This window comes from Struthio camelus, chromosome 18 (assembly GCF_040807025.1).
Source record: "Struthio camelus isolate bStrCam1 chromosome 18, bStrCam1.hap1, whole genome shotgun sequence".
Lineage (NCBI taxonomy): Eukaryota > Metazoa > Chordata > Aves > Struthioniformes > Struthionidae > Struthio > Struthio camelus.
Genome location: NC_090959.1, coordinates 17,153,095 through 17,290,808, shown reverse-complemented (window position 1 = coordinate 17,290,808; position 137,714 = coordinate 17,153,095). Strand labels below are relative to the sequence as shown.

Here is a 137,714-nt window from a genome sequence, read left to right as displayed (position 1 = left end):
TTGTGTAGACCATATTTAACAAAGTGGATTCCAACACTTCTTGCCCACAAGTGGGTCCAGGAGTTACATACAGCTGCACACTGCTACATGGCTCCAAAGGATGGGGGATCGGATCAAGGGGGATGGATTTCTAGAGGAGAAAGCACAGCTACATGCTGAAGAGATTGAGCTGAAGTCAGCGGCTAATTGGGCTCCTAGCTGTTAGCTGGATAGGATATTGATGGAGAGCTACACCGCAGTAACTGCATAAAGAATGGGTACACATGTTGCATGTGTAAATACGATCAGAAATAAATACACGTCCTCCCGAAAAGGTCAGGGCAGCCACAAGTGTTCTCCCTTTTCATCTAGCCAGAGCAGAGCGGCTTTTGCTCAAGATGCCAACTTTTATTTCTCAGAAACAATTTTACTTCCTTTTCTGGACGTATATGCACCAGTTTTCTTTTGTTCTCCTTTAAAAAAACGAGGAAAGAAATACTCACTTATTCTCCATTGTTCAACTTTGATAAAACTATAGCTTAGAAAACTCTACATATTAATAGTGTGAATCACTTAAGTGAGGTACATTATGTTTTCAATTTCCATGATGCTTTTAGTGTAGGCATCTTATCAAGGGCTGCCTGACGTTTAATCTGTTGTAACAGTCTTGAACATTAAAGCTGGGTTATTTCATAAAGGGATGTATGCCTTTCACTGGGGAGGTTAATATCACCTGTGATTATATTTGACATTTGGGCCTGGAATATTATTTTTCATATCGTGTCTGAACATAATACTCACTTTTCGCATGAACAGTGTTTGAAGTGGGTACATTTTAAATATCTGCACACATCCGTAAGTGTCATCCTAACAGCCTCATTGCTGTGAATAAGAAAAGACAGTTTAATGAGCAAAATCGGGAGTGTGAATTCAGGAAATGAAATTTTCTGTAGTGGGTAGGCAGGCAAAGAAAAAAAAAATCATTGCTGTGTATGCCTGCTGAACAAACTACAAAAGAGGGGCAAGTGTTGTGCTTTTCTGCAGAGCATCTCCGGAGCACACTCATGCAAAAGCATCAATTAAGGAACGAATGCTACTGAAAAGGTAGCTAACGGGTGCCCAGGCCTCCCAGCTGCCCAAAGAAGTCCATTTAATGATATGACCCACAACTTTAACCAGTTCTGAGTTCTGCCCTCAAGAAGAAATACAGATGTACTCAAAGAAACAGGTCCAGAAGCTGGTATCTTAGACTGAGCAACACTTCACATCCTTCAATGCCAATGGACTCCCACTGGCTGTCAACATACGGCTGCTTAAATTTGAACCTAAAAACTCTTCAAAGCTGAATATGGGGGGTAGGAAAACCCATACTGAATCTCGATGCTGGCCTGGTGAAGACAGTAATTCTCTGTTTGGTAAAGTGTCTTCAGTTTTACACTCAGGGATGCCTGTATCTTGAACACCCGTGACTCAGCCGTGCCTCTCTACGTGGATAGTTCTGCCAACTTCTGCTGGTGGTTCTTCACTTGCTCCCTTTTGTCTTTGGTAAGAGCAGAGACTATTGAGGGTAAAACTATAGAGTTAATTTTTACACAGGAAGAACTTGTGCAACTTACTGCCGTAAGATCTTGAAAAAAAAATTCTGGAGATGAGCAAGATCTTAACTATAGCATGGCCTGTCTTCTTAAAATGTTAGCATCTTGGTACCGCAGCTTTAATTAGCTAACCGTCTGCAGTGTGTGGAGAGCAGCAGGACCTTGATCCAGCCTTTCAAGTCCTGTTTTTCTTTTCTTTTTTTAATATCAGTCCTTCTGTTTTTGGCTTTGTTTGTTCATCATTATAGCCTTAGCGGTGTCTTAATCAACCATAAAAATGAGCAAGGGACTGAAAGGAAGGAATAGAACATGAGGAGAGAGCAGGGCAGGAAAGAGAAAGAGTAAGTGGAATTAAATTACCTCCAAATTCTGAGGCACAGCAATGCGTTAGCAGATTTCATGGAGGATTCAAACAACTAATCTTGAAAAAATTCCCTTCCCCAAATTCCATGTCATCAGATGTCATTTCCATAGTCCCTTCCTTTGATTTATTTTCAAAGCTAGTTGATAATGGTCCCACAACCTCCTCTGCCTTGGGCTTTTATCTCTTCCTTGTACTGAGACCATAGGGAAGGAAATACCCCAGACAACAATGATGGTGACTCTCTCCTTCATATGTTGTAGTGCATGCAATTTGAGATAAATGGGACTGTACAGGATTAAAATATCAAACCTAAGCAGTCAACAAAACAGAGAAGAATGCTCAGTTTCCAGGTGCTCTGAGCAGGTGCTCTGAGCACTGGGTGAAGACACCAATATAACGGGATGAAAGCCAACTACCCTTTGCTGCCTTGGCAAGCTCAGTGCTCTTTGGGTAGACCATTGGACTATAGAGGATCTCCTGCAAATGGAAGGTTTCCTTGACTCGCACAAATCTGAGTGGAGCTAATCAAAACGTTCCAATGGAAGTCTTTCAGATTAATAGCAAAACTCTCTCTGAACTCAGCAGGGCTAGAATTTCAGCCTGAAATTCCCCTGTTGCTCTTAGGTGTATATTAACATAGTCACAGACTTGTAGAAAATAGGGTGGGAAGACAGTCTCAGGACGTCAAGGAAATCCACTGCTCCGTCTACCTGATCTGACCTATCATTTTCTAGCCTGTATCTACAAGTCTCACAAACTTGTAGACTCCGCTGTTCCCCAGGTGATCTGTTCCATAGCTTCAGTGTCCTTCTGACTAGAAAGCTTTCTCCAGGGCCTAATTTGAATCTCCCTTCCTGCAATTTCAACCTGCTGCTTCTTGTTTCACTGACTGTGTTGCCTGTCTATGCCCAAGTCTCTGATCTGACTCACGAAGCCTGAAGCTGCTGAACGTTACGGCAATGCCAAAAGATGGCCAGGTGTCATCGTGAGGTGCAGTGTGTTTCTAGTGTGGAGCGGGAGAGCTCCAGAGGCGAGTTCAGACTACAAATAAGCTTACTGCAGTCATTTCAGATGCTGACGGGTGGAATATTTTACGGCTTTTGTTATAAAACACACTTTTGGGCTACCTGATGGCTTTCTATGCATCAGCCCCAGTTTTTCAATACGCGCACTCAGATTTCACCTGCAACACAGCTTTGCTCGAATGGGAATTGCTCGCGGAGGAGACCAGCTCCGACCAGGACAACACCCCATGAAATGCACTGCCAGCCCCTCTCTCCCTTCTCCCTATCCCCAAACACGTCTGCATCTGCATTCAGACGCGACTCTGATAGAGAGCGTTGTGCTCATATTGGTTTTTCTTTATGACGGCAATTTTGTTTACCATTACTACTGAAGAGCTCTTCAGAGTTTTTTAGAACTCCAAATACAAGAGCTCCTTGAATCGTTCCCCTAAGTGTTCCCATTGCTGTCGGGAAAGAATATTAGAAGAGTATGGCCCTGACTCCCTCTGCCTCATTTGCAGATCCTGATTCATGCTGTTACAGCATCCCGCTCCCATTACTGCCAGCTCCAATTTGCAGGGTTCGCTCCGCAGCCCGCCTCTCATGAAGAACGCTGCTTTAGCAGTGGTGCAGCTAATGAGGTTTTATCTCCTGTGGGTTTGTATCCTTCATCTCCTAGCCAGCCCCCCTGTATTTCAATAACCTTGCTCCTCTCTCCTGCTGTCCTGTCCCCACGAGACCCAACAGCGTGAGGGCTCATTGCTGGCTGCACACAGACCGGACCACCAGCACACACCCACCGGCCAGCAGCCCACTGCCAAGCAGCACGTGCAATGGGTGAAATTTTCCAGTTGGTTTCATTTGCTCTACTCGGACAATAACTGTCACAAAATTTACACTTGAGACCTTTCCGTCCGTCCTTCCTTCCATCCATAACTGAATGACTCTAAAAATTGCTAGTGAAGGTACTGAGCAAAATAAGCAGCCAGCCCAGTCAGCACATTTGCAGAAACCAGAATTAAAATCCAGTGACAAAGATTGTGAAAGTGCAGGAGGAGGATTCGCCGGCCATCAATGCTAGGAAAAATTCCTACCAGGGCTGCTTGTGAATGCCGTTTGATTAAGGCTTGTCAGCGTTCTGGGGGGAACAGCTGCGCTTGCTAATCAAAATCCCTTTTCTATCAGCATGGAACTACTTTGCAAAGCAGGATTATTTTAAACAAAATAATTATTAAAAAAAAAAGATTTCTCTGATCACAACATCTTATTATATTAGGGAGGGAAATGCTATTGTCTTTTTGAATAGACTTTTCAGGAGGAAACTGGCTATTTATAGACATATCTTTAAAAAAGAGTTGGGAACAAGTGTCTGAATTGCAGAGAAGCTCATTAATTTTTCCTCGCTTTCCTTTTTGCCGGGGCCAGCGGCTGCTGCCGGGCCTCGCTCAGCGTGGGCCGTCGCGGGAAGGCAGGGCCGCTGCGGCGGCTGCCGGCGGCGCGGACGAAAGCTGCCGTGGCTCTCCTCGTTCGCAGTGATCCCGTCCAGCCTCCAGCCTCTAAGGCGCGGACGGTGCTTTCCTTGCGGGCAGTGAACCCATCAGCTGGATGAGGCCGTTATTTTCATTTCAAATTTGCCTGGCTTAGAAGAGAAGACTCTCTTTCAGCTGTTCCTAGTTCATTATGCCCTCGAGAGTCTCCAGCGCCAGCAGGTAAGTGAATTCCTTGGATTTCTCTGCTTGAGCAGGAGGGCTGTAGTTTCCTTTAGGGGATCTCTCATATTAGTTTTCTCTTCGTTTAGCTCTGAGTGCTGCTGTTAGCAAACTCTGTCACGCTCCAGCTTTTCTGCTGCGAAGGCGAGCCGTGATGCTCCCGCACTGCTGCTGCATCTGGCCCCACGAGGAGCCGGTCCTTCCTCCTCCAGCGTCCTGCACACTCAAGCTCTTATTCTCAAAGCTGGTTTCTACTTTTCTAAGCACCCGAGTGAGCTTTGCAATAGTCCTGGACTGAGCTACTGCGAGGCTGAGCTCTGCTTGACTGAACCCTCCGTATCCTGGGAAACTAGATAAACACTGGCGCAGGCTTTGCATGGCCAATTAGCGCACAGTAAAGGAGCTAGCAACCCATGCAATATGCACTGATGACACACCAACAGCACAGACCTTGCCTGGGGACGGCTGCTCTTGCATGATACTTTCTGTAGCAGGACAGCTGGGACCAAACTTATTGTGAGTTTTTCCTGTATGGAGCCTTGTCCTCTCCCACCCCAGTGGGCATGGAGGGACCATGAGGATGAAGGTGGGCTTCTCTACCTCGCCAAGCACTTCTGCATAACATGTTCCAAGCTCTTGCCCAGCTATTTTTTTCCCATGTTCATGTGCAGTGGGAACAGGAGCTTTCAAACTGTAGTGTGGACTCCTCTCCTCCCAAACCGGCCCAAATAACTCCCCCGATTATTTCTCCTGATTATTTCTACCTCTGAAACAGTGCTTGCAGCTGAGCTGCTGGGGCTGAACAGTGCTCGGCTTCATACCTGCAACTCATTTTCCAGCACAGATGAGGCCAAGAAGTCTAGTTTAAAAAATGATGGAGGAGAAGAGCTCTGATAATTCAATTAATGCAATGATAAGGAGATAAAAATCCAGCAAGAAAATGTTATGGAGATGGTACTTGCTAGGTAGAAAAACAGCAACATGTTCTTTGAGAATTATATATGAGACCAGTTAATCACAAGGGGTCAGAGTAAAGGGTGAGCGCGTGCCTATGCGCTTAGATCTTCACACTGGCTTTGCTTTATTTTCAACTGTTCCAAAGTAGCTTCACTTTAAACCGCTTCTTGTACAAATATGAGAGAAAACAACAATAAATCCTTCATCATGAAGTGCAGAAACATTCCTCTTCTTTCAGACTTGTTTATAAGTCACCATATATTATGGCTGAAAAAGCAAACAGTAGCTCAGCTGTGTGTCCGCTAAACAACACTAAGCTCATACGGAGTACAGCACATTCCCCATGCGGACACAAAGCTCTTGCTATTGATCAAAGAAGCCCAGAAATACCATGAATTAACCAAGGAAGGGAAGGACTTTACATTTTTTCATCCTTCTTTTTTGAAAGGCACCAAATTCAAGCCTTGTTCAGAGCCAGCTGCTTCCTACTGCTGGGAATAAAGGCCAGACTTTCGAGCTTCAGCCTCCAATTTTGCCTGCTCGTTATTTGCCGGCTAATCAGAGTCGTTTCACTTGGGAAAATAACTGTTTCCACACGCAGGCCTGGCCGCGATGGGCTTTGCGCTGGCTGCTGCGTGCGTGGCTCTGCGGGCGAGCGCGTGCGCATGATGGCAGCCATGTGCGAAGGAAGCTGCCGGCCAGCTGCCGACAGCTGTGCAAGCCCTTTCTTCCGAGCTATTCCCTTCCTCAGTTCTCACTGGCTGCTTGTTTGCTTGCCTGCCACGTACGATGGTCACTGTGTCGGGATCGTGTCGGGAAAGGCCGGCTGAGCGACGCTGCTGGCCCAGCCAGGGCAGGTGGGCTGCAAGCCAGGTTAACAGCTGGGATTGCTCCAGGGTAGGAGGCTGGGCTTTTCCGATGGGGAGAGGAATGTGTGAACAAGCCACGGATCAGGGTTTCTCCTCTGGAAGTGCAGCCCCATCCTAAATGCTTGTTGGTGAACGAGGCAGCTGGAGAAGGGACATTGCCATGGGCAGGGTGTCTCAGGAGACCTTTCCCTGTGCTCATGGACAGGCTTTAAATGAAGTAGCCTTGATCTTGCAAGAAGGCGAAGGATATATGGATGGATGGATGGATGGGGACTGCTCTGTTTGCCGGCAGGAGGTGAAAGAGCCTGCCCTCAGGAGGTGGGTTTCCAGCATCTCTCGATGCCACCCGGCCTGTAAGCGTGAGTAGGTCCTACACACTCTTGCCAACCAGCAGTTCTGACTTGATTCAGCCAGGAAAGGAGCCAGCGAGCTCTCCTGCCTCCCTGACCTTCTTCCTCGCACTGCCAGCCGGTTCCCCGTCCTCCCAGCACAGCCCCAAGGCTGGGAGCAGCACTTTGTTTTGGTCTCTCCATTCTCCTCTATTCCCACCTGTGACCACCGCATCTTCCCAAGATGCTGGGGCAAGAAGTTAGGAGTCTCTGTTTCTCTAAGGAAGCCAAATATCTTATTGGTTTAATTTTCTCCTTCTTTTTTTTTTTTTCCTCCATTTAAAGTCATGTTGCCAGAGGATCAGTAATTACCAAGAAGCAAAAGTAGTTATAATCTCCTGACACCCAGGGTTTTTGTTCAGCTAAAGGAAACCAGAGATGTTTGTTTGGGGCTTGATTTAAGTCTCATCTCTCTGTGGTAGGGAACAGAGAGGCTTATCAAGATATCTCTAAGCGCTGCTCTCCTCTCTATTTAAATCCCTCCTAGTGACTACATATGAACAACTTCCGCTGCAGGATTTTCTGGCTGCCTTCAGTCAGTGCTAGTAATTACGACAGCATCTACTATAGCTATTTATCTCAAAATTATTGAACTGCCACTAGGACAGGCCACGTGCCGTCTTCTCCTCTGCGGGCCCGTACGGTTTGTAACAGCAATGAGGACAGGTAGGTCCTCAGGGGTGCTGGCCGGGGGCCGCATCCAGCCTGGGACTGCGTCCATCTCCGCCACTGCTTCTGGGACCAGAGATCCTGCCCTTGGCGGCGAGGGATGCCGGGGCAGGCACCGCGTCCCACCGCTGTGCCCTTCCCCGGCGGCCGGCCTGCGGCTCTGCCAGCTCACTGCGGGGTCTACCAGCCGTTTGGTACTTTTTTAATGACATTTCGAGGCAGCTGAACTGGGGTTTGGGAGTGCAAGGTGTTTTTCAGGATGTATTGGGGTGGATTGTGTGGCGGCTGCTTGCCTCAGTTTCCCCTTTTGGGGAAAAAAGCGCTACTGAAAAGTCAGCTCCCCTTGAGCCGGGAGCCCGGGAGCGGCGGTGGGGTTGACCGCAGGTCCCAGCAGGGAGGCGCGAGGCTTGCGTGAAGGAGGCATTTGGACTCCGCGTGGCTGCTTTGCGGGCTCGTGAGCAGCTCCGGCATCATAACCGCGTCCGACTTGCTCCTCCGGGAGCCGTTCCCACGCTTTCTCCTCCAAACCACTGGAGCTATTTAGTTAAGCTGTGTCAAATCCCTGCACGGGTGCTGTTAGACCCGACCTGCACAGGGAAAGCTCTGCCAGGACGGGTAACGTGGTGCCGCGTCCTGGGCAGAAGGGCGAAAAGCTTGTTTTGTGCCGCAGCAGGACAACCCTGCAAGGGCTCCAAAGCGATGCGCTTCCAGCAGCGGGGAAATATTGCGGCGCCGTCATCCTGGCTCAGGAACCCAGTTCTCCAAAATGACGGCTTCGTTTCATGCAAGCTCCAGGGAGTATTTTGTTTGAATCTATCAGATGGATGCGAGCAGCGGAGCCCTTGGTGGTATTACACCCAGGAAGAATCTTTTTTTTTTTCTTTTTCTTGCATTATTCTGAATCCCCTCCAAGTCCTAGGAAGGGATAGAAGGAGATACAACTTTCCCTGTGCACAGCGTAGAGACGTTATTAGAGCAAGCTGGAAAAGGTACCTCCTTGCGTGTCAATATTTGACTGGAGGTGATATGGGGCGGCATCGATCGCGCGGCTCTTTGGCTTTGATGTGTCGTCACTTCAAAGCGCAAACCCCCCCGAATGGCTCAGTCTCTGCACCGATGTTGGCAGGTGATTATAAATCGAGGCAGAGATGGAAAAAAAACAGTCTTTGGGGAGAGCTTCAAAGCTGAAGCTGAGAATATTGCGAATGTTGTGAAATATTTCAAAGTCTGTCAAAAAGGAGCTACGTTTTTAGATTAAGTGAAGGAGCACGTGGGCTAGTTTCAAAAGGCTCTCAAGCACTTCTTGGGGATGATGAATACTCTTTTAATCTTTAAATAGCTGCACTTTTTTTTTTTCTTTGCAAAAAAAACCTCTAAGAAACCTGACAAAAAGCACCTGTTTCCCCGCGTGCTTAGTCTGTAGGAGTAGGAAATCCCAAATGACCCCTTTTAGTGAATCAGAGCCAGTTAGTATCTAATACGAGTGGCCAAGCAGACCCAGTGATGGGTTTGTGGCTCACGGGGAACATGCTGCGTGTGGCCGCTGTGTCGGTGCTCACCCCGGGAGAGACTTTGTCTTTCCAGCTCTTTTGCTCTGGCTGGAGAGGGAGGCTCCCGCGGGAACGCTAAACGCAGGCAGGATTATAAGAGACAGAGCCAATAATAGGGAGAAAAGTGTGGAGAAGGTTAGCATATTTGGCAGTTTTAGAGATTCGACTCTTCTTAAAAATTAAATGCAAACATAGGATCTTGATTCTTGCAGCACACTCAGACCAGTCCCCTGGTGGCACTTCCATAGTCCCAGGACAGTTTTGGATGAGGTTGTTGATCCAGGATGACTTCTCTATCACAGCGAATTAATCCTCAATGGGCTGAGCTAAATGGCTTAAGCATCCCAGAGGTGCACAAGATTCTTGCTCCCGAAGAAGAGAAAAAGCAACAGGATGTTTTTAACAACTGCCTGCTGCTCTCAGGGTCTCCTCTTGAGAGAGTCACCTGCCCAAAAAAGAAACAAGCTGGCCAGACTTTGTTTTGCAGTTTGTTTCCAGCATTTGAATGCATTCATTAAAGGCAGAGGTAATACCACAGCAATTCATATGAAGCTGTTTTTTTTTTTTTTTAAACTCTCCTCTAACGATTTCAGGTAAAATCTGTAATTTACCCAGTGGGTAAATTTATGTCCCTTATTCCGACTGCAATAACTTATCTCTCGTGGTAGAATTAAAATGTGCCTTCAAAAGAACTTGGTGCTTTTATCAATACATACAAAGAAGTTGGGCTGGAAATAATTCTCCTTCCACATGAAGATATTTGTGATTTCCAAAAAACCCCCCACAAAAACAGAAACCTATGCACACTCCAAAGAGAATGGAAAGGAAAATCTCAGAAATCTTTACTGAGTTAAAACCCAACTTCACATTTTTGTTCTAAGATTTTTGAAAAATGTTACTTTAATTTTATTCTTTAATGTTTAAGCAGAATTGTCCCAATTTTTAAACAAAAAGTACTTTCAAACCAAGGAAAATATTTTAGGCATAGGATTTTATTTTGATAGGATCCCTATTTCCTGTACTGTCTTCCAGCAAGTGGGGAAGTGTTGGCATTCCGCTAATACTTTTTCTTGCTACTTGGAAAACTGGATTTTCTCCCAAATGCCGCAGAGCACGTTGCATTGTAATGAGGAGGAAAGGCGGCCGGCCAGCTCTGCAACTGGCTGGGCAGCAGCATGTAATAAATCTTACGATTGTCAACTCGTGAACAACATTTTCCACCCATACTTCTTTTTTTACAGAAAACTATTATTTGATGAAACAAAATCTTGTTGAAATAGCTTTCTTTGGACAATTGTGTTTTTTTTTGTTAGAAACGTATGGCTTATTTTGCTAATCCTGATTGCTCCTTCCCTCTACATATGCACCAGCTCTCCCCAATGACTGAGCATCAGCTACTGCCAAGTGGAGGAGCTGCTGTATCATACGGATATTTAGGGCTTTTTTTTTTCTTTTGCCAGTGAAAACCTGGACATTTCCATAGGTCAGAAAGTCTTTTCCCTATATGATGTGCATGCATTGCTTCTGCCTTTCATGGGCTGAGCGAGGGGTCAGGAGCGAGCGCAGCCTGCAACGGGACAGGCAGCACACTTGTGCCAGGTTTTCAGAAGTGAGGGGAAAAAAAACGTGCTTGTATTTCCCAATTCCTCCTTTATTCAGAAGATATGAGGAATACATTAACATCGTTTGGGCATCCAGACACAATTTAAGAAACAGGCCGCTTTTTTTATTAGTTGTAGACTGACAGATGGACTGGAGGAATCCTCAGGTGTCCTCTTACCCAGCCGGAACTGCTCGGCTGCAAATCCTGCTGCTAAATCTTTCATTTAAAGGAACAAGGAGTTCGGTTTTGCATCTTTCTCTCCTTCCCTATTCCACCAGGCCGATGGAAGGATATCAAACCTGACATTTCCGCTAGGAAAATAACTTATTTGTCCCCTCGCTGCTAGCAGGGGGAGTTGGATTTGCAATAGGAATTTGCTGGGCTGCGGGCTCCAGCTGCTGCTTTTTTAATGCCTTTCTCTGCTAAATTAAAAAAGTCTTCTGATACATGGCATTTCTTCTCTATTTTCCCAGTGCTGCCCTGAATACATTTTGTGTTTCTTCTCCCTTTTCTATGATACTTTTCCAGGTCAGTGTTCCCCATCCCCTAGGTGGGCCATGCTCCCTCATGTGACACTTCATGTTCAGTGTGTTTAAAGTGTCTTTTGTGCAAACGGGCCCAGCTTTCCAAAGCACCAGATGCTTCCACAAACTGTCTTCACCACTGCCTTTGCCTCAGTCTCCAGTTCCTCCTGAGAAATGTTCTCTGCATTTATTTCACCATTGCTCCCATGGACAGAAACCACAGGCTAGCACCAGACCTTTCCGAGAAAATGGTCAGCTGGTTGAAAACACAATTTTCCATTAGGATAATAAGTTCTAGTGGAAGATTTTCAGCTGGCCTTTATGGAAACAAATGAATGTGCAAGACCTGAGCAGGTCGTGGCAGGGGGAAATGGGCTCTGCTGCTCGCCTATGACACCAGGTTTTCTCCTGCATCCGTCCCCTGGTTCCTGCGTTTCTTAGAGAGTATTGCCGCAGCTGTTGGCCTTGGAGATGGACCTGGACCTTCTCCACCAACGAGCCTCTGCCAGAGCCTCGTTTTCAACTCCAAATTGCCAGCCTTCCAGCTGTACCCACACGATAACCAAAATACGTTTTAAGTGGCCTATTCTAGCGAGTCACACCTGTGAGCATCATTTTTTTTTAAACCACCATGGTGCCCCTGCCATGCACTGCACCCGTCTTTGCCTTAGCCGCGTGAGTCACAGCATCAATTTCGGCAGCGGAACAATTATTGCCTATTAGCCGGTGTCGCTTTACGCTGTGCGCCGGCCGAGGACCAACACCTCTGCTGCTGCGCTGGCCTCATTAGCTGTATCAGGGTAAATTTATGAACAGCTCTGGGCTTGAGAGGAAAGACTCTTAGCAGTGTGTGTGGCCATGGCCAAGGGAGTGCCAAGCGAAACGCTGCTGTAGCTTGTTTTTCCTTTTCCTTGCTGTACACGGAAAAAAAACAAGAGTGGGCTTCTTGAACCTCCTCTTTGTAAGCTAATGTGTTCTTTGCTTAAAAACCTGCTAAAATCAAGAAGAAAAAAATGATAATTTTGATGTTCAACTACATGATTTTTTCCCCCTTTAAACTGAACCATTGTTTTAAATGTTTTCAGCCATCAAAGCTTGCTTAGCAGAGATTAAAATTCGAAAAGGGTTCAGGAAAAGATAAAGAACCATTTAGCTTGCTTTAATTTCAGTCGTCTTTGTGGAAGTTAGTGTGAATGAAATATAAATACACATTTGGGTATCAATAGTGGTAGAGAACAGAAAGCAAGAAGAATTTGAGCCTAAAAATCAACATACATTTATACAGCCTTGCTGTTTTTGCAGGAATCATTTATTTAAGATATTTCAGGAGCCCGTGATATTAAAAAAAAGAGGAAAAGGTGAAATGTCCTGCTTTATATCCCATCTAGGCCTGTGGAAGATGAGGCTGCTTTTTTGCAGCATAGGAATTTTACTCTAAACTTTACATTAGCTTGAAAACCTAACCTCTTTGGTACCTTTCCGCGTCTTTAGGCATCTTCCCACAAATTACACTTCACTGTTATAAGCAAGGGTCATTGGGTAGCAATGAATGAAAAAGAGCATTTGGGATTTTATTCTATGATAGTCGCTGAATATCTTTGCAGCTAGAAAATAGCAACTCTCACAGCAGTGAGTCTCACGCTTTTTCTGGCTTTCTAAAATGAACTTGTGAGTCTTCCATAAGGCAAACGGTGTGAATGGCAAAAATCTAATATTTGCTGCTGAATCTCCACCATGGAGCTCACTCACAGGCTGCGAGATGCACGGAAACTTTGCAACAACATTTTCCCCTGATGGCTGGCTGCAAACGGAGCTAATAAGGCACAGGTTTATTGCTTTTCCCGCTGGCTCCTTGAGGAGATGGGAATGAGGCCCTCAGAAAGAGCCTCTTAAATCTGCTCCACAACCAACAGGTTCATGAGCTCTGCAGCAGGCTTTTTTATGCTGTTTCCTGAGATGCCATTTCCTCGGCCCCAGAGGAGGAATTTGCCACGCGAGGATTTGTGTTGTCAGTTCAGCCGTGCTGCAAGGTTTCTTCTGGAAGCAGGTTGAGGGTGTTTTACAGCTCTTCCCTAGGGATTTCCAACAATAAGAGATGTTCCCTCATCATCCTAGCCAAAAATAAGCAGCTGCGATGCCATACTTTTGTTGAAATTCCCTACTGTCAGCACAACCAAGGGCACTTTTTGAAAATGCACGATGGTTCAGCTCTCCAAATACCCTTGCTTGCAATCGAGGGGAGAAAGCCAGGAGCAGATACAGGAAAATAATTCTGGCCCTTTCTGTATCTGAGCAGATAAGGAGCTCAGAACTGAGATATAACAGCCACATAGGCTCAGATGTTAAGACACCCAGGACTTATGGCAAAATTCAGTGTGAGTAAAGTCTGTCTATGCATTGGTGTTCGTAGGTGCATGCTGGCAGGGATATGCAAAATGCAAACCTGCAGTCAGTAACATTAATACACTAAATATTACTCCAGTCAAACAGTTGCCTCCACTCTGAAGCTGAAGCCTGGTAAAGGAGGAGAGTCAGCGCTGAGGTTTGCTGCCAGCTGGCACAAGAGAGCTCCGTGAGGCTCTGCCAAGGCTGTCAGGGGATGAGGCTCATCCTCCTCTTCTTCAGCCACAGCAGCCTGTGACAAGAGCTGCAGTGCAGGGCCTGGGGCAGCAATAGGCAGAGCCCTAATGTGCCTGGCTCAGTTGCAGGCAATTAATGAACTAGGCTCCTCTAATGAATTAATTAATGAACTAGGAGGCTCCTCTCCTGCCTCCTCCTCATCCCATAAAGGGCAGAGGCCAGGGGGGCTGCCTGCTTAGCAGAGGTTTTGGCTAAGGCTGCTCTGAACAAATGCAAGTTAGGCTCTTAAGGAATAGATTTTTTTTTTTCTCCCTTATTATTACTTTTATACTTTTTAAGTACTGCCTTTAAGCCACTAGAAAATTTTCTAGAAGTATGTATGGGAGAATAGGGAAAGCAAAACTTCTCTCTCCTGCATGCAGTGGCAGGGTGTTACTGTGCAACTGGATAACATTTTAAAGGGTCACTAGGTGCTGGAAGTCAATATTGCGTGAGGTCTTCTGCAAGTTTATCCCCTTCTGCTGTCTGTGCATCACTGGGAGAAGAAGCTGCAGGTAAGGCCCTGCATTTGCATCTGGAGTTGGGCAGATCTACTTCTCTTCCTTCTTTTGCTCTTTCCTTCCTCCTACAAAGGAGAAAGAAAAAGAAAGAGGTGCTATTCATCCTAGTGGTGAAAAGGGAAAGTTCCTTGCTTTCCTTTAGGGAGTCCCTGCTGTTAATTGTACGATCAGTGAATCCAAGCATTCTTCGATAATTTGGGTTTATGTGGCCTATTTGCTCAACACTTGTGAGGAGGCAATGTCTCAGGAATTACGGTCCTAGCTTCAACTCTGTAAATGCTGGCCAGTGTTTGCTGCCTGCCTCTGGGATTGTCTGGATGGCAGGATCTCCCTGAAAAAATAGGTCTTCCTCTGAGAAACTAAACTTTTCGTCAAACAATAAATGGTCCTGAAATGAATGTTCATTCCCTGGGAAAACACATAGCTGCCTGTGAATTTTGTGTCAAGGCACAATTTTGAGGGGGGGGAAGAGGGAGATAATTCTCCCAAAAGTAAACTAGAAGAGCTTTTCATTTAAAATCTTATAGAAAATTTTTTTGCTAAACCTTTTGCTTCTTAGAAACTGAGTGCATTACTCCAGCAGGGCAAAGGCTTAATTCTCTTAAATTCTTCCACTTCTTTAAGTAACTTTTCTGTGCTCTATATATTTTCTGAAAGCCTCTGTTTCATCAGCCTTTCCAAATACTGCAGGGACTCTTTTGGAGACCCTTCTGAGCCATAGAGCAGGTGATGGAGATTACAAGGGCAACTTCACCCATCACTGAAACACAGCTAGTTCTGGGATGGAAAGAGCATCTCTTCACCTGTGCACCACCAGGATATCTGCAGCCGCAGAGGACAGCAGACTGAAAAGTGCTAATGAAAATGCAATTAATCCTCCAGATTCAACCTCCCCTTTGTAAAATACTCTATTCCACCTGGGTGCCTTGGTCAGACCCCACAGAGACCACGAGCAGCCTGAGGCTGACAACCAGCAAGAAATAGGGAACCACAATGAGAGCGAGAAAACCCCCAGTAGTGTTTTCTCGATTGAAATCACCAGAGATGCTGTGTAGTAGTCAAGAGAAATAAAACAAGCAAATATAAAATGCCATGGGAGGGTAGGAAGAAGTGAGCATTTTTCTAATCCCAGAATTTGACAGTTAATTTATATGAAATCGGCTCTGAAGGCTCCTGCCTTCCCCAAGGTATTTTCCTTCTAAATAGATCTATAGATACACTAATTAGCCAAAGGAGAAGCACAGGAGTTAATCCCTAATCATGTAAATGTGTTGTTTCAATTAATTAATGCACATGGTACTTGTGCTCTAGTGATAGGCACCCTAAGGACAGACAGGCATGAGTGAGAATAATCATATTTAACTGTCTACTGCCATTTAGGCCTCCACGTGTTAATGGTGTCAAACCTATCCACAATCTTTCTCTGTAGCTCCCTGTTGCTCTGTTCAGCCGTGTTGTAAACTAGCTGGAATCACCAGCTGGAAACAAGTTTTTTGCAAAAAGTGTTTGCTTGATGAATCAGTGAAATCATCAAAGATGTATATTTGCAGCCATTAAAAAATTCTTCCCTTAATAAGGACCTTATCGGCTTCCTTAAAACAGCTGGCCCAGACACAGCCTGGAAGGTTTGCAACCTTTCGTGAGCGTGCTAAAAGAAAGATTCAATTTCCACTGTTTTTTTACTAAATGAGCATTTCGGCTCAGACGGTGACTGCAAAGGATAATAAACAGGACATGTTTATATAAACCCAAGAGGACTATAATGTCCTTTCCATGCTGTTTCTCAGAACTGGGAGCACCACATCTGAATTAAAAGCCACTTGGTTAAGGAAAGCGCACAAAAAGGAGCATCGAGCCTGGCAGGAGATGTCGTTTCTGGTGTGGTCGAAGGACATGTGAATGAGTACCTGAGTGTGCCTGGCATGGCGGGACAGGCTCGGAGGCAGGTTTGGGATCCTCCGAGCAATCTCCATTTCCCATTGGCAAGATGATAATAAAAGGCAGCTCTATATTTGCAAATAGAGTAACAGAGGTATCAGCGGAGCCTCTAATTCCCTCCCGGACCTGGCGAATGCTGCCTTTATTAGCAGTTAGCGCACTGTTAGGTTTGTCTGAGCCTCTTTCGAGGGGTGAGATGCTTACAGAGGTCACTGTTGTTTTTTTTTCTTGAGATTTTTTTTATTGCAAAAAAGCACGGAACAAACCTTTGTTGCGGACGGCCTTGCTGGGTTTGGGGCTCCAGGATGAGGGGCAATGCTGGGGAGGAAGGGCGAGCAGTGTCCCACGGGGATGTGGGAGGAAGGCCTGTAGGTGGTGATGGTGTGATGGTCCCCGTGGTGCCTGCTGGCAATGGAGTCCTCCGTGCTTCTCCAGCATCGCAGTGACACCCTCTGGCATGCAATGCTCACGAGATTGGTGGTATTTATCCACAATAAATGTAGTTGTTTGGAAGAGCTGAAGTAATTAGAGAAGAGGCAGGAATGGATTAAATAGCAGAGGCCAGGATGTGCTGCAGGTGTGGAGGAGCTCCTGAGGACACCCAAGGCAGTGCTAGCTGGGGAAGCTGAGGTTCACGGGCTTTGGGGTACAATCGCTTCTGGCTGGTTTATACTTGGCTGCTATGTTGGCATCATGGCGCTCTGCTAGGTGCAACTGTTAAACAAATACCACTTTTGGAAAACTCTGCCCCTCTGGAAATCCATTGCCCAGGGTGTCACCCTGGCTGGGGGAAAACACTTCCAAAAGTCCTTGGGCTCTGGAGTGCCCAACTCCATATATTATAAAGCACACTGATTTTTGAAGCTGTTGTCTCCTCCTTTCCTGGGGTAGCAGTGCTCTGGTTTTCCCGAGGGTTCCTCCTCCTCCTGCTAGGAAGAAAGCAAACAAACCTCTTCATAGATCAGCTGCGGTCTCCCAGTCTTTCTTGGTCCCAGTAAGGAGGAAGGATTTGCAGTAATGAATCCTACAGCAGGTGCTCTGTCCTGCTGGTTCCTGGCTTTCTGGCCTTGCAGCCCAGCTCCTGCTGGCCCCGGTGGCTAATCCTGCAACGGCCCTGCCAGCACGTGGTTTTTGGGCACTAGAAATTGGTTTTCTGGATCCAACAGAAAAAAATTGCTTTTTTTTTTTTCCTGTGACTTTCCCCCTGGTTGCTAGGGAAACTCTTTTATCAGGACATCAGCTTTGGTGTGTGAGTGAGGGAAGGGTTTAATTTTGCCTCAGCAAGTTAGTCCGTTTGTTTAAGCGCTATTTTTCTCCAATGGAAAATTCCTGCTGTAGCTTTCCATCGCCTCTGCGAACATCCTTGATGAAGACTGCATCTCTTCCTCTGATTTCTGCTCAGAGTGTGAAACCTTTTATTTGTCCATTCATTTGACTGGCTGCAATGCAACTTTTTCTCTTTTGAAGACCTGTCTCCAAGCTTATGTGACTGACGCTACCACAATCAACTCCGAAACAAGTCATTGGTGATTTTGAAAGTTGAGGAGCAGGGAAAGACTCTGCATGTGTTGAATGGGTGGAAATCATGGGTCTGCTCTGGAGCCCAAGGATGTCAGTGAAACACCACATCTGCAAGAATGTGTCGCTTTATTCAAACCAGATAAAACTTGTCTCTGCCCAGGGCTGAGCTGTGGCTCAGATCGCTAGGAGTGTAGGACCGCAAAGGGGCTGTAGTCGCAATTACCATGCTCTAGCAACTCTTCCCAGACTGGTCCAGAATTACAGTAAAATAAGCCTTTTTATTTCTTGCTTGTGCTACTCATTTTCTGACTCTTTTTGCAACTAAATTGCTCTAATGCTTAGAAACTTACCGTTATTCTCCAGCTGAAATGTATTCATGGCCAGTTTAATCTCCATTTGTTTAACAGAATTGTAATGGGGCAGCACCAGGGAGGACCAGCAGGAAGAAATTGCCTGTTTCCAGCACTGTAAATAGCTTAGGAAGGAATCTGAAAACCTAATATTAGAGGCTGAAAAGCTAGTATTTAACTCAGGTCTCTCTTGCACACCTCTGCCATGAGGCACATTCCTCACTGTAATCCCATTCCAGCCGGGGAAGTTTCCAGGCACCTGCCCAGGTCTCCTGCTTTATCAAAGACAGATGTTCAGGGGAAAAAGTGCTGAAGATATAAGCCCAGCAGGAGGAATTGTGCCCTTTTTTTACAGAGTAGAAAAGCTGAAAATCCAGAGTTCTGCTCTGGCTCTGCATTGTGCTCAGCCTCAGGGCTCAAATAATATTAGCAAAATCACCTGCTCAGCTCTGAAGCAGTATTATAATTTATCATGGCTATTCCTGTCTGCTTAGAAGTTTGCATTTTCCTTCTCAGTTTAAAATTCGCAGGGATGGGTTGAAAAATTTCTAGTTCTTCCCCAGGAAAACTAAGAACAAGTCAGGAAAGACAGTGTGGCTTGCTTTCGTGTTTTGTTTTTTGCTTTCTTTACCCCCACATATGCCAAAATCTACAGCAATCAGTGCTGCTTTCCAAGTAGCCACGCACCTGCTTTACACATGGATATTGCAGTGAAGCTGGAAAATGCAGAAGCAATTTGGTGAAGTAGCAACTGCATTTCCATCAGCAGCCTTCTCCAGCAATACCTTCCGGTGCCTAGTGTGTGGGAAGCCTCATGTTCTCCATGAGAGGTTTGGGCAGATTCTCATATGCTTTTTGGCTGCTCTGGCTGCAACACGGGAGCTGATCAGTGATGGAGCTCTGCCACCTTGTGGGACTTTCACCTTGCACTGCCTGTTTGGGGACCATCTTTTAACCCACTCTGCACCTGACGGGGGAAGTACCCAAAAGGTCACTTTCTTTACTGCTGGGGGAAAGTCTTATAGAAAGTTCCAAAAAATGCAGCACAATGGAAAACACTGATAAAAGGTGTTTGAGGCTCGAAGACGTAGGGAAACAGTGCAAATGAAGAACAATTCCTGAAAAAGGTGCAATTTCAGTGTGACCTCCTGGAAGAAATGAGACGTTTACCTCGACTCCATTGCTCTTCCCTGATGGTGCTTTGGTATTCCCTGGCTTCCAGTCCGAGGGTACTGGATCCCTCACCTGTTGGGCTGGGAACATGAGAAAAGCAGGGCAAGGCCAGCAGTGATTTCCTCCGGGAGCGAGCTTTCTGCAGAGCCACTCTGCCACCGTGCGGCCCTGCACCTCGAGCGGCTCCAGGGCTACCTGAAAGGCAGCAACGCTGCGGGCTTTACCTGCCCCCCCGCTACCCTGGCGCTGTGGTGCTATTTCAGGATGTGCAGAGGTTCGCACTGCTTCGCAATGGGGTTGTCTCTGGTCCAGCCTGCAGACGTGGGGCTGGAGAAGAGGCTGGCTACAGGGCAGTAATTGCTAAACTTGTATCTGAAGGAAAAAGAGGGTAAGACAGACATGGTGAAGTGACAATCCCCAGGTTGGCTGCATCCTTCCTCCCTGAGCATCAGTCACCAGGAGATGGGAAAAGGTTTGGCTTGAAACATTTTGGCTGCGGACCTTGCATGCAATGAAAGCATCAATTAGCAGTAACATTCAGATCGGGGATTTCTGAGCCTTTAAAAGACAAATAAAGGGGAATGAGCTAGTAAGGCTGCAGAAATTCATTAATTAGCACTTCCTTTTGTGCACATATGTTCGCTAACAGATCAACAGCACTTTGAATTGAATTGTCAAGTGGCAGAAAATATTTACGTTGCCTTGTGTTGCTCAGCCTTTCGTGCGGTGATTTTCAGGGTTTAGCTGCCCGAGCAGGCGGCTGGCTTTCAGCTCCCCAGATGTGGCAGGCTCTAAATCACGACTAGCACCGACTGTTGCTGCCGCAGCCCTTCAGAGGACAGGCACCACCGCTAGCCCGCGTGCCGGAGGAGGGGATTCCTCAGACCTGTGCTGACTACGCCCTGGCAAGCAACGTTGCTGCAACGAAGCTTCCTTTTGAGGTTTAAATCACTATTATGCATTTTGATGCCATGCATATGATCCTGTGCTTGGAAACTTGTTTTCCACAATCAGGGTGGCTTGTTTCAGCTTAAGTGAAAGAAGGGGCTTGATGGGGCCCGAGGAGGTCCCTTTACCCAGCTTGCTGCCTCATCACAGGGTCCTCTCTGCCCAAACACCCTCAGCAGATGTTTCCTCTTTTGTTTCGGAACTATGTAACAGGTTAAAAACAAATAAAAATAACCCTTCTTATCACAGGACATGTTTCTAATCTCTGCTGCATTTATACTCCTACATAGGAGAATAAACTCCTACAGACTTGATTTGCCTTAAAAGAATATATGTAGGTGCTGAATTTGGAGCAGGAGGCTCTGTTGTTGTTTAGGTGGCTGCTATTGTTTGCTCCACTCCTGGGGAAAGCAATGAGTCACCAGCTGAAATTGGTATGCTCTCATGAAACGTTTCAATTTGACTAAAAAGTCAACAAAATTAATTTCCAACCAGCAATAGTTGGTTGGAACCAGTTTTGTGATATCAAGTCTTATTTATGACAGCATGGAGTGTAAAAACACTTTTTCTTCCTCTAACCAGAGAATTCATGTTAATTCTTAAAGGAAACTTAAAGAACAAGAAAGCTTGAGCTCACACCACTAAATTGCAGGATGGTCTATAGGATTGTCCTTTGAGTATTCACCACAAGGGAAAGAGAAGCAGCTGCAGAATGCTCCCAGGGTAAAATAATGGTGTCTGAAAGCTTGTCTGCCAACTGGTGTGTATCTAGAGCAAAGGAATTACTCTGGCCTTTTGGAGGGGAAATGCCGACATGATGATTCTGTTTTCTGACTGGTGCACTTCACGATGCTGGGAGTGGCTTGCAGCATGCTAAGTTCTGTCTACCTGAGTATCGGTGAAACGTGGCTAACTTCTCCACAAGGAAAGCAATTCTTTAGCCCTTGAAAAAGTCCTACTGTCCTGTTTCCTCCTGTTTGGAGAGACCTAATACCCCTCAGTCAAATCCTTCTGATGAGGCTGTAAATGCTGCTACTCGCAGCCCCTGCTCTGTTTCTGCACCCAGCGAGGTCACCTGGTCATTAGAGGGAAGGCGTCTGTCCCCTTGATGTCTCCAACAGGGACAGCAGCATGACAGTGTGGTGACAGATGGGCTGCATGACATGTGGAGGTTACACAAGTGGTTGGGGCTCAGAGGAGTTGGGGCAGGATGTAGATGTGGGTGATGCTGGCTGCAGGGCTAAACTGCCCTCTGCAGACTGCACAAAGCAGACTCAGCTCTGAGCTGATGTTTGCACTGGCACCAGGAACCTCGTATTTGAAGTTCAGTGACAGGCTTGCGCAGCAGTTGGCCCCAGATTTAGCACTTGGGGACAATCTTTGGAGAGACACTTTTTACTTGTGCAAAACATTCGTAAGCAAATGTTTTGCAGGAGCTCTTTGAGAGACTTGCAGGTGTTGACAGTGGGCCGTTCCTCGGTGGTGGGGCTGGGGGGAAGGGTGCCTTCCAGGTCTTAGTTGGCACCTGCTCACCCTTCCTGCTCGGTGGTTCCTCTTTCCTAGTTTCCTTGCATTTTATAGAAACGTTTCTCCTGAATCGGGTCACCCACTGTGAAAAATCAAAATAAAAGTCATCGTGCAAGGTTCTGCCTCGGAGCAGGCGCAGGCAGCTTTTCACGCATCGCTCACAAACTTGCTTGTTTGTTTTTGGCCCAGAGATGTCAAAGTCTTTCCATGGTGGCTCCTGGAGGCCGAAGACTGCGCGACGCTGGAGGACGTTAGCACAGCCGAGCGCAGGGGTCTCCCCACGCGAGGGAGGAGCTGCGCGGACCGGCGCGATGAGAAGCAGACGGGGAGGCTGCCGAGGGGCTCTGCTCCACCTCGCATCTGGGACGAGACGCTCTGTGGGCTCTTTGTGCCCTCCAACAACCCCGGGCTTGTTCCGGCACCACGGCTGGAGGAAGACACGGAGCAGGAAGGAAAATTGACTGTCCTCGAGGCGGCAGCTGCCACAGAGTGCTCATTGAGGAAGGGGGCTGAGCTCAGATGGTCCTTTTTGTCTTTGGAAACCTTCCTGTGGCTTTCAGAAATGCTTCGGAGCTGTCTGCGCTGGCTAAGCACGGATTCATTCAGGGAGCCTGACCTCGTTTTCCCCCATAGCACGCCCCAGCCTATCTTCTCTCAGCTTTATTAGTCTCAGAATGTTTGTTTGAACGAGTTCCCCACAAATCTTGCCCAGGTGGTATCTACTGGCATCTTTGCTTATGTATTCTGAAAGTGAACCATCTAAAAATGAACTATGGAGTGGTTTATTATAGGTCTTTTAACACCTCCCCCCCCCCCCCAGTGTATAAATGCAAGCGTAGCTCCCTCTGAATACCACACGTTTAGCCCTCAAAGATAGCTTTGAGCTCTCCTTATTGTGGTCCTTAGTGGGGCTGCAGTTACCCCGGGGAGATGCCCCTGCCTAGCCTCCTCCTTGCTCTGGCTCCCGTTGCACGTTCCTGGTGTCACACGAGGTCTGTGTGGCCCCTTGTCATCGCTGCTCGGCTGGAACAGCTCTGCCCTGGCCTTCAAATGTGGTTACAATTTGCTTCAGGTAATTCTCTCTCTCGCCTCTCCTGCAATGGATCTGGCTAGGGGGCTTTTTCCATCCAGCCCATGGAAACTGGTGTTTGGGAGGCTGTTCCCCAGACCTGAGCCTGGAATCAGCACTTGCTGCAGGGAGCTTTAGCTCAGTGAAGAGCAGGTGCCCACAGGGGCCGCAGTTGCATGGGGCTTGTGGCCTTCCTCGCTGAAGGAGCGGAAGAACTTTCTGCAGGGACAAGCTGATGCTGGAAATCCAGCTCAGAGAAAGGCTAAGGAGATTGTCTGAAGGTTTGCAGCGACTCTCCTCTCTAACTTCACCCAGCAGAGAAACAACCAAGCTGGACGTACTTGCGGCATGCCAGGCCTAAGGACAGCTTTGGGTCTCTTTCAAGAGTGGAGCTTTTCAGGGGAGGGACCAGACTGCATATCCCAAGGTCTCGGGTCTGGGCAGGGCATCAGACCTTACACACGATGAAGGTATTGCCATGCTTTCTCTTCGGCTGCTGCTCAGACGATCCCTTTGCCAGACGCCCTGTGTCCCTTAGATCAATAGATGGCAGCAACTTCCCGGGCGCTGGTGGAGAAAGCCTTTGCTCAGAAGAGCTGGAATAGTTATGTGGAGTTGAGCCTTCGGAGGCTTTTCCTCTTTCCTGCATTTCCCCCCTTCTCTCAGCCCAGCCTTCTGGCACAGCCCTAACTGTAGATGGCAGCAGGAAAAAGATTTTCCTATTTCTTTGTGACTCCTGTTCTGTGCTGGATGGTGTTTTTCTGTTAATGGCTGCTCTCTGAAAGAGCCGTTTGGCTCTGGTATTTCTTGCCAGCGCACAGCCCTCTCTTGACTTCATGCCAGTTTGCCAGCTCTGCTGAAAGGGATCGCGAGAATTTGCTACGTGTGCTCGAGGTCCGAATGAGCAGCGCATTTGTGTGCGTGTGGGAGACATCTGTAAGCGCGCGCAGGGGAGCGGATGCGAAATGCTTCCACTAAATTTCTCCTCCAAGCAGTCCAAAAGTTTTGGTGCAAACTGGTGCATCATGGCCAGGAGAGAAGTATGACTCTTGCCTGTTATGAAAAGAAGCAGAGAAGAGCCGAGGGTTAAGCAATGATCATATTGCAGCGAGGCTGTAGCATCTCCATCCTGGGAGATTTTCCATACCAGGGAAAATCTCCCAGGGACCAGGGGACTTCCAGAGGTTTCCTGTGACTGTCAGGCTGTTTTCTGATTCTCTGATCATCCTATATTAATCATACTGGTCTGGGTTAACCTGTTTTTCTCTGCATTGTACAGAGAGAAATGCTGTTTGTTACCCCTTCTCAAGTTGGGATAGATGTGACAACTCAGAGGTACTCTCCAAGCTGTTTGCCACCTTGCAAGCAACTGCCAGGTGCCCTAGATCTGTGAGCTGGTCCGTGAGACCACATCCGTAGGCGTAGGGCCACGCTGAGGCTTCGCAATAAATTTTTTGGTGATTTGGTTTAATGCTTCCCTCTTGACTGATGCAGCTGGAATTTACCAAGTTGATGGCCTAAGGACCGTGGGTCTTTCCAAGTATATAGCAGTCAGTGAAGGAGGAAATTTTAATGTGATGCATGCTAGTTAGGAAGAAAAACCAGGTTTAAGGGAGATCACAGAAAAAACTTCCTCAAAATGAGTGCTATTAGATTCTAGAGTTACTCATGGGGAGAGCAGCCCTATTATTTAGGTTATTTAATGCATCATAAATTACATGAGGAATTCTTATGTTGTAACTTAGTAGTGACTTGATTTAACTCTGCCTCTGTCCCCACCCCAGCTTTCTTCAGCTACAGCATAGCTCCCAGCCCCAACCAGAGCCACCTGCAGCACCCGTTCCCAGTGAAAAACAGTTCCAGATGTTCAGCACCTCTGGGCCCGGCGTGGGGGCTCCTGTCAGTCACTGAGTGGCCGAGGCCTCTGCTGGCCCGTCAGTGCCGGGGCTGTCGCAGCGGCTCGCAAGCCGCCCGGTTGCTTTTCACGCTAGGTCTCTTTTGGTGGAGCTGGGAAGGAATCCAAAGCAGCTGTGTTCGAATCTGTCAATCTCAAATTGCAAAGTCATAAGGAGGGAAAATAACCGCCGTAATAATAATAATAAAGTCATCCGCTTGCCCTACCCTCAAACACAGAAAAGGTTTTGGTTGGAGGTTTGCATTAGTCATAATTTTCTCCAAGCTGATTTCCCCCTGCGACACCACTGTATAGCCCATAAATGATACTCGGGCAAAATCTCCTCTGATGTTCAGCTCTGTTTACAGAGCTCACCCGAAAACAGGAGGCCTTTTCTTCACTTTATTCCTCACCACCAGGCTTCAGCTGCCAAGGAATCAGTGTTTGATTCCTGCAGTTTGGCTCTAGCTAGGGATCGCCGACACCTCCCGACAGCCGCCTCGGTGCTCGCAGCCGGGCAGAGCCGTGTCCCTGCAGTGGACTCCCTCCCCGGCGGGACATTGCAAAACGCCTGGGCTTGTCAAAAGCAAAGGAGCAAGTGGAAAAGACCGGTAAAATAATATTTTATCAGAGGTGGTGCCTATGCATCTGCTCAATCCAAATCGCCTTCAGTCACCGCACTGCATTGAGGGCTTTGGTGAGACCCCCAACACAGAGGGTGACATGGCCTTTCGATGGGTCGGGGGAGAGCAGAGGTTGCTTCGAGCGCTCCTACCTGCTTGGTCTCTCTCGCACCGCCACCACCTTCCCTAGCAGATGCACATCTGCACTTGGACAGCCAGATTGTTCGAACAACGCCATTTCCACCTGAAAAACGCGCTGTCCTGGGTCAACTGGTTGCACAAGACCAAAGCGGTTCCCCTCCTGCATCCAGTGGTCTATTAGCAAACCCCTCCAGAGGCTCCTGCTCACCCACTGCTGCCAGACGCGACGTTACCGGGACCCCCCCACCCCCTATCTGATCAGCAGAAAAAGATGTTTCTCCTTTTCTGTTTTTCCACCAAAAAAAAAAAAGAGAAACCTCCTCAAAACTGCAGAGCACTCTAAGGAAGAGGAGAGGAGAAGAGAGTTGGAAAGGGGACAGGCAATGCATCTTGATGCCTCTAAGTCACTCGGATGAAGTTCATTTCTCCTTGTCTGTACAAGGCTGGACTCTTTGCATTTTCATGGTAAATTTGTTTACCGAGCCGTTGTTGAAATTCTGGAAGCAGAGAAAATGCATTTGCTCCATAACCTTTCCGGATCTGACAAGTCCTATAAAATCTATTAAAGCCTTTAATGAAATCCCCGCTCAGAGCCAGCTCCCATGAATGAATGTGGAATCGGAATTTAAATTAAAATGTTGTTTTCGTAGTCTGTGGGCTTTAGCCTTGACAGAAATTAAAGGGACAGTTCACATTTTGCACTTGTTTGTTTATTTTTTTAATTCCCTTTCGTTTCGTGCTGCCACAAAATGCCTCTGGTTGCAGAGAGAACGGCTAGTCTAGTCTCTTCCTTGCACTGAGACGGGGGCCAGTGGGGAGCTGCAAGCACAAAACCCAGCATACTGGATAATTTCAATTAGAAAAGAGTAAATTGGTTAATTGGCAGCACTGTCCATTAAATGGGATGCAGAAGTCTTGTTAGCAAACGGAGAACTGTTGTGCCCGGTTTCTCTCTGCAAGGTGCACTGGGTTCGCCAGGCACAGTTTGCACTCGCGGCAGAGCTACGCAGCCGTGCCGGTCACGGGGAGGAGCGCGGCTGTGCAGGACGCGCTGTGGCTGGGCCCCAAAGTCTTGGCGCTACGGAGATGCTTCCAAGCAAGCCTCCCTAAGAAGCCTCATCTAAATCCATTGGATGTGCTTGGCTTTGCATATCCAAGGGTTTAATTTCCATATGTAAATACCGGTCTGCATGTGCAGGGGGTGTGCAAGCAATTAATTATTTTGATCTCTTCTGCATGAAGCAAAGGGGAATATCCCACGGTGAAACATGCACATCTGAGCGTCGGAAATGAAAGGCCACTTGGGGCTTTTCTTGTGTGCTCCTGAGTTGGGTCGTGGTTTGGGGACCACGGCTGGGTGTGGGTTTGTGGGTAGGTGGATGTGTGTGTGGGGGCATAGCCATGCACCCCTGGGCTGGCACCAATCCCACCCATCTGACCAATGGGCTCAAACTGGCAAGTATTCTGCTCTTTGCAGGCGACTTGTTAAATCAAACGCCCTGCTGGCTCTGGAGCAAAGAGGCAGCAGCAAAATCAGCGGTGGGTCACAGCAGTGCCTGCTGTAACGTCCCAGCCCATTCAGGAGCAGGGGGTTGACCCTGTCCTCGCCCAGCGCAGCACAGTTCAGATACTAGGGCTGGGTTGGTGGGTCTTCAATATCTCCCCTCCTGCGAGGAGACCCTGCTGAGCCAGTGGCCAGCGTGCCCGTCCCTGCTTTGCACGCTCGCTGGCGTGCTTGTGGGTGCTGCTCCCAAGAGTCCATTTGCTGGCTCTACCGGATTTGGCTTCCTCGTGAGGCACCCGCACTGATGCAATCAGCTGCAGCTGCTCTCCTGTGTGCGTTTGTGCACGTGTGTGTGCATGTTTTCCAACCAAAAATTCTCCCAGGAGACTAAGCTTGCATTTGCTTCGCTACGCAGGTTTGCCTCTTTTGGGCACATTTCGCTTCGGTTTGACACACTTGCTCACAATTGCATCAGCGCCTGCTGTCCCCTGCAAGGAGTCAGCTACGTGTCTGGAAGGAGGAAACCATCTCTTCACCTTTCCTCGACACCGGAGGCTGCCGGCGCTGCAGGTTCCCCCCGCTGCCGCCGCTCACATCCCCAGGCCGGTCAGAGGAGGCTGCAAAAGGCACCTGACTCCATCCTCCTGCTGCCTCATGTAGGGGATTTAGACTCACGGCTGCTGCTTTCACAGCTTGCAACTCCTTTTGTTTTATTCCCTCCCTTTGCAGGGGTTATTTTTACCTGGGACACCTTTTGCACCTGCACTGCAGCCGTGATTCCCGGCAGGATTTCTGCCGGGCGGCGCCCTGCCTTCGCGTGCCCTGTGACGGGGGCAGGCGGAGGGAGCCTCGCTCAGGTCTGGACACGTGCCTGGCGCCCTGTGGGCCTGCCCCGGGGTTGCAGGGTTATTCAGCTTCCTGTTTCTCTCCTTTTCATCATCTTGCTCCCATTTGCCCTCAGGTTTCCTTGCTGAACAGTTGGTCTCACGCCACAAATCAAAGCGTGCGCTCTTTGGTATCTGCAGCTTCATTTCCAAGTCTAGAGGGAGATGCAGCTGGCTGGAGTGGGCCTTTTAGAGAGAAAAGCGCTCCTCTTTGCAGAAATTCATGCAAACACATACAAATTTACCCTTCTCCGTGGAAATCCTCGAATCGGTGCAAACTAGTTGCTCTGGGCGAGCTGGGCAGCAGCAGGGTCATGCAGGCGCCCCAGGGAAGCTGCAGAGAGGCATCCTGCCCCGTTCCCGGTCACTTCGAGCCCTTATTGTGGTCCTGCCACAAGACACCGTCCCCCTGCGCCTGGCCCGCACAGCAAAGGTGAGGACGCTCCCTGCGCAGGGGGCGCCTGGGGACACCGGCCTTGAAGAAGAAAGGTGGGAAAAAGAAAGAGGGAGAGGAAAATAAGGGGTGAGCTCTTCTTCCCTGGAGCCTGTATTGATGCACGTCCGAAAGGAGGCTGGGTACGCCAGCTTGCTCCACACGCTGCCCACGTAAAATACCAAACCTGCTGCCGAGGCCAGAGGAAAGGCAAATCCACTGGTAGCAGCTGAAGAGTGGATGAGGGCTGCTTCCGGGAATGCATCAAAAGCTCCCCAAACCCGCGCTTGTTAATGCTAGGTTTCAGGGGCTCAGCACAGCATATTAAATATTACGAACTACACGTTGCGAGAAGGGCTACAGATCACAAATAACTGCGTAATAAACACGTGTAAACAGCCATTCGGTTCATGGCTGATAAACTTTCATGGTGCACTTTATTACCATGCATGCAGGGGAAGGAGGGCTCAGGAGTCAGGATGCCACTGGCCTGCGGGTGCCCAGCGCTCACCCTTCTCTCTTGCTGGAGATTTGGGTGCGATCCCAAAGCACGCGCTCATCCGCCACGTGCACTAGTCCTTGGTGTAGCAGAGTTGCGATAGGTCAATGGGGTAAATGGATTTTCCCAGCTTTTAGACACCCTTGCGCTTGAGGCATGGCCAAGCGTGGGAAGAGTCGTCCCAGAAGGGAGTAGCTTGGAAATAAGATGCTCCCGTCTGTTTTCGGTTCAGCAAAGCAAGGGAAATCATTAGCATCACATGAAGCAAAACAGAAAATGCTCAAATTTGTTGGCAAGATAGGAGGAGAAAGGAAGGAAATTCTCCTCCCGTGTCAACACTTCACTGGAAGGATGGCAAAAAGTTTGTTTGTGTTTTGGTGGCCATCAAACCTTTGAATTTTTCTCCTTTTTCCTCTTTTTAAACTTGGGTTATTACAAAGCAATCCATGCTGTTTCTAAGAAAAATATCATTAAGTTTCATTTTGAAAATGTCAAAACAAAATGTTTTGGCATTTCTGAAGTGAAACATTTCATTAAAAATGCTGCATCTGAGTGTTTTGACATTTTTTACATCCGCTCTCCTCCTCCTCCCATTTTTCAACCTAAATTTGTTAATATTTTTGGTCCTTCTGAAACTTGATTTTTCCAGTAAACATATTAGTAGTTTAAAAAAAAAAAGATAAGTTGCCCTGCATATTTTGAAAGCTATGAGCAATGAGAAACTTGGACAGCTGAGGCTGTCGCTGGCTTAAAACCTTAATTGTCATTTCCATGGTGCAAAAGGAACATGTCATCATATAATTTTGCATTAAGAGCTTTTTTCACCTTTTAAACCATTGGAGTCCTATTTCTAAGAAATCCCCACTTGCAAAAATTGTCACTATTTGGTTGAGGCAAGATCAATTTTGGGGTCAGCGCACCAACAACCTTACAGACACTGAGCTCAGCCCCACGCTTGCAACGTTCAATGATAAAACCTCCAGGCTAAAGGTCTTTGCTCCTCGCTAAGGAGATCCAGGGGCTGCCAGCCTCCCGATTCCTGCAGGACGTGTGGGATAGGATTTAGCCATGGATTGATGGGGAACGTGAAGCTGAATCATGCACAAAACTGGAGGTTGCTGATGGTGTCCTGTGGCTACCGAAGGGGCAGCGAGCTGCTGGCACTGCCACGCGTCCTGCAGAGCGCCCAGCCTGTGCATCGCCGCTCGCCCGTGCAGCAGGGCTGAGCTTAGCTGGTCTTGGCCCCCAGGCCAGCGTTGCAACCCCAAATGCCCGCGTGTTACAGCACCCAGAGGCTGCCCCATGTGGGATGGGGGGGACAAGGGGCTGCGCCACGGGTCCCGCAGCACCGTGTGCTGCCGCTGGCTCCAGCTCGGTGAGGCAGGAGCTGCAGAGCCGCTGCCCCGCTGCCGGCCCATATGGCCTGGTGCTAATCCCCCAGCGAGAGCCGGGCTGCCCCTCTAATGAGATCAGCTTTGGGAGCACCAGGGCCGTCTCCAGTGGAGCCCGCCACCTTCGCAGCCACACGGGCGGTGCAGCAGCACAAGGGGAGAGTTTCAGTAACTTGGCCAGGGAAGGCCGTCACCAAAGAGGAGGCAGAAGGGCTGCTTCGCCCAGCGCCAGGTGTTTCTTGCCTGCTGGCAGCAGCAACCGTGCAGCAAAGACCATCCCACATGCTTTTGGCACAGCAGTGGGGCATGGGGTTCCCCTCCAGCCGGCGAATGGGGCATGTTTAAAGGCATTCAAATACTAGTTGATTCAAGTGCAATCCAAAGCTGCCTTCAAAGCGTTGCTTTTCATGAAGCGGAGGGAATCGTGTGCAGGCATGTTGCTTACAGCAGAGCACGGTAGTCGCCTACCAAGGCTCGAGGTGCTCGTCAAAGGGGGTGGGGAAGGCTCTGAAGCCAAGAGACGCTTTCAGCAGAAGAGTGAGCAAGTGCACGCTGTGGACTGTGCCAGAGCATTAAAGGGTTTATACCAAGAAATACCAGTCTGAGAAGGTGGTGACAGAGTGGAGACTACTTCGCTATTGAAACACTAAGCCTCGCCCCAGCTCTGCTGGTTGCAGGGAGACATGCGATGTGGGCTAAATCTTTGCCAGACCCACCTTATTTTGTTGCAGTTTTGAGGATGAACTATGTAAGGCTGAACAGGTTAAATTTGTGAGCATTTGTTTCCTAGAAAAAATATCCTGTAGCTTTTTAAATGGCTATTTGGAAGCTTTCCTGGGACTTCAAGAAGACCCAGAAGCTGCCTCAGCAGTATGAAATATTGACAGTAATCCTAATCTCCTGAAGAAAGATCCAGTTGTTTTAAATCCAGATAAGCTAGTTATCTTGGCGCAAAAAGCCATGCTTGGGCTTGCAGGGAAAACTGCTGGGGGTTTGGCTTGCTTTAGACCCTCATTTCGGTGTCCCTCACGCTGGCTGGACAAGCAGAGCACCGGCTGAGGACCTCATTTATATGCTGGCTACTTGCAGCTAGATTTAGGCAAATGGGCAAATCTCTTTGGAGCCCTGCCTTGTGCAATGGCACTTCCTCGAGCCAACAGCTGTGCAAAGAATACCCTTTTTTCCCCCTTTTCTACAGCTGCACATTTAATTCCCACATGGTGGGAATAGATGCAGGGCTCTCTAAAAACAACATTCGCACCGCCACTTCGAGGCAATGCAGTCATGCTCAAGGATATGTTTTCTGAGTGAGCGCAGGCATATTTTTGCACTGAGATAGCTAGCTTGCACTAGGAGGCTCCATCTGAAACTGTAGTGGAGATGAGACACCGCAGCTTTTATAGGGGCAGGCTCAGGTGCTGGGGACAGATGAAAGGTTGGACAACCAGAAAGATGGCTCTGAAAGACGGCTACTTCGTGAGAGAGGGGGGAAACTGCCTCTGGTCTCCTCATCCTTTGCATGAATGGATTTTTGTGACCAAATTCTGTAGTCCCCTGCCCCTTTGGTGACAAGCTGTGTTCGAAGGACTGCGACGGCCTCGTCCTGCTGGTGTTACGTTGCAGACCAGAGCAAGGCCAGCCCATGGCTGCATTTACCCAGCACCCTTGAGTCTTCTCAGGGCCCCTCTGCTTCTCCTCCTTTCTCCATAAACATTAAGAAAAAAGGGTGGAAGGGAGGTGGTGGTTCAGAAACATGAAGTCCCACAAATAAAATTATCTTCCTTTCACTCGAGTTTTTTTGAAAGCCGCTGGGTTGCAGTGGCTGTTCTGTTGATTGCCGTTGCAATCTCTGATTATGCAGTAATGGAAGCATCAAAAATCATCAAGCTTCCTTCCTCAATTTGAGTTTGCCCTTCATCCCGTGGTTTCATGCTAAGGAGAAAATGGTCATTTGGAAGAGGAAGGGGGGGGGAAAGTGCAATATTGTTAATCTCTCTTAAAGTCACAGTTCCTTATTTGCCATTCCCATTTTACAGCCTAGCAATTCTAAAGATCAATTAGCAACTCTCTTACACATGAACAATAAAACCTTTCATGGGGAAGCCTGTCCCCAGGCTGAAGAGTACTTTTCTGTCCTTCTTGCAGTAAGACGAAAGGACAGGCAGGTTCACAAAACAGGAATTTCCAGGTAAAAAAGAGCACAAGCTGGAAAGGGACCTTTTTCCAGGTGAAGATCTGTACACGCCAGTATATTGAGGCTTTGAGTCCAACGCTGGGTCCGTTTGAGCTGACACCGAGTCTGGCTGACTCACACCAGTCAGTGAGCCGCTGTTGGGGACGGTGTGCTGAGGATTTCAATCAGTGAGCAAGAAACGAGAGTCATCAGAGGTAAAAGCTTGTGGGCTTTCAGGACGTGGCTGTAACAAACCCCGGGACCCACTAGCCGAGAGGAGGAAGGCATCTCTTATAACGGGAGGCTCAGCAACTGAGGGAAACATCTCTGCCCTCTCCCTTTTACGGCGCTCATCCTGTAAAACTTGGGATCAATGAGTGAGGGCCAAGGAGTTAAAACAACTGCTTTATGTTTATTCTCTCCTGGTTTGTCCCAAAGAGAAAAGTACAGTCTTTGTTTTAAAGTTTTATAACACATGCACACATCTATGTAGGGAGGAACGACTGCCAAATCCAAACTTGTTTCTTCAGCTCATGGCAGCCAGGCACGGCCGGTGGCTTTGGGATGCCGAGTGACTTTGCAGGCTTCGTGCCCCATTGCTGGGAGAAGGGGAAAGCCCTCCCCACCCCGGTGTGCTCAGCCCCGGCTCCAGCTCTCCCTCAGATCTGCCCCTCGCACATCCCCTTGCCGGCTGTGCCGGGGGCTCACGCTGGCTGTGCCCAGAGCTGCTTGTGCGTGGGATGCTGGTGTGGGATGGGGGTCCCGCAGCCCACACTCGCCCTACGGCTCCCGCGCCCCCCCCCCGGCCCCCCGAAGCAGGGCACAGCTCAGGGTGCAGGAGCAAAGCCCTGCAGGCCAGGCGGCCGCTGCGATGCTACCTCTTGCAAGGCCTGAACACTTTTCTTTTCTTTTCTTTTTTTTTTTTTAAGCTCCAATCTGTTTGCACTTCTCTCCCCCCACCCCTTGCTATCCCTTAGGCCTTCTGGGGAAAGAAAGAAACAGCCTCTCTGTTTTTAATCAACCTAATTAGTGTATCTTTAATACAATTAGAGGGAAATTTTCCCGCTGCCCCCCTCCCCGTGTATCAATTAAAGGCCCACAGTTGCAGGGTAAATTTCTAATCCATTTAGGACCGTCTCCCCCTTGTTCACCCCCCCCCCCCCCCGCCCCGGCCTGGCAGAGTGTTGCTTCCTCCTCCGTTTTCTTTGGGAGTCTGTTCAAACAGCGCATTGTAAGGAGTAAATAAATTACTCTCTGCCCCTGTGGCCTCTGCTCGGCGGCAGCCGGCCCGGATCCAGGCAGCTGCCGCGATTGTGCGCGGCCGGCGGGGGAAGGGGCGCGCCGGCGGCGGGGCCGCGCTCCGAGCTCCGCGGCCGCGCTGCGCGCTCCCCGCTCCCCCTCCCTGCCGCTCGTCGCGGCGACTTTCCCCGCTACGGCTGGCTGCCGTGTTCGTGTGGGTTGTTTTTTTTTTTTTAACTTTTTTTTTTTTTTTTAAAGGTTTGTGGCTGGTTCTGTGCAGTTTGGGGGCCAGGCTCTATTTTTAGGGCATGCAAGTTTTTTTTATTCTGCGAGTGCCCGCTGCAACTGGGTGTGGGTTGGAGTGGGGAGGTGGCGTGGTGCAACCCCTGCATCCTCCCTCTCTCTCCCTGCCGGGCTGGGGTGCTGGGCTCTGGCGTGGGTGCTCCGGGAAGGTGGCTGCGGCTCCCCAGCCTGCTGCTGCTGCCTCCCCTCTGTGCTAGGATTTTCGTGGGAAATGGCCTTGGGCTCGCCTCAGGCAGGTGGAGACAGACCTGCTTGGGTGCCAGGGTGCTGGGTGTCAGGGTGCTGAGTGCAGAATCCTGGCTCTGCACCGCTGGGCTCAATGCTGCCCCGCACACTGCCATAGCAGCTTGGGGAGCACGAGGGGTAGACTGCCAATCATTTACCAGCTGCTGTAGCAGCACCTAAATAGCAATTGCATTTCCTCATTTGTTTTTTTTGGTTTTTTTTTAATTCTTGTAGTAAAGACAGGCCAAGGCTGAGAAACCTGACAGCATGATGAAGGTGCGTACGGCGCTCTTTCCTTTCGCCGCAGCCTCAGTGATGTCCCCAGCACAGGCTGCTTCACTCCAGGTTCCCCAGAGCTCCACCACTGAGCCCAGAGACCTGCTTAATTAGTGTGTGTTGATTTGTAAACTCCTGAGGTGGGTTTAGGGTTCTCGGCTTGGACTGCTGGAGCGCGGCACCCCTGAGCTGGTGCCTGCAGAAGAGGAGAGAGGGGATGAGGGAAGGAGCTGGGCTGGAGCTGGGAAGCCCTTGGGAAGGACGGAGGAAGCAGGAGCACGCAAACGGCACCTGACTGTCTCTCCCTATTTTGCACGTGGGGTGAAAGAGCTTATTCGCGCAGGCAGGGAACACGGAGGCCCCCAGGGCTCGCGGTGCACAGCCAGGTGCTGCTGGGCATGCTGGCGGGTGGTGTTTCCACCACCAGGAGCTCACCTGTAGGAAAGCTGTGCCGGAAACCTTCTGGTAGCCAGGGACAGCAGGCGAGCCACGCTCAGAAAGGTTTGGCCAGCGGCTCGTTATCGTCAGTGCAAACAGAATTAGTAGCTTCGCTGCTGCTTTCTCGAGGTAGACAAGCAAAACTTCCTCCCTCCGGTTTTCTCTCTGGCTGGCCCAGAACTACAAGGTCCTGTCTTTATGGATCACTGAGTCCCTGTGCTTTCTTAATGAACCTGCGTTTAATGCTTGACTTCTGTGTCATGTTTAATTACAGCAGCTGTAACTTCCTTGTTGGTTGGCTTGAAATAATATCTAAGTGCTTCTGAGCTTTAGAGCCTTGTTATTCTTCTATAATTAGAGTTTTAAAGCTGGTGTGAGCTTATCTCTATGATCTAGTGCAGCCATTACTTAAGCATGCGTATGGCAAGGCCTTGAACTTCCCGAATATGGGGAAGAGATATTATTTACGGTCCTGTATGTATAGGTGTAAGGAAAGGTAGGCCCAGGGTGCAAGAGGTGACAGCGGTGCTCTGTGGACTGATGTTAGTGGAACATATTACTGAGCATTTTACACTTCAAATACTGCCAAGGAATAGATACGAGAAAGTTTTGCCTCCAAAACTGGACGTTTGAAAAAAGGAGAAACCCAGCAAGAAAATGGGATGTTCTGATATGCCAAGGCCAGTCCAAGCCAAGAAAGGGCTTATGCACTGGAAACATGCGCTAAGGCCCATTTCTTGCTCCTGGGGCTTGTGCCCAGCAGGTTTTCCACACTTTTCTGTGGATTTCCTGGAGTTGTAGCTGCGCGCTAGGGGAGTTAGGACGTGCCAGAGTCCCCACGTGGTGGCCGGTCGCTCCGCTGGGCACAGAGAGCATGTTAAGCTGGTTTTGGCTGTGCGTGGCATGTGGTGCATGTGCTGAGCGATGCCTGTACGCAGACATTCGCCGTTTGTCCTGGACTTCCAGCGATCTGGCACTGCCAATCCCTCAAAAGCCAGTCTGATGCGGCAAGAGAGAACCAGTCCCTGCAGCCTTACTGATAAAGCTCTTCCTGCCTTGGCAAGGTAGCTCGCCAGAGAGGCACCAGTGGTTGTAAAGCATGTGGCGGAGCTCCGATAGCAGAGGACGGCACACAAAGATCTACCACGTCTCCATGTCCGCACAGTGGATGACGGTGCCACAGGTTAGGTTACCTCTTAGCTTAGCCTTGCTGTTATGAAAGCAAGGTGCCAGTTTGCACCCTTGAAGCCGTTGAGTCTCATGGTGAGGTGTCAGCTTAAAAACTGGCATCATGCAGCTGTCTCGGTAAGGTATTTGTGTAAGCAGTGGTTAATAGCGTATTCTTGCAGCCAACTCTTGGATCTGGCCATGTTCCTGACTTAAGCATGCCCTACAGCGGGGAGCTCCACAGGTTTCTGCTTTATCTGCAACCTGAAAATGGACTTTCTTTTGCTTTGATTTGAGCTTGCTTCCTTTCATCTCCATTTAATATGCAGCTTTTCCTCTGAGAAGGGCTAGCACTGTGAGGATTTGAGGTTCCCACTGTCCCTTCATGTCTCCTCTCTTTTGGTCTGTATTTGGTAACCCTCCTGGGAAAATGAGAGATGAAAACCAGATGGGGATGAGCATGAGTATGGGCCAGTGTGGATGGGTTTTGAAACCTGAGGTGACACTGTGCTTCCCCATGAGAAGATGGGTGAGACACCAGCCAACTTTCAAAACAAGTGGCCTTTTAAGGAAGTGCCAATTCGGGAGAGAAGGGGGCTTTGAAAGGGTAGAGATCACCCCATTGATAACTGCCCGGCGCATCTGCAGTCCCGGCAAAGGCGACGCAAGTGTTCCTCTCCTCTCAATCTCCCTCTCTATAGTAGTTTCCTTTGAAAGAAAGATTTCTTTTTTTTATTCCATTGAAAGTGAAGGGATCGGTGTCTCTTTCTTAACTTATGTTCGGCTACCTGTGTAGTCAGGGCAGCTGCAGCAGGAGTTTAAATGCACGGACATGCACGCACGCACACACACACGCACGCACACCCCAGCTGTCAAGACTTTTGTTCCGGCAACAGTGGGGAATTCAGCCACCGTAACCCATCCTTGATCTGCATGGAGAGTGTAACTTCGCACTGCTGACATTGCTGGTGGCAATATTGGTCCAGGGGTTTGTTTTCCCAGGCTGGGCTTCGGCCAGGCATGGCTTTTCGGGGTAGATGGGTTTTGGACGTTGCTTCTGAAGGCCTTGCCCTCAGAGCCTGGCGAGGCCTGTAGCGCCACATTGCAGGAGGAACCGGGGCCAGGCCAAGGGGAAGGTGGAAAGAAGAGCTTTGAGCAGCCAGCACGCGTAGGCTGAGGGCCAGCTCCTTACGGAGCCACCACACAGTTTGCCGAGCTCTCACCAGCCTTACTGCAGCCCAAGGAGGCCTGTGGAGGATCTGAGCGCTTCAACAGGCCCGCCTGCACAACGTGCTGCAGAAATATCTGAGCTGCTGATCCAGCGAGGTGGACACGTCAGGATGGTGCCGAGTTTGCAGGAGCTAGTGCAGCAGGAGGCAGGACTGCATGTGGGCCGCAACACAGCATCTCCCCAGTGTGGCTTCGGGAAATCCCTTTACCCTTTTGAAATGCAGCTCTCGAAGTCATGTCAATCCATCCCAAAACGGAGATTAGTAGAAACGGGCAGGGATGAAGCACTCTGCTGTATCAACTTACACTGGAAACTCTTCCCCAAAGCATCTGCCACTGGCTACTTTTAGAGCTCAGATCCTGCATGCGACAGACCAGAGTCCCGGTGCCATCCCCCTGCGACTGAAGCAGAAAAGCCCATGGGGATGCTCTGATGGACTTTAATCCCGGAGCCCCACCAGCGCTTCCCCAGCACATCGCCCATGGTCCCCGGAGCTGCAGAAGGGAGCTCATCTTCTTGAAAGGGCCCCGCAACGCAACTTCAGCAGAGCATTAAGAGGCCTTTTTCCGGAGAGAAGGGGATGGCTGGAGTGACAGTCTCTGAATTGCAATTTGAAACGTTTACAGCCCAGTCAATCCTAATTCATTATTAGCTGTAATTGTTTCAAAGAAAGTGTCCACTGTTATGTAAAATGCAGTCCCAGATGCTCCTAATGGTTCAGGCTCTCTGATTGCTGTAATTTGCAAAGCTTTTGCCTTTTTTTTTCCCCTCTGTAGTTATGATGTGCCTTTTATGAGAGAGCGAGGAAGAAAGAGAGAAAAGCACGCCATTAGAGGAAAATAATAATGTTGTACCTGAAAGGCCATTAGTGAGTCTCATATGAAAGTATGCATCTGGTCTGCAGCGAGCCTGGCTTGGATGCTCCCCCCAGCACACGCAAGGGTGCCGCACGTGCGGGGGACACGTGTGGCCCCCACGGCCGGCTAGGCCAGGCAAATTGAATGGGGGTGATCCTGCTGCTGAGCGATTTCTTGTCCTTTTTTTTGACACGAGGGAAACATCCGCTTCCCCGCCTTCCTCTTCTGATGGTGCTTTATGGAGCCAAAGGTGCAGGGACGACGCTCCCTGGGATAGGGAGCTGTACAGCATGGGGTGTTTCGCAGCTCTTAACTGCTGCCTTTCACCTCCAGCTCTGTGTTCAGCTCAGGTGTCCTTTTTAACCTGTCACCAAGAGCTTCTTAAGTCCCTAATATCAGTCTAATTTAAGGAAGGCTTTATCTGATGAGACAGGTTTCAGCCCCTGCTGCGTGCAGAAGGAAAGAAACGGAGGTCAGGCCCGTGTTTCTGTGACAGCCCTGCCACGAGCACTGTCCCACGGGGCTGGGCACAGCCCTGGGCTGAGTTTCTTGGTGCATTTTGCTTGGCTGAACCGCGCTAGATCCGGGAGCGGGAGCAGGCAAAGAGGAGGCACTTTTAGTGCCTTCTTGGGTGCTCTTTGGCAAAAAAAAAAAAAAAAAAAAAAAAAACACAAACTCATTGTGTCAAGCGGCTAGAGGACAAGTAAGCTGCGATTAAATACACTGTCTGCTGTGCATTTACCCGGCAGATGCTGTGTTCGTAAATTATCAGGGAGTGAAATATTTCATTAATTGCATTGGGGCGTTTGTTTTCCTGAGGCCGGAGCGGGGAGCAGCAAGAACCAAGATACAAAGGCCAAGGCAGGCGAGCCGGAGCGGCCGGCGGGAAGGGAGGTCTGGCCTTTCACCTCTGCTCTCCCGCTTCTCGGACAAAATCCCTGGCCGGGCGACCCAGCGGGACGAGGGCGGTGAGTGCAGCCCGGCGCTGCCGCTTCCCACCAGCCAGCCCTGCCCCGGCTCCCTCCCCGCGGCCGGCTCCCACGGGACAGGCTTTGTCTGGGGAAGATTGAGAGGGCTGATTTAGCGGGGTGGTCGCCCTACCTTTCACCTCCGCCGAGGGTGGTCCTCCGTGGCTGCCGCCGGGGCCATCGGCAGGGCAGAGCGTGCTGGTATTGTGCGCTGGAGATGGGCTTTTCGCGGGGAAGGGAGGCACGCCGCGCCGTTCCCGTCCCCGCGCGTTGCTCGCGCTGTCCGGCTGCTGGAAACCTTCTCCTGCTGCTGGGAATAGAGGGGATAACTCTTCATTCGTGTGATGGCTTTAATATGGATTAACTCGGGAGTCCTGGGCGGTGGAGCCAGCTCTGGCAATTGGCGATGTGCACGGGCTTGGATGAGTCAATTAGGCTTTCAGAGTCATCGTTTGCTAGTTAACACAAGGTCTCTAATTACCCTGACCTGATGTTCTGGGGTGCTGAAGTTGGCTGACCAGACATGGATAGCTTTCCACGGGAAGGGAGAGCTCAGTATTGAGTGCAAACGCCCTTTACGCAGCCAAGACTGTGTCTTTTGGGGATTTACAGCAACATCGCAGTCTCCGTTTAAACGTAGCCCAGAAGGATCGGGAAGCGAGAGCGAGCGGCAGGACTGGCCAGATGTCTCGTTACGCCGCCAGAGCAGCCGGCGGGGCCGAGATCGCTTTATTGCCGCCCGTGTCCGCCGCCCCGAGCCGCCCGCCGCTGGCTCTGCCGCGGCCGGAGCGAGCCCCCGGCTCCCACAGGATGCGGGAGGGCAGGTCCCGGCGTGGCCGGCCGGCCTCGCTCGCCTCGGAGCGAGCACTGGCAGGATGCAGGGAGAGCCGGCCGAAAGCTGTCCAGCATCGGGAAGAGCTGCGTGACGATGGGGACGATGAGGCTGGAAGGCTTTGCTTTTCAACCCGCTAGAAAACGATGTCTGGGGTTGGGGGGGGGGACAAGGTGAAAGGCTCTGACCTCCCCAAATCAACACTAGAAAATGGATACACCAAATCGTGAGCACAGTGGTCACATACAAACCAAAGCAGCCTTTCTTGTTTGATTTTTTTCTTTTTTTTCTTCTTCCCCCCTCACATCTCAATTAACTCTCTTTATTATTTCATCACGGAAATTGTTTGTGCCTTTAACGAATGGAAGGAACATTTGCAAATGCCTTTTTGTCTGAAGGCAAAGCTGCTTGGTGCTACTGAACTTCAAGGGATCGTTCCCTGTTTCCGCTCCTCTCCCTTTCTCTGCTCAGGCAGAACGTAGAATAACTTAAAAGTCAGTGATTCAGACTGCAATTATAACCTAAAAGCACAAATAAAAGATAAGCTGGCATCCTACTGTTCCCCATTTGCATCTGTGTCACATGGGATGAAGGGAAAAATAAAATCTGCTTTTATAAAACGTTGAGCCAGAGAATCTCGTCCAACAGCAAGAAGAAAATAAACAGATCCCCTGAGGCACTGGCTGTTTGAGTTGCAAATGACAACTCGGTTGGAAAACGGGATCGCACCTCCGGCTCCGGGAGAGGTGCGAGGAGGCAGTTGCGCGCTGGGTCGTCCGCCCTGTCCGTGGTGCAGAGCTGCGCCGCGAGCCTCTGCCTGCTGCAAAGCTGCCTCGCGCCCGTCTTGGCACTGCGGTGAGCGCTGCACCCCGCCGCCGGGACGTTTCCCGTTGCACCTTGGATACCCTTTCCAGGGGGCTGTCCCGGGCCGGCCCCTGTTACAAGCGCTTTTACTGTTACCCTCTACTGTGGAGAGCAAGGATTCATTTTAGCACCACCGAAGATTTCTGTCCTGGTAGCTTGAAAAATCAGCTTCCAGGGTGTTTTGGGTTTCTTTGTTTGCAGAGACAGTTGGGAATTTACTGGGGTCCTGTAAACACTTGATGAAAATAGATGAGTTTTTGAGACAATAGGCTTTTTTTCATGATGTGAAAGATTTCTAACAGAAGAAAAGTCCAAGAAGAAGGGAGAAGGAGGAGGGTTTTGGCTGAGATACTGAGGGAAATCGAAAGTGTCGTATAGAGGGGCAGGGGGACGTGTTTTGTTCCTCTCGGGCTGGATGGGGACCGGAGCCCTGCAGCCCTGTCTCACTTATGAGAATCTGCCCCAAACCTGGGTGTGGGTAACTTCCCAGCCAGGTGCTGAGCTCGACACGAGGAGCCACGTCAGTATGGGAAACGCTCTGGCCCAGTCTCGCAGACTTGACCCTGTCCTTTGCCGCCTTTCATTTCCCTAGGGACTTTCCCGAATGTTTTACAGAATCTGATTTTATTTTCCCGTGCTGCTACCCACGACTGCTCAGCGTGGTGCGTGGCCCCGGTGCTGACGGGCGCGGGAAAGGGCCGTGGTGCGGGACGGGCGGCGCCGGGGCCGTTCCCGAAGCTTGTGCCATGCCGTAATATGTGTTTCTCCGTGTCTCAGAGCTGCAGGACCTGGTAGGATGGAGCGGCTCCTTGCAGGCTGCCTGTCCCCACGCGGACGAGGGAAGCGCAGCAGCTGGACCGAGGCTTCGCTTGCCGAACAAAGTGCTTCTCCCCATGCCGGCAGCCTACGATTTGCATACAGATGCTTACGAAATCCTCGCCGTTGCTGCTGTCGAGGGGGAAGGGGGCGATCAGCCCCGGGAAAGAGGTGAGGCCGGCTGACGCACGGTCCCCTAAAATCTCTGCTGCATCAGGCTGGGCCGAGCAGGGGGCCCAGGTGGCAGCACAAAGGCCACCGACGGCGGCTGTCACCATGGCCCCCTCCTGCCCCTGGGCACGCTCGGGGCCGGGAGCGGCCCCCAACCCGGCACACACGTGGCAGCGCTCACGCCAGCCGCTCCGTGCCGCTCGACTCGGCGTTTGTCCCATCGTCCATCCTTCCCGCGAGCCACGTCTGTCTGCGCTCCTCGGTGCCAGGACCGCAAGCGAGCGCAGGTCGTGGTGGGACCCGGCACGAAGGGACGGTCCCTTGGCTTGTGCGCGGCTTGGTGTCCCCTGCCTGTCCTCTCACCCCTCCTTCTCTTTCCTCCTTTTTCTGCCTCCTCTACTTCTCTATATCCTCATCCTGCTGCCTTTGTCTGCCTGTATTTATGCTCCCCCTCCACTGTCTTTGGTTGAAGGACCTGGGTAATACTTCAAAATGACTTTTAGCTCCTGCTCACAAGGTAGCCAAAAGCTTTGGGTACCGTGCGCTGTTGAGGCTGGAGTATTGCCACATCCAGCTGCATGCAAACGGCATAAAACGCCATCCCGGCTGCCCTTGCTGAGAGCTGGGGCCGACGGGGAGGCTCCAGCGTCTCCCTGGCAGAGCCAAGCTGGAGGGTCTCAATCTGGTCCAAGTATGGTCCTTTGCATTTCGAACCACAGTCCCCTGTTTAAGGTGGGCCTCCTGCGTGCATGCTCCGTGGCTGCCCTTAGTGAATAGTTGGAGGAGAAGTGTTGTTTGGGCTCAGGCAGTGGGTTTTGCAGGTTAAAGAGAGCCGAACGGACCATCCATCAGCAAGGGAGGAAATAGCCTCGCCGCTCAGCAAGGGAACTCGGGCTGGGGACTGCCGTGGCCCATCAGTAGTCTGTTTGTTTTACTTTAAGGAAAAGTTATCCATCAGATACGTTTGAATAGCGAATAACCAACCGCAAGGAGGCTGTGAGCTGCCGCAGACGGTCCTTGGGCAGAAGGGGAAGATAAATTTGTCAAACGCGCTATTTGTACAGCTGGGCTCCTGAGCATTTTGCAGCGTGCAGGAAACCGAGCTTGCACATGAATAAAACGCTGAATTCACCCCCCCCCCTCCCCTTTTTGTGCGCATCTCCTTGGACCCTGGTGGCTTTCTATTATCTTTACTGGAATTCAGATCCCCCTTGGCCCAGGGCTAGTGGTGCAGGGGTACCTGGGGAGGCCGGACAGCACGCGTCAATTCTGCAAGCTTCTAAATGAGCTCGGAAAGGTAAAACGTAGGAGCCACAAACATTGTGTCTTAGGAGCTCAGCCACCCCCTCTCCTACCGAAGTCTAATGAAGGACAGCAAAACCCAAGCACCGAACCACAGCAAGTCGCTGGAAATGACATAGCTCGTTCGCCATCCTTGTAGCGCCCGTTATCGAGTATTGTGTGCGACATCCCAAACGTGCGACCTCGGCAAATGGCAAATTGAGTCTGTTGGTCACGTGGCTGCTGAAGAGGTGCTTGCCTCCTGAATGGCCTTGGCATACATTAACTGAATAAACCGCGTCATTGTGGCGCTACTTCATCCGCTCTGCTCAGTTGACCCGCTCAATAACTGTTTGTTTGCACAGATTTCCCTGTACAAGTGTGGCAAACTGAACCCTGGAGCTGAGCAGATGTGTTTGGAGTAGGCGCTCTCTCCCCGCTTCCTTTCCATCAAGGTGTATTGTTGTGTCTTTTGAGAGCTGCAGCTCTCACGAGCGTGACTCATTCAGGCAAAATTTCTGTGCTGTTTGCAGGGACCCTGAAAAGGTTTCCAGGCATGATTTACCCCTTCTGTGGCTGTGCTTTGAGCCTAAGCAAAAACTTTCCCCTGAGAGCTCTCTTTATATTTTATTACAGAATATCCGCACAGGAGAAGACACTGAACGTGAGGGGCACCCGAGAGGTGTCCAACTGCAAGAAGCAAGAATTGAGCCGGGGGAATCAGCTGAAAAGCCTACATTAAGCAAGAGGTTTGGATAGATAATCTCAATCACTAACAGCTGCAGTAAAAGTGTGAGCATCTCCCCTCCTAGATATCTCAGCCCAGGAGAAGGTGCCTCACAGTCCTTCCTACTCCCAGGCCTTTCCTTGCCTTGCCTAAGGACTTAGCAACAGCAACGGCCTAAACTGTACTTCTTGGAGGCTGAAGGCCAGCCTGTCCCTGTGGCTTGAATGTCTACTTGACCAAAGAAAAGCAGTGCCTATGGTCCATCCCTTGTGTTAAAGCTACACCCTGGCAAGCACCTTGGCTTCAGGAGCCCCAGTTTTCCACTGGAAAACAGAAGCCCCAGCCTCCACGACCTGGAGGATTTTCAAAAGATGGCCTTTCTCCGTTGGCAAGTCGTAAGTAGTTTGGCCTGTAAATTGTCGGATATACAGCTCACATGGCTCGTACCTCAAGTCTCCTGCCCGGCAGTAGCAAAGCGTGGTGTAACTGTCATGAATTCAGGCTGAGCAGGGGCAATGTCTCCTTGAGAGGGAGGCAGAGCAATGTCCCCTTTTACCGCTCACTGAGTGGCCCACAGCTTCACCGAAAAACAGTCTTCAGTAGTAAAGGTGAAGGGATTCTCCCAGATACTTTAAGACTGTGGATAGCTTTTGGTAAGGAGTAAGGGCGCCTCCCTCAAAACAAAGAAACAGCGGCAAGTTCAGAAATGCGCAATGCTGCTGGCTGAAATCAAAGTCAGCTTGAGGTTAGCTAAAAATACAGCAGGCACGTTCTGCGCGCCTGTGAATGCCAAGTCCCAATAAGCTATTAAAAGTTCTGGAGATTTAAAATCCTTTTTTCCATTGATGTATCACATGAATCACAAATACCCTCAAACGAGCCATTTGTGCATCTCCCTCCAGACAGAGCTGACAGGGAAATAAACCAAACGCATGCAAATATTATTTCAGGGCAGGCTGAGATTGGACGTGGCGAAAGAAAAAAAGTTAAACATAGAAGCATATTTATTTCTGCATATTTTTGTCTGCTTCAGCTTTCTGCTGGCAGCGAGAGACCAAACTTTGGAGGCTCCCGACCCTCAGATTATCCGAGGGAAGACGTGCTTGCTATTTCGGAGTCACCATCTGTGCGGGAAATTGCAGGCAGGGAAGGAGCCTGGCAGAGAGACGGCTGCATCAGCCTGACCCGGAGAGGGACTGCTTGCACCCTCAATTCCTGAACATCCTCGAGCCCTCTTTGCTGCATTTATCACAGCGAGGAGTTTGGGTCTGATAGGCTCTTTTAGCTTTTCCATTTTTTCCTCACCGACCCTCCAGCCCAGCTCCAGGGACCTTCACCCTCCCCATCAGCCCGGCGGCGGGTCCATTTGCTTTTGTCTCCCGGTTAATTGCTTGCTACTTTTCACTGCCTGCTCCTCCCCCTTTTAAAGATAAATTTCCAAGCCGGAGTGGGGTGGAGAATGGCTGGGCCCGCTGTTATTTTTGACATTCGCCCCGGTGACAGCTGGACCTTGCGAGGCTGGGGCCGTCCGCACACAAAGCCTATTAGCTGTGCCCACTCACTTAATGAGGCCTGAAGTCTGGAAGGAAAATTTCCTCCCCGAAGTGTGGCAGGGCCCTTTGTCATTGTAAACAGGCGCTGTTTGCCGAGTGCTGCCTGGCCTTTCTCCTTCCTGCCACCGCCGGCTTTTCTATTTACTCAGGAAACAAAAGCGAGGCCGTGTCGGCGTGCAGCGAAGAAAATGCGCCCGCTCCTCGGATTCACATGCATGCACGCACACGCGCGCGCCGCCTCTCCTGCCCACCTACCGCGCGCTGCCCGGCCGCCCGGTGCCCACGCCGCCGGGAGCCCCGAGCAGATCGGCACCGGGTCCAGCTCCGCCGGAGCCGCTCGCTATAGGGATAGCCGTGCCGGCTCGAAACAGTGCTGGGAAGAACAGCGGGATGCTTCCCCCAAATCCCGTACCGCACTGTAATGATTTGGGGCTCCAGCAATCCCTGCGCAAAGTCTGTTTTGATGGATTTTGTGGGTTTCATCCTCCATGAATTTCTCTAGTCGTTTTTTTGAACCTACATCCTATTTTATAGCGTTTGCCGTGCCTTGTGGCGAGGAGTTTCCCAGCTCTGCAAAACGTCTTGCAAAGGTATATCTCCTTCCGCCCGTTTTGAACGGGCAGCCTGCCCAGCCCCGTTGCTTCGTGAGCCCCTGCGTTTCCCACTTTGTGCCCTTCTGCAACGGGAGTCGCTCCCCAGCAGAATGAAACCAGAAGTCTCCACAGAGCATTTTACAAACGGAAACACTCTTCGTGTGCCTGGTGGCATAGTTTTATTAGGACTATTAGCAATATGCAAGCAAAGAGCAAGGAAAGAGGAAAAAGCCCTGATGGCTTTCCCAAAGCGCTGCCACCTTGCAGACGAGCCTTCTCTGGGCTGAAGGCGTTGGGTCACTTGCCATAGGCCTTGCCACCAACGATCAGCAGAGTTACTAGGATAAAAGCTCTGGAGTATAAGTCTTGACTTAAAAATAAGATGAAATCTCCAGGTCTCGTGATTTGCAAGATAACCTTCAGTGTAGGCCAAGTATAAATAAGAGTAGGAATGTCCGCCTAGTCTTTGGCTAGGCTGGGGAAAAGCGGAGAGGTGGAAGTTCTTCCTTCTTTGTAGCATTGATACCAAAGCCTAAAGAGCGTTTAAACGTGCTGCTTTGAGTGCATGAGAGGGCAGGCTGAGGTTGCTGCAAACATCCCGGTCTGCGCTGCGGCAGTTTGCTTTTGTGGTTCAAGTGGGCAGAGGGCAGAGGCTGGTTTGAGGGATGGACTTAGGAGCATAACTTTGTGCTGTTGCTTTCCTGGGCTGCCCCTGGCTACACATTCCAAGAGGTTTCAGAAAAGCAGCTCCTAGGCAGAGATTTCTTTCTCTCGTGGCACCCCTTCCCCCTCTTCTTTCTGTTCCTTCTTCTCTAGGGATTTGCTTGCTAGTTTTTTAAATATTTGCATATCTCAGTGCTTTCCGTCGGTAGCCAAGGCTGTTTGGTAAAAGCTGAGACATTCCTTCTATAAATGTAAGTCAGGCAAAAAATTACCTTTTTGGTGTGCTTTGCAATTATCACAGCAAAATGACTCCTTTCTGCCTTTCATAGACAGTTTTTTATTTTTTAACAGAAAAACTAAAATTTTACTTCCACAATGCCGGGTTAATGCCATTCTTGTTTTCCCTGTGAAGTTAAGCTGCCTTTGTGACTGAAGCGTTTCTCTTCAATTTATAAAATTGCTTGTGGGTATGTCCCACTTTGGGAAGGCATGAGAGGCATTCACAAGCGAGAAAATCTCAGGTTCCAAATTGGTTGTTTAGTAACAAAGGGAGGGAAAAGACCAATCTTTATCCTGTATTTTAAATTTGCCTTTGCCAGTGTTTCTGACGTGGCTCTTCCCTGTTTGTTTCATAAATCTTAAGGCATAAAACTGACTTTCTCAGGAAATATAGAGCAATCTTTAATCATAAAGACTTTCAGCCCACACTGCTTGCTCCTCAAGCTGCTGGGGCTGACGCCAGCCCACCGTCTGTGTCTTCTTCCCCGGAGCTTCTGCTCTGCCTTTGTGGAGGACAAAAGATAACGAATAGAGAAACGGAATAAATAACATTGATGTGAACTCACCAAGTACTTCCCTTCACGTAGACCATGGTTGCCCTTTTGGCTTATTTGAGGTTCAGAGGGATCAGGGGAAGGGATTTTCTACTCTTGTCCGTCTGTGTCCGAGCCACTTGGACTGCAGCAGCTTTGGTGGAGCTCCTTTTTCACCTTCCAGACTTCTGCTAGCTTGGGCGAACACCACCTGTTTGCAGCAGCCTAGTTTATCTGATGGGGCATCAAGTTTTGAGAGACAGCCATGGTTCAGAAATCTGAGTCTCCCATTTCAGTGGGTCTCCAGTTGAGGAAAGCATGTATAGATGTTGGTTGTGAGGTAGGAATGTGAAAGCTTGGTTTGTAAGAGCGATGCTGATGCTATAGCACTCATAACGGGCAAATGTGCTTTATCTGCTGCTTGAGCAAGCTTTCCCGGTACTCTGTTTGACAGCTTCCAGCACCTGTGAAAGCCTCTCGGTTGCATTTGTCCATAACGCCTTGAAAATTTCCCCAGTCTCAATGGAGAACTCTTCTGTTGTCCATAGTCACTTTGCCTAGGCCAGTTTGGAGAGCTAGGAATCTGCCATGTTTCCCTTTTCTCTTTGTGGGTCTGCATAATTGTAGGACTGGATCTTGATACAGCGAGCCCTGCAGAAGCCCCGCTTTCCTTTGGTATCAGTTTCTCCCCAGTAGGCTCTGTGTGTAAGGGGATTACAACATGGCAAAGGAGCCATGCAGACCAGGGAGGAAGTTGTGCTTCCCTTTGATATGAAACAAGGTGGGGGCCAGGAGGTTTTCTCCATCGCTGTGGCCTCTTCATCTCAATGTCCCTCTAATATCTGCTAATTGGATTTTCATTTGTTGGCTCCTTTCTAATTCACCGGTGTTCCTACCTCCAACATTAAGTTGGCAAGCTTGTGCCTGTGTAAAAGCTGTAAGTTAGGACTGGGCAAACAGCTCCAGGAGTGCCTGTGAGCTTGGCGTGTGTCAAAGGGATTTGCATTTTGAAGACAGAGCTAATCCCTTTTCTATGGTCCGTGCTCATAGGCAGCTGCCCCAGAAGCATTTTGCCTGTCCTCTCCTCCCTTCTCTCTACCGAAGGGGATTTCAGAACAAAAGAGGGAGGGTTGTTCAGCAGTGGGAGCACTAACCTGGCACTCAGGAGACCTGGGTTCAACTCTGCTCTAAACAGCCTCTCAAGGTGACCCTGGATAAATCCCAGAGACTACATTACACAGGCGCAAGAGCAGGCTTACACGTGCTAACACCCAACCCTTGCACTTTCTATCCACGATGCTGGCCTCCAGCCCAGCTCCAGCTTGAGCCCTGATGTGCCCATCAGGCTGAGAAGAGCCCAGGTCAGGGAAGCTGCTGGGGACCTCGCTGTGGCACGTTCTGGCTTGCTTCTGCCCTGCCTGTCCCGATGGTGGTGGCACACAGGCGCCCCGAGAGCCCTCACACGTTGCCCGCTGGTGCGCCAGCCACGGTGTGCAAGGCTCAAGGGGAACTGACCCACCTCTCCTTCAGACATATCCTTCATCCTCTGTGGGCAAATAGCACTTCCTTTCCTCAGCCGTAAAAATACATGCCTTATTGCTCAGATACTCTGAAAAAGAGCGAATGGATAAACATCTTACCAAAGCTTTCAACCACCTTTTTAAAATTGGAATTACAACTAATTAATATATCTGGGGCTGTATTTTGAGAGCTCTATGAAAATCTAGGCATGTGTTTCTGCTCCTTTAGTCCTTAGAGCCTTCTAAATAGCTGATATTGAGCAAGGGTTAGATTTTAGGTCATCTCAGCTTAAAGATGGACAAAGTGTAAGAGTTGCTCTGAGTCCAGCAGCTGACAGAGGAGATGTTCAGAGAGTCCCTGGATGAAACTGCGCTTTTCAAAGCCAACTGCAGTGTGCAGATACTCAGCACTCACTGAAGTGAACAGGAGCGTTAAACTAAATATTCAGCTGGCTTTGCCTATTGAGTGAACAAGATTCTTATGAACATCCTCTTTATTACTGACTATTTCATTAGGAATATTAACTTCAAGATCTGGCCTGAAGGTGGAAGAATTGACTACCAAGAAATTCAGCTGGATTTGAGTAGTGATTTCCAGTGCTTCGTTCATGGGGGCAAGGATGACCTTTCCATAGCATGGGTGATTATTTGCCCCAACCGAACTGCAGTTTTAGGCAGTTGTGATGACCGGCTTGGAAGCTGAGGGGGAATTTGGGGGCCATTTCCAGCCCCAGCTGCATGACCCTGCAGTTACCTGCAGAGGCATCAGGGAACCTGAGGAGGCCAGGCTCCCTACTCACCTCTTGTAGAAGAAGGAAGATCGGCAACACCAATTTCAGGTCCGTGAATGCGTCCAGCTTTAGCAAATCAACGTTTTCCAACACAGAGGGGAAAAATATTTTCCTTAGAAAATTTCCTACCAACTTTACAACTTTAGATCACACCAGGTCCATCACTAGATCCCTGCAGGTGTTTGCAGGCAGTTGGTGTGTGACCTCTCCTCTGTCAGCTGACAAGCTCTTTTATGCATTTAGTATGCTTAGAAAATCGACCAGAAATGTCTCGTTAGGCTTTTGGTCCTGCCTCTCTCCTACCATCGGAGGAGTGGAAAGACTTGCACCAAAGCAAACGACCCCACGTCCACGTTGTTTGCAGGTAAACTGCCCGGTGCTGGCAATCCTCAGGGTGACTATTTCTTGTTGCAAGGATGGCTGGACAACGATGATGCGGCCTGTGCCACTAGAGCAGGAAAACAGCACAGCACAGCAGTGCCAGGTGGGCTTTCATTGGCCGGGCGAGGAATGCAGACTCCCCCCAACTGGGGAAGAAAACACATTTGGGTTGCATTTGAAATAAGGCTTGTGTAAAAATTTGCATAATCACATGTAAAAAATGTGATGCGAAACTAAATATAGTGCAGTGCTATTTTACCAACCTCTGGTTAATCAAAGTTAACTGAATTATAATGTAACATGCGTTGTCTCACCGCATATCAAATTTCCATTCTTCCAAACCAGTTTCTGGCACGTTTCTAAAATGCAGCTGTACAAAGAAGTAACAGCATGTTTCTGGTAAAACGAAATCCCAACCATGCTAAGCCTCACCGTGCAATCGTCCCTAAAGTTACCTTCATTTTAATAACAAAGTTTTCATTCTGTGTTTTAATTCTTGCCAAGTCTTTTGAAACAAACCTGGGTGGAAGGGCTAGCTTCAGAAATACCTGGTTTCCAGTTTTGGGTTTTTTTTTTTTTGGCAGGGGGGAGATTTTTCTGTCAAGTCTGAAATAGAGGGCTGAAAAATTGTCTTGACTCAAAACCGTGATTCCTTTAGAAAGTAAGTAAGTTTTCAGGTAAACCCTTTCAGGCTGCTTTGTTTAATCAGTAATGCCTTGCGTGTGTCAGAGGAATGCTCAGTCCCTCTGTGAGCGTTAGCCAAGACTGGTCCTGAAAGAAAGGAGCACCGGTCTTTTCCTTTCTTCTTCTTCTTTTTTTTTTTTTTTGAAGTGTGTCCTCTAAATTTCCCACTTCCCCATTCTCTTCTTCTGCAGCTGCTGTCATGAATCGTGATCTCTGTCCTATTTTGAGCTAATGGATAGCTCTAACAGGACCGTTCCTGTGCGAAACCACCCAAAAACACAGCCCCGACCCCGGGAGCAGAGCTGCTCCCTGCGAACGGAGCGCGCAGCGGAGGAAAGCTTCCCCGCTTTGAGCCGACGGTTTATGAGCTGCTCTCCGTCCGGTTTTTGTGCCACGAGGACGGTCGGGGCTTGGCACGTTCCTGGAAACACCTAATACTTGGCGTTAAAAGCCCCTGTGGTTTGAACTCCTCCAAGGCTGCTGTTAATAGGTTAATGAGACCCTCGTCTGGCTGAGTGAGAGTGCCTGGCTTTCTAAGATAAAACTATCCAGTGACACTAGGAGGTTGGGCCTCTTTATGACTGAACGCCATTCATCCTGAGTACACAAGAGCTCGCAAATTTAATAAGCAGAATCCATTTCAGCCCCGTGGCCTGCCATGGCAACAGGAGAGAGGGGGCTCCAGCCTCCGCGGCTCAGGCATCATTATCTCCAGGGCCATCTGCTCCCGGGGAAGCACAATCCCAAACTCGTTTAAATAGAGCCAGCCTGAGATATGTGACGATTCTGCCCTCCCCGCCGGCCCCCCTCCCAGCCCCGGCACGCAGATACACCTCCACGCGCAAGCAGGGTAAGATGTAATATTCAAAGGGTGAGGAGAGGGTACGAGAGATAAGATTATAGCGATAATGAACAGGGGGGAAGGAGAAAGGGGGAGGGAGGAACTTTCCTCCTTCGGCTGCCATTCCCAGAGAAAGCGGAGAGCTAGCAATAAATTATAAATGTATTTTTCAACTCGTCTTCTTGGAAGAAATATTTCACAAACAATGATTCATCACCCTCCCCAGAACTCAGCCTCGCCGGAACAATTAAGTGGTGAAGAAAACTAGCCCGGCTAATTCATTTCTCTGCCTGCTCGCTGACTTACGGTGCACCTTCCTCGTCATAAGCAGATAAAATAAATGAGCATGTCCCTACACGCGTATGCCCCCGTATTGACTAGATGAGGATGTTTTGGAAAGCGAACAGGAAGGTGGGAGGAGAAAGGGGATGCTCAGGGCGCTGCCTGGGAGTTCAGGCTCCCAGGCCAGGCTGCCAGACGGGGCACCCCGTGATGGTTTGCTGTTATACTGAGGGCATTGTGGGCTCTGGCGGAGGGACGTAAACACCAACCTGTAAAATTGCAATGTGCCTGAGCTTCTCAATTAATTCGTTTCTACGTACATTTGGTTTATTTTCTTTATTGGCCCCCCTCTCCTGCTAACCTGCATGGTGGGAGAGGCACCCGCGGCCCCCCAGCAAGCTGGTCACAGGGGGAAGAAGTTACTGCAGGAGTTTTTGAAAGGTGTCGTCTCTCATTTGTTGTCTGTCAGGTTTTTCTGACCTCCACTCACTGGGTCGCAGGAGTACATCCGTCATGGGGTGGCAGATTAGTTTCCTCTGCCGAGGTGGAAGCAGCACCCCTGCCTGAGCATCCCTGTCCCCGCGGAGGCTCAGTAAACGCATCTAGGAGCGCTTGCTCCGACTGTGGTGTTGGTTCCTCGTGCTTCTTGGTCTGCATCCAGGCACTGTGCACACAGCACATAGCCTGCGCGTGTGTGCCTGTGTGCTGCGGTGTCTGCGCCACGTATACGATGGGAAGCATCAGCACTGTTAGCTCTCTGGGTAGGCATGCAACATGATGTATGACTTTGCCAGCTCACGATTCATGCATATGCAGCGCCGGGGTCTCTTTAGCCTGAAGCTCATACCTGCCAAGTTTCCCAGCCTCACTCCGTGACGTGTGGAGTTCATATAGATTGTACACAGCAAGCCTGCAATACGCTGATGAGATCAAATGGAAGTGTAAGAAATGCGACTGGGGGGAAAATGAAATCATATATATTCATTACATTTGTTTAGTGATGTTAAGCCTCCCAGTGCCCATAACACCCTGTATATGCAGGCATCATTCACCTGCGACGGATAGGCAGCCACCTCTGGGAGCGACTGTGGCAGATGGCCAGGAGCTTGATGCAGCGCCGTCGAGGAGAGGAGGTGATGGATGCCTGTGAAAGATGTACATCTTTGCTGGAGCCCCAGAGAGAGCTGAAGGAGGCAGGCTGGAATTATATATCTTGGAAATTGGAAGTTTCCCACCTTCTACTTCATCCTGGAATATTTTAGAGGCTGCTCCTGCAGCTTTTTGCATAAGCAGTACTTGCTTGTGTGAGGAAATCATGGTTACCACTTGTGTATTAAGCAATGCAACTATGCATATGCAAAAGATGACCAAGATACCCAGTTTCTCCTCCTGGGTCTCACTGGAGCCTGAAACTGCTTTGGTCGCATCCCTCGCTTTATATATAGATACAGTCCTGAAGTATTCACTAACTCAGGTTATCAAGTTGTTGATGAGGAATGCAGACTCAGCAAACCCATGGTCATAGATAGTGGATGACATAATAACTTACGGAGAAAACTTCTATAGCTTTGAAATCTTTTTTAGTTGATTAATTGGAGGATCTACCAAAAAATCCATAATAATGTTTTTTTTTTGTCCTGTTGCTCTGCTAGAAATTATAAGGTACCAAGTGTTATCAGTGATGAATAGACTTCAAAGTATTGGCAGAAGTATCCTAATCTATTAAATCTGCAAAAGAGTTAAGAAATTTCATAAGAACTATTTCCTTGCAAGTGTCTCAGCTTTTTCTGTTTCTGGACTGGCTAACAACACACCAGGAGCTGCCTCTTAACCGACCTTTTAGTTCTTTTCCTTACCAGAGATTTGGCCAACAAACAAACAACACACATTGAGACACAAATTCGGTCTGTAGAAGAAGGCGGCTTTCTAGAATATTTGGGATCTTAATTTTGGACCTTTCTCTCTCCCTATGTAAGTGCTTGTCAGAAATGTCTCAGGAATTGATATTCATAATAATGTGCAGTCTCCACTCCATCTGAAAGGAAAACCAGATGTCTTTGCTGGACCGATTGATACTATGAACTAAATCTGGATGCTGCAAAATCTCAGCCTGGAGGTCCGTGGCCTCCCTTTCACCAGCCAGCCTAGACTCTTGCCCTAAGCGCATGCATTCAATTATTTAGCAAGGAAAATGGGCTCCTGTAACTAATAAAATATCCGATTCAGCCTCTTAATCCCATTTTAACGTCTTTAAACCAATGCCAACACAGGTGAGACCTCTGGGATAGGAAAGCCAAATATTGCTCTCTGCCTAGTGGCTTGCTTTCAAAGGTACATTTCATTCCATCTCTGCTGTTCAGAATTAATGTTGCGGGATGAGTGGCAGAGAGCTTTTCTAGGAAAGCATGGCAAACGCCCAGCTCCAGCAGCGGCAAGGCTATCACAGTGCAGATATGTCATAATACAGGTAATTCATCCTGGATGGCAATGGCTGGACATGTTTTTGAAATGCTCGGCTGTTAGCAACGTGAGAAAACTAACTTAGGGGTCGAAGCTCTCTGAGCAAATCTTTCTGCATTATTTTTCAGGTTTTAAAAGACAAATCCCTGAAGGTGGGAAGGAAGAGACTGAACAGGGCAGTTTTTCATTCTTCCATAAGCAAATATAAGCAAATTCTTGGCCATAATCTCTCCAGCTCCTGGTGCGGTGGCCTAACGTAAGTAGACAGCACAGACCAAAATCTTTCCTGTGTAATTGTTTGCTTCACTGGACTGACACTGGGAATGAATTTAGCTCACCCTCGGCTCAGCTGGAAATGGGGTGGCTTCCTGGGAGCCTGTTCCGGTGCATCACCCATCACTGATGGATCACCTTCTCTGCAGACCCTGACAGGAGGTATGAAATTATCATTAAAGATGCCCCTCAGAATTGCTCTAAGCCATTTTCTGATCAGATTTACACCGTATTGGGAAGAGTGGGGCAATTGGCATCTCCCTTCACATCTCTGTGTCTGATTCTGCAGCTGATGGAGCTGACTGGGGCTGAAGGGATTGCACAGAGGAAAGCCCGCTGTGAGAATGAGGCCTGGGCAGGCCCTAGGAGGACGCCCATTCCCTTATTGCGGCTATAGTCTGAGACAACTCAGCTCTCGAATTTGATCACATTAGTGAGAGTTTAAAAAAAAAAAAAACAGTAATTTGGCTTTTTTTGACAAATAATAATGTGTGAATTGCTTGTGGTGGGGAAGTGTTGGGTTAAAAGTCTGGGGAAATTTGGGACAGGCTATCATTATAAATGTACCTCATATAGTTCCTGGTATCTATTTCTCATGCAGCCTCATTTTCTTGCATATTTTCTATTTTTATTTTCTTTAATGGGTTTCGGCAGTGATATTTTTAAGACTGCTTTTCTCTTTGCTCTGTGTGTAGCAGCTGCCATTGCCGTGCTGTCAGCCTTGTTGCCATGGTCTATGTGCTGGGCTTGTGCCAGAATTTTGTTGGTCAACAAGCCACCGTCAGCGCTGTTGGGCAGTGTGTTTCCATAGATATCCATGGAGAGGGGCATCTTCAGGTGAAATGATGCTGAATTTCCATTTTAAGGATTCAATCTGAGCACACTTTCAGGTCTGTATTCTTTACTGTGGCTATTTACCACCCTAACAGCTGAGCTCTCTCCAAATTCGCCTGAAAAGCAAGCACTACGGTTTTTAACACAGCTCCAGTAGAAAAGCTCGTTTGTGCTAATCAAAAGGGAGCGATCAGATTGAAAATATACCCCTTTGATTCGCAGACTACAAAACTAAATTTATTCAGATGCAGTGCCTTGAGAACATCCATTTTTAACTCATTTGAAATAGTGAATTCCCCTCATTGGACTTAATTAGGGACAGGTATTAAAACAAATCAAGGAGGAAAATCTAGAAAGAGAAGTGCTTTTATTAGAAAGGAACTATAGTTTTTTTTTTTTTAATTGATGCCCAAACAGCTATCCTTAAGCTCTTTCTCTCTTGCGAGCAGATTATCTTAACAAAGGGTAAGTGGCCTCGTGAAACAAGGTACGAGCTCTGTTCAGGGCTTCTGGTCCCCATCCATGCTGGTATGTTCAGAAACCACAGTGCTTTTCTCTGGTCCTCACTTGGATTGCAGCATATTTCTGTTTTCTTACGATATAAAGTCATCTCAGTTTGTTTCTAAGTGAATTGCTTTTTTGTTCATGTTGCATATTCCCTAAACAGTCATATTAGTGGTGACAGCATGTCATTTTGATGGTGTTATGACAGTATGACGCCAAACTAGTATTAACAAAGCATTTCTTTTAAATCTTGTCTGAAAACATATTGTTCTCCCTTGCCAGTGCCTTTCTGTTTCTCTCAGCCTTTACCATGGTTCTGGGTTGTTGTCTTTTCTAATTTAACTCCATTGTTGCAAACAGTTTGATGTGCAGCATATATGAAGGCATTTTACTGATCATTCCTTTGGGGACTGTCACTCCTACTCACAGACCTAGAAGGTCAGTTCTCACAATGTGATCTCCACTAAGAAATCAGCATTTTCAGCTCTCACAGTGTAGCAGTATCTGAAACGTCGTGTTTTTCCTCATGGCTGAAAGCAAATCAGGACCACGATGACACAGGTCTGAGTTTCGTCCGGATTTGGAAAGGCTGATGGTCTAGTGGCAACCACTACCAGAGAAATTAGGGAGTACCCAATGAGTGACATAAAAAATTAACTCCACAGCTCAGTTTTGGAGAAAAGAGAGTACCCATCTGTGGTCCCCACGACCGGCTAAGTGACTCCAAAAGCGTTTGTGAGCCCTGCAGGCTGGTGAGGTGGGAAAGTGCTTTTACTGCCTTTTAGAGGTGGTGAAACTGAGGCAGAGAAGAGTGAACCCATTTGCCCACAGTCATCCAGATGTCTCTGCTGGGGGAAAGTCTCCAGTCCACATTTTCCTGCCTAACACACCACCTTTATCTTTTGCCTGACCTGGCCCGGGTTTATGTTGTTTAGATTTACAAAGTTTAGATTTCAAGGTCCAGATCACTACCCTTGAATTATTTTTATTTCTTCTGCAACCTCATTTAGAAGTTGAACTCTGATATCCCTAAAAATGGTGAAGTTAGTCTTAAATTCAGAAAGTTTATGAAGAGGAGAGAACTGTAACTCAGGAGATGAGGAGCTCTCTGTGAACAAGTGTAGCATGAGCAGGCACTCTCGCCTGTTTGAATGTGCTGCTTTTCTGACATGAGTTCTGCGGAAAGCTCGCTCCAAGATTGAACTAGATTGGCCTAGAAATCAAAATTGTTTGCTAAATAACAAGGGTTTTTTTAGAAGGAAGGTGAGATAGACTTTTGTTCCTGAGGAAGAGATTTTTATGTTTAACGTGAGCAATAGCAGAGCAGAAGTAATTTCCGATCCCTGGGACATGAACGCAGAGATGTACACTCCTGTGTAAAAGCCTGCATCAGAGAGAGGCCGAATTACCGAAGAGGAGCCGCAGACACTGAAATGATGTGGGAAAAAAATCCAAATGGCCTTTCCTGAAATATCACTACTTGAGGCAGAAGCCTGGCTGGTGGACATCAACTGGCCCAGGGCCCCTTTGCAGGAAGTGCTTCTTCGTTGCCAGTCAAGAGGACTAAAATAAGGTGAGACCCCAACGTGCAACTAGCACCAGGAGGCTCCCAGCGAACCCCGAGGACTGGACACCTTGCTTGCTTGCCTGCAATGAGCAGGAGTTGTGAAACCTGGGGGCTGGCAATGGGGCAGGAGTCTTCGCCTGCCCACCTCTCAGGAAGGTAAAAAAATATGCTCCAGCCCAGATTGGCTTGGGGTATGGCTGGCTGCAGGGGTTTCCTAGCCCATTAGTGAAGGAGGGAAGATGGGAAGGGGTCCTGTGATGTGATGCGTGGTAAAGCTTCCTGCAGTACTCCACAACCTTCCAGGGATGAGCTGGGCTCGTGGCCCGGGCATCTGCATCCCACAGATCTTCCTGCTCCTCTTGCCACAGCCCCTTCCCCACAGCAAACCTTTGCTCAGGTTTTATTTGTGTCTATTTGCTTTCCTACCCCTCCCTCTGCTCCCTGACCTGACAAGCGCTCCTTTTAGCAGAGTATTAATTATCATCTCAGTGCTGGGACTAGTAATTATCCCTCCCTAGTGCTTTATGGGCTTCCAGCATGGCTCACAATTGAGGACAGGGTGAAACGGCTCAGCTGGCAACGGGTTCATTTTGTTTTTTTTCAGCGCTGTGGTAATTGTCCTGTGCCGGAGAGAATGGAATGAGGGAAAAAGAGAAGGAAAAGGAGAAAATTGTCTCTTTGGAATACCTTAGCGTTCCAAAGAGACAACTGACCTTGTAGCCTTTAATCAACATGTTTTCCTCCCACCAGGCCTGCAGACCTTTGTGGGGTTGGCTGAACTGGGCTGGGACCAGCGGGTAATCAGTAGTTTTGCTCTACTCTGAACCGCGCTGATGGGAGGAGCTGGAGGGTGGATTGTGGAGGCCACCTCAGAGACCTCCCTATGTCTTTCAACCACTGTCTCCTGCTGCCTGATCCCTGGCGAGGATGCAGGTGTGTCACAGACAACAGCAAGATAGGAAAGTATCTCAAGGCTCAGGAGCCCACCTCCTTCCCCGGACTAAGTAAATGGGCCAAAGCCACAAAGCCTGCCAGACAGGCCGTACTGGTGGCTTTGGTGTCAGGACTTGGGGCAGAACTTATAAGGGAGAAAAAGAATGGAAGTAACCTTAGGATGCCCATTAGCTATGGAGAAGTCCGTGAGGGCGGAGAGGATGATGATGACGATGACGATGTTTGTCAGGGGCAGGATCCCAACAGGAACTTGCAGGGGGATTGTAGGGGGAAGGTTTTGAGGTTGTGGGTAGGCCTGCCCATTCCTCTGTGTGCACATGCGCAAGACAGAAGCAATGGCAGAAGGCCATTGCTCTTGCAATGAGGATCGTTAACATTTCCTCACAGCTCTCACTGGGGGCTGCCCAGGCACGAGCACTGGCAGAACAGCGTCCGTTCCCTTGATTGATTATCTCACTGATATTTGCTACCATGTTATTTCCCCAATTTGCAGAATCTGTCTAAAGTAATTTGTACTCATTTAGCATGCTGAATTTCACTGAGCATTTTAAATGAAATCCTCTGCCCCTGCGCTGGACTCTGCCCCCTCATGCTCAGCCACCGGCAGGCCAACAAGTCCCAAGTTCCAGGGACTTGTTGATGTGGCCAGTTCAGGTGGCGCATTCGCTACCTTCTGCTCCAGTTTCCTCCCATCCAAACCCAGCGAGGAGGCAGAGACCGAGCGTGCACGAGCCCAGCACAATGTGAGCCTGAGCGTCCATGGAGCCCATCCAAGGTGGAGCGCTACTGCTGCTGCCAGAAATGCAACAGCTTTCTCTCATGAATAGGGAAAAAAAAAAAAAAAAAAACACTCTGGCCAAAGCTGTGAATTTTTCATCAGTGAAATGACAACATTCTGCTAGTGAAAATTGCCTTTCATTACAGCAGGGAGGGAAAAGGGAGATAAAAATGAAATAAGCTTTCCTTTTCTTCCCTTTATATCCTTTTCTCAAACCTGTAAGGATTTTTTCTTTCTTTTTTTTTTTCCTTCATTTCCTCCAGCAGTAGGAAGTTTTATGACAATTTCTTTTGTATTTGACTAGGAATTTAGGTGTCTCAAGCAAATGATAGCCCCAGTGTGTCAAGCACTGCTGACAGAAGTAGTAAGAGGTAGGATCTGCTCTGAGCACCTTATACTTTAAATAGAGAGACCAAGTGTCAGAGGGAAAATGGATGATGAGACTTGCCCGTGGCCACCTGAAAAAAGTTGGTGGCAGAAGTAGGAATGAAATCCAGATCTACTGGCTCTTAGAGCCTTGTGAAAAACTGTATATTTTTTCCATTATCAAGGAGTAAATTCAGCAACTGGGATGCTTAAGTCCTGCCAGCATCCTGACCTGGTGATGATCAGGTGGTGATCAGCTCTGCACATCTAGCTGTCCTGAGAAACTTATCCCTCACACATAAACGTTGCCTTTCTATCTTTGCAGCAAGCAAACTTTGAGCATCTTCTCTGCTAGACCTGAGGCAATTGGCTTTTTTTAACTCTAGACTAAGGAAGATGATATTTAGCTCTTAGCTCTGCTGTTGACTCTCCACGTAACCTTCGTCAAATCACTTAGCACTTTGAAGACAGTGGAGAAGGACTCAGAGCAGCTGCTCCTGAGGGCTTGTCCCAGCTCTCTGTGCACACAGAGCCAAAATACCCAAGTGAGCTGCTCATCACGGCAATGCAGCTTCAACTTCCTCCGGCGGCTGGCTGGGGCAGCCCTGGGTGACCGGCACTCCACACTGACTGTCGCTTGCTTGGCTGCTCCATCTCCGGCCCAGGGAAGACAATCCAATATGGTCCCAAATCACCATGTGCCTCAATTTCCCCATCTGTTAAATGAGGATAATCATTACTTTCAGTTATATGCTGTCAGCATTGCCTGTTTAGAGTGCTTCCCTGCATGGCCTATGTGTGTGCAGAACCTGATAAAAAGGGGCCTCTCACTGCAGGTAAAGTAACACCCTTGGAGCTGAACGGCTCCCCTGGCTCTGGCATCCCCCTATCCGCAGTGACTCCCCTTTTTCTGGGCATGTGCAAGTTCCTCACGCGCATTGCAGTGGGGTAACGTACTGGCTCAGGAAACCGCATTCATCCTCCATCTCATCTGAAGGCAGATTGTTCACGGGCGTAGGAAATCTCCTGGAGAGTGAACCTTGTCAGCGAAAATGCAAATATTTGGAGACAAAGTGTTCATTACAGCAGAACTTGATTTCAGGGTCAACCCTTTTTGCAGCAAATTGTTAGCCAGCTAAAATGTTTATTGTCACCACACTCTGGCAGTTTTGACAGTACCTATCAAGTTGAGCTTGACAATATCTGCATACTGCTTCTCCATCTTTTTCTGGCAAAAGTGATGAGAGAGGGTGGAGTAAATGATTTAAGACAGAAGCAAACAGTCAACAGATAACTGGAAATATCCCCTTTGTGAAAAAGCCAGGGCTTTTGTGGACTGGGGGGAGTGTTTACGATGAGGAAGGTATAATACAGTCTGTTGGTGATGGGGTATGCAGCGAAACATCTTAGGGATATATATTTTTTTCAGATGCAAAAATGCACGCATGGGCGAATAAACTACCCCCTGTCTGGCGCTGTGTCAGCAAAAATCAAAGACAACAAAAGAATAGTATTTTCTTCAGTCCTTGTCTGTGTGAGCCACATGGCTTTCCAGGACCCATGGCAGGGAATGATTTAGATACCCCTGGAGTTTCCATGATTTTTCTCCTTTCCTTTTTCTGTTCCCTCTTTAGCTCCAGGGTTGAATTCTGCTCTCCTTAATGCCTGCACAGGAATAAGGCCAGAAGCATCTGCTAAGAAGAAATGTGATCACATCATTGGTGAGCCTGTAGCCCAAACTATTAGGCTCCCCTGTCTTTGCACTGTGCTCCAAGATCAGAGGATGGAGGGAGCCAGGACCAGCTCTGCCTCACTGGTAGAGGACAGGCAAAGTGATTTGGGGGAAACCGAGAAGCAGTATGAAGTGACTGTGGAAAACAGAAAGGGGATGGAAAAGGCAGCAGCAACCTTTGTATAACATTTTGGGGCTCTCTCTGCTATGCAAAAGACAGGAGCTTCCAGGATGGAACAGGATGGACCAGCTTTACTCAGGACGGACCAGCTTTACTCTGCTTTACTCTCCCCCACATCTTCACCTTTTCCCCCAGCTAATGTGTGAGGAAGGTAAGCCATTCTGGAGCCATCGTGAGTTGGTTTCATTTCCTTGCTTGCCAATGCTGAGTGAGGGCTGTTTCATCTCAACAGGCTTCTCCCAACACACCTTAATTTGAGATCTCCTGCATGCATGAAGCAATGGAGTTAAGTGACCTTGCGGAATCTCTGGCCACTGCAACTGCAGGAGAACAGGGAAGGAAAAGAAAAGAGGGGAGGAGGAAGAGGCGCTTTGCTATCTCCCATTAAAGCCCCAAGGGGCTGAAGATGAGAGAATGAAAGTTTCAGATTGCCAGAATGTAATTCTGAAAGTCATTTTCCAAGCACAGAGCTCCCCACAATGTCACCTCTCATCTTCCAAGGTGGGGACTGAAGGAACAATAAAGCACAGAATATTCTGCAAAGACAGAGCTGCTAATTCAAAGACAGAAGAGTTTCCCTTCCCTAAACAGGCTGTCTCACACCCCCTTCTTCTGAGAGATCTGTGCAGCTGAGATGTAAATGCACTGAGGGCCCAGTTCCAGCTCCTCGGTCATTTCTAACATGGGAGAATGATCTAGCTGAACTGAGCATGGCTTTTTCAGATCCTTCTAAAAGAGATGTCAAAAGAAGCCCACCTGTTTAACAGTTACACTTTTAATTGACTCAAACTCCTCATTTTCAATTCAATCCTTTTTGTTTTTATTTAATATCATTATTTCTCAGCCTCCCTGAGACTAGCAGAAGACTGTGATGGATGCTTGGAAGAAAAGGTGCACTTAGCCACTTATCTCCTCCCCACCAAACCCTAGCAAAGCTGTTCCTCCCCTCCTCCCTTCCCCCTCCCCCCCCCAGCCCTCCCCCTTCAAAGAAATCTGGATTAAGCAGTTAGATGCTTTCAACAGAGGCTTCAGTCCGAGAGCTTGCACCAAAGAGTGAATTAGCCTCTTGTTCTACATTCTTTGCTGACCTTTATTCCAACTGCATTCCCCCTTATATTTATAAAATAAAAAATAATCCAAATGCATAGACATGCCCCGCTGAGATAAGTTGCATTCAACCCCCTTTCAGTTAATATCAGCTTTGTCCAGAGCTCCTTATTACTGTTGCCACCTGTCTCTCCAAGTGCAGGCGTTTCCCCTTTCCACTTCCCAAATTACTTAAGCTGAGGCTTGGGTGGGCCTGCCCTCTCTCTGCGAACACACTTATTTACACACTTATTTACCAGGAAATCCCTCCTCTCTTCCACTTTCAGAAATGTCACTTTCCCCTCACTGCAGGCCAGGGCTGACCCGCAGAAGGAACTGGCCCTGTTTTTATCATGGGTGATGAACCGGGTGCAGCAGATCTCCCAACCTACAGAAAGCACTTTGCTCTCCAGGCTAACCAGGTAACAAAGTTTGCTGCTATCATACATATTAAACACAATTCTGATTAATTTTCTTTTTTATTATTATTATTTCCTGGTAACTGAGTTCCCTGCTTTTCCATCTGGGAGGCCGGTGAAAGTGTTCCTCACTGGCCTATAGCCAGTTTGCTCCAGCTGGGATCAATTCAGTCCAATGTTGCCATCTGTCCTTTGAGACAGAGGGCCGTCCTTTTCCGTTTCAGATCTCTCTCAGAAGCAATTCCCCTTTCTGTTGCCCCGTGCACCCTGAACTTGACCAGAACATACAGCAAGTGGTGTGTGGCCATCATGGTACTGATGCATTTCCAAACAGTCTCGGGCTTGCAAGAGGTCCAGCAGCCCTACTGCAGGGCTGCCGTGGGGCCCTCCTAGTGATGGGCTGCCTGCAGAGCATGCCCGCTCAGCCCCGGGGTGAGCTGGGGGGGAGGGGGGGAGGGAGACAAGAAACAGTGTCTCTCAGGATTTCCCTGACACAGAGGAGGTGGATGGAGCTCCCTGGGGTTGCTCGGGCTGATGGAGGGGGTATTTCCCCCCCTCCCCCCCCCTTCCTCGGGATATGCATGTTGTCACTTCGGCTCACTACTAATCAAAGACAGAAGCGGGGCCCTGAGCTGCCCCCTCCCTGAGCCGCCCAGGCACTTCTCCCCTTTGCCCCCTGCCCCGCCGGGGGCGGGGGGAGCTATTGTGCGGGGCCCCGGCAGCGCCGCGCTGCGCCCGCCCCCGCGGATTGGCCGCCGAGTGCGCCGCAGTGATTTTGCGGCGAGGTCCCATTGGCCGTCGCGCCGCATAAGTTTTTGCTCCGGACGGCAACTTTTCCCAGGGATGGAGTAAGCTCGACCCGGCTGCCCGCTCCCTTCCCGTGGCTCCGGGGAGTGCCGCTCTCCTCGCTCGCAGCCGGGGCAAGGCAGGCACCGCTCGCCGGCAAGGATGAAGCTCTGCGGGACTTTCCTCGGTTCGTAACCGCGCGCTGGGGGACGCGTGTGTGGGGGGGGAGAGAGATTGCTGGGTCGCCCTCCTTCAGCCCCCTCCCGTTGCTTTTCCAAGGAGCTAACTCTCCCCAAGCCACGCCTTGACAAAGAGGCTCGGTTGCGAGGGGGGATTGCGAACCCACAAACTACCACGTTACCCCTGTTCTGGGGCGGTTTCTCCCCTAACTGCATCGTGGAGAGGGATTCTCTTCTCTGCGCGTCTTTCAGACCGCAGATTTCTCGTGTTTGCGTTTAGCAAGTGAGTTTCTAGCGTCTCTCTCTTGTTTTGCTCTTGGCTCAGCTGCAAAGAGCTACACGTGTGGGCAGAAGAGTGTGGGTCCCCGGTACTGCTGCTCTGAGGGTCCGACGGGGCTTTGTCACTGCTGCCGCTGTTTACAGCTAATTACAAAGGACGGGTGGGGGAAGGAAATGAGGAGAAAGTTTTCTTTTCTGGTACTTCTGGTCAGCTTTGTTTGGGCTTTTTTTGCTCCTGCACGTTGCCGGATAATTTCGGGGGGATGGCTGGTGGGGGAGGAGAACCAAATATAAAGTTGGTTCGTGCCCTTGCTGGGTGTGTTCCAATGCCTGTATTAATCGAGGCACAAAAGGAAGGTTTGAAATAAGGCAAGGTGCCTATTGCAAGAGATCGTGATGGCTCCAAATGTTGCCCTCTGATGGGGGGGGGGAAGAATTCTAGATTTGGGTTAGACAAAGACATTACCCCTTCGGGAAGGAACCGCCCAAATCAGTGAGAAGGGGCGCGCCGGAGAGCGAGCAAAGGGTTATTAAAAGTTTTTGTGCCTGTGCATGTTGTTCCATCTGCCAGGGGCCTGTAGTGGGCAGGTTTCTTCGCAACCCTTCAGCTGTTCCGTATACAATATTAATGCTGGCCATTTCTATTCGGCATACAACAGCACTAATTGTAGTCTGAGGCATTAAGGCAGCCAGCCCATCTGCATAGAAGCTTTCAGAAAGAAACAAGGAAAAAATCTTTCACCCCCAGCTGGTAACCGGAGAAGTTGATGCCAATTACAAATGCATAAAGTTTGAGATCTAAATTACTTCGAAAGAATCTCGAAGAAGCAAATAAAATACAGCTCAGCGTTTTTATGTCTGTATTTACACAAGTAATGACAGTTTTATTTAAAGTAATCTTAAACTTTAAAGGTTTAAAATAAACCTTACTATGTTTGTTTTCAAGTGTTTTTTTAACTAAAACTATTGCTGGGGGGGAGGGAGGAAAAGGGGAAGCATAGAGAAATCTACTTTTTAAAAGCATTTTTGGCATCCAGTTCTGCAGGCTACACAATCGATGGCCTTCAAAACACCCGTTTCAGCCTGCGCACTCTAAAGACCTAAACACTTGAATATTTTTCTATGTTGTATCACTGCCTTCAGCGAAGCGGCAGCTCTTTCAGACCTGGGAACACAAAATAATTATCTCCTCCCTGAAAAAGGCTGCAGAATGACTCTAAGAGCTTTTTAGAAGAAGAAAAAAGTGCCCAGAAAATACCCTGACAGGCGGTGTTAACCCCTGGCGTGCCGGGGCCGGGCGCGGTGCGAGCAGCGGCCGGAGCTGTCCGCCCCGGTGGTGCTGACCCCGCCGGCCGCGCACGGGCTCCGAGCTCTTGCCTCCCTCTCGGAAACCGAGCTCGCTGCCTACATCTGCCTCGCTAGGCTTCTCCCTGGGGGATGCTTTAGAGGTCGCAGGCGTGGTGGTCTTCAGAGGATAGGGAGGGAGCTTGTGGCTTTGAGATATAGATGCCTGCTCGCTTCCAAACTTCTTGATAAGTAAAAACTTCCGAGGAAGGTTCTGTCTGTTTCACTGTTTTGGCAGGCTTTGAGGGGAGGAGAGGGTGGAATCTGGCGAGTTTGGAAACAAAGGAAAGGCAGGCACCCTCTCCCAGCCCGGAACTTGATATCAAAGCTGTCAGCTTGATATGCCTTAGGGGCTCCTAGACGCATTGTATGTTAATAAATACAACAATAAAAACAGTCTATACTCGGACACGGGTATGTTTGCGTGTGTATATACCTATATATGCAGTGTGTGCACACCTATGTATGTGGAAATACAAGCAGTAAACATGCTTCCCTCCTGTTTTCCAACCTATCCATTGTGCTTTTGTTTCTCAAGTTTTAGTATTGCATAGCTAAATGGAATAGCAGCGGAGAGCACCAGGCAGCATTGTTAGCAGAGGGGAGCTGAACCTCCCGTCCCTCCCTTTGATTCTATCGCGGGTGCAGAACAATGGAGATGCAGTGTAGCACCAGGCCTGCTCCCTGCAGATAAGAGTTTAATAGAATTTCTGAATGCCAAAGGTTTAGGATGTAAAATATCCCTGTCTTCGTGGTGTGTCCAAAGAAGATAGAAAACGGCTTTTCAGGAGTACTTTCCACTGAATGCCTCCTTTATGTTAATGGTTTAGGAACACATCGGGCTTGCAAGCTATGGAAATAGGCATCCTAAGAATCTCCGAAGCAACTTCAACAGTCTAAAATTAGTTTTTGTCACCCTCCCCGAATGTAACCCGAAATTGGGAATAAAATCGGTCTTTCCTGTAATGGTCTGTGGATGGGACGGGGTTGCAGCCCACACTCGCTGAAGTCTGCACTGCCGGGAAGGCATGGGGCCGTGTCCTGGTTTTGCTACGAATTGATCGAGGTTTCAGCCTAAACACATGTGCAGTGCTTTCCCCCTCCTGCCTGTACATAACTTGATTAGGGTGATTGGCGATCCAGAAAGGGATAGCTTTAGTGTCCGTGACTCTGCTGGGACTAAGGACCGGGCAGCTCCGGGGTGCGCTGGGGTGGAGTTTCACAAAGGCGAGGGCAGGAGAACGCGTCTGCGGCGGGATTCAACTTTCCCTGCCAGGCTCTGTCTCCAGCATCTCTGGAAGCTCCTGGGGTTTCAGCCCGTTTGTGAGCGCCGGCATGTTTTCGGAAATCTTAATGAAGATGACAGTCAAGTCTTAATCTTCTCCATGTTGCTGAGGACGGCATGTGGGTGCAGAAAAAGTGCTGGACAGAAAGGCGATCCACCGCCCCGTCCCCGTAGTTGCAATACGCCTATGTTTTTCCCCACCACTTCCGAAAACTTGCAATCGAAGCGCTAATGCGTCTGTCTAGCAGGGGAGAGGTGCTAATGCCCTTCCTGCCGCGCGGTGCCGGGGGGCTCTCCCCAGAGCCTTCCTCCACCTCGGCGAGGGCTCCCTCTTTCCAGAGTGGCCAGATTTCCATGAAACAGAAGCGTTTGCACGGAAAGACGGTGCTAGCTCCCGGAAAGTATAGTTCTTTCCGGGAGGAAAATACATGCAATGGAAGAACATACACTTAGAAACACTCCTCAAACTATTTTAGTCATCGTGTTCTTTAAAGACTTATCCTTCTGTTATTCTCTTTCCCATCACAAAGCCAAAAATGTAACCATCTGAGACGTGATCTGTCCTTCCTGGGATGAGGAGATGTCTGCTGGGAATATGTTGTCTCATTTATTTTTAAGAGGAGAAAAAAATATTTATACACCTTTTAACCACTTGCTTTTGAATATGTATATCAGCTAATATGCAATACTTCCAGGTTCACAGAGGCGATAAATTTCCCAGTCTGTTCTTTATGGTGATAGGTCATCTTCCTAACCACCAATAAATATTGTAAAGTACTTTCGCTGGAGCTGTGCTAACCCAGGGCATCTGTCACTCGCTGCTTGCTGCTATTAGGAATTATTGGGCTGTACCACGCGTTGGGATGCGCGGGGGGGACGGCACGGCGACTGTAGCGCTTGCTGTCCTTTTGTGTTCCTGCCATCAAAGGAGCCCCGAGCCTTGTGCATATTAATTATGAATCAGCTCCGGCAAAATCACTCACCTTCTGCTAGGTCTTGGGGAGGGGGGAGTGTGAGGCGAGAGGGGCTGGCGGGGCTGGGAGAGCCCCAACTCTCCGTGCACTCAAGTCAGCAGCTCCATCTCTCTCTCTCTCTCTCTCTCTCTCTCTTTTTGATGCTATACTGTAAATTTATTTCACCTCAGAGAGTAAACAGATATATTGCAACCCCAAGGGTTCATGGGTAGTGTATTTACAAAGGGAAGGCGCAGCAAGCCCCCTCTGTGCCATTTCCATTAATGAGAGCGGTCATTAAGTAAATGAGACATTGCCTTTAGCAGGCTTAAGAGTTCACACACTAAGGAGTATCAGATATTTAATTGAAACCAACAACCCGTCTTACACGCGTGTTACTGGTGTAGGGAAGTGGGCTGCCCTCCAAGAACTCTCCCCCCACAACCTCCCCCATGCAAATTTCATGATTGGTTTCCGTGATGTCATTTTGCAAAGGGGCAGACAATAGCTGTGGGGAAAGGTAAGTCAATATTATGTTCTTTCGCTGACAAAGGCAGATAATGCTGGCTTTTTTCTTTTCTTTTTTCTTTTTCTTTTTTCTCTTTTCCTTTTTTTTCCTCCCTCGGATTAAGACAGAGGGAAAAGGCTTTCGGAGCACACGCTTAATGTAAACAGACGCAGGCTTTTCGCCTTTAGAGCATGAAAGCTGGGTTGTTGTTTTGAAAATTGCACTGGAGAACCGAGGGGATTTTATGAGGATCATCATGTTCCTAGGTCCATCTTTGCTCGCTTTCTCTCTCGCTCGCTGCGAGATGCTAGTGGACATGTTATGCTTCTGACTGAAAAGAGGTTGAATAAGACGAGGAAGGAGGAGAGGAGGAGGAAAAAAAAAACGCAAGCACAACATCGCATTCAGCCGGGAAACTTTCTGAATATTTCTGGAAGAGGATGGTTGCTGGGTTTGTGGACCTAGAGATCGGTGGATGTTGCTCAGGAGGAAAGCGTGCGCGCTGCTAGCGGAAGACGCTCCCGGGAGCCGGGGAAGAGTTTGGTGCCGCCGCCGCCTCCGCGGGCGCGGAGCTCTCGGAGGTGCTGATCCCGCGGCGGCACCCGGCCTCCCCCGCCCCTCCTTCGCGCCTCACAAAAACTACAGGCCAGTATCTCAAGTCGGCAGTTTTCTTATTCCTGAATTTTTAACGAGCTTTGGATTTCCTTGCTCTGAAGTGAAGGTAGTTTTTCTTTCCGTAAATATTTCATAGGCGCGTGTGCCGCGGAAGGGGCACGGCTGCGGCGGGCTTGCGTGTGCACGGTCAAGTCGCTCGCCGTGTTCAAAGGGCAGTGCGTTCGCTTTTTCAGCTAGCAGCCCCCCCCCCCATTATTGACTTTAGACTTCTCTATTTATAGTAGCGAAGGAACAAGGGAAGTGTGCCATGTTTATGGCTCGCTCTCTCTACGTTGAACGTAACAGAAATCTGCGTGTTCTAATTTTTAGCTAGCTCGGAAGAGGCTTTACTAGGCTAATCTCTTTATCAATATCGGAAAAGTTTTGTTTTGTGGGTAAATTGAGGGGAGGGGGAAGGAAAGGGGGTGGGGGGTTGGTGCCTGAGGAAATGCCTGCGCTGCCATTGACTCCAGCTAGTTACGCTGGAGTTTGGGGCGTAGTTTGCCGGCGGGCAGGGGCGATGCTCCCCGGGGCCGCAGCCCCGAGGGGGGCCCGGGGCACGGGCCATCGCTGCGCCCCTGCGGAGCGGGCGCTGCGCGGTGCGCGGGCGGGGGGCGCAGGCTGCTCCCCGGCCCCGGCAAGGCGCCTGGGCCGCGTTTTGCGGGACGGCCACGACTCGCAAAAGTGCGGGGGCCGGCGGCGCCCGGCGCCCGCCGCTCTGCTCTCCCCGGCTATTGTTGAGCCCCCCCTCCCCGAGCAGCCGCTTCAAACAAGCGCAAAATGCCCAAGCAAAATCTCGCCATCGCTCTACCGCTACTTTTAGTTATTTTCCTCTTCCCTTTCCCTCTTTCTTGTTGGCTCATCTGCTGTTATTATCAGCCTTTTCCATATGGCCACTTTAATTAATGGCAGACAAAAGGGGGTTGGGGGGGGGAGGAGGAATCCAGGAATTAGAGTTTATAGTTGGTTTGTCTCTGATGCTGTCATAGAAACCAGAAGCAAAGATGCCGCCTTTCCACTTCTTTGTATGATCCTGTTTATTGTTCCCGAGCGGCGCAGATTGGAGCAGGCGCATGTTGCAAAGCACAAACCATCGCCTGCTGCCCGAGAAATCCGGGTCTGCACGGAGGAACTTGTTTCCTTGAACTCTTTCTCTCGCAAAGCTGCCTGCCTTCTCCCTTTCCTTCGCCTCTTTCTCTTGCCTCGGGAAGGCCGAAGATAACTTATTTCCGTTTTATTTTTTGAAAGTTTGTAACGATCCGAGGGAACAAAGGCGAGAAGAGTAGGAAAACTCCAGAAAGTTGGGTTTATGCCTTTGCTAAAAGCGGGCGGGAGGCGCCCCTTGGTCCCGGCGCGGTTCCTTAGTAGCTCGTCCGTGTCCCCAGGGCGGGGAGGGACCGGGGCGGCGGTCCGGGTCCGTCCCGGCGTGACGTTGCGGAGGGGTGAGGGTGCTGGCCCCCCGGGGTGCTGCGCGAGGGTGCGCGGCCGCCGTGGGCCAGGCGGCACCGAGCGGGGCAGCAAATGCTCGGGGGGGTCCCGTCGGGGAAAAGCCCTGTCCCGGAGGCGTCTCTCCCGCAGGGTCCCCAGGGCCGGGGCTCGGCCCGGCTGCGGGGTAGCCCGGTTCTGGGGGGGGGGAGGGGGAAGGCGGTGCTCAGGGTCACTGCGAAAGTGGCATTGGTGGCTTTGGGACGGGTGCTCCCCCCCCCCCCCCCTTGGCCAAACCCCTGGGCTGGAAGCGGGGAGAAACCCCCCAGGCCAGCCCAGACTTGCCCTTTCCTTCTCCCCTTGACGGTGCTACTCTGGCAGTTGCGCAGCCTCGGTGCGCTGCCCCCCTCCCAGCCCTCTGCCTCGCTTCCCGTGCCCTCTTCCTTGTCCCAAAAGACTCCCATGGGACCAGCCCCGGGGTCGGGACGGCGTGTGTCTCCCCCCTGCTCCCTGCTTTTGTTTTTTGAAGCTCTCCATGTTGGTTAAACCTAGCCCCGGGCTAGGGTGTGGGAGAGGCGGGGGCAAACGGGGAGCACAGCGGGCCCGAGTGCCTTCCAGCCGGGGGCTGGGGGGGGTCATTACGCTGGCGAATAAAGCAGCTGGACCGAGCCTCTCTCGGGTCGGGACTTCAGCAAACCAAAGGCGCAAACTGCGGGCTAGGCTGGGCAGGGGCGAGCTGCGCGGGGCCGGGGCTTTGCCGGGGAAAGCGCGAAAGGGGCAGAAAGTGCGTCAGCACCAAGTGCGAGAGGTTTGCAAAAACATCCTCCCACGTTTAGACCCCTTCGGGGGCTGCCGGGTTTGGGGCTCCCGAAGCTTAGAGCCAGCCCCGACTGCTTGCAAATTGTCCCTTCCCCGGGTGCGCCGGCTATCGCGGAGCCCGGTAGGCAAAGCCTGTCCTCCGCACCCCGCTGTGTTTCTGAGCCCCCCCCGCCCCCGGCTCCCCCCATCCCGGAGAGCCCCGGGGGAAGGGGGTAGAAACCACGGCGCTGCACCCCGGCGCCCAGCCCGAGCGCTTCCCCCGGTGGGAGCCGGCGCTGGGAGCGGATCGGCCCCGTTTCCTGGCAATCAGATGATGAGGGCAGGGCTGAGTTTGCAAGACGTAGCTCGGCGTCAGAGCAGCTGCCATTTTAGCAGACATTTTTAAAACAACCCCCACCCCATCCTTTTCCCCTGTAAGACTCGGCTTTGGGGTGCCACCTCCAAACTTGGCTCCTGGGTGGGGAAGGGGGGAGCCTTATCTTTCGGTTCTTGGTGGAGGGCTGAGGGAAGAAGGGAGAATGAAGTACTGCACCCTAAACGAGCTGAATTACATAGCTTTTGGGTCTCAGGCGTATAAACTCTCCTCCCTTGCTTTGGCGTTTGGGGAAGGGAGGAGAGTTTATATGCCTGAGCCCCCTTAAACCGATAGGGGCAATGCAAAATGGTCCTGAGCTCCCTATCTGGCCAGGGACACATCTTCCTTTTACATCCTAGAGGGAACTCCTTTTTTGCAAAGGGGCACTTGCATCCACCCCACTGGAAAGTTTGGGGGGGGACCCTCTACCCACCAGCAGAGCAAGGAGGGGGAAGTGGTGGGTTTACAGTAAAGCCTGGAGCGTGCAGGGGAAATCGCCACGGCTGGGCTGGGCTTCCCAGAAGACATGAAATCAGCCGTGCGAAGGGGAGGGAGAATGGGGGGAAGGCATTGCGCTACCGCTGGGAAGTCAGACATTGGAGTTTAATGGCAACGCGGGGGTGGTACCTGGTCTCCCTTTCCTTGTGCATGTGTGTGGTAGTTTGTAAATGGGAAGGACTTATTTTTACAGTCGTTAACTGTGCAGCTTGACTGCTAGAGCTCTTTCTCTGTTGATGAAGGACACCTTCCTCCATCACTTTACAGTTGTTCCCCTTTCTTGTACCATGGAGCTGAAGGCAGAGGATCCACACCACAAACTTAGGGAGCTAGGAATACCCCACCTTGCATTACTTTTCCTCCCCTATGAAATCCTCTGCAGTTATTTGTTGTGCAAATGCTGTTTACCCTCGGGCTGTGTAGGCAAGGATGCTGAGCCCCAGGAGGGTGGCTAAGGTGGGCCTCAGGCCCCAGGTTTATTTGCATCTGTGAGAGGGAGCCCTATAGCTGCTGACTGAAAGGGGGTGGGAGTAACTCCTGCCCAGTTCCCAGCTATTTGTAGAGATTTGACAGGGCAGAAGCCCCTGTGAAGAAACCTCCCCCTTTCCACCCTGCTGTTGCACCTCCCTTGTGGGTTTTGGTGTGTTCTGCAAAGAACAGCTCCCTTGCATACACATGGAGGCTGATGTCCCTCGGACTCACGATGTAGAGTCCCCCAGTGAATGCTGGCCTCAGTCTCTGACATCCTTAAAGCAGGCTTATGTGAAACACCCTGTCTTAAAATACTCTATCAGTTTGGAGGCTGCAGAAACTTCAGCTGCCGCTTAGCCCTTAAAAAAAGAGAGATCACAATGTGAATAAAGAAGCATGATGATAAGCACGCATTGATATAAGTTCCTGGGGTGGGAGAAATCCCCCAAAGCACCTCGCTCCTAGATGAAATGACTATATGGGACTTCTGCTCATGGACTCTGGGAGCCAGGTCATCAATAATGGCAAAAAGTGAGGGCCATGGCATCCCTTCTATTTTTTTTCCAGATGTGGAAAGAAAATCAATTACACATTCTCCCCTTCCCCCTACCCCTGTTTATTTTTGTTGAGGAGGAAAGTGCTTAGTGTGCATATATTTGGGGAAACTTCCCCCACCTTGGTGTGTAAGTCCATGGAAACGGGTCTGCTTGTAACTAGTCATAGCCCAGTTTTCTGAAAGCACCGTGCTTGTTCTTGTAGACCTCTGAATTTGCTGCACTGTGACCTGGCTTTTTGGGACAGGCCTGAGACACAGCAGATGAAAAGGAGCTTTCTAGAGTATACTCCCCTTCCAGTTTCCTCGGGCTTTATGAGCTCTTGACGGCAGCAGTGCCTTGGGATGTCACGTGGAGAGGGGAGTCCGTGAAGTTCTCGAGTAGCTGCTTTGCCACAGCATCCTGGGCTGTGAGAAGGTTGTTTCTGGCCTGTGAAAATCTGGAGATGCTCAACAACATGTGTTGAACTCTAAACATTCCCTGGATGGGCTGACTTCTTGGAAATTTGAAGCATTTTGTATTATCTGTGGACTCTCGTAACAGGCATGGGCTGGAGTTTTAAGGGAATGTGGCTACATATGTAACACAAAACTAGTTTTCTATCCTTGATGCTATTAACACCTACAGTACTGCTGTGAGGCCTTGCTGCTGTTCTCCACTTGGGAGTGCTGGGGCAGAGAAGATTTCTGGGCCAGAAAGTTTCAGACTAATAGTACTTTAGTGTGAAATCTAATCCTTTTAAGCAAGAGGACCTGGCATTTGCCCTTTTGGGGACTATATTTCAGATATCGTTGGTTGCTTTTTTTTTTTTTTCTCAGAGAAAACTCTCTGTGGGTAAGTGTGTGGAGAGCCTTTGGGGAGGAAATGTCTGTATGAAACTGGCCTCGCAGGGCCCTTGAGTGACCCAGCATGAGGAGCTGTGGCTGCTTTCGAGCAGACCTGAGAGGGCTTGGAGGCAGCTGGCTCCGGGAGCTGGTTCGTCCTCGGCCTGGCTACCTTCTCCTCCGCTGATCCGATCGGAGCATCCTGGTGTATCGCTTGCAATCCGCGCTTCCATACGTGACTCAGGCGCCCTGTGTGTTTGGTACCAGCGCGTAAATGAAGTTAGCTGTGAAAGCTTGTCTAGGAAAGGGCCTGGAATGAGATCTGGTCTGGTAAGAAAGGACGCCAGGAAAGCAAACAGCGAATTTCCAGGCACAGTTTTGTTGAGGAAAGGTGCAGCTGAAGAGGCTGAGATCACCTCCTCCGAGCAGCTGGATGACTTCCAGCACATGTCAGGATTTTACAGCAGAGTAGTGAAGAGATGCATCTCTGTAATAGTCCACTTCTCATTTTGGTGTAGTTTTTAAAAAAAAGATTAAAAAATGTAATTTTCACCTGAATTATAATACTTTTGATCTTTGTCTTTCATTTGAACTTTTTGCTTCAGACAGAATAGATTAATAAACACTTTCAAATGGAAAAATATAGTTTGAAAAGGTCCCCCTTTTATCTTTAACAGAAAGCTTTAATACTAACCTGGGTGTGGGCTCTGTCCCTCTCTTCCTTTTGTGTTGCCTTTTTATCTTAACAATAATACATTTGATTTTATTGTGATCACACTGGCCTTTAGTGGTCACTTTTCATTCTTTCTTTTTTTATTATTTTATTTTGAAGTCAGCACATTTCAAAAAAAAAAATGGCAATGTTATTTTAATCAGACCAAATGAAAGAGCAAATCAGAGCGAGAATTTTAATCTGCCCCAAGCAAAACTGCCTTGTACATCTGTCATGTTGGGATTAGCGGAACTCTTTAAAGAAGCTGAAGACTTTCTAAACAAAGTATTAAACATTTGTGACCTGATTTCCATTCTTCCAATATTCTCATTAATAAGAGTGCAGGCTGAAAGACATCTGTTAGGTCCGATTTGTTTTAAGAATATTACAGAATAAAAAGAATATTGTGGGGCAAGGGTGGGGGAGGAGGGAAGGAGGAAATCCAAATGTAACATTTAGAGTCGAATCTCCAAGCTGCCCTTTTCCAAAGTGATTCTGTGTGCCCAGAATGGGGCAGGGAGGGAGCACAATATTGGTAAAGTCTGTCAGTTGGACGCTCAAAACCATTAGTACGGCTTGGATAATCTAGCGTTAACTCTTGAGAGAAACTTCCCGGCAGGCCGTGCCCGTGAGCTTTGCCTGGCTGGAGGGAACGTGCCGAGGATTTCATCCCGAATTTGCCTCAACATCTTTGTTCTACCGTGGTGCTGGGGGGAGCCCGGTCGTAAGCCCCGAACGGCGCAGGAGCAGTGCAGAAACCTCCCCGAGGGGCACTGCCGGGGTGAGCAGGGACCCGCTATAAAACCTGCGATCTCCATGTGCCACGTTCCCAGGATTATTTAGTTGCCGGGCGGTGTTGTCGTGCCGCCTGTGTGCGTGCAGGGAGGCAGGGCCCAGGGCAGGGTGCTCCCACGCGGGGTTTGCACCTTCCTGGTGAACGCTGCAATGACCTCAGCAGCGAAGAAGAGGTGACTCTGCCTTCCTGAGATAAAAGCTATCTTGCAATGAAACATGAGGAGAGACTCAACCTTAAACTGTGCATAAATACAGATCATGCATATGCAGCACCTGAGCACATCCTGTGCTGCTATTGTCCAGCCAGAAAACTTAGTAGGAAGGGAATGAAAATGTCTCTCTTGGGTTTGCTGCTTAGGTTTTGTTTGATGCTAACACAGAAAAAGCAAATGGCCCAGCTTGGACCCTTAAGGGGGGGAGGTGGGGAGCCAGGCGTGTGTTCAGTAAACTATTCACTGAAAGCATCCTTCATTATTAACACGGGTGTATGGTTTAAGAGAAGGTTGCTGTCGACTGCAATCTTTGCATCTTGTTTATGCTTGCTGGGTAAAATATTAACTAAAGCATCTGAACATAAAGTTCTGGTGTGAAAGAATATCAGCAGGGGAGAGCCATATGGTGCCAGCATGCTAACAAAATACCAAACGCTGGAGATTCCTTTTTGCAGAAGACTGAAAACTCTCATTCCCATACATAATACATGAGTTCACGCCTTTGATTACTCTAAACATTAGCCCAAGCAGCACAGGCGTCTCTTTGGAGCTAACACAACTTAGGGCATGCAGTTCTCTTCCCTCTCTTCCTTTACATAAAAAAAAAAAAAATCAATGTTGAGCTGTTAAGATACAAATATCCAATATGCTGTAAGACAATATGTTTCCAAAACTGCTGCATAAGCTGCCTGTGCTCTAGTTAAATATAAACTGCAGTAGAGACTTGAGTTTCTTCTGTTTTGTTCCTTTGCTTGAAACCCTTTGGCAATCAAGTGGCTTTTCTTAGGACCTCATACGCAAGTCAGGCCCGTGCTCCTTTTGTGAAAGTCATGGGCATGATCGAACCTTTCTGATCAACGCTGGGAACAAAAGCGGGGAACGGTAATTGTCTCTTTGGGCAGCGACTCGCAGGCGTATTTACTTGAATGCTCTCTGTGAGCGAGGGAGTCAGGTGTTTTCAACAGAAACAAATTCAAACCCTGCATTAGGAGGATCCCCTGGTGAATATTATTATAATGTTCAAGAGATGTCCCTGGGGGAGCTTTTATGTATACAGTATTTAAAAACCAAGGTATTGCTGGCAAAATCTGTAGGTGACACTCGGAGCACTTTTTTAAACAATCCTTCAAACTCAGCAATTTGAGGTTGAATAACTCTGCCTTTTGCTTGTCCCTGGGATCCCCAGGCACAGCTTATCAAGTCTTGTGCTGGGTACCAAATTACCTGTATGTAGAAACACCTCCGCGGTGCACAGAAACCTCCTCAGCAGCTGGCTCTAATTAGCCTGCGTGGCCTTAGGCACTCCCGATCCAGAGTTTGTCACCTCTTTCTTGGCCCTGGCTCTCTTCAGCTGAGAGCTTTGGGCCAAAGCCACTGCTTGTGTTTGAGTCACTTGTTTCAGTGCTTGGGTATCCAAATCCCCTTGGAAGAACGTCAAGTTCAGCATCTAAACGTAGACTTGGGCTTTCCTCTTTAGGCACTCGTGCCTCCTATTCTGGGTCCTCGGTGTAACTTGGAGACGGTTTGTGCTGGTGAATTGCAGACTCATGACAGCCAGAGAGATGAACTTGTACAGGGAGGAAGGGGGTGGAGGAGATGCTGGAGCTGCCGGCTGGCTGCCAAGGGCAGGCAGAGAGCTCAGTCAGCCTCCGCAGCTGCTTGCAGCTTCCCCCGGCCGACGCGGGCAGGCTTTCCCTGCCTCTTGCCTTTGAGAGGCAAAGGGAGGGAATTAAAACAAAAATCCAGGCATTCGCACACCAGAGCCTGTTTCCAGACAGGTGTCTGAGGCCGACACTTCTCTGGGGCCGGAATCGTTTCTACAAACATCTCTGAAAATTTGTCCAAGCCCTAGGAAAGCTCTGGCAATGAGCTTACTTCATGAGAAACCTCCCAGCGTGCTGTTACCTATCTGCCTTTTACATGTCACAGGAAGTGTGTTAGTAGATTGAGAACTCGGAAAAGAGCAGCAAAAATTTTGGGTTGGCAGCATTACTTTACGAAGAAAGAGATATATGTTTAGCTAAGCTGAAAAAAGATGGTTAAGATCTAGGCCATATGCATAAAATGGGATGATGGAAAGGAAGTAAAGGCTCGAACTTTAGCTGAAAGTCAGGTAAAAGTTTTTGGGGAAGGAAAAGATCTAGTTTGCAAAGTGGAGGTTTGCACGGTGGGGGTTTAGTGGGGGATTTTTAGTGGGGGATTTTGAGAGGAGCTGCCTGGCTTCGGGAGCAGCAGTCGGGGCAAAATTCTGGATAAAGTTAGCCTGGGCAAAATTAGCTCACCTGAAGGGATTCTGCGGAAACCAGAGAGGAAAAAAGTTCATGCCTCTGAAATATGATGGGGCAGCCGCTCTCCTTACAGTCGGGAGCAAGTCTGGAGTCCCAGCTTCTCCTCCTGATGCATCTATATCTCCTCCATAAATTTGAAGCTTTGCATCTAACAAGCTTCTGGCAAGTGGAGTTAAAGGTTTGTTTGTTGCCCTCAATATTTTGATGTAATTAGTCAGTGAGCAACTAGCTGCTTTTGCCCAGAGAAACGCTCTCTCCAAGAACATAAGTGACAGGGGAGGATTAATAGCCTCCTAGAGAGAGCTGCTCTGGTAAAAAGTGCCTGGGAGCTATGTTGTTACTTTAAAAAAAAATGACAGTCTAAACAGTTAACTTTGCCTGCAGTGTGTTGGAGGAGCGCAGGGAGTTGTCATCTCCTCTCGTACTTCCCCCCAGAAACTTTCGGCTTTCTTCTGTCAAGGAGAGACTTTCCAGCTGGCGGAGAGGCAGGTTGCTGCCGAAATGGCAAAGCAGCTGTGGCAGGTCCCCGCTGTCCCTGTGGGGTTTGTGGGCTGGCCTGCTGGCTCTCCCTCCCCCAAACTGGGCATACTTCCGAGGATAATGAGAAGACCCTATTGTAAGGAGAAGGGTTGAGAAAGGGGCTTGGATGAGATGTAAACTTTAAAGTTATGGGATATGAGCTAATCTATAGCTGCTGAGGGTGGGGTGGGGGTGGGAAGATGGGCTTGCATAAACCTCCTTTGGCTTTTTGAGTTTTCCAACCTTGTTGGAAAAAAAATGGGATCAGATGGATCTGAGCACAGTCCTTCCTGGGAAGGTGGTGGGTCGATGCCAAAGTGCCCTCTGAAAGTGCTGAGGGACACAAGATCGGTCCAGCTCACCATACCAAGACAGGGCCCTTCCAGGGACTTGTATTTCCCCTCGTTTTTCTCCTCGATCCCTTTAATGTGGTGGGCACTGCTTGCTTAGATCTTGGGTTTTTCCTGCAGCAGGACAGGCTGGAGATGCACATTGGGGTAAAACCGATGCTGGGGCTCAGAGGGCTGAGCCTCCCCAAGTGGTTCTGGAGACAGCCCTTGTGCTCGCAGCTCCTAGGGCTGGCGAGGCAAGGTTGGAGGCTGGAAGCTGCTCAGGGAACACTGCAGCTGGCAGGACACCAGGCTGCTGCCACCACTGCCATCCCTTCCCCCCCCCCCCCCCCCTGTAGCCTGTTATCCTGCTTCATGCTTAGCAGCAAGCGTCATCTCCCGTACAGCCTAATAGGAGAGACAAAGGTATTACTTGCCTCTATTTAATTTCAATTATATGGGGTCTGCAGGAGCACTAGAACAGCGCCAGCAGGGCTATAAAGTTAACATATTTGATGATTCTCCTTGTTTCTAACTAAGTGGCGCACAGCAGAAGCACCATTCAGCATGCGATGATCCTGGTGGGCTGCAACATTGCGACTGGCAAATCAGCGCACCGCTTTGGAGGCTACGTTTTTAATGGAGGTATTTGAATGCTGTCCTCTCCCTCGGCCATAAACGTGGTCAGCTTTAATAGACTCATTTCATGTCAGGCAGCACGGCACCCCGGGAGCGCGCACAGCCAAGCTCCACTCCTGTGCTCGCTGGAAAGGCTGGAGGAGAAACAGGCTTCATTTTGCGTGTCAGCCCCAGGCAGGTGCCCATGAGCCCGAGCTGTGTGCCGGTGGAGGTCCAGTGCTGCGAGAGGGGGGGGGTTGCTGTCAGGAGACATCGCCCCTCTCCACCACTGAGAGCCACCGGGCACTGAGTAGTGCTGCATGTTTTCCCAAGGGACTTCTTATTTCACGATGATCTCACATCCTTTTATGCCTTATTGCTTCTGTCTATTTGCCTCCGTATGACACACGCTTATGTGTCAAGTTTTCACTTCTTATATGACAGAAGAGAGAAAAGGCTTAATATCATAAAGACAAGCTGGCAGTTGGGAAGTAGCCCACTTAGTCATCGAACTTTGCGTCAGTGGCACTAACAGCCAGCCTGTTCCCTGGCTCATCGGCTGCCTTAAAGGCAACCTCTCCTCTTCACCTGCTGTGGTGTCTCATGCAACAGAAACCCTCAGTGCAGGAAACCACCTGCTCAGGCAAATGCAATTTGTAGCACCTGGTGCTCTCCGGGAGACTTGCCTCGGTCTTTGGACCAAAAGGTTCAGCTGCTTGTGCATTGCTTGGATGCCTGTGCCCCGTCTTGGGGCATGAGCAATGGGCCAAACTGAGGCAGCTCCAAGGGGATTTGTTGCAACTTTGTGCTTTTACCCAGAAACCAATGGGCCAAGGGTAAAGTACCGAAACAGATTCAAATTCACCTGGGCTGTGACAGTCAGAATTGGAGCATTTCTAGTGCTTTGAAGGCCAGAAGAAATTTAACAGTCATTTTCAGCTACATTGATAACACAAAGATGGGAGAGGAAGGATCAGTCTGTACCCAACCTGTTCCTTCTGTGCTTTCCCTACAGGTTGGGGAAGTGTATATTTGCCACTCAGAGAAAGGTACTGAGCTAATGCCCCTTTGCCCTGTCCTGGGAATGCTGGCTGTAGCTGGCTTTTCTCACTTTTTCTCATTTTTGGATGTGGAGAACCTCATTTATCACCTTGGGGCTTTATATGTTTGGCTTTCCCTCAACATGTACCCTTGTACCCCCCTTCACAAGCACAATGCTTAGGCCCTTTCCTCTTCTCCCTTGACTTCCATATTGATGATGGAGTGGCTTGGGCACTTAGTGTCAAATACCAGTGCTGGGCCGATGTGTCTGACTCGAGTTGCCTGGTGGCTGCCTGTACTGGGGGGTCACTCCCTGTGTGGGAATAGACTGTTTAAAACCACCATTTGAAATGGGAGGCACCGTGCAGGTCGAATCAGAGCTGATGTCTCCTTTCAGCCCCTTGGCATGCTACTCATGGTGGGGCAGGCTCACCCTTCTCACATGTGAACCACATGCCCTGAAATGAGCACCTGCACGCTGACCAGGCAGAAGTGAGAGCCAAGAGCTGGCTGCTGTGCAGGAGCCTCACTGCTGCCTTAGGACTGTGGCCATACCAGGTAGGAGGAGGCATAGGTTGCACCAGCCTTGATCACCCCAAGGTTCACCTTCTTCAATGGCTGGGAGAGAACAAAGCTGAATTTGGGGGATCTTGGAGCTGAAATCCTCCCCTCTGGCTTTATCCTCTCTGAATCAGTCTTCCCTTTCTGTGGTCACTTCCTCATTTGCTCCTTCCCCACCCCTTCCTCCACCATCCTTGCTGCTCACCTGTCTTCAGCCCCAGAAGTCCTAATATGGCACCAGGGCCCCTTGGCACAGCATAGGCACATGACAAGCACAGAAGAGGTCTTTTCACCTCTTCAGAGACCACCTCAAGTGAGGAGGACGTCCTTGTTAAATACCGATCTCAGTGGGTTGGTGCCGTGGGACTTGCTGCTGTGACCCCCTTCTGCTTGCTTTGCTCACCCCATGCAACCTCCCTGCGATAGGAAAGTCATTTTCAGCCAACTCTGCAGTGCAGTTCAGGTCATTTTAGTTCCCTTTATGATGCCTCAGTTTCCCCAAGCATAACACTTTATAAGTCCATGAAGCACTTACAAATCTATTGCTGACAAGTGCAGTGAAAACCTGGGGACAGGTCCACATCAAAAACTGCTTCCTAAGGGCTTATGTGTGTCAGCTGCACACGCAAAAGGTTTTGCAAGATAAAAAACGTGTTTGTAACTTTACCCTTAGCCATTGGATCGTTCTCATCAGCAACGCCTCTTGGAGTTGCTTCCTTCCCTGCTCGCCTAAGATGCGCTTATCCGAAATTGTCTCTAAAAATCCATCTGCAACGAATTCTCCTGCTGATGTTTCGACACATTGGCTCCACGGAGGCTTTTGATTTGGTATGAAAAGTAATTATTACTGGATGTAGTTTAGCAGTTGTTTTTTACAGTGCTGGTAAGGTTAAAAGAAATAATAATAATAATATAAGAAAGACTCAGCCAGAATAACTACTTGCAACATGCTATTTGCATTTTTAAGGAAATACTTCTTTGAGACAGCTTGGGTGAAAGGTCAGCATTTGCATATAAATGGAAAAGAAAGTGTGTGATGCTGGAAGTTACATCTATATTATTTTCTCAGCAGTGAGCTGCTGTTGCAGAGATTAAGGGACAGGGTTTGCATTTGGCTTTTATTGAATAGAGAAGGTACCAGGAAAGCCAAATTAGAACAAAATAATGAGGAAAATGTGCAATAATAAAGAAGCACCATCCTGTTTCTTGCTTCTTGGAGATGCTCTTCTGCATCATGCCTCTTTCCCCACACACAAGGCATGAATGCACCCGCCTTGCTGAGCAGGACTCCTTACACATGCACAAAAAGATGTTGGAGACGAAGCTGGCTGTGGGAACGGTCTGTGCAGTGGGTGAACCTAGCAGTGGAAGGAGACTGGCAGTCACTATTTAAAAGTGAAAAACCAGTGCTTGTCTGATGTTGTTGCTGTTGTTCAGGCTCAGATATATTTGGAGAGGAATTTATTGGTGGGCTCGTAGGAAGTTCCTGCTGTTGCGGTAGGAAGAAAGATGCTTGGGCAACTCTTGGTGGTTCCCAGAGTAAAAGCAGCAGGCAGAGAGGCCCATAGCTTGAGCCTAGCTCTTCTCTTGGAAGGGGTCAGCATCAGCTCCCAGCTCCTACAGCCTCCCTGCTATTGTCCAGGGCTCTGTGAACCCCAAGGGATTGGCATGTAGCCTTCCATCCCTTTGAGTCGCTTCTCATCTATGACTCTGTTGACTTGGCCCTGTCTTTTGACATTAGCCAAGGTATCTGGGCTTCCCTGCGAAACTACATTAAAAAGAGACAGAGAAATGTAGGCTATTTTGGCAACAGCAGTTGAACGTAACCCCATCTTTAGTCTCCAAGCCTGGCTCGAGTGTTGCAAGATTGGGAGGGGACTCAGAGGCCAGGCCTCTTGTACCTTGAGATTTAACTTTGGATATGGGTGATTTTGGCTCACGGAGATACGCGAGCATGTGAAGTGTGGAGGCAGCAACATCTTCCCACAACCTGGTGGGGGGAGACAACACCTGAGGCGATGGGGATGGGCCTGGAGGCTTGCTCGGGCCCCTTCTTTGCCATTGGGCACCTAGAGAAAGCATATCCAAAGAGAGGGTAGCAACTCCTGCTGCCAAAGACTGAGAAATGGTGGCATTGGTCTAGCAACAACCTGTCCTTTCCCTTTCCACAGTGGGATGGAAATATTTGTGTTCCTCTCCCTCTCCTCCATCCCACCAGTGCCTGCAGAGGGGTATTGGGTTACACTCGCACATTGACAGTAAACACCTCTGAGCTATGCTCATGCTGGGCTCATTGCTTCATTGGTTGGCGATGCATGCTGTGCTGGACACATCGGTTCAATAAGAAGAGCGCTAGAGACCTGAGCCTACTGAAATCACAGACCTCCCTTTCCTTTGGGTAAGGGGAAAGTAAAAGAATAGAGTGTGCATTACAGGTTTCATGGGCTTTGATGTCACAGGGCATGAGCTAGTGGTTCAGCAGCGCAATGGGTTAAGCCAATACTGTGTCTTTGCTGGGCAGGGGGATCAAAAATGCAGCTCGCAAGTATGATGAGTTGTTGGGTCTTGCCTGAACAGCTATGGAGCCTAGTTCCCCCATGGGGCCTGCTCTGCTGCCAACACTCAGGGTGGAAGTAGCCGTGGGATGAGTTCACTGCTGTTTGAGTCCAGCTCTACAGAACGGGAATGGTTTGTGGCTCCCACGTCTCGTTCTTTTGTAGAGACCATAAACTCTTTGGGGCTTGTTTAGGTAAGGTTTCCATGTGAGATTGCTAAAGCTCAGCATCTCCTCAGCAATCAGTGAAGCTCCTTTCTAAATCCGCTAAGGAAAAGTATCTTTAGACGAACAAATGAAAAAACAAAAACCAACCAGCAAGCCAGCTAGACCTGCTGTGTTTCCCATCCATACATCCCATTCTAATTGATTATTAAATCATATTTGCTGATAAGTATGAGATGTAATATCTATTACACAGCTGTTAAGCCTCAATTAATATGTTTTAATGATCAGTCATTTACTGTGCAATATACAATTAACATCCGGTATTAAATTTTAAATTAAATGCATGTTTGGGAAGCTAAATTTGAAGCATCGAACACTGCCGTGCCACAGTAAACAGCAGTAATTGCATTGAATAGGCGGTATTGCTGTGCCCTAGAGGGGGGGGTTAAGCTAACATTCAAGGCATCAGACAAGAGCGGAGGGGAATTGCTCAAGTAGCCTGGATCTACCTTTTCAGTGTATTTTGATCCTTATAGAGATTTTAATTCATTTCCCTTGAAAAAAGCACCCTGATGCATAGCTGCCACACTCCTGTGTGCTTGAAGGCTAAACTAGTACGTACTCGCACAGTGTATCAATTCAAGGAAATCTGTGTTCTCTGCGTGGAAGGATTAAGCAGGAGCATGGGGCAATTAGTCATATTTCAGGCTGGATTTTGTTGCGCTAAGTCCTGGTGGCTGTATAATGGGGTTCAGTGGTGCAGTTGAGATCCCAGAGACTGAAGCCTTAAATCAAAGATGAAAGGCTCGCTCATGTTGCCTGCAGGAAGAAAAAGCCCTCATTGCACCGTGGGTTTGTGGCCACGCGAGAAAACGAATTCTGGTTATCGGTGTTCTCCAGTGGCTTGCTGGCCATGGGGAGAAATCTTCCCCTGGCCACAAAGGGCGGCCAGCAGAGTCCCTGGTGCTTTTCTTTGTAGTAAGCCTCTTAATCAGCATTTAACGCTTCTCCTCTTAGAAATATTGGGATGGAGAACTAGTAACTCGAGGGTTTTCAAGCAGAAAAAGGCAGCTCTGCACCAGTCTGTTTGCTACTACAGGGCTACTACTGAGAACTTTTTGCCTTTATAGTGCATGCTGCCTGGATGCAAGCATGGGGTGCATGCGTTCGTAGAGGCAGCAAAGGCAGAAAGGTGCCCAGTTGCCTTCCCTGAGGGGCACCGCAGCTATTTCACCCCATGACCCCATATCTTCTGCACAAAGTTGCAGGGGAGTCTGCAGAGACATCCCAGTACTGATTACGTAGAAAACTCCCTTTTCTTTCCAATCCTGGTGAAAGAGCCAGCCTCTCTTAGAGGGTGGCCGAGGCCACACGTTTCCCTCCCATGAAGGAGTGTGCAGGCTGCTGCTTCGGTGTGAGGGTTTGGCCTTCCCTTGGCTCTGCTTGCAGAGACACTCCTGTGCCTCAGGCAGGTGCTGGGTGCGGAGAGCAGTTTGCACGGGTGATACGCTCCATCAAGCATCGTGCATGCGGGTTATCCAGCAACCAGCCAGGCTTTTGCAGCTCAAGGAAGGTGGATGCAAGCAACGGCCGTAGCCGGGTAGGAGGCACCACTCCATGCCTCCCACTGCCCATGCTTGCATCGCTGTTTCACCTGCGCAAGAAAAGTGGGCTCCTTTTCACCTCCCAAAGCACAAAGCTGAGCCCCACTATTTCCTAGACTTCCCTCCCAGGGAATTTTTGGATTCATTTGAAAGATAGGGTCCCAAATCCACCCTCTGGTCCCTGGCTCTGCCCCTGTAATTGTTCCAAGAACTGAGTCGATGCTCCAGCAGGGATGCGGAACAGCTCGGCCTGAGGATCCAGTGTGTTCTCAGTGTGACTCTGCCTTGTTTGCACAGTGCTTACCTTTGCTGTGAAAAATGTGCCTGAACAGAGATGAAGAAAAATCTTACCCTCTTCTTTTTCCTTTTCTTGCACTTGGGGGAGCAAATGAAGATTGATATGTTTTTCTTCTAGTCTATCAGTTCGAATATGCAGTGATGCATCTTATGAGAAAATGAAGCCTTTTCCCGTCTTTTCTCCAAGGACTGTCTTTTACCCCGTGCCTTTGCTTTAGTGAATTTAACCTCTGTATAGATTTGCCAGACACAGTGGTTCTGCTTTTGAAGGCAGCCAGCAGCGTGCAAGCTGGGCTTTCCGTGACCCTGCTGCCGTGGCCAGTGTGGTGAGGACACGTGCCTGCGCTGGCTGCCATCCAATTACCATTCTCCTAGAGCTTTGGGCACTGTTCCTTCTTCTTTTCACCTTCTTCACTTCAAAGTTTCAGGTGAGGTTTTTGGGAGTTCTTTTTTGAGGAGCTTTCTGCCATCGTTTGGAGGCTTTTGGGGTTTTTCTTGGCAAATGAATGCTTTCTTTTCTCCTTAAAAATGGAAAATAAAGCACATGTGAGCCTGTAGGTTATCTTTGGTACTTGATTAACAGTTCAAATCGCATGTGGGTTCTCTCCAAAGTTTCCTGATCTTCTTTTTTAGAGTTGATGAAGATGACCCCAAAATTTCACAAAATTTGCTTTTCCATGCTGGGATTTTGCACAACTTAAAATGCCCCTCAGGGGTCCGGTTCCTGTGGACAAAGACCTGGATTTTAGGCAATAGCCTGTGCCCTGGGTAGTCTAGGTAGGGGTTAAAAGAAATGTCTGTCACATCACCAGGTGAGCTGTGCTTCTGCTGAAGCTGGGGTCCAAGACGAGGTGGCAGGGGCACGGCTAGAGTGTGCAAGCTGATCCTCCCTGGGGACCAGATGCATTTCAGCAGCACGGAGCAGAGGAAACCTGATGCAGGGGTTGACAGCACTGTCTTGGCCATCTGGACTAGGCTGGGCAGAGGAAAGGATGAGTGATGAGCTGGCACATGCCTCCAGCCTCAGTGCGTTGCACCAGTGGAGCCCCGTCCCCACCTTGGGCACTGCGTGACTGCAGACATGAGGAGGTGAAAACGGGGCTCCTGCAGCACTTAATGGGGGCTGCGCTGTCACCTCGTGGCCAGATTCACCCCATCAGCTTCCAGAGGTCACTTGTAGCCCTACAGCTTAGACACATGAGCAAAACAGGCCCAAAGAGGATGAATGTGCATGTTTGGCTATCTTCTCCTCCTTAGCGCTGAATCTCATGAACTCTGTCTTTCAAAAACCTTCCAAGCTATCTGTAGGATCTGCAGTTATTTTTGCATCCGCAGACCATGGTTTCTGTAATTTAAGCCCATTCCTTCCTTCGTCCCCCACTGCCTCCCACGGAGGATGCTGCTACTCTAAAACGTGATTTTCTGCTGCTTGGGAAAAGGCTGTTTAAGGAAACATCTCCCTTTAGCTAGGCAGGCAGGCCACAATGTCCTATGTACGCACTATAGAAACATCTTTTTTTGTCTTGTTATTTGGTGTTTTTTTCTGTTCTTTGCCATGTCCCTCTCTAGCTTCTTTCTTATGCTTTGCTTCGTTTTTCATCATCTGCCTGGCCATCTGCGTTTCCCTGTTTCCGTTCCTTGTAGCTTCTCCAAAGCAGACTAATGTTTCTGTGGCTCTTAGATTTCATTCCCAAGCCCCTTGCCTTTTCTGTGGGTCCCAACAGGAAGAACGTGGCTCTTCAGGCAGTCTTCTTTGAATTGCAGTCTCCAACTGCATTTCTGAAGTGACACCTAGAAAAGTGTCTCAGACTGCTTTCCTGACTTCAGAACAGTTCTGTTCTAGGACAAATAGCATGAAGGTGACTTTCATGGTCATCTGTCTTGGGTTCTAACTTGGACTATACGTCACCATAGGATCTAATTATCCTAGTCTTTCAATGTATTTGCCCTTGCAAGGGCTCTGTGGGATATACTGGTCATCCCTTAACATGTCATACGTAAAGAACAGACACAGGCAGGGGATTTCCCTAGTTATTTGCTGTGTATCTTCCTAAAAGGTGCTTTATGGCAGAGCAAATCCGAAGTTGTTAGGCTGCTGTCCTACAAGCTCATCAAGCCTTCCTTAGCCGTTGCTGAAAGCACCTCTTATCCACACGTTTTCTTCAAGGTGTGAGACTTTTCCCTGCCTCGGGTGTCTTTGAAATTAGCCAAGTGATAAAAATATCAAGGCAAGGAAGCATGGGAGCCCGTTATGGCAGGAGAAATGAAACCCGTGCCGTGAGCGCTTCTCCCGGCTATGAGCAGCCCGAGATGAATGAACGTGAGCAGAGAGCAGAGCTCCCTCACGTGACCCCTTCTGGGGGCTGTTCTCCTCTTCCCTCCACACCAGTGGTAGAAGATGAATGGAGCGAGGCTTGCAGAATAAGACAGTAAATTATTCAGTGCTCAATGCCACAGGGAACCACAATTAAAGATTCAAGGGAAGGCTCGCGGCCGCGTCGCCCAAAGCGACAACGGTTTGCCAAGGTGAGCTGTGACGTTGGGGCCTGGGGGCATGCACTTCTGATCTCGTTGCTGCCGGCGATAACTCAGCGTGGGGAAGGGGAAGCTGTCTAACGCCATGCGTGGCGCGTCCCACGCTGGGGCACGTTCTACGCCTGTGTGAACTGGCTCAGGTTCGCCAAGTCTGCAGCAGGACTGGTGCTGAATCCGCACCTGAAATTGTACTAGATGAAGGGCGCGGGCTGAGAAGCCACTTGTAGCATTTTGTGTTTCCCATAGATCTAGCTTATTTCCCAAGTCTACTAGTAACTGGTGCTTCTGAGTGTCTAAGACATGGTGCTCCCCCCCCCCCCCATCATCATAATTTCCCATTAAACAGGTGAGATGAAGTATCTCTTCCAAGGCTAGAGACCAAGTTAGCAGTGAGAACAGAAGCAGTGCTCAGATGAGGAGAGCTTCTCCTAGCGCTGGGGCATCTGCAGGCCTTCAGGTAGAGAACTGCAGTGCAGACATCGTGGGGCAGTGTAAAGCACAGCTGCCTCCAACTCTTCTTTGAGTCAGACATGCAGATAAAGCATCTCACAGATCTGCACTGTGTTAATGAAACACTCTGCTGTTGCTGACAGGCACTGAGGCCAGCCCGTTCCCATGCCGGTGGGATGATGCCCCTGTGGAGGATGCCCTCGGCCATGCTGGATGGAGGCTCCTCTCCTCCTGCCCTCCCTCGCACCTGATGCAGCTCTGCCTCTGGGAGCCTTAACTCTGAGACTCTCTTTTTGCCCCTTTGCTGCGGAAAGCCATAATGACCCGTTCTGTGCCCGTGTTACCCAGAGGGTTGTTATGGAAATGTGTGCTGGGAGCAGGGACCCACGTGGTGCCCTGCGGTCCAGCTGATGGGTCCTGCCTGCTGTGTTAGCCACGTGGATTTTGGCAAAGGGTTAAAAATCAGCTCAATTTCTGGAAAGGGAAAAAGAGAAGGGGGTGCAGGAGTGGAGCAAGTGCAAAGGCCGGACAGGCACGGGGGAACAGAGAGGCTCGGCGAGCCGGGCACCGCTGGGCTCCCGGAGCCACGGCTGGAGGCCGGTGGCTTGGCCGCGAGTGCCAGGCACCGCTCCCATTTCCTTTTCCCACTAAAGCCCAAGTTAAGCTAAGCGGCGCTGTGTCTGCAGTAGGCTGAGGGCACTCAAGGCTGCTCCTTCGGCTCAGCCGGTGCATGGGCACTTGTTAGTTTTGAGCCTTTGTTTGTCTAGACTGCAAATTCGTCATGGTCAGGGCTGCTCGGTCCCGGGGTGGCACTGCAGGGTCCTGCCCCAGGAGGTCCTCGGGCACTGCCACTGCTTTAACAGCAATTAAAGAAAGCAAGCAGGGAATAAAAATTGCAGTTTCACCCCTCTGGTGGAGGCGGTGGAGTGGGTGCTGGCCTGACTTTGCTTCCTGACACTGTTTTCCTCTTTTTCCTCCTGCCTGCAGAAAATGAGTTTCGGGGCGAGCTGCTGAACCAGCGGTGGACCTGCGGAGAAAAGATCAGCAGCTGCGCGGGAGCGACCAGCCTACGTGGTGGCACACGTGTCAAGGTGAGCGACGGGGGGCCTCAGCCCCCCGAAAAGGTGTCCACTCCTGCAAGACCTAATAGGGGTCCTCCCCACCTCACATCAGCTGCTGGACCAGGGCTTCAGCCCTTAGGAATAAGGTAGTCCCCAGGGAGCCTCTCTGGTACCCAAAGCAATTTGCCTCCAAAGCAGGAACTGGGAGTCTCTATCTCCTTGCTAAAGCTGAACCTCAAGCACAGTGTATAAAAGCAGAGGGGGTTTCCAGCTGCCAAGATTTGGCTTTGGGTCCAGATTTTTAAATCCTTCCCTTCCTCTCAGGTCCCATCCTTCAAGGATAGCTCAGATCTGGGTATTTAGGTCAATCCCAGGCTGCTTTGAAGAAAAAAAAAAAAGAAAGGAAAAAAAAAAAAAAGGCCCTTTTTCTCAGGCGCCGGCTGATCGGAAGAAGACCCTTGTACGCCAGGTGAAGCGTTAATGCCTCCGGAGGGGACAAACGAGTTATTCATTCGTGCGGGTCCATTGCGGGGAGAAGAGGCAGCTCCTGGTCCCAACAGAGCCGCTCAGTCACTGCCGCAGCTGGGCTTGATGAAAAGGGTCCAGCCAGTGTTGTCAAACCCCGTGGCAGATTCACTGCCAGCAGAGGAGGAAGCTTTAATTAAACATAGAACTGGGCTGCTCATTACACAAATGACACTTCCTGCCCTATTTTGGCCTCTTGGTAATGAGGCACTGACCTCGGACCGGCGGATGGGCCCACCCAGGCAGCAGAGAGCCGTCCGTGGGTGACCGATGGCATCGACTCTTCCGAAATCCTCTCGTAAACCGAGCCCTGGGAAAACCTAAATCCAGCAAAAATCTGCCCTGAAAACACCATCCTTTGCTAACAAGCTGTCAGCTGTGAGCAGGTGTCGCCAGGAAAACTCACACCTTCTTAGAAAGCAGAGTAAGCAGTTGGTGCTATATTTAACACAAGCTCAATTAAGACTTTTCTATTGAACCTGTCAAATAAGCACTTGGATTTAATAAGATTGTTGCATGTTAATAAAGCAATGATTACAAAAGGTAATATTCCTCGTACCTGGCGCTCATCTAGCGCCACGTGTTTTCCAAGCACATTACTAATATTAGCTGTTTCTCGCAATGCTCACCTCTGTTGTGGCTCCTCCAGAGTAACCAAGCGAGGATGCGAGGAAGCGGCTACAGGGGGCACTGGAAGTGGGAGCAGGATTTAGGGCACTGCAGCCCGGGGGGCCAAGTGCCTGGAGACCTTAGTGCTGGTCCCGCAAAGCCAGGGTGGTGGCCGGCTATGTGGTGCAGATCTGCTGTGCTGACAGGGGACACACGGGCCCCCTCCTGCACGTCTCTGTCTGCAAGACTGAGCCTGTCGTGAGCGGCCCGGGGTGTGTGAGTGATAGGTGAATTTGGGTCTTCCGTTATTGCCATTTTTCCCCATGCGTTTCTTTCTTATTTAGGCAAATGATCAAATACATATCTCTGCATAGCAGGGCAGTGAAATATTTATTTCCTGACACGCAGCTACTGTATTTCCATGAAATCCAGGCAGGAGTTAGGCTAGTTGGGGCCTGGACAGTGCGTTGCTCTCTATTTCACAGGCAGTGCTATCCAGGGTAGAGCAGTCCCAAACCCTCTTCAGCCAGCAAATCTGCACTGTATGCATACGCTCACGCTTGCACGCATGCTTGTAAATAAAGAGAATATTTAAATGTAGTTTTTCATGCCAGCTATGGCTCATAATCCGCTGGATGCATGGCAGCAAAGAACGATGGGACGCGAGGCATGCTTATTTATTTATTTTCGCCTGGAGAGAAGTGCAGGCACTGGATAAGACTTTTCACGTCTGGTGTGAAATGAGATCTCCGAAGGGCGCTAGGGAGAGGTGCTCTGCGTGGGTGCAGCTGGGATGTCTGTCCGGGGCTGTGGTGCGCGGCTGCCCTGGATCTTGCTCTTGGACCTCTTCCACGCCGTGGTGGTGAACCGGGGGGGTTTAACTGCAGCAGCTGCTGCCAAAGGTGGGTGGCCGTTGCGAAGAGCACCTATTGCTGCGGGCCTCCTCGGAGATGCACGCGTAGCATCGGCTCAGCAATTTCTTCAGGTTGTGCTACTTGAGGATGGTCTTACGAGAATGGCAGCTTATTACAGAGCTCGAAAGCAATGGGGTTGGGGAACTAACTTTTTTTTTTTTTAAACTTCTTCCCCCTCTCCTCCTCTCCCCACCCCTCCTCTTTGGGAGTAAGCAAGCTGTTTGCACGCGCTGAACCGCTCTGGTCTCCCTGTGCATGAAATGGCGTTGAGATTGCATGTTGTAGCACTTGCAAACAGTCGAGATGAAAGTATATGTCAACTTAAGCTACTGCGTCTGAAATCACCCCTGCCTAATGTCTGAATGTCAGCGCTGCGGAGGCGCGTGCTACAGCCGGGGCCGTGTCAGATGTGATGTTCGGGAGCATCTTTTCTGGTCCGCTTGACTTGCGCGGAGGATGCCTTTGCTCCCACTGGAGAGCGTTAGCACTCAGTAAGTGTTTCACTTGCAACGTTGTTTTTTTGGGTGGAGGCTGGACCCTTTTTGCAAATGCAAACTGACAGTGCAGCTTCATTAGGGTGTTTATGACACAGCTGTAATTCTTAATTTGAGGGTTGGTACAAGCTGCAGTTTTGCACGTAAGGATGTCGAGGCAAAATCCTCCCTAGACTCCGAGCCGGCAAATACCACACAGGGTGTCCTTTCTTTAAAGCAGTGAGAGAGCAAAAGGCAGACGCGAGTTTATTCAGCTGCGAACAGGGCTCACAATAGGTGGAACGTCAGGAGGATTTAAATCAAGCAGCAGGGAAGACCCTAAAGGAAGAAGGAAAAAAACCCAAACCTCCGAGTGTGGTTATAAAATAGCAGCTGGGAGCTACCAGACTGATGTGGAGGCTTTTGGCTATATTCAGTCTTTTTTTAAAAGTAGAGGGGGACTTTTGACTTTCCTTCATCACCTTTGTTTGTTTATTCTTCCAAACTAGCAGCTGGAGAGGGTCCAGCATGACCAAGACCTCTTCATTTCCCACAGTGACTGACATGGCATGCTGCAGAGTGGAGGGTAGAGATGTGGTGACGCGGATCCAGGTCTGCCTTTAGGAGACTCATTTGGTGCCCTGAGGGCTCGCTGGGAAGAGCTGCCCGTGGTGTTCAGCATGCAGCAGCCGGGGCGGGGGGATTCCTCACGGGGGGAAACAACTCAAACAAACAAAAAATTAAAAAAAAAAAGATAGGAGGAGAAATCAGGGCAGGCCATTTGAGCGCGTCTTCATTGCCTGGTGGGTATCAAAGGGGGTTTTGGGTGCCTGGCTGGAAGTGATTTGCCCTTGGCTTTGCTGGCACCTGCGTGGTCAGGGCAGAGTGAGGCATGGGGGAGTCCTGCCCTCTTTTCCTTGAGGAACTAAGGAAAAGGCTCTTTGGACCTGGGAGAGAGGAAGTCCCAAGTAGAAAACCACTCTTCAACCCCTCTGCAAGAGAAATGTCATTTCTTCTGGCATTTTCCTCTTCTTGCTTTACGTGCTGTTGGAAAATTTAGGCTTTGTTTCTTAGCTAAAAACAGAAACTCTCTCTGTCCATCTGTCTGTCCCTCTAAAGCTCTGATACAGCTTCTTGCAAATGACAGTTTTGCTATATCCACAAATGAGCAGTGATGGAGAAAAATAAGCATGCCCCCGACCCCTTTGCCTGCCTTTGTCCAGCTGCAGGCTCTTTCGGTGTGTTTGCTTTCCCTGCGCTCCGTGGGGCTCCTGAATACATATAAAGTATTAGTGCTGACCGTGGGGAATTTCATCCTGGCCCTTAATGATACGTTTGCATAGAGCTGTCAAAACGGCAGCGCTGGTTCCACCCCACGCATGGCCGAGGGCTTTGCGCCCGCGTGCACCCGGGTGTCGGAGCAGGAAAGGCTCTTGCAGTTTTACGCTAGTGCTTGGGCCTTCTGTCGGAAAAGAAATGTGCATTAAGATAAGAAAGAAAAAGAAAGACAATATCAGCCCTGTAGATAGTCCATAAAATTTAACTGCAGATCCATGCTGCTGTTCCCATGCTGTAGCACTTAGTCTTGGCAGCAGAGCAAGAGAGTTACTGTAGAAGAACATTTCTAAAATTCATGTTGTACTTGGGTTAAACTGTCTTGCAAGTTTATTTCTCTGAACCTCAGTGTTTCAGATTTGCAGCTTCAGGACATCCTCAGCATTACTCGCGTTATGGTCGTGTCAGGAAGCTCCTTAGTACAGGGTAAGCGCGCAGTAAGTGCGTCAGCGCACCTCGGGTAGAAGAGAGAAAAGGGCAGGAGGGAAAAGAGGCGCCCGGGGTGAAGCGACGTTCTCCCACCTCTCGGTGGCAGAGCGGGAGGCTGACTCCTGAAGCGAGCATCCCGAGACCTGGGCCAGCCAGGCTGTCTGGTGATGTCGGGTTAGAAAATCTGCGGGACATTTATTTCGGCTGCATGTGAGAGGTCCTCTAACGATTAGGTGAGGAGGAGCAATAAAAACCTCTGTCTTGTCCAAGTTGAATCCTTCGCACGCTGTGCTGGACTAACACGCTCTGGGGCTGGCGGTTGGTGGCAGTAACTTGTGTGCAGCTTTCCTTTGGGGTGGGGGAGATAGCTTTGTTTTCCAATCAGAGCTAGAACAATAAGAATGAAAGCTTGAGAGCTTTTCAGCCTGGCTCTTGTGAGAGCAAGAGCGAGAACAGATGAAAACACCCCGCCAGTCTCCCAGGCTGCGAACACGCACTGTGTGACCTGAAATTTCGTGTTAAAATGATCTGTCTAGAGGGCTCCTCGCTGTATGAGGCAAACACTGAAGGACAACGGTTTCCCGTAACCTTCAAGCGTTCGAGCCCGATAACCGCAGGGACCTCCGGAGGCACGGCAGCGGCAGCAGCAGTTAATTTAAGTTGCCTGGGAGAAGCAGGGACTGCGCTCACAAGGCATCTTTTTCCATGTGTTTCCGCACTTTGGTGGGAAGTTTCGTGCTTGGAAATAGGTGCATTTCCAGTTGCGAGGCTTTGCAAAGCGGCTGCCTGTTTGCAGGGCTTTCGCTCTGAAGCGAATGCAGGAATAAAGTTGGGTCGCTTGGGGCCGGAGGTGCTCAGGCGCAAGCAGTTGCCCGCGTCAGCTTGGCCAGGGGCTGGGCAGGGGCCGGGGGCGCGCGGAGCCGGTGAGCCCGCACGGGCGCCGGGGACGTTTGTCCACCCAGGGCTGTAACTGCACAAGGCGTCTCCTGGTGGCCTCGAATAAGGAATCTGGGGTCTGTTGGGATCCTAAACACTAGACATCCAGTCTGCTTTCCCTTGTAGTTATCAGAGGGGAGCCAGTGCCCTGAAAGGGAGGTTTATCCTGGCTCCCGGTTTATCCTCCAGGTAGCAGGAGGGGTTGCTCTGTCGAGGTGCTGTGGAGTAGAGAGGACCCTGGATGTTAGCTTAGATGCGATATCTAGTTTTTTGAAGGCAAATGTTACGTGAAATAGGATCTGTCCCTTCCGGCACTGAGTTGCCAGCATTGCAAGGAAGCAGCCTGCTCCCTTCCCAGCCGGCCTGTGCTCGAAGGTCAGGCTTAAGGACACTGCGTTTTTGGTTCTGTGTCTCCCCGCGGGCTCCCGACCCTTCCTCTGGGCCGATTCGGAGGCCGACGGACGGCGAAGGGGAAGGCGCTCCGCGACGCGAGAGCCGCGGCATCGCCTCCGCCGGTCGGGGCTGGCGTTTGCAGGCGGTGCCCGTTCCTGCAGCTCTCGCTGTCCTGTGTCGCTTTGAATAATTTATGCGTAGGAAATGCGACTTGCCAAGGCACCGGCAGAACGGGTGCCAATTCTCTAGGAAAACTGATTTAAAAAAAAAAAAAAAATCAAACCTTCTGAAATTCATTTTGGTTGAACGCAGGCTCCCAGCAATCAAACGTATCAGGCCTATTGTGCGGCGCGCGGCGGAAGGCATTAGCTAGCTAGCTCGGCGCACAACGACTCGGAAAGGCTCATAAATGTAATGAAGTCCCTTTGACACCTGCTCCTCTCCGCACTTTAAACGTGAGCCATTGGTCCGCAGGGAATCGGGGCTTTAAAAATAGAAATTATAGTAATTGTCTGCTGCGTTATTGGGGACATTATAATAAACGTGGAGCACGCCACCACGGTGCCACGAGCTCAGCGCTGGCAGGATGCATAAATTGCTCCGGGTTTTGATTTTATCCCCGCCCCTCCCCAAATCTCCCCGTCTAACCAGTGGCAGAAAGCACTGCAAGCCAGCAAGGCATTTCCAGAGGGGGGAGTGGGAGAGCGGTACCTGGGGAAATTTCATCCCTCCGATTTGGGGTGTTTTCATCCTTTCCGCCGGGGAGCTTCGTCACCCGTCGCTTCCTGCAAAATGACCTGCGGCCCTTGTCACCATTCCCAAAACCTCGGCTGGAAAAGCAGAGGCCCAGAAGGAGCGGTGTGCCGGCCAGAGCGGCGGGGTTAGGACCCCCGCGCCCCTTCCACCGGGGCTCGCGTGCAGCATCGCTCCGCAGCGGCGCTGGCGGCGTGGGTTCGAAGGTGGCATCGTTAATTATCGCTCAGATAATTGCAAATCAGAGAGTTGCAGCAGCGTCTTCCCAAATCCCGCTCGGCCACGCCGCCCCTTCGCCACGAGCTGGGCTGATGGCTCGTTAGCCGGGGAAGGATAACGGGAGCCAGTGTCGGCAGGGCTCTGCTGCGCGTCAAAATGACCTCGGCCTCCTTCTACCTGCATTGGAGCTGGATGCCTAGATTTTACCATTACCCCAAGGTTTTTATCCACACTAGGCAGATGCAAAATTCAGCTTGGATCTGGCTTGCGTGCAGCAGCCCTGCTGCCTCGTCGCCTCTGCCGTCCGCCCTGGCGCCGGGATCCTGCCTGCGGGCCCCCGAAGGCTGCCGGCCCTGGGCCGGTGGGACCCTCCGGGCCCCCAGGTTATTTTGAAGCTCCCTGCCCGGGTGGCTGCATCGCGCCCCGGAGGTGGCTGCATTTCAGCCTTCCGCTACCTCGTGGCACGTTGTGATGTTTAATTAATGTCAAGCACTTTGAAGTCTCCAGTGTTACTTATTCATGCCCGTATTCCCTGCAGACTTGGCATTTGATGTCTGTGGTCCACGAGCTGTTTAGATGCAGCCCCCTTTTGGTGTCAGACTTAAGCACGGAGGAAAGGTTGCTCTTCAGAGCACGACATAAAAAGTTACCCTTCCCGGGCACGAGGTCAGCGGGACTGAATATTTAGAGACTTCCAAGCAATGAAGTGTGCTGGCAGGTTACTTGCCAAAGGGCATGTGGCTCCCGGGCAGCGAGGACCCGCGGGAGCGAGGGGCTTGGGGCACCCAGCGCTGCTTTGCTGAAGGCCCCCTGTGTTAGCGCAGGGACCCGTGATTCGTTTTGCTCGCTGCAGTTCAGCTGCACTTGTCTGATGTAAAACTGAAGAAAGCGGCTCTGGTCTTAGCAAGAGATGTCGTGGCGCGAACTGGCGCTCTCCATCGTGGGCCATCGCATCCGGATACGTGTCACTGCAGCAGCCTGCCAGCAAAGTGTCCTTGGTGGGGTGTGGGAAGGAGAGTAAGTCCCTAAATTTTGGCATTCAAAAGCAGATCAGGGCTTGTACCTTTAAAGCAAGTAAGTTTGGTCTGAATGATGAAAGCAATGCTAGAAACTCTGTCTCAAATAGGCGAAAGCTTCCCCTGCTGCCCAGAGCAGCGCATGTATACACAGAAACTTTTCCCACCACATGTGAGATTTTCCTTTAATGATAATTTTCCTATTACCTTTTAATAGTTATCTTTTTTTTTCCTGTTCCAGATGAGTTTAGAAAATGACGATAAGAGAGCACGCACACGATCGAAGTCTATCAGAGGTGAGCAGTTTAATACCCTGCAGCGTGAGGGTGTACACACCTGAGAGCCATGCGCTTTGCTTGTTCCGAATGGGCTTTTTTGTCAGGTCAGGGATGGTAGTTTTTCAAGTTGTACTCGTTGCTTCCTCTCCAACCCCACTGACATTTGTCCGCAAGCCTGGAAAAATCCCAACCACAAACCTTTACAGCTCCTCGTAACGCTTAACTCTCTTTCTCTGCTTCCCTCGTTCCCTGCGCCTAGAGGAAAAGAAAAAGGCAAAAAGGAAAAGCCCCTTTGCACGCTCCGCTTTATGGGGATGGGATTTGCGGGAGCTTCAGATCAGCTCCTGAGCTTTCATCATGCACATGCTGCCAGCGCCTTTGAAGTCGCACATCTGAGAGTGCCTGGCAGAAGGAGTGCATGCTGGAGAAGCAAACAAGGCCGTCGCACGGCAGGGACATCAGGACAAATGACTTGTTAATTCAAAGCTTGATTCCTATTTATTTTCTAGCTTAAAAAAATGTGCATTGCATTCTTTACAAGTTTTTTTTCCTTCTGGGAGAAGGAAAGGTGCTCTGATGCAGAGCACCGTATCACCTCCGATGGCACTTTTGTCTCGTGTGACAGTTAGAGATTGGCCTCACAACTTTGTTCCTTTTTGTGTGCATGGATTTGATGAATTGCTGAGGTCACTGGAAGTGAGGAGTTAATAGGTCCGGCTAAAATGAGGGGAAATGTTTGCAGGTACTCTGCAACTTCACCCACGCTGCTGTGTCGGACCAATGTTACTTTGTCCTGACCCACCCTTGTCCTTGCTGTATTCAGCGTTTGCATCTCCTGAAAAACAAAACCCCGATGCAGCCTGGGTGCTGAATTGAGGTGGATTCTAGGGGTTTTATTGCTTCGTAGCATGTATCTAAAATGCTCGCTAAGGTTGCTAATGAGAGCAGCCTGTTTCTACTTCTTTTGGTGCACCCTGTCTTCACCATGCTTGAATCTGGGTCTCTTGATGTGAAAAGGTAATTTATTGAATACATCATGGGCCTTGCCACTGCCTCCAGTTTGTTGAAGCTCGTGAGTCACCCCACTGGGAGCTGGATCCCAGGAAACCCAATTAGCTCAAACAAATTGAGCAACGTGTTATGGTTTTTAGCCTGGGCAAATTTAGCTTATGTCGTAGATTTTTTTCCTCGTGACTATTTGGATTCCTGGCTGGATGTAAGCTTTTCAGCAGCGATGCTCTGTTTTATGTTGTTATTGTATACCATGGGATGTTCTCTTATTCACAAGTAGGGAGCAATCCCTAAAAAAGCTACAAGCTAATTGTTCACCCCAAAAACCACATAGCACATCCACTCCTGTGTGCCTGAGCACAGGCAGGGCTCCCGTGTCAGTCCGGTGCGATAAGGGGAAGAGACAAATGGGACTGGGCCCGTTGGTGCTAGAGAGGCCGATGTGGCTGTTGCAACAAAATGGGGGTTGTCGGGAACTGTGCAGAAAGCAATGGAAGAGCACATTTCAAACCCAAGCATAGAGAAGAGGGCATGAGAAAATTGAATCTTTATGTATAAGGGTTTGGGTCCTATGCATGTAAATCACTATAGCTCCACTGACTTTAAAGTTATTGCAAATTTATAGAGAGGTAGTCCCTTACGCAGCAGGCAGGCACTCACGTGCTTAAAATTAAGCACAGACATGCAGCTTTACAAGGCGGGCACTGCAGGTTTATGATTTACTGCAAGCTGGCATGCTCAACACTGCACCACACGGAGGTTTGAGATCGTTCAGAGGTGATGGCAGGGTACGTTTGCCTTTTCTTTCCCAAATAGGATGCTTAAAAGGCAATAGCAACCCAGCGGAGGGTGGAGAGGATCCCCCCAGGGAGGGGAGATGTTCCCATTATGTGGGGATGAGGGGGGGGGGAAGCAGGGGCACATCGGCTGTGGCTCTGACCTTGTGCTTGTTTCTGTTCCCGCGCCCTGCCCTTCGCTCAGTGCCCACGGAGCTCATCGGCCAGGAGGTGAGGTAAGGAACGGCCCCGCTCGGCTGCGGATGCTGGGGGAGGTGGGAGGCCCGGTGCTGGGGCGGGTGCTGGATGAGACTCAGGGAGTCCGGGCAAGGAAGCAAATGTGGGGACTTCACTAGGGAGAGATCTTGGTGCATGGGTGCTTGGCAGTGGGGTAGGTCCCTCGCTGCGCCTGTGTCCTCGGGGCACCGCTTGGCCGCGCATGCCAGAGAGACTGCGGGCGTTGAAGGTGGTGACAGCATGAGCTCTGGATGGGTCACATCAGACCAAGCCTCCAGCCACCCTCTGTCCCACCCCAGAGCTAAACCTCAGCAGAGCCTGATGCCTGCGTTTTGTATTGCAGAGTCATTAGGGAGAACATCCTCCAGAGCAGAGTTTCTTTTCTGTGTATTTTACATCCTCTCTTTGCCCTCCTGTCTGCACCTTCTCTCCCTGCTTTCCTGCTTCCACCTCCTCCATCCTTTGCTCTCTCTCCTTCTCTCCTGCTGGCCAGGACAGGTCCCGGCACAATATCACGTAGCACCAGTTTTCATGCCGGACGCTCCACCGCGTCCTCCCATCCGGCCTCCGAGGCCCCATTGCTGTTCGTTTCGCAGGCCTGGCGTGCCGACGGCAGCAGCCGAAGGAGCTGGAACGAGCCTTTGCCGCCCTGCCGAGCGCCTCATTAGAAATAACAGCCTCCCCGGTCTCGCGGCTCCCTTTAAACCTTACCCGAGTGCTTACGCGAGATGCAGGAGTCTTTAACCTGGACGCGCGCTAATAGCAGAGGCTGCTTTGCCTGGCGGCCCCTGTTAGCGAGCTGCATGTGTCAGAGAGTAATTGGGCCTTAAGCAGCCCAATTTCAGAGCGCTCCCGCGCCTCCGCTCTCCTACGACGCGGGAGGCGCCGGGCTCGCCACTTCTCTAACTTTTATTGCCGAACACGCGAGCGGAGGTGGTAATTGGAGCAGGTGACATATAGAAGGGGCAGGACAGAGCGGGCCACAAAGCCATCTCCACAGCTGTCACCTAATTGCCTGATTAACTGGACGATTAATCGACTAATTGGAAGCGGGGCATGGTCTGCATAACAATAAGAGAGCCTTTTGTCGAGCGCAGGAAGGCTGCGGAGGGGGGAGAGCAGGTTAGTGCACAACTGCGGGGAAGGAGAGCGGTTTTAATAAGCCACGAAGCCCCTTTCCCCTTTTGGGATTCCTGCCAAAAGGCTGGAAATGTTCCCAAAGGGGAGCTGGGGACAGGGGGCAGCGACGCGGGCGCCTGCGCAGGACTGCGCTGAGCACCCCAATTTCTGCGGCTGGTGCTTTTTGACAGGCCCTACAGTAAGGCTCCGAAACCAGATGTCCCGAATCCCTACTCCTTCTCAAAACCTGGATATTGAGCCACTTGGCTCTTTCTTATTATTTTTTTTTTTTTAACCTCGTTTTAACATATTAAAAATGGGAGGATCAGGGCGGCGGGGTGGGGGGCGGAATTGGCCTTAAGTGATTCAGCAAAGCTTATAAAAGCCTGTAACATCTTCATCAGAGCCACTCTTGTTTCCCACTGAATAAGGCCTTTTTCAGGCCAGGCGCTGGCAACATAAACACAGCTCTGTCTTTCCGCATACAGTCACTTAACGCGTGTCTGGGGCTGCTCAGTACAGAGCAGCCTCAGTCAGGACCGAAGGCAATTGAACTTAAATAGACTTTAAGATCATCAGCGGAGGGAGCAGGGAAGGGTGGGAGTCCCCACTTCCAATTATGCATGTTAGCGGGACGAGATCTTTTTGTAGATGGTCTTGTGCGCTTAGCTGGGAGAGGGATGCGCGCGCTCGGAGGCCAGACCCCGTGGAGCGGCGAGGCTCTGTTTCTGGGTGCGTGCTGCAAAGCTGGGAGCATTTCTCCAGGGGACGGTGGACGGCCTCTGGCATCCCCCTCGTCTTGGCCGAAGCCACATCTCCTTAGGGAACACGCTGCCCTCTTATGCCCTCTTAGTACTTGCTTTGCTGAGCTAAAGCATGCCAGTCTCTCCAAAGGAAGGATTCCTGCTCCGCTGGCAGTTCAGTAGCCCCTTTCTGTCCCAGGTTTGGGTTGAATTATCTTCCTTGAATGCAATGATCTGAATCGTGCATGGTATTCTGGGCGATCAAGCCGTTAATAACCCACTGGTGCATCTAGAGCTGTGGGATCCATTCATACACGTGGATCCTCCTTATCCATAGCTTTTCGTGCAGACCAAGCTCTTGGCTGAGAGCAGAAATTCTTCTGAATACCTCAAGCCCAACTTGGCACTTGGAGCTGTTTTGTGTTGGCTGGGCAGATCCCCCATGGGCTGGTGATGCCTCTACCCTTGCGCTGGTGTCAGGAGATTTCATTAGCACCTCCAGCTTCCCGGACTGAGGGTGCTGAGGTGCTAAATGAGATTATTAATACTATGTGACTCTGGAGTTCCTCTGATGGCAGACAAGTCACTTGGGCATCCCATAATCAATGCCACTATGTGAATTTGCCAGAAACTGTGTGGTTTAATGTTTCTTATGGGGAGCCCTCATAGTCCCTGGAGTTGGGACTGGTTACCCATGCAGAGGAAGAGCCCACAGCCCCACGCCAAGGAATGGAGCAGACAGGCTACAGCAAATGCAGGGATTGGGGAGATCTGGTCACCTGAATCCTATCTACTTCCCCAAAAGGGAGAGTCCTAAGTGCTTTTGAGGATTTGTATCCTGGTGAACATCACCCAACATGCTCTGGCTAAAAGTGTAACCTCTGCAATCCCTTCCCAGTCTGCACTTTTCAACAGGCCACCCTTTTTTTAGTTCAAGAAACCCCAGTTCCCTGACACACCGTTAAACGAATGAAAAGCCCATGTTTTCTTCCTACATCAGCAAAAAAAGAAAAGAAAACTGGAGAGCGGCAGTGGGGAGGCAGAGTGCAGTAGTTGCCTGGTTTTTAAAAGCTTGCTCTTACACATGCAAATCTTTAATTAAACATACTCATAAAACTATAATGAACCGTTCATCTAATTAAATGGGGTGAGTCATTTCATTAATTTTTAGCAAACTGCAAAGATGCTCTCCTGCCCTCCTCACTTGGAATTCAAAGGGACGAGCTGAACCATTTGAGGGAAATTATCTTCCCTTTTGTGTTTTTTTTTTGTTCCTTCTACACGGAACTTGTTTAACTGACCATAGTTTACATTACTTTTAATTAAAAATGAAGTCTCCAAGTCTTATTGCTGTTCCTGACGGTTGCTCGTTTTTTCCCTTGCCAGCTGTCCAACCCCAGGTTGTAATGGCTCAGGACACATCCGTGGAAAGTATGCAAGACACAGAAGGTAAGGCTGGGTCTGGGAGACGCGGGCTCTGAGGTAGCGGGGATGGAAAAAATGTGAGCAAGAAATCCAAAGAGGGATGGTCAGTGCGGGGAGGCTGGCTCCTCACAGGTTGCTGCGGAGCAAGAATCTAACTTGTCTCCCAGGCCACCTGCCGAGGAACCCCTCTCTGTCTCTCAATCAACTGATAATAAGGGACCCTGGGGGATCTGCTTCATCAGGCTAGCATTGGCCTTGCAGATACCCCAAACCGATGCGTAAGTACTTAGCTCAGTGCCCGGGGTTAACGGGGGCTGTCTTCAGGCAGAGATTATGGTCTGCTCATTGCCACTGTGACTGGGGAAGAGAAACGAGTGCATGTGGACTGCCTGAGAGTTCATGCCAGCGCTAACTGACTTTTTCATCACACCCCACAACGGTGAAATCTGAATAGTTGGTGCCAGTGGGTAGACGTGCCCTGGGGCTGGTTCTGCAACCCTCATTGGGTTTTGTGGGTAGCACTCATGACCATCAGCAGCTGCAGTGAGGGGAGCCACTGCTCCTGCAATTCTTTGGACATTAAGTGCTAATGGGCTAAACTGCTATAGTGAGTCTGGCAGGCTTGCTCTGATTTCTGAGCAGAGCCAGCATCAGGAGCTGTGCAAAATGAAAGTCTTAGACCAGGTATTCCCGCCATGATGAGAATTATGAATGCTGTGGCCCAGATTTTTAGCTGTTTTAATATTTGTCCCACTTGCCTTTGCTGAACTGATTGAGATGCTTATGTGCTGCCTTTTCACGTGGCAATGCCTCCTGTCTGCTCCTTGATCCCATCTGCAGTTTACAGAGCTGCCCTCTAGCAAAGAAGAGGAAACTTCAGGATGCAGAGGCTGAACATCTGGTGTCGAAGCGAAAATCTCATCCACTCAAGCTGGCCTTGGATGAAGGCTACAACGTTGACAGCGATGGCAGCGAGGAGACAGAGGTGAAGGAGGAGTCTGGCTCTGACGAGTCAGAGGGGACGCTGGAAGAGGAAGAGGCAGAGACGGTGGAGCAGGAGGAGACCCGCAGCCCTGAGCTGGCAGAAGGTGCTTTATCATTATTGATTGCAGAGCTGTATTCTGCAGATGAGTAAAGGGCAGTGAGTGTTAATAACCAGGAGTTATAGCTCCTCTGAATTATGTACGGGATGGGTTCTTCAATTATTGCATTCGGTGGGAGCACAACAGAAAAGCTCTGCTTAGGCTGAGATGAGATATTCCCAGATTGTCTCCAATGTCTTAAAAATGAGAGCCTTTCCATCAATGACGCTCCTTGGGAAAAGAAGCATGCGAAGCATGAAAGGAGCTCTGAATGCAACCCCGATGGCAGGGGGAAGGCAGCGTGAGGTCCCACATCAGTGCCCGAGGTGGACCCTGGCTGGCTTCTCCAGGTGCAGGAGTAGTCTCCCTCGGCTGGGTCCTGCTGCTCTCTGACTTATTGCTGCCTGGTTGGGAGGCCTGAGTGGCACTGCACTGGTCTGGGGAGCACTGGCACCACTGGGCTGCAGTGAGGCAATGGTGACGAGGTGCCAGATGGGTCCTCATCATTCCCAAACACAATAAATCAGACTGCTCCAGGGGTGTTACAGCAAGGCTTTGATTTCAGTTAAGCTTAAGGAAGACCAGGAGATGTTTATGAGCTCATATCGTTTCTTTCTTTCCTTTATTTTTTGCCTTTCTTCCTCTTTTTTTTTTCTTTTCCTTCTACCCCCACCCCCAACCTCAGAAAGAAGCCCAGCAAAATCAACCCACTATGGGCAAACCACAGGAACAAGTACATCTGGGCCAAGCAAGGCCAGCTATAGCAGCTATCAAGAAATAATCGCCAACTCTCTCCTAAATCTAGGCCAAATAGCAGAGGAAACCCTTGCGATAGAGGGGCAGCTGCCCGAAGCAGAGCTGCAGGTCTCCAAGCCTCCGTCTAACGTTGTGCACCTAGTCCATGAAGATGCAGGTGAAGAGTTAGCAGAAGAGGAGTGTGACAAGGAGATCATCATCCAGACAGAAGACGCGGAGGAGGTCATCGAGGTCACCAGCGAACGCAGCAGTGAGTTGTGTCCGGAGCACCGGGACGATGCAAACTGTGAGGAGTCCTGCAAACTGCAAAAGGCCATGCAAGCTGAAGCAGAGGAAGAGGAGGAGGAGGAGGAGGAGGAGGATGACGATGAGGATGACGATGAGGAGGAAGAGGAGGAGGAGGAGGATGAAGAGGAAGAGGAGGATGAAGAAGAGGAGGAGATGGCTCCTGAAGTGATCTGCGAAGAGACTCCTCACACTTCTCAGGACACCCAGAAAAGCCACTGTGAAGGGCAGTTCAGCCCGAAGCCCGAGTACTCGGTCATCGTGGAGGTCCGGTCGGACGACGACAAAGATGACGATGCGCGCTCCCAGAAATCGGCAGTGACTGACGAGTCAGAGATGTACGACATGATGACGAGGGGAAACCTGGGGCTGCTGGAACAAGCCATCGCGCTGAAAGCCGAGCAGGTGAAGATCGTGAGGGAGCCCAGCCGGCTGCCTGGAGAGCATGTGAAGCACTTCCAGGTGGATGAGAAACAGAGCAAACCGCTGGACAGCATCCGCAAGAGCTACTATGGCAAAGGTGGGCTGTGGGAATGGGCCTCTGTGTGTCTCTTTCGCTGGGGATGGGAAGGAAGGAAAGAGATGAACTTCTCTGCTAAGCATCGCACAAAAACTAGGCAGCTGGGGGATTTCACAGCCCCCAGAGGGAATTTAGCCCCACGGCCTCAATACCTGCAGAGATGGGGACATCCTGGGGATCAACAGCGAATGCAGATAGCGACAGTGTCCTGTATGCCCCAGCAGGGAGATCGGTGGCTAAATTCCCCTAGTGGCCTTGAAAATGTCGGCCTGTGCCTGAGGGCTCCTGAGCATTAAGCCTGGTGGAGCAGCTCGGTGCCCTGGCCACGGCATGGGCGATGCACGCTGGCGGCCTGGTTGCTCACGGTTGCTCCTAGCCTTGTTTGCTGAAATCGCTTTCCCAATTTGGTTTTTGAAATTTCCAATGGTAATAATTCCACCTTCAGAAAACAAGCTCCAAACCCAAAGGTTAACCATTTCTCCCTGTTTGCCTGGAGAAGCTGTGGGAAACCTCCAGAGAAAATTTTTATCTGAAGCATTCCTAACCCTTCCTGCTTTCTTCCTCTCCAAATCTGCTTCCATTTCCCTTTTCCTACAACCCCTAGATCCCTCAAGACCCGAGAAACGAGAAATCAAATGTCCGACTCCCGGTTGCGATGGGACTGGCCACGTCACAGGACTCTACCCTCACCATCGCAGCCTGTCCGGTTGCCCGCACAAAGACAGGATCCCTCCGGAGAGTGAGTACACGGCTGGGGTGCCCGGGTGGCAGAACAAGGAGTTGCTTAAATCAGTTTGAAGCTGTATTTCCAAGGGGGAAATTCCAGCCAACGTGCCATGTGAGCAGTCCAGATAGTTCCAGGAGGCTTCTGTGCACCCAAGGGGTGATGATCTTTAGGGGAAATGCTATGGAGATTAACCAAAAGTTATACCCTGCCTAAAGATTTTTAGCACCATCCTGTGGAGAATGAGGTCCCTCCTCCAAAATTCAAAGAGGTGCTTTAAAAATTGCTGCCCACATCTGATGATGTTTTAAGCAGTCCCTGTCTTTACACAGAATTTCTTATGTTTTCCCCTATTTGAGATAGCGTGCTGGGAAGAAGAGGAAATCGTTCTTTCCAGCCCAGATAGGATGCTGGCATTGCCACCTAGCAAAAGAAAGGAGTTGCTCAGGATGCTCACAATCGCTGGCTTTCCTCCTAAGCTCTTTTCACTGCAGAACTCACAAAGCGTTACACTGAGATTCATCAGTTCCACAGAAGATATTCATCATCATCATAACAGATTTTATATATAACACATACATATATAGAGGGAGAGAGATTTAATTTCTACCTCTCTACCAGCATCCTAAATAGCTTTCTCTGTGCATATACATAAAAATCAATGTTGTATGTTTATGATAATGGCATAATAGACCAAAGAAAAAAAGCACCCAGTCCTTCCTTATCAGTAATTTCAAAGGTTGCAGACCTGCCATAAACACAGAACGGCAGCAAACAAGGAGAAAGTACAGTTATCTTCACACAAGCTTGAATGCGAGAAAAAAATATTAATAAATAAATAACACAAGCTGTGTGCTTAGGAAGGCTTGCAAATCAAATTATTTTCTTTACTTTTAAGGTCAGTGCTGCAGGAAGCAATAATCCTGAAGATTAAAATTAAAAAAAAAATCAAACAAAGACTAGTCCTAAGGATAAAAGCAGAGATACAACTTCAATCACTTAAAACTACCTGAAATTGGTAGGCCTGGCTCCAAAATGATGGTGTGAGGGAGGGGCTGGAAGGGGGAACCAGATTGCAATCAGCAAACAAGAAGAAAACGCAGGCTGTGTGCAGAGATGCTAATCTAGCGCTGACCCGAGCGGCGCTGCCTTGTAAATCTTTTTTTTCCTCTATGCAGGAAAATTCTAATTACAACATTTCACGTTCCCTGATTTCTAGGAAGCCAATGTACAAGACTTGATGATTTTGTCTTTTTTTTTTTTTCCTGCTCTGTTTTTTATCAAGTTGTTTTCTCTTCCCTCCCTCTTCCCGCTCCAAAGTCTTGGCCATGCATGAGAACGTGTTGAAATGCCCCACGCCTGGCTGCACAGGACAGGGCCACGTGAACAGCAATCGCAACACGCACCGCAGGTACCTGCTCCGAGGGCCTCTCTGTAAAGGCAGGGAAAGGGTGGCGGTGGGGCGGGCAGCCAAAAACCCATCGGTTTGCCTCACATAGGGGCCCTCGCAATGAGGAATGATGCAACTCGGATGGGCAAAGTAAGGATGACTCAAGACAAAAAGTAATATGGGAAAGCAAGACCAAAGCGGCAGTGAATTACGGCTGGTGGCCTGACACACTGGGGGATTTTTAGGAATTTCTGTGATATTTAGCTCAAAATTACTCTGTGAAACCCATGATTTCAGGTCCCCCCCCACTGCAGGATCTCAGCCTAGATGGAGTCAACAACAGGTTTGCACCTTGTACCCTGTGCTCTGACTTTGCTCAAACTCTAGCACTTTTCATGAGTAAGACCGCTGCAATTGGAGGGGAAGGTGCTCTTAAAAAATACTTTCGCAACTAGAGAGCTTCCAAAGAGCCACACTAGCCTGTGGCTTCTAGCATCCGTTGCACTTGTGTGCAGCTGGCACGTGGAAAGTGCCAGCGCTGTGAGCGCCCATAGGCTTGCAGGCGCGAAGTGGGTGTGTGTAACTACTTACTCACATGGGAGCCAGGGGAGCAAGCCGAGCTGATGAGTGCTTCAGTGGAGCTGTAGCTGCAAGAGAAAAATTGGGGAAAATCTGCTTGGTTAATTGAGAAGCCCAGTTTGGTGTAAGCAGTGAGATGAGCACATATTCTTCTTGCATTTAGCCCCGTCGCTGCTGTGCGGCGCTGGGGCTGGTTGCGAGAGCTAGGTTACAGAGCGCCGTGGTTCGGACCCAAACCCTGGCAGGGATGGCGGCATTTATGATAATGGCATAATAGACCATGAAAAAACCCCAATCCTTCCTTGTCAGTAATTTCAAAGGTTTCCCATGACCTCCTCCCCAAGGTGTGCGGATGTTGGCGGCTGTGCATATCAAAAGTGCAAAGGCTTCCTTGCAAGTACCCCTCTGACAGCTTCCTGCAAACTGGCTCAGCAAAAGAATCCAATAAATACAAAGCACGAATGCCATTTATCGGTTAAAAGCGCTCGGAGAAAGCAGCCTGTCCCCCTTCTGCCTTTGCTGAGCTCAGCCTGGTGGATCTGCCCGTTTGATCTATTTCCAAGTTGATGGGATGCTCAGGGGCTCTTGTCCCTGAGAGATTTGGCACTTGGTGTTTGGTTGCTTTGCTGCTTGCCAAAACTAAAAATAAAAAAAAAAAAGGAGAAGAAAGGGCAAATGATTTCCTCACAGGGCTCAGTGCATCTCTGGGGCAGATTTGGGTCTCTGAAATGAGTGAAGGTTTTCATGTATGTCCCTCAAGCTCAGTTTCCATCTCTCTCTCTCTCTCTCTCTCCCCTCCTCTTTTTTTTTTTTTTTTTTTAACTCACAGTTTATCTGGGTGCCCCATTGCTGCTGCTGAAAAATTAGCCAAATCTCATGAAAAGCAACAAACCCAGTCTGGTGATCCTTCAAAGAGCAGCTCCAATTCTGACCGGATACTCAGGTGAGCGGGCTGGAGCAGCGCAGCACGGTGCCACGCAGCCCCGCCGCCCCGGCCATCCCCTGGCAGTGGGGGCTGGCAAGAGAAGCCATCACAGCTCGCTCCAGCTGTATCCTGATACTGCTGAGTCCTGTTATTATGATCATAGGTCTGGCCAAGGTGGGGAGATATTTAATTGATGATCCCAGAGAGGGCATTGAGGACAATGAATTGCTTCTGTAGCATCAATTAATGCTGAGGCTACAGGCCAAAGGGTTTTACCCGTGCAGCAGAAGGCATTTGTGCCGCTCGCGCTGCAATGCAAACTGCCGGAGAATTATGGCTATTATATTAGCATTATAAGTAGGGTGGGCTCGGCAAGAGGGAGGAGGAGATTTAGGCTGCACATAAATCACTTGATTGCAGTTTCATTTAAGTACACCCACTTTGCTTTCTTTGCCCCCACAGTTCAGAGGAGAGAAACCTGCCACTCATTTTCACAACGCGGGCATTTATTTTGTTGTTTTGCTCGTGCCTGTCTTCCTGCGAGAAAGGACTGTCTGAAGTTAAGAACATCCCTGATAGATCCCGGCCTCTGTAGCTGCTGTGATTCATGAGGCTGCAGACGGATTGTAATATGGGTAGTTATCAGGCAGTGAGAGCAGGAGGATAAAATCCCCAGCACGGACCCTTCAAAATGTAACTGAAAGCACCCCCCCATCAAAGGCTGTTTAATTTATTTATTTGCTCCCCAGGAGTGCTGAGCACCCCAGTGCCCTGACGCTGAGAGCTCGGTGCTTGGAAAAGAAGGCCATTTAGGCGATTACTTATTTATTTGCAGCTGAGCCCGCAATGGGCACAGTGCGCTCTGAGCACATCACGAGGACAGTCCATGCTCCAAGGAGCCCCCGCTCTGAGGACTAAGCTGGTGGAAAGAGGTCACGGGAAGGAGAATAACAATAGGCCATTTATATACAATTTATATGCAAGACAAATTGATTCATGATAGGCAGCCCAGCAGAAGTGGGTCTTTAAGAGGGACTCTGTAGCTAGGGCAAAGGCCCTCTCTGCTTGTCAGGGCGTCAAGCTCACCATTGCAGCAAGACTGCAGTGGAGCTTTGAGCTTAACTGAGATCCTCCCACCTCTGTGTGCCCTTTTGCACCAAGACCCCCGTAGGAGAGTGACACCCAACTCTTTCTGACCACTGGAAAAGCACTGCCACACTATGGCAGCCTGCAATAAAATTGTTTTGCATGAGATCAACACCTCAGTGTTTGGCTTAAAAAAGAAAAAAAGAAAAAAAAAAGGGGAAAAAAAGAAAAGAGGAATCTAAGAGCCCCACGTCAGGTGCAGACCTACTAAGGGAGAGCAGAAGGGGCCTATCGCCTCCAGCTCTACCTCCATAACCCCTTGGGGACGAGGCGCAGCTTAGCATCCCCATCACGCCTGGCTCCCCCCAAACAGCCACGTCTGCAGACCGTCCCTGTCGCTTGCGCGTACATCTGGCAGCAGTGGGGTCCACATGGTGCCAGAAGAGTATGGCTCAGCTCCACAATGGCGTCCAAGGGCATGGCTGTTGGGCTAATCTGCCCTGATAGCTCCAGGAGATGGAGAGGGCAAAATGCCCAAGAAAGAGCTCTGCTTTGTTTCGAGTTTAAAATTTCCCTACCACCTTGGGCAGGGGCTGATTCGGGTCCTCCCCAGGAATGGCTTTCAGGCAAGGGAAAGTAAAGGAGAAATCATTGTTGCTTGCTGTCTCATCCACAGGCCTATGTGCTTTGTGAAGCAGCTGGAGATCCCTCAGTATGGAAGCTACCGGCCCAACATGGTCCCAGCAACCCCCCGGGCCAACCTGGCCAAGGAGCTGGAGAAGTACTCCAAGGTCACCTTCGATTATGCAAGTTTTGATGCTCAGGTTTTTGGCAAACGCATGCTTGCCCCAAAGATTCAGACTAGCGAAACCTCACCTAAAGCCTTTAAATGTAAGTTGGGAGCAGGGATGGGCTGGGTTTTGAATCCTCTCTTCCTTTCTCATCACTTGTCGCATGCCGTGAGGCTCTTGGGTGTGTAGGTTTGGGCTAAAGGGAGAGCTAAACCGGGTCCCATGGAGCCTGCCTTTGCTACAGAGAGGGGTCTGTGGCTCTGATTTTGGGCCATGGGCTCAAATTTGGAGTCTCATGCTGGGAATGCTTTGCAAGCCTCTGGCTTCAGTTTTGGGAAGAATTGCATCAAGTGGTGGGAACATTAATCTGAGCAACGTGTCTAGGTGGGATAAGTTACACAGTTGTCCTCAGTTGGTCTCCACTGCTTTGCAGTTCATATCTATTGATCTGTCTTTTCTCATCTAGCTAAATGGATTACAGTTTTCCTCTCCTCTATCTTATATATGACCCACTTGAGCCATTTGTCTTTCCTGCTGTATCCTGTTCTCCAGCTCCACCACCTATCGATCATACACCTTCTAGCCATCAGCTCTTTCGTATCCGAGCCACCCACCTCCTCCACCGAGGATCTTGCACTGTTTACAGCGCTGTGCAAGCAAAGCGCGGGTGAAAATGAAATGGCTAAATAAACCCTCAGAGAATAGGCTATCAGGAGCAGGAGAAGAGATGCATGGGGAGACAGCCTGCCTCACAGCTGTGCTGGAAGGACCCATAGTTATGTCCCGGCTCCCTTCGACTCCCAACATCTTTTAAATCTTTTTCTTAAAAAAAAAAAAAAAGAAAAAGATTTAGAAACCAGTTTGCAGAAGTCAGCATCCTCAGGAGGGCTTTCTGTCTGGCTAATCCCACTTCCAGAATCCTGTTTAATCCTGATGCAGCTGCTCTCTAAAAAGTGCTTATACTTGAAAGCATCCTGGTTGTTGCACTACAATGGAAGCTCCCTTTATTACAGTACTAAATCTGTAAAGGATCAGACAATGAAATTGGATGGAGGCCAAAGAGCACAACTGCCACTGTCATCCTGGGTTAGGGCTGATGGAAAAGTAATTTGTTTCCCAGCAGAAGCGATTCTCTTGCTGAATAGATTGCGTTATTTGCAATATTAGCAAAGAATTTTCAGGGTAATTGTACTGACAAAAATAATTCCAGCAGACCCACTAGGATAATCCTTTCTATTTTTTCTCATCACTTATTTTACTAATTTGCTGATTGCGTGTCTATTAGTGGTAGAAATACTTATGAAATGGAAAAGCATCGCTGAGTCTACAGTGTGAAATTGAAATTGGCATCTCATGATCCTGGATATTGTCAGGTTGGGCTCGCAAATACTCGCACCCCACCGAAAAGACATGGATTAAATCAGACTTGAAAACAAGCAGTAATACACAAGAATAACCATTTGGGCAAGCCTCCAATGAGTTAATCAAAGCGACAAGATGAATATGATTGCCAATCATAGCAGGGAAATCTGTTCCTTTCACTGAGAACTTATTTTAAAGAGATCTTCATCCAGAGGGATTTATATTCCCCTGCATGTGTGTGCATAACTCCCATTAATGTCAATATGCATTATATACGCACACAATGAGGAAGAAAGCAGTCCTCCAGAAGATTATCATTTTATAATGTCTTATATTTCGAGTTCATAATGGTAATAATAAAATCACTTTACTATGTATCAACATCAACCAAGGTTGCCTACTGCTTTACAAACATTGGGCCAAACCTTACGGGTCTTCCTTGGGCAAGACTCCCGCTAAAAGGGGTGGAAGTTTTCCCTAAATAAGGGTGTAGTGAAATGAATTAAGAATGTGAAGATTTTGCTGATTATTTCAGAATATAGCCCCCAGCTCTGTGGTTTGTATGAGGTGAGATGATCCAGTTTGCACCTACTGAAGCTGCTGACTTCAGAGGAACTCCGTGTGTTTTAAGGTCCTTGTAAATGGGTCTAGTTTCAAGATTAAGCCACGTTTTATTGGGGGTTAACCCTGGGACATACCGAGTCCCACTGACTCCCTTTCATTTCGTATGTGTCGAGGAAGCATTGCATCTCCAGCATTGCAGGGCTGTGGGATACGATACATGATAACTAATAGTGCAGTGTAGAGATTGCATGCGGCTGTGTAAGAAATCATTTTATTCAGATATATTTAAATGAGATGACAGATGTCAGAAAATCCATATTTCACTGGTGTCATCATCAGAAGCTCATATTTCATGGTCACGTTTTGCTATTAATGTAATTTTTTAAATTACAAGCTTTCATACGTGACACAGGAAACCTCCCTGCAAGTCAGCTCTGCAGATAAGTTATGAACATCTGGAGAACGCAGAAAGAGCTGGGAAGCTTCCCTAAGCTTTCTCCTTTGAAGTCGTCCACTGAGGGATAGTTTTAATGAGGAAAAGTACTGTGTTTTGGGGACTTGATGGCCAAGTTAATGAATTAACTTTCCACACCGAGTGACCTTTGCACAAGTTGCTGACTGCAGCCAGCACTGTTACCATTGCACGTCCCTAGCAATAAAAGAGCCCATGGATGTATAATAAATACGGGTTGCCACTGAAACTGCTAATACATTAGCTGTGTCACACTGACTTAATGTCTCACCGCTACTTGTGCCAGTTATACATTAGCCTTGTGTTGTTCCTTCTTTTTTTTTTTATTCCAGCCAAACCTTTTCCAAAGGCCTCTTCCCCCAGCCACAGCCCCTCCAGCAGTTACGTGAAGAGCACTTCATCTTCCTCTACAGGCTTCGACTACTCCCACGATGCCGAGGCTGCACACATGGCTGCCACTGCCATCTTAAACCTCTCCACCCGCTGCTGGGAAATGCCTGAAAATCTCAGTACAAAGCAGCAAGAGGCCCCCAGCAAGGTGAGCTGAGCACATCTGTGCTCGGGGCACGCCAACCGCTAGCACCAGTGCAGAGAAGAGCCAGCTTGGATGGGCTCTTCAGGTCCACATCAAAGCTGGTGGTTAATTTTGATGTAGAAAATAGAGTGGGATAGCACATGAAGTTTTGAATGCAAAGAATACTTTGAGGTTTTTTTTTTTCATGTTTCTCATTTTGATCTAATAAATAGAGAGGAAATAAAGACCCTTTTCAGAGTGAGGGGTAGAGACTGAACCCTTTCACTCCTGAAATGCCATGGGGGATGCATTGTTTGAGGGAGATATTCTTGGCTGTGAGCATGTTATGGAGATGCACCGGGGCTCAAATTACCCACCTGAGACAAGTATCATTTCCAAGCAGATTCTCGGGGTTGGATTCAGCTGCTCACAGGCAGGTATCTGATGCTATCTGAGATTGCCTAGTGTGTCCAGGCTGACCTCCAGCTATTTTTTGGAAGAGCACAGGTTTCTGGGTTCTATGTTGCACCCTTAGCCTTGTGCAGATATCTTGGATGCCCTGGGGCATCGTAAATGTCACTAGGTGTCTGTATTAAGGTGGCTGAGTCAAAAAGCTGTGTTGCTTTTAGCAGAGGCATACATTTGCATGGCACATTTCTGAAAATCTTTACAAAGGAGCATCCCTTACCATTCAGTTCCTTCTAACTGACTGCAAAGAGGAAGAACATGAATGGCCTCCCCCCTACACTGCAAAAGACAAATGGGGGCAAAATCCCTTTAGGGAATTGCTAGCAGCGGCTAACTTTGGGCCTGTTTCCAAACTTTCAGTCCATGGACATTGAGGTGGATGAAAATGGGACTTTGGACTTGAGTATGAACAAGAACCGCAAGCGGGAAAGCACCTTTCCCAGCAGCAGCAGCTGCAGCAGTAGTCCCAGCATGAAGTCCCCAGATGTGTGCCAGCGCCAAAACAGCACCAGTGCCACGAGCAGCACCATGACCTCCCCTCAGTCCAGCCAGACCTCCCGCCAGGATGAATGGGATGGACCCATTGACTACACTAAACCAAATCGTCAGCGGGAGGAGGAGCCAGAAGAGGTGAGTGGTGACTCCAGACGTTTGACTAACACCTCACAGGGAAGTGAATGCTGTGTTTGCTTGCACGGTTGTCCTATTTTACACAGCCACCCCTACTTTACGCTTTAAGCCTAGGAGAGAAGTACTGTTAGCTTCTGCTTCAGTTGCTACCAGACGTCAGCTGCACACAACCAAGCAGGGGCACAGCCATCCTGGGGGAGAGTGCAGCCCTTCTTGGCCGGCAGCTGCTCTTGGCCTCACTGGGGTGCTCCTGCCAGGGAAGAAACCCCCACTTCCATAGTTTTGGGTCTACACTGCTTCTTTCACTATATATCCTTTCAGCTTGTTTGCATTAGTGGTGCTTCTGATGACGTTCCCCAGGATGATTTATATCTGCTATTAGTAGATATGGCCCTGCGAGCCATTAGCACTAGTCCCTGAAGGTGGGATAATCTAGCCATTGCTCCTTGGCTGGGGTGAGGCTCCTGGCACGGGAAGCAATGCAATGCCTCCCTGCCCATAGGGCAAAGTGGAGGCAGGCAGTGCTGAGGACCAGTATGGGGGCAATCACACTGATCTCTATCCCTGCAAGACTTTGGGAAGCCCTGGTGAAAATCTCGGTCCCTGTACAGATGTTTTGCACACTTCTCCTCCTGTAAAGAGGGGAAATCACAGCAGCAATGAGCACCACTGCAACCATTTTTTCTGGCCGTTTTCTTGCAGTCAGAGCCTGCAGCCCATTCTTTTGCCTCCTCGGAAGCTGATGAGCAAGAAGTGTCGGAGGAAAACTTCGAAGAACGAAAATACCCAGGGGAAGTTACTTTAACCAACTTCAAGCTTAAATTCCTCTCCAAGGACATCAAGAAAGAGCTGCTCACGTAAGCGCTGCCTTCTTGTCTCTTCCTACAAAATGTAAAAAATCCTCAGGACAGCTAGAAGACAGAATTTGTTGGAAAATAAATTCCTTTTTAAAGTTAGTTTAGCCCCTTTTCTTACTGTGATGGTCTTATTTCATCTAAGCTCTTCAAATGGAGGTTTAAAGAGAAACGCCATACTCTGACAACTTCTGATCGTTGAGGCAAAATACATTCTCATGTGGCCTCTTGACACTCTGCACTGATTAAGAGAATTCTCTGGGGAGCTCTGTGTTGTTGGGACTCATGGACCTGGCCATGAGAACATCTTTGCAGGGCCCATTTTCCCTGATATTTTCCTGGAAGAGTACTTCGGGCACAGTGGCAGAGTCTGTCCAATTTTCTGCCCCTTCATGTATGGGATATACACAGTCCTTTGCAGCCAAGAGATTCAAGGGAGCTCAGTACCTTCTCAATGGAGGTGTTGAACCACAGACCATGAGATGTCTGTGGCAGGAAGGCAGCAAGGCCGGACTTGCTGGCTACTTAATGTAGAGCAATGAGTCCCATCACCACGAAACTGCAGAGACCACGAAATGAGAGCTATGGCTACAGTGAGATTGCTGTTGTGCTGCATTTTAAATTGGAGAGAGATCTTAACCAAACTCACACCTACGTATTCGTGACATTGGGGGGAAAAATAGACCCGGATCTTTTCTACGGGAAGATACAGCATCATTCCTCATCCATGCTGATTCCCTAAACTAATGGTTAATGTTTGAGCCTGACCTAAATGTTGCGTATTGGATCTAGTTCAGATCTAAAGGGATGTCAGGATCAGTTTTGAAGTTGTGGTGGGAGGTCTCCTTTCCCATCTGCTGCGCTTAGGCCCCTTTCCTGTATGTCCGACCTTTCTGTATGTTAAACAACAAGAGCTGGTGGGCTTCGCTTCCCTGACCTTATACAACTCGGCTCATTATTTGCCTCCGCAAGCAGGAGGCTGAGGGAGCTGTGCAGCTAGCTGAGGAAGAGATCCATGGGGGCAAATAAGAGCAGGAACAGTATCTTGCCTAAATGAGCAAGACACACATTAACTGCCCTATACAAAGCTCTAAAGGCTTTTTTTTTTTTTTTTCAAATCCAGCAGTGTTGTGAGTAACAATTTCTGAGGCAGAGCCTTGGTGTCTTTTCATGCTTTAATTGTATTATAAAGGTAGAGAAATTTCCTAAGTGAAAACATCACTGCAAATAAATGGTGTTGTGGGCAGCCCTGAGTCGTCTTTTCCCATTTAGCACCTTGATCCTTTCTGACCCAGTGGCTATAACGAATTAGCTGAAGTTAACTCAAGAGTAGATTATATATTTATACATACGCTGTGTATATTTGATTCTCCATGTCCAAGTGTAGTCCTTGGGCCTTCTCTGGGTGCCAGAGTCAATACCTGTGAAGGTGCTCCTCACCACTATCATCTTGTAGCCCTACTATCCGTACAAGAGTGTGTACCACATAGCTATATATTACCACTGCTTGAACATCTTCATGTGCTAGTTGCAGGGTTCACTGCTTTTGTGTGGGTTGGGGCTGTGGAAGACATGCCCTGCATGGTCTCTCTATGCCCGTTTTCCATCCTTCGCGTTTCACGAGTGCCCAGACTGCGCACCCTCTCTGCAGCTCCTTGTGTCCACTGAAGTCAGATGCTGTCTTCTCGCAGGGAAGAGCTGTTCCTGAGCCACGACCTGCCCGAGCAGACTGGCATGGGCCTCCCTGCATGTCCCGGGGCAAACCTGCTCTCCCACGTTTGTCTTTAGCCACACGGCAGGCAGGGCAACCCTGGCCAAGGACCTCACCTGTTCATGCACAGGACAGGATTTTATTCCCTGGGCACCATGAAGCTGTGATGCCTCTTTTTTTTGCCCACACAGTTCATTAGGAAGTCAGGGGAGAGGGGCAGGTATGAAATGCAGCCAGACTGAGCCATCAGTCAAGGATGTGGCCAGCTTTGAGTGTCCTCGATCTGGGAGCCCCCAGGCACTAGAGCCAGAGGTTCCTTTTATTTCCTATTTGGATTTAATAACATTTTCAAGCTTTTCTTTGCAGCTATGAGGGCTGAAAAAAGTCCTTTCAGAAAGCTGAAAACTAAGACTTTCAGGGAAGAACCTGATTCCAACAGCCAGAGCGTTAATATTGCAAAAATCATCCAAACTGGCAACACCCAGGCAGTAAATTTGAATCCTTGTTCATGCCATCCAGGCCACTGTTTCAAGTCTTCCACTATCACCAAGCAAACCAAGCAATTAAGTTTTTTTAACACTTTCTTCACATTTTGCCACAAATTCCATCTTTTGGGAACAAAAAACGAAAGAAAGGAGGCTGAAATGGAAAAGTTTGGTTTATTTGCATGCAGACATGTAAACAGCTCCTGAGGTAGTGATTGAGGTGGGGTAGGGAGCCGGAGGAACCAGAGGCTTGTCCCTGGGCTGGGGCCAGCTCTGAGTGGGGCAATCCCCCAGGCAGACCCCAGGAAGGCTTAGCTGGTTTTGCACAGATGTAGTCTCGACTGAATTCATTTCTTTCCAGCACTTACACTTGTTGTTGTTGTTGTTGTTGTCGTTGCTCAGTTGCCCTACACCAGGCTGTGACGGCAGTGGACACATCACGGGAAACTATGCCTCTCACCGCAGGTTGGTTGACCTTTCTTTTGCGGTTCTGACTCTAAAGACAACTTTTTTTTAGTTTATTTTTTTGACCATGTGGATGGTTTGGTTCTGTTTCCTCCCCACTTCTGTTTTCCCCCTCCCCACACCCTGGCCCTTTTTCTTTTTCCTTCCCCCCTTCCTTTTTTTTTTTTTTTTTTTTTTTTTTGCTTATCCAGATATTCCATCTCTTCTCTTTCAGCCTTTCTGGTTGTCCTCTTGCTGACAAGAGCCTCAGAAACCTCATGGCTGCCCACTCTGCTGACCTCAAGTATGTTTGCGCTCAACTTGGAACTCCCTTTTTTTTTTCTTTTTTTTCACCCTTTTTTTTCTCTCTGCCCCTCTCTGCCCCGCCTCTCCTCGTGCTATGCTTTTGCTTTTTCATCCCCTCCTTTCTCCTTTCAACAAGCCGAGCAAAATCTGCCTATGAGGAATACAGGTGGAGAGTCCAGTCTCTCTCACTGTGGTGTCGGGAAGAAGCAACAGCTCACGTGCAATTATGAATGCCTGGGAAGGCTCATTTTGGGGAGAGGGCTCACGGAGCTAGTCAGAATTGACCCGAACCCCAGCAGGCTTTCTTTGGGCACTATAGAAATACGCTATTTTCATTTCCGCTTGGTGTCTTTTCCCAAGTTCTTGCTACCTAGTTTGTGACATAACCCTTTTCATTCAACATTTTTGTAAAGCCATCAAATAATGCAAAACCCAGAGAAAGGCACACGCTTTATTATTGCGTAGGGACGTAGCTGGGAAAACACCACCAGGACATAGCAGAAAGAAGCCAACTCTTTTGGAGAACCTGGTATGGTAATTATATGCTGAATGTTAGAGGCTGTTCAGGATCCAGTGACAGAGATTTCTATTCATTTCAATAGGAGTTTGATTTGCAGGGGAATGAAAGCAAGAGAAAGAGCAAACAATGACTCGTGAGGCTGGATCCCCAGCAGCTGCAAACAGGCATGTTCGAGTCCAAGTCAATTAACCAGTGCTAAGCGGCCCCGAGGCACTCGTGGCTTCTTTGTTTCCTTCTCTGCTCCTGAACGGGGGAATCCAGTCTCGAAACTTTCATTCAAATTTGTTCCTCTGAATCCTGTTTTCAGCTTTGCTGACTTCTTCCCAAAGCCACCTCGTTTTTGGTACGGGGTTTATTTCTCATAAGAGAATTTCCCAAATGTTGTCTTATGTGTCTTCCCTTAAAGAAAGGCTTAACAGAAATTGTATTTAAAATAAGTGGAGACACTTAGCAGAGATACTCCTCCACTAAAAATCAAACCAGATCTTTGGGGGAGAGCAAGAGCAAGTTGTGAATGTTTTCAACATCTCTTCCAAGGACCTAGCCTGTCTTTCAGGGCTGATTCTCCTCTTAGCTTTCTGCTTTTCTGAATCCAATTTTAGGATTATTTGGACGCTGAGTTATTCATAATCATACATGCAACTGAAGAGGCCTCTGCTGAGAGTAAAACCTCATAGGGGGGCATTGCATTGCAAAGGCTTATCATAAAAAGCTGTACGTCCTAAGGAGAGGAAAGGAATAGTGGAAGAGACGAAGATGAAGGGATTTGCCTGAGTGTGTCCATGGCAGAGGTCAGACACCAGCCCACGTCTCTAGTCTCCCAGTGCCGACCCACAAAGAGCTGCGGGAGGGTAACTGAGTCTCTTCATGCAAGAAAAACTGGGTTTCAGAGATGCATTTCTTCAGGGGCTGAAGTCTGTGCTCGCACACACATACTCTGAGCCCACTTTCTCTCCTCCCAACCACAGGGAATATTACTCCTTCAGTGGAGGGACCTACCTTTGACTGTGATACCAAAGCTGCCTTCGCAGGAGCAGATGGGGCTGGGTCACGCACGAGCTTAAGCGAAACCATTGCTAATGAGCAATCGTTTCTGCACGTGAAGAATGTTTGTAGAAAACAGCGATGTGATTGGTGATGCTTGGAGCCATGCTAAGGATAAATAGTAGTAGCAAGAGGGAGCCCCTTTGCTCAGTGGAGGGTGGTCAGAAAGCCCCACATGTCCTTACAGTGGTCCAGAGGCAGCATGCACCAGGGACTGCTCTGCTGTCCCACTGCTGCCGTGGGTGGCAGTGCCAGAAAGCCCATTCAGTATCACAGAGGTACAAAAGGAAGCTGGATTAGTAGATATTAATAGCATATTCCAGCGGACAGAAAGGACATGCATGATTAGTGCTAAGTATACTTAACGTGCATTATAGCCAATATACATTTTAAAAGCACCTCTTAAGAGAGCTTTGCTGAACTGGTGTTTCTCCAGCAGCCTGAAGAATAGCCAAGTGACCATACAATTAGTATTAAAGATATTAAAAGAGATCAGCCCCCTTCCCCTTTTTCAGTACAGGCCAGGAGAAAGAATAGAGTCATTTCTGAGACTGAGTCACTCAGAGCGTTTGCTGTTCAGCGAGTCCAAACCTGACAAGTTCCCCTGAATCCTTCAGGCATCTGATGTTAACGCTATTTATCAAAATGGTACATAAAACAGGAGAATTGTGGCCAGAACAAAGCCTTTTAATGTTATTTCACAAATATTGTTTTGCTTTTATATCCTGGTGAGGATGAGAGCAGAGAGAATGGGGAAAGGAATAGGATTCAGTGATCTTGCAGATACCGTAGTCATATCTTTCCCACAACTCCAGATAAGGCTATGTCAGCATTTCTATTATAAATTCCATTTCAGGGGTTAATATCCCTGATATAAAAAAATAGCTCCAGGCTGGAACATCCAATAAAAGGTCCCTGTCAGAATGATTTGTCTCCAGATAATTAAAAATAAAAATCAAATCACTTCTTTCACCTCTTTAAAAGTACTGAAAGGCAAAAGGAGTCAGACACTAGTGTTCTCGTAGTTTCATCCCACCCCTGAAGCTAGAACAACAAAGGAAAAGTTTTGCTTTCTATTTTAACAGTGTAAAACAGCCAAATATTACAAATACACGGGAGTCTCCTAAACCTGTATTTTCTAAACGATGCAGAGGATTTGCACCTCATCAAGGTCCTGCTAGATCCGTCTCTGCTGTGGCCCATCACTTTGCTGCATTTTAGTTCATCTCTTACTGCGCTGCACCTATATGCATTTATGTTTCCTTGAGTCTAGGCAGGCTGAGCATTGTTCCTTACTTAGTTTCCCCAGCATCCCTTTGAGGCCAGCATGTGTCCCTGCTATCCCATGCTGTGAGCTTTCTGCCCTCGCCTGAGCTGGTCCCCAGTCACTAACTGCATCCTTTCCTGAAGGTCCTGTGTTGCAGGAGGTCCAGATTTACATCTCCCCTCTCTCAGGGACATGTGATCGCTCCTGAAGATAATTTTTGTGATTGCTTAGGTTCACGTGTTTTGTAACATCTCAAAACAATCATTCACTCTTTACTTTATCTAGCAGAAAAGAGGAAGAAAGACAAAAATGGCAAAATATGTCATCTATTTCTCTTCCTTACTTTTCCATCAAGCTTTCCTTAAGTTTTGAGAAGAGTTCTCCAAAAAGCCCAGGATCCCTCTGCCCCAAATGTGCTTTCTTTTCTGATTTACGGACTCTCTCCTGTCTCTCCAGCTGGTTTCCTTCTGTCATCGCTGTCCTGCAATGAAAGCTGAGCCCTTTTCCTCTCTTTCGGAAGGGGCTTTCCTGATCAATCCTGGCCAAAGACCAGAGTCCCTCTACTAGCAGCCCAGCTCCAAGGTGTTCCTGCTCGAAAAACTGGTTTGCACTGGACAATGTGCTATCATCTTAGCCAAAGACGCTCATCTGAATGGATGGTCTGCAGTGTTAAATCGATTTTGACACTCTAGGTCAGGCGCCACGTTTTTTTCCCAGTGTGGGAAAATTTGCATGTCGCTTTTCCCAAATATATTGGCCTCAGAGGCTGGACATACATCTGCCACATGGTTACCCATCAGTTTACTGATGTGTCACAGAGATATTGGGCATTTACATCAATCCCTACTCTGCGGCAGCCAAACAACCAACGGTACCAGGCACTCGTGGCTTTAAAAATGGGGATCGAGAAAGTAGAGGCACAGCAAAATTTCCCCAGAAAGGCAATCTGCAGCTTGCAGCTGGGCTGCGCTGGGCATGCGGAGTGGCCACGGCAGTGCCGTCGCAGCTAACACTGATGGGATCCTGGTGCGGCCAGGTGAAGCTCCTCTTGGTGAGCTGCGCAGTGCTGCAGCAGTGAGCTGCGCTCTCTCGTCTTCGATACCCATTGAAATGAGCGGCAGACCCTCTCCCATTCACCCTACAGAGGCAGCATGGATTTTTCCCCCAGATACTAAATGCTTGACTCAGAACAAGGCTAGCTAATTGGCAGGCTGGCATGCACATCCTCGGCTAGGGCTCCTCGCCTCTTTTCCTTGTCCCCATGACAACTTTTATGTCTGTATGTCACCTACAGCATTCGGAGCAGATCTTTACGCTCGTTGTACTTCATATTCCATCACCTTTCTCGCTTCTGTGGCCTTAATGATGCAGTGCTTAAGTCGCACCGTTATCTTCTTTCTTGCTTGATAATGTTTGCAGCCTGTGCTAGCTTTTGTGCTGCTTTATGTGATCACAGAAGTATTCTTCTGTGCTTTAATTTCATTCATGTCTTCAAGCCCTGGATGCTTACCTTCAAACTGATCATCACAAATGTATCTTCAAAGATTCCTTTGTAATGGGCAGAGGCCGAGGAGGGAGGGGGAGATTTTTCACTGAAACACAAAAAACTCCTGGTGCATCATGTGAAACAACCTGGTGACTTCCAGCCTAGGGTCTCGTGGGAAGTGATTTTGTCCCCCTGGAGAAACACTCAGGTCTCTTATCCACAGTATTGGAGACATCAGCAAACTGTGAGATTAACTGAAACGCCATTTGGCTGAGGTCCTTTCAGCTCAGGGAAGAGCCATGGTGCAACCAGTCAGGACAAAGGGGTCATGTTCTGCCACCAACCTGCTCTGTAACTTGTGGCAAGTTGCTTCTCTGCTCCTTCTAGGGAGCCAACCCCTCTTGTTCAAAATAACAGAAAGCTTTGAATATTCTGACCTTCTGGAGCTTTCAAATGAGAGGAACTGCTAAAAAGACCTAGCTATTTGTTTGCACTCGTGGGCGCTTGCTGTGCTCTGACCATTTCTGTACCTACTCTGTTGCAAATAGATGGGCTCAGTCCCTCAAGCTGCTTCTCTTCACACCACGCATCCCACTGCTGAGCTAGCCATGTCTTGGTCGCCTACTTCTCTGCTCTGCTCACTTCATAGTTTCCAGAGTTTTTTTAGGCTGTGCTCACTGGCTCTATGGGATCCTTCCTAGAGCAGTGCACGTTGCCTGGAGAGTGCAACTCGTTGTCCCCATCCAACACCTTTTATTTTGACCCCTTTTTTCCCCCTCATTCCTTCTTCATCTCTGGCTGTCAGAGGAAGCAGACGGTTTTGGACTCTGAAGACCTTCCTGCAGCTGGAGTGGGGTTTCTGTTTGTCCTCAGTGAGTTTAGCCCCCTTCCCCCCCGCTCCCCCGCCCCCGCCAAGGCAAACAGATCTGAGCTAAGACCTTCTAATGGGCTTCACTTCACCTTGGCCAAGGTGACCCCAGGAGAAGAAAGCTGGATGGACAAGTTCTCTAAGGCTGCAGAGTATTTTTTTTCAGTTTCTTGTCCACACTCACATCCAGCCAGATGGTAACTGCTCGCTCCTTACAACTTCCTCAGGAAGACAGATGCTGTCTGGGAGATCTTCTTCTTAGGCTCCTTTCTTTGCATCCCGTGAGTCGTCCTTGCAGTGAGCATGGGAGTGGTGGTGCTCGGGTGCCGCTGGGCCCCGGGGCCTCCACTCGTGGCGAGCTGCCTCTCGCCGCGCTCTGGGACGCCCTGTCTCCTCCTGCTACCGTTCTTCTCTGACGTCAACGTCTTGCAGCAGCGGCGACTTTTGCGCTATAAACATTATGGACTGGACGTTATTCTTACGGACTACTGTGGTGAGGGAGAGGGGACTGTAAGAAAGAAGCTTTCATGTTGATGGTCCCTAGAGTTTTTTTGAAATTAGCTATCCCAGTGCTTCGATCCACCATTTTCATCCCCGGGCTAATCGGAGTCTCCCTTTCTTCTGCAGGTGCCCTACTCCTGGTTGTGATGGTTCTGGTCACATAACAGGAAATTATGCATCGCATAGAAGGTAAGCTCTTCCTTTAAATTATTTTTTCCTTAGCCTCTTTCTATTTTTTTTTCTCTGCAGTGGGCAGAGTTGTAAAGTTCTGAATAAAACATTAATGTTACTGACAACTGAAGCCTATTTTCATCTCTTTAATCTGACTTTTTTTTTTTTTTGATGTTTCCAGCATCTGATTAGAAGCTCCCTTCAGTAGAATAAAAGACAAAGGGTCAGATTTTAGCTGATGCAATGTTCCTGTTAATAATGCTACCTATTTATGACTTCTATTATCACTTTAGAACATTAATAGAGGAGATCTGAGCCTTCTGTTTCAACAATTCCATTAAACATCGCAGGCTGTTAGGAGATATCTTCTTATCTAGGCACCATTAATTACTGTCCATCTCCCTCAAATATTTTTTTCTCCTGACTTCTCCTCACGATACGAAGCTGCAAAACGAGCAAGATCAAAACACTGCTAAATTCAAGGCAAAGATGACTGAAGCGGGGGAACATAAAATGCAGTAACTCTGCCAGTGAGACAGCCCTTTCTTCTCTTTTTAAACACAGTCTGTCAGGCTGCCCTCGTGCCAAGAAAAGTGGAATCAAGATAACCCCAACAAAAGATGATAAAGAAGACCCCGAGCTGATGAAGTAAGTCTGGATAAAACCCCCAAGTGGACCTTTCAGTAGATCCCTTTCAGGCCGCACAGATTTATACGTGTGAGTAACTCCTCGAAGTGCACCCTGCACCTCCCGTTGCTCTGCGAGCCGAGCCGGAGCAGGAGCCGGTGGCGCAACCCGGCTCCGCGTTGCAGAGCTCGGTGCATCCGTGTGAGGCTGGAGCGGGCACTGTGAAAGCTTTTCCATTTAATTCCGATGCGTCCTTCCCTGACATCCAAAGTGTTGTCGCAATTTTGAAATTTGACTGGAAAGTTGCAGGGGGGGAAGATGACAGGATAGTCTTTATTTGTTTTCCAGGTGTGAAGGGTGGGCATAGACAGTTCCTCTCCTGCCTGTGCTTTATATAATTCATGCGAAAAATCAGCAATGTTGTAAATGAGGGGTAAAAATAAGTGAAATGTTGCAGGTTTTGCAGGGCAGCAACGGGCAGGTTAGAGGTGCTGGCAGTTTCACTTAATTCCCAGAAACAGGGGAGAAATGGAAAAGATTCAGAGCTGAGTAGGGTCAGGATCTGGTTATGCTGAATAAGACGTGTTTTGTAGTCTTTTCCACAGCTGAGTATTCAAAGAGGAAAACTGAAAAAGCTTTTTCCTGCTGCCTCTGGCTGAATTTTTCAAAACAGGTTTAGTCCTACTGGGAAAAGAGATTTTAAAACCTTGATTTGCTTCAAGAGGTTTCATCTTCTGTGAAAACCATTGTCCGGACTTCTCACAAGTCAGAGACCCGCCGGCTCCGTCTTCGGGGCCCAACACAAGGTCTTGGTCTCTGCTGCCAAATGCAGTTGGAGGATGTTGAAGCCTTTACTGGCAGGCAGGGGCCAGCCCTGGTTCCAGAATCCAATTTTTGGTTAATCCAGAATAACTCTAGCCTTTCTGGAGCCCATCCACTAATCCAGCAAGTGCAGGTGCAAGGAGGGTGAAAATAAATGTGTAAAAACTTATCAGCCGCCTCCAGGAGTTCCTGGACGTGCTGGAACGGCCCAGGAGAGCTGGCACTTCCAGCCAAACCCCTCTGCCAAAGCAGGCTGTCCCCAAATGCACGGTTTTTTTTTTCCCCCCCCCCCCGTTTTAGCGCCTTCTTTCCTGAAGCAAATTTTGCCCTTGCAAAACAGCAAAGGTGAATACTTGCACCTCTGGGTACCGAATTCTGTCTCAGATCAGATGGATTAATTAGCTGTTTGTGCTTCCCACTCTTCTGCAGGTGCAGGAGTAGGGGGGTGTGTAATGAGCCCGAAGTGCTGTGCAATCTTACACCCGGGTGTCTGCTGGCACAGGGATGCAATAGCGGGTAGAAAGGACATTTAAGAAACCAATGATATTTGAGCCATCTGCTGTGTTCTCACTCTTCGGTCTACAGGAAGGAAAGCCTCCGAGTTAAATGAGCTGTGTGATAATTAGCGGGAGTTAGCAGAGTTTATTAAAAATTGAGCAACCTACTCGAGAATCTATACGAAAAAAACCCTTTTTTGACTCCAATGTCCTAAATTGCTGGTGCAGGGGTTGCTGCAGGGGAAGAAAGCTGTAATGCTGCTCCATTAACCAGGGGCACAGCAAAAGCGTTGCTGGGAGCATCAGTGGATTTTTTTCATCCCTGCCTGCCACGTTCGCCTCCAGGCTGTGGGCATCCTCCTGGATGCCAGGTAGCTGACTGGGGCCAGGGCTGGGCCAGGGATGTGCCAAATGGCTCTCCCAGGTGCGATTTCTCTGCAAAGAGGGTCACTTCTCAGTGCAAAGCAGAAAGGGGCCTTTGCATGGCCTTTACATCGCAGTGTAGCTGCTGCTTGTGTAGGAAGGAGGGACAAGCTGTAAGTGCAGTAGAGGGGGCACAGAGCATCTCCAGCAGGACCGAGCATTCCCCTTGGGGTGGGCAGCAAAGCCCAGTCCTTTGTTATTCACAACAGGAGCAGAAATGGGCAAAAAACCAATACGGTGCCATGATCCCATTGTTGCCGAGTTACCCTGTCCCTTGGAAAGTTAGCTTTTAGCCTCCTGTGACAAGGTACGCTCCGGCGAAGGTCCCTGCAGGTTCGCATTAAGGAGGCTTAACTCTAATTCCATTACTCCATCTGTGTACCGAAAGCCACTTGGAGCACGTCCGAGTTTTGCACGTTGCCACCGAGGAGAAAGTAATTTAGTCCCTGTTGTTTTGCTGCTCATCCTTCAAGTAATTTGCTACAGATGTGATTGAACAGATCACCTCAACCTTCCGCCTAGCCTTGGCATCAGACAAAAACATCAAGGGCTGCCTAATTGATCAAGCACTGCTAGCGCTTCCGTTAAATAATAATAATAAAAAAAAATGTAAAAAAGTCCAAGCCAGCTGTTTTGCACAATAAGGCTCTGGTTTATTTTTTATCAATAAAAGTGTAATGAAAGTTAAATTAACAGTGTAAAATATGTAACGGTTGGGCCATAACAGTGCATACTAAACGCTGAGGTTTGTCTCTTTCTTTCCTTTTTTTTTTTTCTCTCTTTTTTCCTCCTGAGGATTCAGTAATTTGCTCGTGATCATATAAAAGCAATGATGTTATGAATTTACTGAGGATCCTGCTGGCAGGGATATTATAAGTGAATTGTGCTGCATTTGCAACTGATTAAAATCAAGATCAGCATTTTTCAAATTATCTTGGGAAAATAATGGGTGTACAGCTCCCCCCTTCTGCTGTCAGCTCCCTGTGGTACGAAATATAAACAATAAGGGCACTCATTTCGTCGGTGAAATGTAGCTTGCGATTTTCAGGAACAGTTCAGTTGATATTTTGCTAGGAAAACGCAAGTCCCTAATTACTTTCACGTAGAGGACAAGATGGTTATTTTTGCAGTTTCTTACCTACTCTTTTTATTTTCCTTTTATAGGTAGCTTCCCCTGAGTAATAAACTTTTAACTGTATTTATAATTGACTAGCATCTTTAAACAAATGCAAACCACAGCAGAAACCTTAATAGATGCACCGGGCTTTGGTGAATGACAGAATTTAGTTAGGATGCCATTAGGCAGAGGGGTTGCAAGTGGCGAGGAGAGTGGGTCCTTTTATAGCAGCACTCATCCACTTGGCGATTCACGTAAGTCGTGTCAGCACTTCTGTTACCCTTCTTGTACCTCCAAAGCATTTTCACTGGCCATAGACATCGTCTGAAACATGGCCTTGCAGAAACACAGGGGTGGGCGGGCTCGCATGCCCCAATTGCCGATAATTCGTACTTTGGTGCCGTCGGAAACATAGCTTGATCTGCATGTAGCTCTGTGATGGCAAAGCAGAAGGGTGAGAACGCAAGATGTTGCAGGTTGACCCCGCTCGTCAGCCCAGGGACTGGTTTCACGGGAAACGGGTGCATCTCTGCAGGCGCAGGAGACGTTCGTCTCATCCGAAGGGGAGAAGGGGGGCCCCGTGGGGTGTGAGTGGAGCTGCAGTGGTGATCGTGTTGATGACGCTATAGTTTAGGGTCATAAAATGGATAACCCTGGAGTCCTCAGCAGCAACACCGGACACAATTTGCCACAAACGCGTGATGGTTTGCTGCAGACATGCCGGCCTTGGGGTCGCTTCAGGAGCCCAAAGTAAGGCAGCCCAATTTGCCTTCAATGACACAACCAAAATATATCATTTTTTTAAGACACAGTGACCTGCTTTTCAGTTGTTTTGCTGAAAGCATCAGAGCGATGTGACCTCCACTGTGTGTTTCCCTTTTGGGGGATTTATGCTGGTTCTCTTTGGTTCTTTTTAAGGGACAGTCGTAACTTTTAATTTCCTGTCTGCCTACCGCATCTGCTGTTGTAAAAACAATACTCATATTCTCTGAAAGGATTTTTCCCTTACATGTTTGGTAGAAGTAACTAAATATTTCTATTCCTCGGTTCTGGTGTTGGACACAGAAAGCGCCTCTCCTCCCACTCCCACTCACTCCTGTAGCTCCTGCTCCCTGGCCCGAATGGGGTTGTAGTGAGGGCTGTCTCTCTGATCGGGTCCTACTCTTCTGTCCTCCTTCCCTACCTCTCAGCTGAAGATGAACCTCCAACAATGAGCTCTCAATTTGATTTCTGGGCAGTTAATAATCTCTAGCTACTAGAGTAACATGTAAAGTTCACTCCAAGTTGCGCAGTGGGTCGTCTCTGCATGAAGATCAGGTAGCTTTGCCCATGAAATGTGCTCAGCCAACCAAATCAAGGGTGTTGGCCACAGCTGTCTCAGGTCTGCTGCTCTTTCCTATCCATATATCACCTTGCCTTGGGACTCTGACTGTGCCTATCACAGTCTCTGCCAGACTTTCCCTCTAGGCACCATTAATTTTACTCAGAGAAGGACCCACCTCCTCCTCTCGCTCTCCTTACCCTTGCCAACAAAAAGATCAGGTATAATTAGGTGGCTTCTCATTTGGCTATTACATAGCAGCAAGTCACTGTGCAGGGCCACATGTTGAAATCCCGGCTTAGTTCCTGTGCTCTGTGCCAGGACGGCATTCAGAAGGCTGCTGCATGCACTTCAGGTGACTGTTGGCTATTTCAAGACTGGTCCTCAGAAGTCTGTAAAGCCCTAATGATAAAAGCGTTTAAGCTTTGACTCCGAAAAGCACCTGCACCCAGCCAGTATATAGAATAAGCACTAAAAGCCCTGTCCAGAGATGCATGTCCTGGATGCGATATTTTGGACAGGATCTCAGCTTCTGTTTTGTTATTCATTTGCTCAGAAGCAGCTTTCCAGCCCAGAGGATTATGGAAAAAAAGCTTGAAGCTCTGAGTAAGGGAACCTAAGAGTAAAGGTGTTGCCAGTCTGTGAAAATATCCTAGTTGGAGGTATTCCTTTAATGCTTTTCCAATAGTTGTCAAGTTCGAGGACATCAACTCCTCCCTCTGGACCACTTTCCTTCAGTGTATGGAGTCTTAAAACACAGGGAAGGACAGACTCTCAGCTGATGTGAAAGGGCCTTGCAGCTGTGGCTGTTCACATCAACCAAGCATCTTCCACGTAAAGGCCAGCTGAAAGCCCCAAATGCCTAGGCTCACTTCCAAGGCTTCCTTGCTTCTGCTTATGCCTAACTTTGTGGTAAAGTTTCCTTATGACCCTCTTCATTCGCATCTTGCAATTTCTGGTAATTCTCCGTGCCTAGGTGTCCGGTTCCTGGCTGTGTTGGGCTCGGCCACATCAGCGGCAAATATGCCTCTCATCGGAGCGCCTCAGGGTGCCCTCTCGCAGCCCGCAGGCAGAAAGAAGGATCGCTCAATGGCTCCTCGTTTTCCTGGAAGTCGTTGAAGAACGAAGGCCCGACCTGCCCTACCCCAGGCTGCGATGGCTCAGGGCACGCCAACGGGAGCTTCCTCACTCACAGAAGGTAAATAACAAGGTTCAAACTACCTGGAGCATGACAACATCGCCATGGCAACTTGGTGGGTTTTTTTTTTTTTTGGATTAGCCTACCTGCTTTACCACCCTGCGGATCTTCAGGAACATGAAAGGCGTGATAATTGCTACTTTTGATGCTGCACTCAGTCAGGCTCCTGTAAACTTGGAGTTTTCTGCACAGGAAAAAATAGCATAAACTTTCTTACTTTGAAATGGTGAGATGCAAACTGGGCAAAATTACGAAAAGTGATAATTTAATGTTCTTCTATTAGCATGCCAGAACAGGACTTTGGCACCCAAAAGACAGGTTTGGCACCCAGAGCAGCCAGATTAGTTTCACCTTCCTAGGCTGTCATGTTCTCTCTTTTAGAAAACATTGCATTTCTTAATCTTTGCTCAGAGAAAATTGCTCTTGCTTTATAAATGAAGACTTTTGTGGCATTATTCATAAAGCAATTTCCTCTGTACCATAAAAAGCTTTTAGAAGAACTATCTCACAGCATGAACTCCACCAAATAGTATGAACTCTTGTTGGGAACATAAGCACCTATAAATACCGAGAGTTTATGAAACCCATTTTTACTTGCCTTTCAGTTTGTCAGGGTGCCCAAGAGCTACTTTTGCTGGGAAGAAAGGAAAACTCTCAGGGGATGAAATTCTCAACACGAAATTCAAGACCAGCGATGGTAAGGGTTTTCATGCCTTTTATCTTGCAGATGTGGCAGGAAGTGGAATATTTATTATATATTGTAGCTAGAATGTGTTATCACAGAAACCAAACGGATCAAATATTCCTGTTCTTGATTTAAATAAGGAAGGGAATAGTCATGTTTAAGTTGTTATTGAGCATCCAAAAACATACCTTGCTTTCTTGTCTAGATCACACTGTGGATCACAGTGGATCACACTGTCTCCTGTAAGTTGACATCCCTGGGAATACTTATACAAATGAGGGTAACAGAATCAGGCCATTAATATAGATATAGAAATATTTAATAAATTTGGCTACCTCCTCATGTGCCAATTAACATTTCATTAATTATCAGCCTTTCTCACTGAGATGTGAACTCCGCGACTCAGCAGACACCGTAGCCACATATTATCCATGCCCGCTTGCTCACTACAGGGCTGCACTGTGTGCTTTGCGGTGCTGAAGAGGGCACATTTACATCTTTGGAAGTAAAATCTTACCTACTGCGAATATCAGTTGCACAGTCTATTCCCTATACTCTTATATTTTTCTGCAATCATACTTTTTATGTACTTGAAAATTCATTTTTCTCTCAATATTTTGTTTTTCACGTTTTCATAGAAGTATTTTGCCTGCAGAGTTCAATATCATAAATATTGCTCTGAATAAATATTCAATCCTTATTTAACAAGTTTTTTTTTCCCCAAACTGTGGAGGGAAAAATGAAGGGAATGTATCTTGCACATTAATTATTACTCTTAATTATTACTCATCACAAATAGTCAGTTCTTCAGTCTTTCTTTCTGGTGCAGATATTGCAGCGCACAAAACGTGCCTCCCCTTTAGAAGCTGGCAAAGGGAAGGCAAAGGGAAGGCAAGGGTTTTGTGAGCTGCGATGTCTGCGCCAAAAGAGAGTCTCGCGAGGGGGGTCGATGGAAAGCCCCCCCCCGGCCTTTCTGCTTTTCCGCTTCTCAACCGAGAGCGTTAGCTGACGGTCTGCGACTTTCCCCCCGCAGTTCTGGAGAACGACGAAGAGATCAAGCAACTAAACAAGGAGATCAGCGAGCTGAACGAGTCCAACTCAGAGATGGAAGCAGCTATGGTGAAGCTGCAGTCGCAGGTGCGTGTGCGGGGACGCAGGCCCGCGCGGAGCCCGAGGAGGCACCGGGCTGGCTGCGTCGTGGCCCTAGGCGCTCTTGACCGCAGCAGGTAACCCTTTGGGGCTCCTTGCTCTGCAGATATCCACCATGGAGAAGAACCTGAAGAACATTGAGGAGGAGAACAAAATCATCGAGGAGCAAAATGAAGCCCTGTTCTTGGAGCTCTCAGGGTTGAGCCAGGCTCTAATCCAAAGTCTTGCCAATATCCGCCTTCCACACATGGTAAGACACTGTCACAGCTCTTGCTTCTAATCGGCGTGATCGAGTGAGCCAGGTGAAATCCAATTTCACGATAAGGCTTATGTACAATTAAAGAGTGGGAGAATTTCTCTTTATGCACCTACCTCTCCTTTATAAGATCAGTACTTTTGCCTTATCTCTGAAGCTTGCATTGTATCTCCCTTTTGTTGTCATTTTCTGCTGATCTCCCTTTGTATCTATTGTTCTGTCTCATTACATCTGGGAGCATTATCACAAAATAGGAAACTTTATCAAGGGCACCCAGCGCCTTTTAGGCAAAGACAGAGCAAGCAGAGATCAGGAGGGATTGGATTTCAACGTCAGAAAGATCTTACAGCTCCTATTATAATGCAGGTAGTTTCAATTCAGTTTTGAATAGCTGGCAGCCAAAGAATAGCATTCTTAAAGAGAATGTATTTTGTTTAATTTAACAAGGTCTAACAGCCCACAGCATGTTACCATAGAGTTACTGCAAAATGAAAAGACTGCATTAAAATAGTAAAACCACAAAAGGCTATTAATTACCTTCTCTCTATTCCCAGGAATGTAATTACTGTTGTCAAAAACAGGTGTGTGTACCAGGGTCTCTGTTGTTGTGGAAGCTGTTCTCTTACAAATAATGAAGACCATCAGGATGATCAGAGCAATGAGCTTTTGATTTATTTTCCTGCCACCATTTTTTGGGAATCCTTTTCATTGGGGTTTGCATTTAAATTCAGGCTTGTTGGAGACAAGCCGTTCTCCAGCAGAGCATTTTTGGATGGTATTCACCCAGCTGCCTAACTGGCAGAAAACCGCTCACTGAGTGCTTTTCTGCAAAGCATTTGACACATAAAGGTCAAATAAACTGTTCAGCAAATATTTTTTCAAGGTTTCAGGCAACTCCAATTAAATAATGCCCATGAGACGCGTATACTCATTTTATTCCCGTTCTTTTTCCTCGTCTCTCTCTTCCTTTTTCCCTCATTTACTGTGAGTTAGCTATTTGCAAGGTTTCCACGATGCCCCTCAGAAGCACCAGCTGCACTGCAGCAGCGTGCTCGGGTGGGCAGCACCAAGGTGACTGGGTGCCTGTCCTCACTTTGCCTTTGACTCCCTGCGCGATGCCTCAGCAGTTTGTGCCTCCTTTCTTCCTCCAGGCTTCCATTTCCCGGCCTTACTTCGGCCTCAAGCCTGTCAAACTGTCTGCATGCGCTTAACCTGATGCTCTGTTAATAATTCCATTAGACTAATGCGTAAAACCAAGCGCTCGCATAAAATCTTGCTGGATCACAGACCAGACACCAACACGACAGGAGAAACGGTCACTGAACATATACAGGCGCCTTGCACTAGAAGGCACTGACGTTGAGACCTTTAGATGTTGCTGTACACACGGGCAATTAATTGCAGAGGGGTATCTCAGCCTCTTCCCGTGTGGGCTAATAACACCACTTTTGCTTTGCTGTGTTGGTTGCAGGAGCCGATTAGCGAGCAGAACTTTGAGGCATATGTGAACACGCTGACGGATATGTACACCAACCAGGAGTGCTACCAGAACCCCGAGAACAAGGATCTGCTGGAGAGCATCAAGCAAGCTGTCAAGGGCATCCAGGTTTAGTGCTGCGGGACAGAGCCAAGTGAGCGAACGAACTGTAAGAGGGAACTTTCACTCCAAGTATTCAGGTTTACAAGTTAGAAAACTTGTTTAATGAATGAAAAAAAAAAAAAAAGGACCAAAATGTAACCAAGAGGCCATTTATGAGACGTGGAACTGATTGAACTCAACGTTCTCGTTTACTTAACTTTGGACCTTCTTGAGAAAAGCGGGATTTTTCTACCTGGACCATGAGGTAGATCAGGATGGAAGGTTAAATTCTCCAGTAGGTTGTGGGACTTGGTAGCTGGTGAATAGCAGGCGTCTTTCATGAGTTGCCATGTTTTTGCAGAGTTGATCCAAGGGTTAGAACGTTGCAGGAACAGGGTTTGTCTGATCCGAGACTAGCGTGTGACTGGCTTAAACCCTCATGTTGTCTATGGTCGTATGTCCAGATCACCTACTCACACATGAATTATGTTATATGTTGCTATAAGTGCTGGAGCTGCAAGCTACCTGTAAATCTGAACCTGTGCTGGGCCTCCCAACCCCGAGGTGTTCAGATATCCACTGGGCATGGGAACTCTTAAGTATTATAAAGTAGCTTATTTTTATTTTCTGAAAGAAATCTGAAGAGCAGTTCTGGATCTCCAGTGGAAAGCGCAATGGAAAAAAAGGTTCTCAGGGAAGCTTTTGGAGTTTGCAACTACAGTATTCCTTTGTCTGTCTTAAATATGAGAATAGCTATTATGAATAGGCCAATACCAGATATTTCATACAGAAGAATTCTAAATGTGTCATGGTCCAGTGTATATGATTTTTTGGAAGTCTGTTTGATGACAGTTCTGGTTCTTTTCATTATTGTGATCATCCTAACAGTGGCGCAGTACTGCCAGTCAAGAGATCATACATCAATGCCAGAGAACGTTTGAGATTGTGATGAACAACAACAAACAAAAACAAAACAAAACAAAACAAACAAAAAGGGAGATGTCAATTGATGGCCAGCAAAGTGCAAAGTGCTTACCCACCGCAAATCAGTTATTTCCTACAGATATCCACATGGCAATGGGTTTTCTTGGTTTGGTTTTCTACATTTTGTGCAAAAGTACAGAGTGAGCGCCATTCTGGGTGAAAAAAAAAAAAAAAGAGTATTCAGGTATTGGGTATTCTTCCAAAGAAGCATTTTGTAAGCAGTTCGGTACAGGCAGCCCACGGTGCACTTAAAGAACAACTACACGAATGTCTTTGCTAAGCTGATCTGCAGCATCTCATCCGTCTGTGCGGCCAGCCCAGTGGCGGGGGCATTTCCGAAGCTCTCCGAAAAGCAGGTGAGCTGAATGGGAGGGGATGGGAGGTACGGGCCACGCTCCCCGCCACTGCGAGTCCCGCAGGCCTGTTCGACTGGCTAAGCCCATGGGTCCTGCGCGGCGGTCCTCACCTGAACTTGTCCCCAGGCTGGTGCTGGCGCTGGGAGGAGAGAGGAGCAGAGCGCCGGGAGGAGTTTGCTGACCAACACTGAAGGCAAGACTATTGGTGTCATTCTGAGCCCAATCCTGCAGATATTTAGGGCAAAATCCGACTCAGAGAAGTCAGCGGAAAGATTCCCGCTGCTTCCAGCAGACACTGGATCCAGCCTTTAAGCTCATGAGCAACTCGACTTGCGTAGGTCCCCTTGTTGCAGTCAATAGGGCAGCTCTTGTAAGTAAATTTACTCACATGCTTAAGTGTTTGCAGGACCAGACTCCATGATTTCACTTATTTTAGAACCCATTCCAAGTGCAAAACTACAAAAGAAAGGGAAAAAAATAGTCATTTGAGGTGTTAAAAACACAATGTTCTTAACATGTAAATAGAGTCCAAATTGATTGTGACTGCAATTCAGTTAGTATTTAAAAGTAGAGAAATTGCACTTCCTGGAAGAAAGAGAGGAGAAAAAAAAAGTAGTTAGTTTAATTATTCTGTAAATTATTTAATTTTGGCAAGATACATGTAATTTATATTTACAACACCTTATGTTAACTTTTTGCTATTTATTTAACTTTTTTATTTATTAATTTTATACTTATTTTAAACTGGACACCGCACCATAGAAAAGAAGATAAAAGAAGCAAAAAAAATTAAAAATTAAAACTTTTGACCATAAAAAATGATATTCCAAAAAAAAGAAAAAAAAAAGAAAACCCTTATCTACAACTCCTACTTGTAATTTTGATGCAACCAAGTTATTTTTTATATATTTTGTTATTTATTCTTTTAACGATGGGAATTTTTTTAAAGATATTTTATAACTGAGACATTTTGATAATTTTTTGGTTTGTTTTTTTGAGGGGGCAGGGGCACTGGGGGGAAGAGAGACTTTTTTGGTTTTTTCTTTTCTTTTTCATTCGTATGGTTTCAGGCACTGATAACAGGAAATGAAAATTCTGTATTTATTATTTATTTAATATTTAAGTCAGAAATGAACTGTGCTCTTGTTGTATATTTATTTTGTCGTTTGTGTGTCGGTTACGTGATGACTGAGTACTTGTTTATGTGAAGGAATACTGTTCATATTTAAATAATAAAGAGGCGCATTGAAAGTTATAGCGGGCTACATGTTATTCTGTGAAAACAAATACTGTGATCTACTTTCCTCAGGAAATGTATTTTGCAGACAGAACTTCCTCATGTACCGGCAGGGTCCTTTCGTAATAAACGCCCGGTTCTGTTTGTGCCTGGAGTTCCCGTGGTCTTTCTTGCAGCGGGAAGCGCCGGCTCGGGCTCGGGCTCGGCGGGGCTGCTCGCTGCCCGCGGGAAATGCCGCACGGGGAGCTGAAACTGCGCCGGCACCGAGAAATGCAGCCAGTTGGACCCGGGAGGGGCAAGAGGAGGCAACTTGCACCTGCAGGATTTACCAAGACGCTTTGCCCAATCGATCCCTGAGGTCTAGCTTCAGGCGCCGGGAGAGCTGGTTTTCCTCGATGCGACGTCTCCACTCATGCCCGCCTGGCCATGATGTTCGCAGATTAACTTTCTGGCAGACCTGAGCTTTTCCCCTGGCAAAACAGCTTGTGTTTTGAAGCTGTGGCAATGAAGAGAAACTATTGTAGTTCTCTGTATTGAAGATGTCATTTCTGAAGTAGCCTAAATTCAGTTTAGCTTTGCAGTAACTGTAGCTTCCAAGGTGCCATAAGGTAAATTGTATTAAGGCCAGCTGGAGTTGAGTAAGTTGGGTCAAATGGGAATTTTGGGCAGCTCCCTCATGCAGGGCTTCACTTCTCTTACC

The 137,714-nt window shown here is 48.9% G+C and overlaps 1 protein-coding gene across 4 annotated transcripts; it reads left to right on the top strand.

The window, feature by feature from the left end:
- Positions 1 to 63,934: 63,934 nt before the first annotated feature.
- On the top strand, positions 63,935 to 137,156 carry MYT1 (myelin transcription factor 1). Of its 4 annotated transcripts, none has more exons than XM_068912009.1 (23): positions 63,935 to 64,062; positions 89,694 to 89,797; positions 97,611 to 97,665; positions 99,640 to 99,670; positions 102,920 to 102,982; positions 103,799 to 104,046; positions 104,726 to 105,601; positions 106,206 to 106,340; positions 107,646 to 107,736; positions 109,124 to 109,237; positions 110,982 to 111,196; positions 113,827 to 114,032; positions 114,837 to 115,106; positions 115,809 to 115,963; positions 118,559 to 118,621; positions 118,836 to 118,904; positions 124,719 to 124,781; positions 125,328 to 125,411; positions 130,547 to 130,768; positions 131,374 to 131,465; positions 132,487 to 132,590; positions 132,709 to 132,852; positions 134,330 to 137,156. In XM_068912009.1, exons 1-23 carry the CDS (start codon positions 64,038 to 64,040, stop codon positions 134,468 to 134,470), a joined length of 3,570 nt encoding a protein of 1,189 aa, XP_068768110.1. In that variant the 5' UTR covers positions 63,935 to 64,037; the 3' UTR covers positions 134,471 to 137,156. The 4 variants fall into 4 exon arrangements, with proteins under 4 accessions (XP_068768110.1, XP_068768111.1, XP_068768109.1 ...); XM_068912010.1 differs by lacking the exon at positions 63,935 to 64,062 and adding an exon at positions 68,111 to 68,435; XM_068912008.1 differs by lacking the exon at positions 63,935 to 64,062 and adding an exon at positions 68,111 to 69,004.
- Positions 137,157 to 137,714: the final 558 nt, after the last annotated feature.

What these genes read in the sequence shown, in the direction of transcription:
- MYT1 (XM_068912008.1), top strand. Translation starts at nt 68,899, where the DNA reads ATGTTGCTCAGGAGGAAAGCGTGCGCGCTGCTAGCGGAAGACGCTCCC. An exon ending in AAGTATGCAAGACACAGAAG is followed by an intron (nt 102,983 to 103,798) that starts GTAAGGCTGGGT and finishes TCCCATCTGCAG; the next exon opens with TTTACAGAGCTGCCCTCTAG. An exon ending in AGCAAGAGGCCCCCAGCAAG is followed by an intron (nt 114,033 to 114,836) that starts GTGAGCTGAGCA and finishes CCAAACTTTCAG; the next exon opens with TCCATGGACATTGAGGTGGA.